General features: G+C 43.5%; 2 protein-coding genes across 4 annotated transcripts; one reads left to right on the forward strand and one right to left on the reverse strand.

The window, feature by feature from the left end:
• Nucleotides 1-22,180: 22,180 nt before the first annotated feature.
• On the forward strand, nucleotides 22,181-40,072 carry LOC120022434 (casein kinase II subunit alpha-like). Of its 3 annotated transcripts, none has more exons than XM_038966326.1 (13): nucleotides 22,181-22,260; nucleotides 31,014-31,148; nucleotides 31,712-31,823; nucleotides 32,523-32,726; nucleotides 32,821-32,871; nucleotides 32,992-33,051; nucleotides 36,328-36,411; nucleotides 37,074-37,184; nucleotides 37,605-37,706; nucleotides 38,040-38,140; nucleotides 38,630-38,778; nucleotides 39,013-39,102; nucleotides 39,274-40,072. In XM_038966326.1, the coding sequence occupies exons 2-13, from the start codon at nucleotides 31,048-31,050 to the stop codon at nucleotides 39,384-39,386; spliced, it is 1,278 nt and encodes a 425-aa protein (XP_038822254.1). In that variant the 5' UTR covers nucleotides 22,181-22,260; nucleotides 31,014-31,047; the 3' UTR covers nucleotides 39,387-40,072. The 3 variants fall into 3 exon arrangements, with proteins under 3 accessions (XP_038822254.1, XP_038822255.1, XP_038822256.1); XM_038966327.1 differs by having other exon boundaries at nucleotides 32,523-32,624; XM_038966328.1 differs by lacking the exons at nucleotides 22,181-22,260; nucleotides 31,014-31,148; nucleotides 31,712-31,823 and having other exon boundaries at nucleotides 32,606-32,670.
• A 2,128-nt stretch (nucleotides 40,073-42,200) lies between these two features.
• On the reverse strand, nucleotides 42,201-62,359 carry LOC120022615 (protein tyrosine phosphatase type IVA 3). Its single transcript, XM_038966589.1, has 5 exons — nucleotides 62,052-62,359; nucleotides 60,252-60,344; nucleotides 46,812-46,942; nucleotides 43,905-43,979; nucleotides 42,201-43,634 (listed from the first exon to the last, which is right to left on the reverse strand). Exons 1-5 carry the CDS (start codon nucleotides 62,154-62,156, stop codon nucleotides 43,517-43,519), a joined length of 522 nt encoding a protein of 173 aa, XP_038822517.1. The 5' UTR covers nucleotides 62,157-62,359; the 3' UTR covers nucleotides 42,201-43,516.
• Nucleotides 62,360-137,274: the final 74,915 nt, after the last annotated feature.

The following is a 137,274-nucleotide window of genomic DNA, read 5'->3' on the forward strand; positions in this document are numbered from 1 at the left end:
GAGACTTGCAGCTGTAATTGCTGCAAAATGTGGCTCTACAAAGTATGACTTTGGGGGGTGTATAGTTATGCACGCTCAAGTTTTCATTTTTTTTGTCTTATTTCTTGTTTGGTTCACAATAAAAAATATTTTGCATCTTCAAAGTGGTAGGCATGTTTTGTAAATCAAATGATACAACCCCCCCCAAAATCTATTTTATTTCCAGGTTGTAAGGCAACAAAATAGGAAAAATGCCAAGGGGGGTGAATACTTTCGCAGCCATTGTAATGTTAGCGGCTGTGTTTGCCACATATCTGTCAGACAATAATTTACTATGTCAAGGGACTTCTTGGTTAGGCAAATGTTGAATGGAAATAGAGGGGAACATTCCAGATTTTATCTATTATTTTCAAAGGGGAGCTTCTGTGACATTTTCAAATAGATTGTTTGTAATGTCATCAAAAAGGAAACAAATTTACTCATTGCAGCTATATCACCACCTATTTTGCATTGAATGCAAAGTATTGACTTATGAGTCAGCACTCTTGAAGTATAGCTCTTTGCAATGAATGCAGTGTATTTACTTGTGCATTAATACTGTTGAAGCATACCTTTTTGCATTGAATTCAATATATTTACTTTGTATTAATAATGTATTGACAGACGTCAAATTGATTGAGTTGGCAACTAAAGTAAATTGAAGTGAAATCGACCAACATGTGAACAATGCAATTGGATTTCGTTTCAAAGTTGGGTGAATAAAAAGCAAAAATAAAAAGCGTCCTTTACGATAATTAGGATTTTTTTTGCAAATCCAATTAGTTTTCCATGTTGATTCAATGTCCTAAGAATGAAAAACATAAATTTGTTCTTCGTTGAAAAGATGTGGAAAGAACATTGTTTGTGCCCATTTGGAAGGGCCATACCAAATATTTTATCACATTTAAAAATAACATTGTGGCCTATGGAGGGTGGTTGTTTTTATGGAATTCATTATGTATTGTCATGGTTCTCTCTGTGATCATGGCTGAGACCAGGAACAAATGATAAATGTGCATATACTTGAGCTGTAGAAATCCCTCTTTTGAAAACCAGTCCTGTATAGCTAATCCCCCTTTGGAAACAGACTCCTTGCCTGTGAATGTGCAGCGTCATAAGGAAAGGCTTGTTCCTTTAGCTGACTGCTTGCACGCCATGCCCTATAAAGCTACAGTCACAGGCCCGGACAGAAAACCCAGAAAATAGACAACAACAAAGTGAGGTTAAATGAGGGATCCACAAAAAAATAGAAGGGTAAATCTTGAAGACAGATACCTCTGTTAGAAGATGGAGAACATTCAGTGAAAGCACAAGCTAGCCAGCCAAACTCTTTTCATTGCTCTGTTTCCTCAACTGTTTTCTTCACAGTTGGAAGTCAGTGGTATGCATGCAAACTGCTCTTAATGTGAGAAAGAGAGATTACTCAGGACTTGGAAACCCCAGATCCCGCAGAAGAGTTAACATAATATGTGGTATTGGTTAACAAGAGTCCCACCTCTTTCTCTATAGGCCTAACTGACTGGGACATGGTCGAAATCCCACTACTATGCTACACCTTACCCCTGTCCTTGTTGTTGGGTGTCCATAGCAACCGCGTTGGGTGGTTGAAGTATGCCTCCAGCCTGAGATAAAATAAGTTACCAGTTAGTTCTGACTAATGCCCCCCTCCCAGGCACTAATCGTAACTACCTCAGTGTCTGTGTTTAATGATGGTGAAGTCACGCAGAGAGCAACTGGTTTGCCTTTTTATATTTTACAGCCCTCAGTGAGCAATAGACTTTTCTGAAGTTTATGTTTGGCCTGATCTCTAAGAAGGCCTAATACAAATATAAAAACAACAGTTCTTCATTTGATGTATTATGTGTGTGATTATGATATTAGTTCTTCATCCTTAGGACAACAAATGCCGTCTTACTAAATTCAGAGGAAAGAATAAATGGTAATACATTATCTTACTTGTCAGCAATACTTCCCAAGAGCAGCAGGGGGCAGCAGTGATGCCACCACCTGATGAACTGTGCACGGATGGGCTTACTCAAACTTCATATGGGACATAACTAGCTGAACTTTATAGTAGCTACATGCAGGAGATATTTCTATGATTCTGTGTCAGTTTGACATGTGATACTTCAGGGAGCATGTTCATGTTTAACGTATACTTTTTCACTTGATCCCTTTTCATGTGGGTGAAGTGAAAGACTGTTGCTCAGAGCAACAGAGCATCTTTGTTTTTCTGCCACCTGGTGCATGTTAGAAAGGTTTTTGAATGACAGCACATCAGAGAGAAGAGAGATGGAGCTTTAAACCGCTTTAAAGTTGTTGTGTTCAGAGTCTGTGCTGAGTTTAATTGATGTTGCTGTAACTTTAGCTAGTCAGTTCACCTTTAAAGCTGTTTTAGGATGTAACCTATTAATCATATATCACAGTATCACATAGCAAAGATAGAAAGTTGAATAGTTTCCTGTATTGACTTGGGAGCTCTTCTCAGATTTCCTTCGTCACATATACTGTATGTACAGAGGAAGGGATTCTTTGACGTACCGCCAATCTAAACGGCCGATGTGGGGAGTTTGTCAATGGGCACAAAGGGAACACAGGCAGGGGTGTAGTGGAGGGTAAATGCAAGTAAACACAGTTTACCCACTTTTTGTTTTGCCCAACAGCTTACCCACCTTTTGCCGGAAAAATGCATTGAAAGTAGAGGAAGCGTTACTTTTTTCACAGAGACCCGCGATTAGAGTTTACCCACCCTTTTTTTTTACCACAACACCATTCCACACAGGCTGCTGTTGGGATAGAGCTCCTTTGCACAACTCTACTCTTCTCTAAGCGAGTGTACAGTGCATTCTGAAAGTATTCAGACCACTTGACTTTTTCCACATTTTCTTACTTTACAGCCTTATTCTAAAATGGATTAAAATGTTGTTTTTCCTCATCAATCTACACACAATAACCCATAATGATAAAGCAAAATCATTTTTGGGGAATTTATTGCAAATTAATTATTCGAGCAATTATTAAGCAATTATTTCACTTTATCATTCACTGTATCACAGTTCCAGAGGGTCATAAGTTTACATACACTAAGTTGACTGTGCCTTTAAACATCTTGCAAAATTCCAGAAAATTATGTCATGGCTTTAGAAGCTTCTGATAGGCTAATTGACATCATTTGAGTCAATCGCAGGTGTACCTGTGGATGTATTTCAAGGCCTACCTTCAAACTCAGTGCCTCTTTGCTTGACATCATGGGAAAATCAAAAGAAATCAGCCAAGACCTCAGAAAAAAATTGTAGACCCCCACAAGTCTGGTTCATCCTTGGGAGCAATTTCCAAACACCTGAAGGTACCACGTTCATCTGTACAAACAATAGTACGCATGTATAAACGCCATGGGACCACGCAGCAGCACATACCACTCAGGAAGGAAACGCGTTCTGTCTCCTAGAGGTGAATGTACTTTGGTGCGAAAAGTGCAAATCAATCCCAGAACAACAGCAAAGGACCTTTTGAAGATGCTGGAAGAAACAGGTACAAAAGTATCTATATCCACAGTAAAACGAATCCTGTATCGACATAACCTGAAAAGCCACTCAGCAAGGAAGAAGCCACTGCTCCAAAACCGCCATAAAAAAGCCAGACTACGGTTTGCAACTGCGCATGGGGACAAAGATGGTACTTTTTGGAGAAATGTCCTCTGGTCTGATCAAACAAAAATATAATTGTTTTGCCATAATGACCATCGTTACGTTTGGAGGAAAAAGGGGGATGCTTGCAAGCATCAGGTTGTGGGGGTGCTTTGCTGCAGGAGGGACTGGTGCACTTCACAAAATAGATGGCATCATGAGGCAGGAAAAATATGTGGATATATTGAAGCAACATCTCAAGACATCAGTCAGGAAGTTAAAGCTTGGTCACAAATGGGCTCTTCCAAATGGATAATGACCCCAAGCATACTTCCAAAGTTGTGGCAAAATGGCTTAAGGACAACAAAGTCAAGGTATTGGAGTGGCCATAACAAAGCTCTGACCTCAATCCCATAGACAATTTGTGGGCAGAACTGAAAAAGCGTGTGAGAGCAAGGAGGCCTACAAACCTGACTCAGTTACACCAGCTCTGTCAGGAGGAATAGGCCAAAAATCACTCAACTTATTGTGGGAAGCTTGTGGAAGGCTACCCCAAATGTTTGACCCAAGTTAAACAATTTAAAGGCAATGCTACCATTATACTAATTGTATGTATATGTAAACTTCTGACCCACTGGGAATGTGATGAAAGAAATAAAAGCTGAAATAAATCATTCTCTCTACTATTATTCTGACATTTCACATTCACAAAATAAAGTGGTGATCCAAACTGACCTAAGACAAGGAATGTTTACAAGGATAAAATGTCAGGAGTTGTGAAAAACTGAGTTTAAATGTATTTGGCTAAGGTGTATGTAAACTTCTGACTTCAACTGTAAGTATTCAGACCCTTAACTCAGTACTTTGTTGAAGCACCTTTGGCAGAAATTACAGCCTTGAGTCTTCTTTGGTATGATGCTACAAGCTTGGCACACCTGTATTTGGGGAGTTTCTCCTATTCTTCTCTGCAGATCCTATCAAGCTCTGTCAGGTTGGATTGGGAACGTCGCTGCACAGCTATTTTCAGGTCTCTCCAGAGATGTTCGATCGGTTTCAAGTCTGGGCTCCGATTGGGCCACTCAAGGACATTCAGAGACTTGTCCCGAAGTCATTCCTGCTTTTTCTTGGCTGTGTGCTTAGGGTCTTTGTCCTGTTGGAAGGTGAATCTTCGCCCCAGTCTGAAGTCCCGAGCACTCTGGAGCAGGTTTTCATCAAGGATCTCTCTGTACTTTACTAATTTCATCTTTCTTTTGATCCTGACTAGTCTCTTTTGATCCTGACTAGTTCCTGCCGCTGAAAAACATCCCCACAGCATGATGCTGCCACCACCATGCTTCACCGTAGAGATGGTGCCAGGTTTCCTCCAGATGTGACACTTGGCATTCTGGCCAAAGAGTTCAATCTTGGTTTCATTCGACCAGAGAATCTTGTTTCTCATAGTCTGAGTCCTTTAGGTGCCTTTTGGAAAACTCCAAGCGGACTGTCATCTGCCTTTTACCGAGGAGTGGCTTCCGGCCACTTTACCATAAAGGCCTGATTGTGGGGGGCTGCAGAGATGGTTGTCCTTCTGGAAGGTTCTCCCATCTCCACAGAGGAACTCTGGAGCTCTGTCAGAGTGACCATCGGCTTCTTGGTCACCTCCCTGACCAAGGCCCTTCTCCCCCGATTGCTTCGTTTGGCAGTGTGGCCAGCTCTAGGAAGAGTCTTGGTGGTTCCAAACTTCTGCCATTTAAGAATGATGGAGGCCACTGTGTTATTGGGTACATTCAATGCTGCAGAAATGTTTTGGTACCCTTCCCCAGACCTGTGCTTCAACACAGTCCTGTCTCACTCTACGGACAATTCCTTCGACCTCATGGCTTGGTTTTTGCTCTGACATGCACTGTCAACTGTGGAACCTTATATAGACAGATGTGTGCCTTTCCAAATCATGTCCAATCAATTGAATTTACCACAGGTGGACTCCAATCAAGTTGTAGAAACACATCAAGGACGATCAATGGAAACAGGATGCACCTGAGCTCAATTTTGAGTCTCATAGCAAAGGCTCTGAATTCTCATGTAAATTAGGTATTTCTGTTTTAAATTTTTAATACATTTGCAAGAATTTCCAAAACACTGTTTTCGCTGTGCCATTATGGGGTATTGTGTTTAGATTGATGATGAACAATTTTTATTTTGATCCATTTTAGAATAAGGCTGTAACTTAACAAAACGTTTAAAAAATCAAGGGGTCTGAATATTTTCCAAATGCACTGTATAAGGCAGGATAGGTTTGTCATTAACATCTTTCAAATTTTGCAAACCTTTACAACCGTTCATGAAACATTCTAAGACAGCCAAGAAACACACTGAGGTGGTACAGAGAGATAAACATAGAGCCTTCTCCTCACTGAGTTATACCTGCATCACAGGCCGTTTTGTGGTCGCAGCGAAGCGGGGGGAAACCCAGCAAAGGAAGGTGACACCGGAGACCAGTGACCCATAAAAGGTCGACAGAATCTGGAGGAACCGGGCTGAGTGTTGTTTTGTCCTGCCGGTGTGTGTTTGTGTGTCACTTTAGAAGTCAAACCCCTCAAAGAAAATATAAGATCTGGGAGGATGGAGTGAAGGATGGGGAGTGGAGGTAGTCTTAATGCCTCATAAGATAGGCTTGAAGGCTTGACCTCTTAAACCTTCTTGCATGGTGGTGTGGGATTCGGCTGAGAAAGTATACCCTGGTTGCCCCTCTCTGAGAAGTGCTGCTGGGGGCCGGATCCAGGGGCTTATCCATCCGAAAAGGGCTCATGCCGGCCCCAGAAGTTGAACGTATCGGACTGCAGACGTCACAGGGAAACAGTCAGGGGTGTCCAGTAGCGGGTGAGTATCCGCTTCAGTGTGTGACTGAGAATGGCTTGACCTTTATGGAGGGAATAGAACAGGTAATGCTGTTGTTGTATTGGTGGTTCATAACTCTGATGGCTCAGTGTGGGGATTAAAAGTCGGACTATATTTCAGGTTGCTGATAAATCCCATTACACTAGAAGCAACCTCGAGTAGGGTTACCCACGTTCTGTGCAGTCACACAGGTAATGGGGTCACTAATGTCAAATATATACACTAGGTAGTTTGGAAATGTTAAAACAGTGCATGCCAGAGTAATACTACGCTGGAGAAAAGCACAAGACTCATATTGGCAGACTCCAGGATTGGTATTCAGAACACAGGAAGCGTCAGGTCAGAAACAGAGAGCAGTGACTCCAGGATTGGTATTCAGAACACAGGAAGCGTCAGGTCAGAAACAGAGAGCAGTGACTCCACGATTGGTATTCAGAACACAGGAAGCGTCAGGTCAGAAACAGAGAGCAGTGACTCCAGGATTGGTATTCAGAACACAGGAAGCGTCAGGTCAGAAACAGAGAGCAGTGACTCCAGGATTGGTATTCAGAACACAGGAAGCGTCAGGTCAGAAACAGAGAGCAGTGACTCCACGATTGGTATTCAGAACACAGGAAGCGTCAGGTCAGAAACAGAGAGCAGTGACTCCAGGATTGGTATTCAGAACACAGGAAGCGTCAGGTCAGAAACAAAGAGAAGTGACTCCAGGATTGGTATTCAGAACACAGGAAGCTTCAGGTCAGAAACAGAGAGCAGTGACTCCAGGATTGGTATTCAGAACACAGGAAGCGTCAGGTCAGAAACAGAGAGCAGTGTGCACACCCCCATTGTAAACACAAAATATGGTTGCACTTAATTGTATGGACTGTACCAAAAAGACCACTTACAGTATATAATAAGATGGAAAATGGTAATAAAATTAATGAAATATTATTAGCATAGTACTTGGGTCTTCTTTCATCCTCATATTTGCATGTCTAATTTCCATTTCCAGATACCCTGCCTTGAAACAGTTAGAAATTATTTCAAGTAGAACATGCGGGTCTATCTATATCTATAATCTATCAAGAATAGCATTCTGAAATGCCAGCTAATCAAGGCCATTTACTGTAAATAAAGCACCATTTTTTAAATCCCGTTTGTTATGTAGGACAACAATCTCAATTTGATTCATTTTTAACAATCAGACATGGTTCAAGTATGGAAATCAGTCAAGTAGAAATATCACTTTGCTCAAAGAAGTTTATTTAGAGATGTAAGCGATAGAGGTTTACACTTAAACATGTTTTGATATGTGTATTCATCAAACATGTTTCATACATAATGTGTTAAATACTGTGTGTATAAAAGTGCGGATTAGAAAAAACTAAGGAACACTTTGGATTGAAACACCGGCTTTGTGTTCGAGAGTGTAACGGAATTCCTCCTCCTCTTCATCCGAAGAGGAGGAGCAGGGATTCGACCAAAATGCAGCGTTGGAGTTATACATATTATTTATTACAAGGAACAGACGAAGACGGAAAAACTCTTGAACAACAATACAAACAAACAAACGAAGTAGACAGACCTGGACTACGAACTTACACGTAACGAAGAACGAACGAACCAGTACTGACTACAAACAAAACGAACGAACGATACAGTCCCGTATGGTGCAACAAACACAGATACAGGAAACAACCACCCACAACAAACAATGTGAAAACACCTACCTTAATATGGCTCTCAATCAGAGGAAATGAAAACCACCTGCCTCTAATTGAGAACCATATCAGGTCACCCATTAACCAACATCGAAACACATAACATAGACTGCCCACCCAAACTCACGCCCTGACCGACTAACACATACAAAATAACAGAAAACAGGTCAGGAACGTGACATAACCCCCCCCCTCAAGGTGCGTACTCCGGACGCACCACCAAAAGTCTAGGGGAGGGTCTGGGTGGGCATCTGACCACGGTGGTGGCTCAGGCTCTGGGCGAGGTCCCCACCCCACCATAGTCAATCCCAGCTTCCGTATTCCCCTCTGAATGACCACCCTCCTATTCCACCCACTTAATTTAAAGGGTACCGTCGAGATAAGGGGCAGCACCGGGATAAGGTAGCTCAGGACAGAGAGGTAGGTCAGGATAGAGAGGTAGGTCAGGATAGAGAGGTAGCTCAGGATAGAGAGGTAGCTCCGGACTGAAGGGCAGCTCCGGACAGAGAGACAGCTCTGGACTGAGGGGCAGTTCTGGATGGCTGGCTCTGGCGGATCCTGGTTGGCTGGCTCTGGCGGATCCTGGCTGGCTGGCTCTGGCGGATCCTGGCTGGCTGGCTCTGGCGGATCCTGGCTGGCTGGCTCTGGCGGATCCTGGCTGGCTGACGGCTCTGGACGCTCATGGCTCGCTGACGGCTCTGGACGCTCATGGCTCGCTGAGGGCTCTGGACGCTCATGGCTGGCTGACGGCTCTGGACGCTCATGGCTGGCTGACGGCTCTGGACGCTCATGGCTCGCTGACGGCTCTGGACGCTCATGGCTCGCTGACGGCTCTGGACGCTCATGGCTGGCTGACGGCTCTGGACGCTCATGGCTGGCTGACGGCTCTGGACGCTCATGGCTGGCTGACGGCTCTGGACGCTCATGGCTCGCTGACGGCTCTGGACGCTCATGGCTGAATGACGGCTCTGGCTGATCCGGTCTGGCGGAAGGCTCTGGCTGATCCGGTCTGGCGGAAGGCTCTGGCTGATCCGGTCTGGCGGAAGGCTCTGGCTGATCCGGTCTGGCGGAAGGCTCTAGCGGCTCCTGTCTGGCGGAAGGCTCTAGCGGCTCCTGTCTGGCGGAAGGCTCTAGCGGCTCCTGTCTGGCGGACGGCTCTAGCGGCTCCTGTCTGGCGGACGGCTCTGTAGGCTCATGGCAGACGGGCGGCTTTGCAGGCTCATGGCAGACGGGCGGCTTTGAAGGCTCAATACAGACGGGCAGTTCAGGCGCCGCTTGGCAGACGGGCAGTTCAGGCGCCGCTTGGCAGACGGGCAGTTCAGGCGCTGCTTGGCAGACGGGCAGTTCAGGCGCTGCTTGGCAGACGGGCAGTTCAGGCGCCGCTGGGCAGACGGCAGACTCTGACCGGCTGAGACGCACTGTAGGCCTGGTGCGTGGTACCGGAACTGGTGGTACCGGACTGGAGACACGCACCTCAAGGCTAGTGCGGGGAGCGGTAACAGGACACACTGAGTTCTCAAAGCGCACTATAGGACTGGTGCGTGGTACCGGGACTGGTGGTACCGGGCTGAGAGCACGCACCTCAGAATGAGTGCGGGGAGAAGGAACAGTGCGTACAGGACTCTGGAGACGCACAGGTGGCTTAGTGCGTGGTGCTGGAACTGGAGGCACTGGGCTGGAGACACGCACCATAGGGAGAGTGCGTGGAGGAGGAACAGGGCTCTGGAAACGCACTGGAAGCCTGGTGCGTGGTGTAGGCACTGGTGGTACTGGGCTGGGGCGGGGAGGTGGCGCCGGAAATACCGGACCGTGCAGGCGTACTGGCTCCCTTGAACATTGAGCCTGCCCAACCTTACCTGGCTGCATGCTCCCCGTCGCCCGAAAGGCTGGTGCCATGTAAGCCGGCCCGAGGAGACGCACTGGAGGCCATATATGAAGAGCCGGCTTCATGGCACTTGGCTCAATGCCCAATCTAGCCCTACCAGTGTGGGGAGGTGGAATAACCCGCACCGGTACAGGAGACACCGTGCGCTCTACTGCGTAACACGGTGTCTGCCCGTACTCCCGCTCTCCACGGTTAGCCTGGGAAGTGGGCGCAGGTCTCCTACCTGCCCTCGGCCCACTACCTCTTAGCCCCCCCCCAAGAAATTTTTGGGGTTTCTTCCCGGGCTTTCGTGCTAGCCGCGTACCTTCATATCTCCGCTCCTGGGCTGTGGCTGCCTCCTTCTCCTCCCCAGAGCGGCGATTCACTCCCACCTTAGCCCATGGTCCTTTTCCTTCTATGATTTCCTCCCAACTCCAGAAATCCTGCAATCCTTGTTTCGTGGACCACTGTTCGTGGTCCTGCTGCTTGGTCCGGGTTTGGTGGGTGGTTCTGTAACGATTCTCTAGCTCTTCCTCCTCCTCGGACGAGGAGAGGAGAGAGGGATCGGACGACCAATGTGCAGCGAGGTATAATGACATATTATTTATTACAAGAACCAGACGAAGACGGAAAAACTCTTGAACAACAATACAAACAAACAAACGAAGTAGACAGACCTGGACTACGAACTTACACGTAACGAAGAACGAACGAACCAGTACTGACTACAAACAAAACGAACGAACGATACAGTCCCGTATGGTGCAACAAACACAGATACAGGAAACAACCACCCACAACAAACAATGTGAAAACACCTACCTTAATATGGCTCTCAATCAGAGGAAATGAAAACCACCTGCCTCTAATTGAGAACCATATCAGGTCACCCATTAACCAACATCGAAACACATAACATAGACTGCCCACCCAAACTCACGCCCTGACCGACTAACACATACAAAATAACAGAAAACAGGTCAGGAACGTGACAGAGAGCAGGGTTATTTTGATGCTATCCACTAAATCTATGCCAAGACTGAGTACAGTTTAACAGCCTTCTGGTAGGCAGCATCAGTCAAATGTACTGTACTGTCCTCAACTCTGAGAGAGATTCTGTGATTTCTTTAACAAGTTTCTGTAAAGTATGATGAAAAATATAGGTGATAAAGTATATCTAGTCTTTTCACCTTAGCTAAGGACAGTTATTTGTCTTAGTTCGTAACTCCATATTTCCACCAACTGGCTAATAATCAAAATAGCAAGAGTCTCCTATGGACAGACCGGTAGCGTTTGACCGCAGAGAGTACTTAGCACCTCTGACCACCAGCCGTAATTTGCTAACCGAGTGCAAACCAATTCTACATGTGGAAATGTTGGCAGTCAAACACGCGGTGAATGAGCGGTAAAGGAACAGCAGATGAACGGCACATCGACATTCAGTGCAGTGTGTGCGCTCCCTTAGAAATTGAGGTAAACTCAGCAAAAAAAGAAACGTCCCTTTTTCAGGACCCTGTCTTTCAAAGATAATTCGTAAAAATCCAAATAACTTCACAGAGCTTCATTGTAGAGGGTTTAAACACTGTTTCCCATGCTTGTTCAATGAACCATAAACAATTAATGAACATGCACCTGTGGAACGGTCGTTAATACACGAACAGCTTACAGAGGGTAGGCAATTAAGGTCACAGGTATGAAAACTTAGGACACTAAAGAGGCCTTTCTACTGACTCTGAAAAACACCAAAAGAAAGATGCCCAGGGTTCCTGCTCATCTGCGTGAATGTGCCTTAGGCATGCTGCAAGGAGGCATGAGGACTGCAGATGTGGCCAGGGAAATAAATTGCAATGTCCGTACTGTGAGACGCCTAAGACAGCGCTACAGGGAGACAGGACGGACAGCTGATCGTCCTTGCAGTGGCAGACTACGTGTTACAACACCTGCACAGGATCGATACATCCGAACATCACACCTGCGGTACAGGTACAGGATGGCAACAACAACTGCCTGAGTTACACCAGGAACGCACAGTCCCTCCATCAGTGCTTAGACTGTCCGCAATAGGCTGAGAGAGGCTGGACTGAGGGCTTGTAGGCCTGTTGTAAGGCAGGTCCTGACCAGACATCACCGGCAACAATGTTACCTATGGGTTCAAACCCACCGTCGCTGGACCAGACAGGACTGGCAAAAAGTGCTCTTCACTGACGAGTTGCGGTTTTGTCTCACCAGGGGTGATGGTCGGATTCGCGTTTATCGTCGAAGGAATGAGCGTTACACCGAGGCCTGTACTCTGGAGCGGGATCGATTTGGAGGGGGAGGGTCCGTCATGGTCTGGGGCGGTGAGTCACAGCATCATCGGACTGAGTTTGTTGTCATTGCAGGCAATCTCCACACTGTGTGTTACAGGGAAGACATCCTCCTCCCTCATGTCGTACCCTTCCTGCAGGCTCATCCTGACATGACCCTCCATCATGACAATGCCACCAGCCATACTGCTCGTTCTGTGAGTGATTTCCTGCAAGACAGGAATGTCAGTGTTCTGCCATGGCCAGCGAAGAGCAAAGATCTCAATCCCATTGAGCACGTCTGGGACTCCCCCCAGAAATGTCCTTGGTGGAAGACTGGAGTAACATCTCACAGCAAGAACTGGCAAATCTGGTGCAGTCCATAAGGAGGAGATGCACTGCAGTACTTAATGCAGCTGGTGGCCACACCAGATACTGACTGTTACTTTTGAGTTTGACCCCCCCTTTGTTCAGGGACACATTATTCAATTTCTGTTAGTCACATGTCTGTGGAACTTGTTCAGTTTATGTCTCAGTTGTTGAATCTTATGTTCATACAAATATTTACACATGTTAAGTTTTCTGAAAATAAACGCAGTTGACAGTGAGAGGATGTTTTTTTTTTGCTGAGTTTATTTTCATGTGAGTGAGGTCCTTTCTATTTTGAAACAGGTTGGTGAATTTAGAGCAGTCTCATTAGCTCTCAAGGTCAGTGTCAAGCCATGATACTGCAAAAAGCATGCCTCGTCCTGGACTTTAATGGATGCGTGAACTGGTCTCAGACGGGTGTTTTTGGGCCTGTTGTCATGTCATCACATTAAATGGTAAATGCAAGTGTACATTTTATTCACAGAGAAAGGCCAACGAGTTTGTGTTGAATCTATCACTGAGTTGTTCCACAGGTGTTAAAGTAAACAATATGCCATGTCATGCTGACTTTGTTTTACAGCCCAAGATACAGCAAAACAGCCTCATCATGTGCGTACGGTTCTGTACACGTCCATGTTATGGCATACACAGTAATAAGATACAACATGTTTTTTTTATACGTAATCACTCAAATTAAATGTTTGCTTTTGTGTGTCTTTGTGGCGTTTCAGGATTGACGACGAGAGGGCCGTGATCTCCTCTTCTGTTTTGGTGCTGCTGTCTTTCTTCGGTTACCACCTGCTGGCCCAACTAACTTCCGTGACTTTTGTTGTGGAGCAGCAGGAGGAGGATGAGGAGGAACGATTCTCACACCTTCATCGGAGCTCTCATCCTCTGAAAAATAGGTCATGTGAAACTTAATTGTGGAACTTTACACACATTTGACTGGTTTGTCATGCACCGTTTTTTTTTATCCACTTTTAATATCTAGAATGATACGACTGAGATATTTGTGCTTTCTATTGACACGGTGTGTGCGTGTGTGTTTTTGATTTTAGTCTTTTACCTTCACGGTCCTCAACACTGTTTGCCGTGCCACCTATTGGAAAAAGAAGCAATCACATCAAGGAATTTATTCACATTCATATTTTATTTGTTTCTTCTCATAGCCGTACATGTTTACTAAATGAATCCGATATACGTGTTATATACCTACACATATCAAAAAGACACCTACCAGGTCCAGTCACCCCGTTAGGTTTAGAAGCTGTCGGGAAACAAATTATAAACAGATACTTTAGATATCCACACAATTAGGTTTATTCCTTCATTCTTCATTTTTGTTTACCAATATTCATTCAGTAGTTTTATTGTGAATACAGAACGACGTAAACTCACCATCTTGTCCAACTTCTACACTTGTGCGGCTGACATCTAAGATGAGACATGTTGACATGTTACAGAGCGAGGGATACATTTTTTGTCTAAATAATGTTTAGTTCATTTCAAAGACATCACATGTCATTGTGTTTAATGCTGTGGTATTTGCTAATCTGCTATTATACTACACCAGAGAATTAGAACGTCTCTATCAGCAGTCCCTCCATTGTAATACTGTGGCTTATCTATTAACAAATTGCACAAAAAGGGCATAATCAAAATTAAAAAACAGTATCACTATATTGCCTTGCTTCAACATTTATATAACAAATGTTACTGTCTGCCAGCAAGCTTCCCTATACTAAGGAAATGTTGCAAGATATAATAATTACCACTAGATGGAGGTGTAGGACAAAAGGTTCCAGCATTTCTCTGTTTTGTTTGGTTCTGAGTCATTGAAAGAGATACACAGACTTTTCTGACATGCAAACCGATATGTAATTTCAGAATTTGTTACAATTGGTTTAGGGTTAGGGACAGGGTTAAGGGGTTGGTTAGGGGTTAAGGATGAGTTTTTGATTTTGGCTAGTCGGTCTGTATAGCCCTTACCATAGGTCACTTATATTTGTGTCTGTGATTTTGACTCCAATCTACACTGAGAGGCAGTGATATCTCTCTGGTCTTCTCAGGAACACTCCGGAACATCCATGCACAAAACAAAACCTCACTTTATCCCAAGAGCAGGCTATCACAGAGGAGACAGGCAGGATGTTCTAGAACTAGTCATTTAACATCACTTCTTTGGCAAAGATTTGTAGATAAAACATGTTAATTCAGCTCATTCTAACAACAACAAATAATGAAAAACTTAACTTTCAGAGTGCATGGTTTACCTGTTTATGCCTTACACACAGTCGCCATAGTTACACCACTGTTGTACTTCCACTCTCTTGAGAAAATTGATTTATTTGACTTTCGAGTAACCAGTCTCAACCTGCCTGAGTTTACAAGCAAGTGTGCCCAGTCTCGTGTCACAAGGGGTGGGGTTTGTGACTCAAATCAAATCAAATGTTATTTGTCACATGCGCCGAATACAACAGGTGTAGACCTTACAGTGAAATGCTTACCTGGTACGTGACTCAGCTGACAAACAACCATCTGACCTGGGCTAGTCAAGACTACAAGACCCACCCATATTTACTGAGGACGATAGGTCATCCACTCTCTTCTCAAAGTGTGCACTTGCACACTCCCTGCCAGAGTCAGAACCAGGCCAAAGCTTCCCCTCTCCCATAGGTCAGACAACACACCCCTCCCCTCTACTGTGCTCACGGTTAGACTTGTCCGAGGAGATGGCGTTCATGATCTCTGTGGAAGAAGCAGAGATTACCATTATGAATGGATATATTGACCACGGATTATAGATAAGACTAGGCTTACTGAGCATTGGTTGTAAAGAGTCAGCCAATGAGGTGATGATACTCTTACCAGTTGGTGCTTCATCCGAGGTTGAGTCCTTATCTGTTTGTAAGAAAAGGCAGTATGGTTCAGAATAAGACAGCAATGGGTCTTTCTTTACATGGGCTATTAACTGGAATGATTTTAAAGTTGCACAAAGGTCAGCATAGAACCTCAGCAAAAGAAGAACGTCGCTCAGACTTTTGTGAATACCTGTGGACATGGCTTGGGCAGCATGATCTGAAAGTATCACACGAGACACACAAGATACTGTAAATTACTAATTAATAACAATTAATTACTTTCTGCTAATGTTACTGTACATACTGTTTGATTCAGCAGCTGTGTTACTGTAGTCATTATGCCAACACTTACTGCTATTAGTATCGAGGTCAGCTTGTACTAGCACAATTGCCAGAGAGCAGAGGATGAGAAAATTCCTGGAAACAGAAATTCAAAAGAGGAATTTAAAACCTATGTGCTCTGCAAATTGCAGACTAGATAGTATGTATTTATAATTTGTATTATTACATACACCCGATAGGTGCAGTGAAATGTGTTGTTTTACAGGGTCAGCCATAGTAGTACAGCGCCCCTGGAGCAGATTAGGGTGCTAAGTGCTGATCACTGGCCTTGACAGCTTCTCTATTTCAGACTCTTTCACTTTGGTACTGCATGCCTGTCTCTGTTATTTTAAGATCATCTGTTATTCTGAATTCCAATTTCCAATCAGACACCAAATCCTTCTAATCAACTGGCTGTTTGAGGAATATTTCAGTTGAAGTGCCAGCCGAAGGACTTCTGAAATTGTCCACAACCTTTTCCCATTGACCTGAGAGCATACCCGGTTATTTAATCAATGTAGCATCTTAATGGTGCATTTTAAATCAACGTTCTATTGAAATTCCCTACACTACCGGTCAAAAGTTTTACAACACCTACTCATTCAAGGATTTTTCTTTATTTTTTTACTATTTTCTACATTGTAGAATAATAGTGAAGACATCAGAACTATGAAATAACACATATGTAATCATGTAGTAACCCAAAAAATGTTAAGCAAATCTAAATATATTTTATATTTGAGATTCTTCAAATAGCCACCCTTTGCCTTGATGACAGCTTTGCACACTCTTGGCGCCACCCCCACCTACATTTTCTATTTTATGTTTCATTGCAAAGGTATAGTGGCATCAAAAATAAATAAAATGCGTTAAAAAAAACATTCAAATTAAAGATGTAAACCTCAATAAATCACGTAGCGTCCATTAAGACATGGCACATTCTGCATCATACATTTAATAACCCTCAAACATGCTCATAGTAATGATAATAGACTTACCTGGTCAACATGCCTTGAGGTTAGAGTCTGGATCCTGAATTGTACCGTAAAGATGTCAATATTGCACTTCAACTGGTCCTGATGCAGAAGGGGGTGGTGGTGTTTTTATACCTATCCCCAAGCCCATTGGGGATGGAAGGAGGAGTGGCCTGCTTATTGTGGACAACCTGTGAAAGAGGAAAAAACGGTGACATACCTATTGGATTTCATTGCGTGGTTTAATGTAAGAATTTGTATGTCTCCTACCTACATACATTCTCTCAAAGGAATCTCATTCCCCCAAAAGGCACACCTAAATATCACAGAAACCCTATTGTTACATGGGAGTATCTCGAACTTCCTATTCCCCTCTCTTTCCTATGTGTGTTTTTTTTTATCTGAAGGAGACATTACACTACAGTCCCTTTAAAGTTCAGCCTCTGCGCTACAGTCCCTTTAAAGTTCAGCCTCTACGCTACAGTCCCTTTGAAGTTCAGCCTCTACACTACAGTCCCTTTAAAGTCCAGCCTCTACGCTACAGTCCCTTTAAAGTTCAGCCTCTACGCTACAGTCCCTTTGAAGTTCAGCCTCTACACTACAGTCCCTTTAAAGTCCAGCCTCTACGCTACAGTCCCTTTAAAGTTCAGCCTCTACGCTACAGTCCCTTTAAAGTTCAGCCTCTACGCTACAGTCCCTTTAAAGTTCAGCCTCTACACTACAGTCCCTTTAAAGTTCAGCCTCTACGCTACAGTCCCTTTAAAGTTCAGCCTCTACGCTACAGTCCCTTTAAAGTTCAGCCTCTACGCTACAGTTACTCTCTGAGGGGGTGTTGGGAACCTGTGCCAAGTAGTGAGGTCATAGTGGAAAGCATAGTGGAACGATTGCTAGACCTGCATTCCAAATAGCACTCTATTCCCTATTTAGTGCCCTACTTTTGACCAGAGCCAATAAAGTAGTGAACTAAATAAGGAATAGAGTACCATTTGGGACGCAGCCCTGATGATGGGAAGCTTTGAACAGTCTCTGTCCAGACCAGACCACCTGGCCAGGATTACACTCACTACTTCTCCTGAGAAATGTGTGTACTTTCCTGCACTTGAGGCTAGTGGACGGCAACATCTTGGTAGGGGGAATTCCCTGGTCCCAAATAGGGATCCTGGACTGAAATGTTAACCCAATTTAACAAGTAAGGCAAACCCAGACTAGGGGAAGGTCAGGACAAATGGTCTGATTTTGGTCCAAACAGTTGGTGAAATAAGGTTACAAGGGTCTGTTTCATTCTAGCTCCGAAGGAGCTAGTTTCCGTAGATGGGCTTGATAGGCTGAACCATGATTCTATCAAACTTAACAACAGGCTTAGCTTGGCACAGGAAGATTTTATTCATCATTTGGCATTCCTCTTCAAACTCTCTACATAGCTTATACTAGTTTTTAAGTGCAGTGAACGTGGTAGTAAAATCTCGCCTTGCAATGCAGACTTTGTAGCCTCAGGGTAGCTTATATAGTCACGAGAGTTATGGAGAAGGGCCCCAGACACTTACTGACCTAAGGATAGTATATGCAGGCTTTTGATTCACAGATGCAAAATCCAATTGCAAGTCTGTTTTTTTTTGTTTTTTTTTATAACAATTATAAAGAGAGTCACACACAAAATACATTATACACAAAATAAAATAACAGGTTCCATTTTTAGCAGCAGATACAATCATAAAGTACAGTTAGCATTATTGGGTTGGCGCCCCCCCTTGGTTTGTGCTGTGGTGGAGATCTTTGTGGGCTATACTCGGCCTTGTCTCAGGATTGTAAGTTGGTGGCTGAAGATATCCCTCTAGTGGTGCGGGGGCTGTGCTTTGGCAAAGTGGGTGGGGTTATATCCTTCCTGTTTGGCCCTGTCCGGGGGTATCATCGGATGGGGCCACAGTGTCTCCTGACCCCTCCTGTCTCAGCCTCCAGTATTTATGCTGCAGTAGTTTGTGTCGGGGGGCTAGGGCCAGTTGGTTATATCTGGAGTACTTCTCCTGTCTTATCCAGTGTCCTGTGTGAATTTAAGTATGCTCTCTCTAATTCTCTCCTTCTCTCTTTCTTTCTCTCTCTCGGAGGACCTGAGCCCTAGGACCATACGTCAGGACTACTGGGCATGATGACTCCTTGCTGTCCCCAGTCCACCTGGCCTTGCTGCTGTTCCAGTTTCAACTGTTCTGCTTGCAGTTATGGAACCCCTACCGGTCCCAGACCTGCTGTTTTCAACTCTTAATGATCGGCTATGAAAAGCCAACTGACATTTATTCCTGATTATTATTTGACCATGCTTGTCATTTATGAACATTTTGAACATCTTGGCTCTCTCTAATTCTCTCCTTCTCTCTTTCTTTCTCTCTCTCAGAGGAACTGAGCCCTAGGACCATACGTCAGGACTACCGGGCATGATGACTCCTTGCTGTCCCCAGTCCACCTGGCCTTGCTGCTGTCCCAGTTTCAACTGTTCTGCCTGCGGTTATGGAACCCCTACCTGTCCCAGACCTGCTGTTTTCAACTCTTAATGATCGGCTATGAAAAGCCAACTGACATTTATTCCTGATTATTATTTGACCATGCTTGTCATTTATGAACATTTTGAACATCTTGGCCATGTTCTGTTATAATCTCCACCCGGCACAGCCAGAAGAGGACTGGCCACCCCTCATAGCCTGGTTCCTCTCTAGGTTTCTTCCTAGGTTTTGGCCTTTCTAGGGAGTTTTCCCTAGCCACCGTGCTTCTACACCTGCATTGCTTGCTGTTTGGGGTTTTAGGCTGGGTTTCTGTACAGCACTTCGAGATATTAGCTGATGTACGAAGGGCTATATAAAATAAACTTGATTGATTGATTGATTGATTGATTGATTGATTATAACTTAGTAACAAATCCAATTGCATGTCTGATGTGTGAAAATGAGATAGCACTTTTTCAACAAAACCAGCTTTTAATGAATGAAAACCTTCTCCAGCACAATACAGATAGCAATTTCAGTGAATAAGTCAAGTATAGAGTAATAGTCATTAGAATGCAGTAGCTATGTGAACTCATTGCCCCAGTCTGAATACAATGGCAATACGGGCATTGCTCTCTGGAGAATGAAAGGCAACTTTGAGCCCCAGACTGCGGTAAAGTTTGTCTCATGTGCATCCAAAATAACCTGGAAAAGAGGAGAAAGAACACCCGCACTACCAGACATGGTCGATTTCACAAGCTCATGCCGCTAAGACTAATGCCCTTGTAAATCCCCCCTCCCATTCTCATCTCATCCACCGTCGTCATCCGATCTGCCGGGTTATGTGCTTTTTATCAGAAGGAACAAATGCTAATGGAAATGAATTGGCCTTCCTTAGACAAGACACGAAGTCTAACCATCTGGGTTTTACCTTTCCTGGCTTTCTATGGGGAGCCGACGCAAAAAGGAAGGCTCCTCTCTAGAGCAGAACAGAGGTTAGAGTGCTGATAAAGGGAGAAAGTAGTCCCCCTGTAGTACAGTTACATCTCACACGTCCTCTTGCTTTGGTATTTAAGCCTTCTCCGGCCCAGGTATCAAAGGAGTCCTCTGTCTGCTCTCACTAAAAGGATTTCTCTCTTTAAATGTTAAAAGATAATTAGACGTTTCTCTCTCTCTTTCATTATGGAGCGGCTGATCAGGCCGTTTGGAGAGATCTTTTCAAGGCAAACATTGGCCTGGAAAGCCTTTGAAAGCTGGTAATGTCTGATTTACATGTGCATAGGGAGGAAGCCCATTGGTTGCACTGGACTACTAGGGTTCCAACCCAAGGACTGAAAGGACTGTCCTCACTTCACTGTACAGTAGGGAACCTCGTACAGTAAAAAAAAAAAAAAGGAAGATTACCGTACTGTATATCAACGACAGTGGCAGTGAACCCTCTTGGGGAAAGTCCATGAGACTGTAAACACATTATACCGAACTCATTGACATCACTATTTTTATTTACTGTTTATTAAACAACATACAAATCCTTGAGTTATTCTTGATACGAATTAAAAATCGCAGTTTTATTTTTCAATACAAGACATAGTGATTTACTCCTGATACATCTCGACTTTCACTGTAATAATCTGTTTTGAATACGATGTGATGACATAAGAGCAAACACTCTCAGGTCTCCAGTGTCCTCTCAGATACTATTGAATATGATCGTTTGGTGCCCACATTGTAAATTGCCTATCAGCTGCAATTTCCAGAGCTCTCCATCACCATGAAGAATCAGACCCTATGACTAGCACATACCAGACAGGATTTATTCAAGTGGGGAGGGTATTGAATGTCTTTTTAATATATAGTGTCCCACACAGGCCTAGAATGAACCTGAATCATGATGTATCGTCTTTATTGTGCAGAGGAATATCTATGGACTGTATAATTTATGGACTCACCAACTGTAATGAACAGTATAGATACTTAGGCCTACTTATCTTTTGGGTTGTGGTGAGTGACATGTTCAACACCGTTTATGAAGGGAACACCTATAACGTATGATATATGCAGACAAGTCAAGATTTTATATCAATAGGCCTATAGATTATCTAAAAAGTACTCATGTTGCCTTTATGGTACAGACAGAGACCACTTTGTTTTGGGGGAAATTGTGTTGCACAACAGCACTGGATTAAACTTTTTATATATATCAAGGTCAGTGTAACAAGAACATCGTGCAATGCAACCACATTCCAGACTACTACAGTCTGTCAACTGTCTCATCAGATAGAGTCCTACTTTGTCCTGACCAATGGACAGACTGAACACTTCTAATAGTTGAATGTAGGCCTACATAGGCAAAAACTTCATTCATTTCAGGATTTAATCGTATAAACTACTATGTGTAATGGTGGTGTTTGGTTTGGTCTTGTGGCGCAGAAGATGCAGGTTCGATTCCCCGCTGGTTGGTACCTTGACTTGGATTGTTCTAAGCGAAGAAGAGGGGGTCAAAGGAGGGTGAAGTTGCAGGTGGTTCAGTGAACCATGCTTGAATGATGTGATACAGTATGTCCTTGCCTGATATCTGAAGATTTGCATTAGCTCTGTGAGTGAATGCTTTAGCTTGGCGAGCTAACAAAGTCTTGTGGTAATATAGTTCAATTTTGTTCACTGCCTCCAATTTCAGTGTGGGGTTTACTAACATCTTGTCATGTTGTTGCATTGCCCCTGGCTCTGATCTGCTTCGCTACTACTAGCCTTCTTGTCTATGTAGTACCCATCAAATGAGTGCTGACATGCGCCACCCCGAGGAGTGGAGGTCTTGAGTAACTGCCCTCCTTTATCGAAAACTGGTTGCTGGAGTCCAGTGTCGCCATATTGTCATCCCGAAGCTCTGAGAGGTAATATACTGTATATTTTAATCGATTTTACCAGCGTTTAATTGTCCTTTTTCACCTAGAAAACATATGAATGGTTAGAGTCATTATCGTCTCGTGGAATGGATGTGATAGCTTGCTAGCTAACTTACTGTGAAGTGAGTTTTTTCCCGGCCACGGCTTGCTAGTGAGCGGCTAACTTTAGCCAGTTAGCAAGCTATTTATTATCGTTGTGGCAAGGCGTAAACTGAGGCATCAGGATAGAAATGGCTATGAAATATCCTACTCACGTAGTTAGAATATAGCACATACTAGCTTTAAAATCACTAAATGTTGACATTTTACTGTAGGGATGCACTAGTTCGAGCTATGCTGGCTATGCTAGGCTCATCGACTAATCCCAGACCCAGACTTAAGCTAGGAAAACCTCAGGCCTGTGCGGCCTTGTGACCGTGCGGTTATCAATCAATGAAATGTGCTTTTTGGTAACGGTAACAAGAAGACCACTGTGATGGGCAATGATGGCCTTAAATGTGACTTTTAAAGATGTTACAATTTTTAAGCTATAGCTACTACCAGGAACTAACAACGCATTGGTGAATATCTAGCCATCCGGCTAACTAGTTGATGCTGCTATCAAGTAGGTAGCTAGCTACTAGTATCAACTAATATTGAATATAAATATATATTTAGGAATCTATTGATGAACTTTATTGTGTACTGTTGTAATCATTTAGTGCCTTGTACAGGTGAATGACCATCTCATCTAGCTAGCTAGTTGGGTTTACATTCACAGCTGACATTCTGATAAATGTTGAGTCAGTCTGAAGCTAAAGTAAAGAGGACATTTTGTTCGATAGCTACTGTAGCTAGCTAATTTATGCAATGTCTCTTGTTTTACTACTTACTACTGTTCAATTACAGTAATACAAATGTTTGCTTCTAGAAGCCATTAAATCATATGAGTAACAACTCATTAATTTATTGAATGACCACAAGCTTGGCGCAAGCTCTGGCTACATCTTGTAGCTAATTGTATTACAGGGGAATTATAGCAAGGTAACTAGCTAAGGTTAGATATCACATTTTAACATGTATTTTTTTTGTCGTTTAGCAGACGCTCTTACACAGAGCGAATTACAGGAGCAATTAGGGTTACGTGCCTTGCTCAAGGGCACATCGACAGATTTTTCACCTAGTCGGTTCTGGGATTCGAACCAGCACCTTTTCGTTACTTGCCCAACGCTCTTAAACGCTGGGATACCTGCCGCCCCATCTTTTGCAATTGATCTCTTTCTGTGTTCATACAGACAGAGTAACTTCTGATAGGAAAATTAAGGAAATGGAACCAAGGTCCACAAATGTAGCTAATATGTTAGTTATTACTCATGTAGACCTTCTTGAATTGGGCTATGTTCCAGACTCAATCACATTTTTGGGATTCACTTCTTGGTTTGCAATGGTAGCTGTAATGGTAGCTAGGACTAGCCTACATTTTCTGTATTGCCCCCACCAAATCCAGCTTCTATGAATCGAGACGGCCTTTACAGTTCAACCTTCAACTGGAAAGACATTTGATTTGATACCAAACCTCTCCTGCCAATATACCTTTCTCGCCCTGAGTAGCTCCTCTCCTCTCTACCTGGGCGGCGATATTTGTCAGCTGCTGTGTAGGCTAGGTGTACTCTCACGGATCATGTCTGCCATGATCATTAGGCTAATGCCCCTCTGTCTTTCTATTGATGAAACCCAGTTGTTTTACCATGCTATTTAGGACTATGCCTATTCAATAGTTTGATATTTAATTGAGACAGTCGGTTTCAAACTTTGAAAGAAAATTGAATGTAGCCAATGTTTTGATCTTGCCTAAGTCTCATACGGTACAGTCTAAAATACTGAGATCCCTTTGCATTGGTTTTTCCTTTGAATTTCTTGGGTATTTTAGATTTTGACTCCCTAGCTTTATATTTTCCCTTTTTAATCTACGAGGTCAACAAAGATCTGCCATTGAGTGGCTGACACATGTCTTGTGACTGGCTCTCATTTTGATAGAGGCATGTGACCTGAAGTTAGTTTAACCATGGTACTTACTGTTGAGCAAGACTGCTGACTTTAAGGTAGTGGAGGCATGGGTGATTGTTGGAAGGGGGGCTTTGGAATCTCTGGAATGGTATTCATTCCAAAAAGTTATGCTGCAAAACACAGTAGCTGTTGTTTCTGCTTCACCTCGTACAAATCAAATTTGATGTCACATGCGCCAAATACAACAGGTGTAGTAGACCTTACAGTGAAATGCTTACTTACAAGCCCTTAACCAACAATGCAGTTTTAAGAAAATACAAAAAAGTAAGAAATAAAAGTAACAAATAATTAAAGAGCAGTAGTAAAATAACAATAGTGAGGCAATATACAGGGGGTACCGGTATAAAGTCAATGTGCTGGGGCACCGGTTAGTCGAGGTAATTGAGGTAATATGTACATGGAGGTAGAGTTACTAAAGTGACTATGCATAGATAGTAACAGAGAGTAGCAGCAGTGTAGAAGAGGGAGGGGGCAATGCAAATAGTCTGGGTAGCCATTTGATCAAATCAAATTTTATTAGCCACATACACATGGTTAGCAGATGTTAATGCAAGTGTAGTGAAATGCTTGTGCTTCTAGTTCCAACAGTGCAGTAATATCTAACAAGAGTAGGAGAGGGCATAGCACACACCCTTGTGGGCCCTAGTGTTGAGTGTCAGTGAAGTGGAGATGTTGTTTCTTACCTTCACCTCCTGGGGGCGGCCCGTCAAAAAGTCCAGGACCCAGTTGCATGGGGAGAGGTTTAGACCCAGGGCCTCCATCTTAATGATGAGCTTGTAGGGTACTATGGTGTTGAATGCTGAGCTCTATGAAGTCAATGAACAGCATTCTTACTAAGCTATTCTTTTTGTCCAGATGGGATAGGGCAGTGTGATGGCGATTGCATCGTCTGTGGACCTGTGGACCTGTCTGCGCATGCTCTGAGGACTCGTTGCGTTGCGAGGGTTAACATGTTTAAATGTTTTACTCACGTCAGCCACTGAGAAGGAGGGGGGGGGCGCAGACTTTGTTAGCGAGCCGCGACGGTGGCCCAAGCACGCGTGTATTATCTTCAAAGCGGGCAAAGAAGGTGTTTAGTTTGTCTGGAAGCGTGATGTCGGTATCTGTGACGTGGCTGTTTTTGTAGTGCGTGAATTTCCTATAGACTCTGCCACATACGTCTCGTGTCTGAGCCATTGAATTGCGACTCCAGTTTGTCCCTGTACTGTCATTTCGCTTGTTTGATTGCCTTGCAGCGGGAATAACTACACTGTTTATGTTCAGCCATATCGCCAGACCTCTTTCCATGGTTAAATGCGGTGGATTGCGCTTCCAGTTTTTCACAAATGCTGCCATCTATCCATGGTTTCTGGTTAGGGTAGATGAGATGTTCTAAAGTCTTATGGCTTGGGGCTAGAATCTGTTTAGAAGTCTCTTGGACCTAGATTTGGCGCTCCGTTACCGCTTGCCATGCGGTAGCAGACTTGGTTGGCTGGAGTCTTTGACAATTTTTAGTGCCTTTCCCTGACACCGCTTGGTATGGAGGTCCTGGATGGCAGGAAGCTTGGCCCCAGTGATGTACTGGGCTGCACGCACTACCTCTGTAGTGCCTTGCGGTCGGAGGCCGAGCAGTTACAATGCACACGTCTCTGTTCATTTTTTCTATTTTGAGCCGGCTTTGGTGTTTGTTTGAGTGGAATGTATCTACTTGTTTCAAGTTTTGTATTTGAAGCCATTGTGTGCTATTGATATATTCTGAGGTTGTTAGTGTTTCCCTTTGTTGCAGTAACGACAGGTTGAATGCCAGTTAGGGTTGGGCGATGTTTATTAGGATAGTTTCAGATATCGAAGATTATTGATGGCCATTGTTGATGGTGACATCATCGTGATGTGACGAACGATGTTTAGCCTATTTCAACTTGACTGGCACCACACAGTAAAGAGCCAGCCCACAGCGGGGCCATGCCAAGTGGCCTATTCCTTTGCTATAGCCCGCATAACCTATTTTTAAAAATATGGTAGAAACAATTTACAGAATGCAAGAGAAGAATGTAAGCGGAGCTAAGATTTTCACTAAAGTGGCGCAAAATGTCCAGTCATTTATTTAAAAAAAAAATTCTCTCAATGTCGGATGTTCTAGGCCGTATAGCTAAAGCCTATTTTGTTTTTTATAGCGGACACTCCGGTGTCTAATTTTTTTTTTTTTTATGTTGTCTTTTGTCTACATTTGATATGAATATGACCTCAGTTTTCATACAGTAGGCTTTCTCCCACCTCATCCCACTCGCTACTTCATGATCAAACAATGCATTTATCTAACGGTGTTCGTAAAGTTCAGTTGTTTTTGAAGGACCTAGAAACATAATAGGACCAAGGTAATAATGAGCGGTAGAAAAAACAATAGCAAGATAGAAAAATCTAACGAGTAGTTTGAACAAACCTTACAGTTGAGCAAAGATTAGTGTATTATAAATTATACACGCGTCTACTTGCCGTTGTGACCCAAATGGCCAAAAGACAAATCTTACTGATTTAAAATAGTGTATCAAGAGCATTAAGACAAGTTAAAGTTATGAAGAGTATTTTCTAAATAGGTTATTCTAGTCAAATGTTTAATGTCCTAAAGTTGCAGCTTTCAAATGGGAACAATTGTGAAGGTCAGTCTACGGGTTATTCTGTATCACTGCTTTATTTTGAATGACAAGTATGACATGCAACAAGTCAAATTGAGCAAACAATATCAAGGTGTAAAAATCGAATGAGAAGTCGAGCTTATAAAATAAACTGTATGTTAGGCCTATTTCCTATTATTAGCAATGTATAGAACCTGCCTACAACCTATAGGAGCCTAGGCCTCATAAGAGAGGAAGATTAGGCTAAATGCGAATCATTGAATAATTATCCAGTTCTGGGGACAGCAGAGTTGTCTCTGCAGCCAGGCCCTTCATGATTTACTGTTTAAAGGCACAGTCAACCTAGTGTATGTAAACTTCTGACCCACTGGAATTGTGATACAGTGCATTATAAGTGAAATAATCTGTCTGTAAACAATTGTTGGAAAAATTCCTTGTCATGGACAAAGTAGATGTCCTAACCGACTTGCCAAAACTGTAGTTTGATAACAAGACATTTGTGGAGTGGTTGAAAAACAAGATTTAATGACTCGAACTTAAGCGTATTTAAACAACTGACTTAAACTGTATATGTGAATGTTATTTTTGCACACATCTAGCCTTGATCGCACTTGATCGATGTCTACTATAGTGGCCACTATAATAGGGCACAAATAGAATCCCTGTTTGTTTCATTCTATTTCTACTTTAAGATGTTTTCTCAAGTGTGATATTTAGATGTGTGTGGTCACAAGCGTTCTATTATAAAGGCTGTCATGGCTAACTGCAATATTTGTGTATTGTTTTTTCTCAAGACTTGAGTCATTTGCAGTTAAGTCTAGGCAACAAATAACATTGGATTGCTTTCTTTAGCTGTGAGTTAAAACTGTAACTTAAAGCTCTCCTGAAGTTGCACAGGATTTTCACAGCATTCAAGTTTGTGCTCAGCAGACCTGAAATTTGCCCAGTGGTGATTTTTTTTGTTGTCGTTGAGGGAACATCGATCATCATGTATCTTATTTATCCAACACAACTATCACACGCGCACAGCATACAGCGCCTATTTTGAGTGGGATTTCTCCTGTAGCTCCTCAGCTGGTTGCTTCTGGAGTAATACATGTGCTTTCATTGCACAACAATTCTAAATGCAATCGAGGGTTAGAAACTTGGTGCCCGCTTAAAAAGAGCTACTATTTTTATTTCTCAACTGGTAATTGAAGCGCACCTCCCATTCACCATTCAAGTGCAGGCAACAGGCTATCAGCAAGTCACCCACCACTTTACAATGTGAGCTGAATGCAGTATGCATTTTGAAAACATGCTTAATTGTTTGAAACCTGAATGTTTTATTTCATATTATGAGGCCTTGCCATGCTTCAAAGTAGCCTATAGGCAAAATCCGACCACTTGCGTTTCAAGTTTGGGGAAGCTTACAATTTATCCTACTATTTCTACCGTTCTGCGTGCCAGTGAGTGATTTTCATATGCGCGTTTCCGTGGAATAGTTTCATTTCAATAACGATTTTGTTTCTCAAAATCATTGTCACATGGTTAATCATAAAAAGCTGAATTAAAAGGAAAAAATCGAAAAGTCAACTAAAAAGTCAACGAAAAGTCAACTTTGATCCATTGGTGGCTAAAGAAATGAGCGCATGGAACTCATAGCCTATATGCAGGCAAATGCAGCAGTAGGCCTATAACTTCCATTGCTCTTTCACACCGAGGATTGGTGATTATCGAGGGGGAGATTGTTAGTAAGCCATTTGAAAAATCTTTCCATGTCGAATTTGGTCCGTGGGTAGTTTTATTTGATCCACCAAGTTTTCTGAGCTAAAAAAAAAAAAAAACTAAAAAAAGAAAGAAAATCAGCTCCAAGTGATTTTTTTGGTGAAAATCTTTTCCCAAGTATTTCCACGCATAATGGACAAATGTAAGCAAGGTTTGAAATTATGTTTTTGTCAAATATATCTGTTTGGGTTTCTTGTGGTCAATTTGCAGTCTTCAAATGATTTATAAGTATGTTCCGGCGCCCCGACCATCTGCTCAAGAAAACAACCAGGCTGCGGCTGAATCTAGTTGATGTTCTTTAATATATTATAATTCGCAATGCATGATTTAAAATAATAAATAAATAAAAAACATACAAACGTCTACATTACCGCGTAGCAGTCCAGGTACTTCTATACGCGCTCCAACGACATCAGGACAGAGAAACCAGACACATGCTCACAAGTGGTTGTGAACTCTGCAAACAACCGTTTCCCCTCCGAGATGGAGAACGGTAAATGAATTAACAGAAATGAACGGAACCAAATTACAGGGATTAACATTACATGTAGTATTGGTGACATATGAAATGGGGAATACATTTTTTTTTTAAGAATCAAAGGGCAAATAATTCTCACAATGAAACGATGAATGTTCAAGAATTGGCGGGAGACAGCTCAGCCATTCTGGAGAGAGACTCGCCTATATCTTCGCAGCACACCCCTCCCCTTGTCTCAACATTTTAAATTATACTTGAGACATTATCTTCACATATTTTAGACAGGAGTAACTATATAATATTCCTATTGGAATATGCCATTTCTCTCCTGTTCTATTGGTTTTCATATCAACTTTCTTTCGTTGTCCTGAAGCCAAAGTCACAATCCTAGTCATGTTAGCAACCCATTCATCTTTAGATTCTTTCAAAGTTTCTAACAGAGATTTTCATCTGTCACATATGGAACTGCTATAAGGTACACTGTTTTAGAATGGCGTTTTCCCATGAATTGCATTTTGGCAAATGTTTGAATGTCTTTTTATTGGCTGCTTCATTACGCTAATTGTTCTGTTAAGATGCATTACAATAATGTAAATGTGATTTTGGAGCATACCGTGGGTGGACGACCTCATGGATTCTGCACCCAATACATATGGGTCCAGTAAATGTCTCAAATGGCCGGTAACTTAAAATCTTCACGGTCACGTTGTCCGGTGCCACATGTTCCTAACGGATAACCTGCAGCATACATCAGTTCAGTTTGCTTCTAGCAGAACTCAGCTAGGCGAAACAAAGACCTTAACTTGAAAAATTAGCTTGAAAAAAGCGCAGTTTGTCCCTCTTGAGCCACCGTAGCAACAACATACCCAGTAACACTTCCTCAAAATGGGCAGAATTAATCAAGAAATCTGTAAAAAAAAAATATATATATATATTTTGCCAAGGAGATCTTAGTCGTGCAATTTTACATCTAAGATGTTCGGTGCAGTATTTCTGAAGTGAAAAAAATTGCATGAAATCTAGTCGTTGAATGACAGCAAACACTTAATTGAAGAATACCGTCCATAGTTCCTACTCCTGGGAGTAGTACTATTGAGCAATCACTGACGACGGTGTGTAGACTTCGGCTACCGTAATTCTTCAATTTTTTTGTGTGTATGAACAGCTGGGGGGAAAAACCTGCCATAGACCAAAATGAAAAGAAATTTCACAAAATGTTTTGACTGGGAAGCTAAGCTCAAGACTGTGCTACTCCCCTCCTCCCACCTTTTTAAAATGACATTGGTAGCCTCCCAGTTACCATAGTGTCAACACCTCGTAAACAGGTGTTGTGTCTAGTTGCCTGGGGAACACAATGCATTCATTCTGTTGCTAGGTTAAATGTTGCGTTAACAAAACTTGTATGTTTTTTATTTTGCCTATATTTAGGCTAGAGGCCATGTTTTTCCCCGTTTATTGATTCAGAAGCTGAAATCCAATTGCCTCAGAGTAGGCCCAGTCAAATTTCCTGCAAAATAAAAATGTTTCCAGAGTAACTGCCCACATGGTGACCATTTGGAATAAGAGGCTGAGGCTCTAGGATAGGCTGTGATGACGACAACACCCTGGTTTCATATCGCTCAACCTATAATTGATATTATCTGGAGTCTGGACTCAATGTAGGTCATAGGATTCATTATGCCTTTAGCCATGTCGATGCAGCCAGTGAAGTGCATCGTGGGAGTTTGGCGGCTTCGCCACATTGGTCCATCCATGTTAAAGCGTGTGTGTGTGTGCTTCTCTCTCTGTCTTTTTAATGAATTTCTATGATCTTCTTTTCTCCCCCGCCCGACCCTCAGGTCCTGAGGAGAGAGCCTTTGCATCCACCTGAAGATGTCTGGCCCGGTCACCAGCCGATCCCGGGTTTACCCCGATGTGAACACACAAAGACCCCGGGAGTACTGGGACTACGAGTCACACGTTGTAGAGTGGGGGTGAGCTGAGCTAGTCGTCAAGCCATCTGATTGGTCGGTGGCGGCAGCACCACACCTTTACCCCATTCGGTGTTAGACACAGCAGCAGGACCAAAAAATACCTTTATTTGGGGGGGGGGGGTTCACAAAATGTAATGCATAGAATGGACCTTTGGAGGAAGGGTTGTTGACATATATTTGTCATGTGTATATAAAAGCATAATTGACCATCATTTTTGAGGAAACACCAGAACAGAGACTTATCAGGGTCAAGTTCAGCAGAGCTGGGCACAACTGTGTGGAATTGGAATGTTCAGATAGAAATATATGAAGTAGAACAATCTCTGAAATGTAGAACAAGGTGTCATGTGGGCTTTATTCGTGACATTTATATCTGTAACATTCCACAACGTTTGCCTACTGAACATGGCCGTGGTGCGTTGCAGGTCTAATCTAAAACGTGGAATGTGCCAGCTTTATCATCAGGTATCAGTGTTAACTATCAGTTGGGGGAATCAGGGCTTATCTGTGTTAACATTGTTGTGAATATTACTCATTGTTATCTTTGTCTGTCTCTCCCTCAGGAATCAAGATGACTACCAGCTGGTGCGAAAGCTCGGCCGGGGCAAATACAGCGAAGTGTTTGAAGCTATCAACATCACAAACAACGAGAAAGTAGTCGTCAAAATACTCAAGGTACTGGCGCTGGACTTCACCCTAAACACCCAGTGTGTTTCTTTCAAATATATGTTTTGAATGTTTGTTTTTTTACCCTTTATTAAAGACCGTTGGGAACAGAGGGGGAGACGGGCTTGTGGGAGTAACAGTGGGAAGGCTGGAGTCGGGTGGAGCGTGTCTCTGTTGGGGGTGGAGCGTGTCTCTGTTGGGGAGAGACATACATACATACTACCTCTAGACCACAGGCTCTGCAACTCAGACCCAAAGTTACTGAAGCTCTGGATGGGCTTCACTAAGAGATTGACAGCTAGTATTTTACCTGTTATTTGGCCTATGACTGATGATTATGTATGGGCCATATAGCAGGGTTCCCCAATAGGCGGCCTATTTTAATTGTTGGACATTAACGACTGTAAATTCTCCAGGAAATCAGCTCAAAGTGATCCCAAGTATTCCCATGCATAAATAGAGGCAGATGTGATCGTATCCCAATGTAATCCAGGTTTGAAATGATTGTTTTTGTCAAATAGGCCTACTATATCTGTGTGGTCAATTTGTAGTGTTCTGTCCTCCCGACTCAAGAAAAAATTTGCCTGCTGCTGAATATAATCTGGAACCCCAGCCCTGTACCGCTCACAGCATAGTATATCACAGAAGCTCTGTCAAACATTCTCTTTGCACCAATCTCTCGGTCTGTTCTTCTCTCGTGCTCAACAGCCAGTAAAAAAGAAGAAAATCAAGCGAGAAATCAAGATTCTAGAAAACCTGCGAGGCGGCCCCAACATCATCTCACTTCTAGACATCGTCAAGGATCCAGTGGTCAGTTTCATCAACCTACCAATAATACATGCCATCATGCTGCTCGGTACATATCATATGACATTTTGGCTACCACTCTCGCTGAAAATCCAGATGAATCTGGTATGAATCTGCTATTTAATGGTGGTTTATACTGATCATATTTGGTCTCTTTTTCAAAAGAAATTGTATGATATTTTTTTTTTTTGTATTGCAGTCTCGGACTCCAGCTCTGGTCTTTGAACACGTCAACAACACAGACTTCAAGGTAAGAAGAATCACAGTTAATTTTTATCCAGTCAAAATGGAAGCCGAAGCTTTGACCACATGCCTTCCCTCATGGTAGCATTCTGCTGAAATGTCTTCAGTTTTTCTTCTCTTTTTGCAGCAATTGTATCAAACGCTATCCGACTACGACATACGGTTCTACATGTATGAGATCTTGAAGGTAAGACCCCATTGTTGTAACCTATAACAGGTTGTGCCTCCCAAATGGCACCCTGTTCTATATATAGTGAACTATAATGGAATATGGTGCAATTAGGGACACCGTCTGGGTGATTGAGACTGGAGCTTCTGCAATCCCCCCTGATTTAAAATAGCGTTATGTTGTTCAGGACTTCAGCTTTAAGTCGCAGCACTATAGAGTTGGCCGATTTATTAGGATAGTATCAGATACCGAAGATGATTGGCGGAAATTGTCGATGGTGACGTCATCGTGATGTGACAGATGATATTTAGCCATTTACAGAATGCATGAGAACGATGTAAACGGAGCTAAGATTTTTTTTTTTTGCTGTCAGTCCGGTGTCTAATTATTTTAAAAGCTGAATTTTGGCTAAAGCCTAATCCCTCCCCACCCCTGCTGTTGCTGAGGGCCTCTCGCTCTTCACCGTGGCAATCAGGGCAGGCGAGGGAGAGGCGACTCATATGGAGGAGACGTGTTAAAGACGAGGATTTATCTGTGGACAGGCCTGACACGTCGCGCCTCTCTCTGTGCTGCCAGCCACAACCCATCTCCAGCCCGTGCTCAGCACAACCCATCTCCACCACGTGCTCAGCACAACCCATCTCCACCACGTGCTCAGCACAACCCATCTCCACCACGTGCTCAGCACAACCCATCTCCTAGCCCGTGCTCAGCACAACCCATCTCCTAGCCCGTGCTCAGCCCAACCCATCTCCTAGCCCGTGCTCAGCCCAACCCATCTCCTAGCCCGTGCTCAGCACAACCCATCTCCACCACGTGCTCAGCACAACCCATCTCCACCACGTGCTCAGCACAACCCATCTCCTAGCCCGTGCTCAGCACAACCCATCTCCTAGCCCGTGCTCAGCCCAACCCATCTCCTAGCCCGTGCTCAGCCCAACCCATCTCCTAGCCCGTGCTCAGCCCAACCCATCTCCTAGCCCGTGCTCAGCACAACCCATCTCCTAGCCCGTGCTCAGCACAACCCATCTCCTAGCCCGTGCTCAGCCCAACCCATCTCCTAGCCCGTGCTCAGCCCAACCCATCTCCTAGCCCGTGCTCAGCCCAACCCATCTCCTAGCCCGTGCTCAGCCCAACCCATCTCCTAGCCCGTGCTCAGCCCAACCCATCTCCTAGCCCGTGCTCAGCCCAACCCATCTCCTAGCCCGTGCTCAGCCCAACCCATCTCCTAGCCCGTGCTCAGCCCAACCCATCTCCAGCCCGTGCTCAGCCCAACCCATCTCCAGCCCGTGCTCAGCCCAACCCATCTCCTAGCCCGTGCTCAGCCCAACCCATCTCCTAGCCCGTGCTCAGCCCAACCCATCTCCAGCCCGTGCTCAGCACAACCCATCTCCTAGCCCGTGCTCAGCACAACCCATCTCCTAGCCCGTGCTCAGCACAACCCATCTCCTAGCCCGTGCTCAGCACAACCCATCTCCTAGCCCGTGCTCAGCACAACCCATCTCCTAGCCCGTGCTCAGCACAACCCATCTCCTAGCCCGTGCTCAGCACAACCCATCTCCTAGCCCGTGCTCAGCACAACCCATCTCCTAGCCCGTGCTCAGCACAACCCATCTCCTAGCCCGTGCTCAGCACAACCCATCTCCTAGCCCGTGCTCAGCACAACCCATCTCCTAGCCCGTGCTCAGCACAACCCATCTCCTAGCCCGTGCTCAGCACAACCCATCTCCAGCCCGTGCTCAGCACAACCCATCTCCAGCCCGTGCTCAGCACAACCCATCTCCAGCCCGTGCTCAGCCCAACCCATCTCCAGCCCGTGCTCAGCCCAACCCATCTCCAGCCCGTGCTCAGCCCAACCCATCTCCAGCCCGTGCTCAGCCCAACCCATCTCCAGCCCGTGCTCAGCCCAACCCATCTCCAGCCCGTGCTCAGCCCAACCCATCTCCAGCCCGTGCTCAGCCCAACCCATCTCCAGCCCGTGCTCAGCCCAACCCATCTCCAGCCCGTGCTCAGCCCAACCCATCTCCAGCCCGTGCTCAGCCCAACCCATCTCCAGCCCGTGCTCAGCCCAACCCATCTCCAGCCCGTGCTCAGCCCAACCCATCTCCAGCCCGTGCTCAGCCCAACCCATCTCCAGCCCGTGCTCAGCCCAACCCATCTCCAGCCCGTGCTCAGCACAACCCATCTCCAGCCCGTGCTCAGCCCAACCCATCTCCACCCCGTGCTCAGCCCATCCCATCTCCACCCCGTGCTCAGCCCATCCCATCTCCACCCCGTGCTCAGCCCATCCCATCTCCACCCCGTGCTCAGCCCATCCCATCTCCACCCCGTGCTCAGCCCATCCCATCTCCACCCCGTGCTCAGCCAGGAGTATTTATAACACAGCTGCTCCTCACGTGGCTGCTTTTCAACTAGCGATAGGAAAACCACTATGCCTGAGACTTCATGAGTTTATTATTATTCAGTTTACACTGTAGCCTGTATGGATGGATAAAAACCTGCAGGTTTTATAATTATTTTAATAGCATTTCCCCGTTGACTTGATCCCTGAGGACAATGGGAATATACTGGACTTTTGTTTGTCCTCAGCATCTTTCTTGTGAAGACACCTGATGTTTAAAATAAAAAGGCTCTAAAAATGGCAGTACTATGGACAGTTTTCACTTAGGTTTGCTGCTCTACAACAGCTCTGTCTCAGAATAGTGGTAGCAGCCTTGTTGATTCCTCCTGCCAATCATGGGACAGAAAGCTGCAGTACTGCTGCCTGCAGATCTCCAGGAGCAGGGTTGATGAGAATCACTGGCCTATAATGTTCCCGTTTCATCTGCTTTTCAGTAGGATTATTGTATGTAAAACTATACTACTTTATTAATAAAAATCTGTTTTAGTGATGTATAGTGTGTGTAGGGTCACATGCTGCCGGTGGGAAAATCATTACACCACTGATGATAATACCCAATAGGTGTGTTAGCCAAGTGTTTTCCATTATGTTTTGGTCACTAGGACTTAATGCAGCCATAAAGATGACTGGCAAGGTATTTCTCCCCACTTAATTGGCTGGAATACGTTAGAGGGACCTGTTATCCACCTGTGAGCACCGTGGCTATGTTCTGGGCTGTGCTCAGTACGCACAAAACGGAAGGAAACGCTCACAAACTGGGAGGTACCCTCTGAACTTGGCCGTTGAGAAATGCTTGTTTTTTTTGTTTTCCGTTGCAAAACGTTTCTCCACAGTGTGCCGTAGTGAACGTGAGCCAGTTGTCAGCTGTTTCTCCTCTCTGTTCCCACCCTCAGGCTCTGGACTACTGTCACAGTATGGGAATCATGCACAGAGACGTCAAGCCACACAACGTCATGATCGACCACGAACACAGAAAGGTACTGGCCTATCTCTCCCTTTTCCCTCCCTCCTTTCTCTGCTCTGATTGGCTAATGTACGTGTGGTCACAGAGACCAACTTATGCGCGGAGTATTGCCTGACAGTTTGCTGCTGTTGGGTTTAGTTGGTTCACAAAGCACTCTCTCATCTGTGATTGGTCCAATTGTGGCATACAATAAATTTAGCCAATCGTTGACTAGCGTGTGAGTGTTTAACCACCACAGTAGAAAGCTCAACATTAATCTTTCCCCAATAGAGAACTACTCAGCACAACCCCTCTGAGGGGTCTAATGGGACCTTTTCATTCACTTGGTAGGATAATTCATGTTGCCTCCTGAGGTAAGACAAATTTCAGAGATAGTCTTTGGTTTATTTTTCTAATATGATATAAAACATGAATCATATTTTTTTACTAAGGTTCGGTCCCCCATTGTGACTAGTAAACAACATAGAAATCTAATAAATTAATTGATAATATATCTGATTCTGTATACACAAATGACAATTCATGCACTCCCCACACACACACACACACATCTGCAAAATGTTTTGGCAAAGTCCTGAGTGTGTTGATTTAATCCATTCTATATGAATATTAGTCCTGGCTGTTGGATTCTAGTAATGTTTTCAAACTAACTGGATTTCATCTTCTGTCTCCTAGCTTCGCCTTATAGACTGGGGTTTGGCAGAGTTCTACCACCCTGCTCAGGAGTACAACGTACGAGTGGCTTCCCGGTACTTCAAGGGTCCAGAGCTGCTGGTCGACTACCAGGTCAGTCAGGCGTCGTGCCCCATTGAACACGGCCCTGTTTTCTCAGCTTTCTTCTAAAGACGATATACTGTATTCCTACTGCATGATCTGGGGAACAATCGACTCAGTCGTATAGCTATGGTTCTTCTTGGTTTACTTTTGTCCTCAGAAGATTGAATTAGATGCATCTGTTCTGTACAATGTAGGTTTATGCCACATTTTATCCAGGAAATAAATCATGCAGTCAGAGCAGATGTCATTTCACATCTGCCCAGAACACCGTCCTGAAAAACCCCCACTCAAAATATAAAAGGGATACTTTTTTTTTGTTCTATTAAAAATTCACCTCAATAACCTACATAATTCTACTGTCTCCTTTTCCTTGACTTATTCTGTGGTCCGATGTTTTGATACCATTCCCTGTTGACTGTCCCTGTATAGATGTACGACTACAGTTTAGACATGTGGAGCTTGGGCTGCATGCTGGCCAGTATGATCTTCAGGAAGGAGCCTTTCTTCCATGGACACGACAACTACGACCAGGTGAGAGCTCAGCCATCCTATCAAATCAACCAAACTATACATCAATCAATTGTATTGTATTTGTTTATAGATACTTTAGTTTATTTAGTAAATATTTTCTTAACTCTTCATTGTTGTTAAGGGCTTGTAAGTATTTCACAGTAAGGTACACCTGTTGTATTCGGCGCATGTAACAAAATTTGATTTGATTATAACGTTACTTTATTGTCCAATGGCATGTCTGCTGCTTTATCCCCTCTGATAGACAACTAGTAGTAGTGGTTCTAGTGATGTTCAGACAGCTGGGGCTGCCCTCCATTGTTTAATGCATGTCATGTCCCGTTTGTTTTGCAGCTTGTACGGATCGCAAAAGTCCTGGGCACAGAAGACCTGTATGACTACATTGACAAATACAACATCGAGCTAGACCCAAGGTTCAATGACATTCTGGGCAGGTAGGTTGGTCTCAAATCGCAGAAGTTGTTAGTGTTGCGTCTGTCTGTCAGTTTGAGCATGAGAAGGCGTAGAATCACAATGACTAGTTATTTTGGATGCAGTGTGATTTGTAGATCAGCGATTCTGCGCATTCCAACTGCGATAGTCAATCTAGATCAGAGATTCTGCGCATTCCGACTGCGATAGTCAATCTAGATCAGAGATTCTGCGCATTCCGACTGCGATAGTCAATCTAGATCAGCGATTCTGCGCATTCCGACTGCGATAGTCAATCTAGATCAGCGATTCTGCGCATTCCGACTGCGATAGTCAATCTAGATCAGCGATTCTGCGCATTCCGACTGCGATAGTCAATCTAGATCAGCGATTCTGCGCATTCCGACTGCGATAGTCAATCTAGATCAGCGATTCTGCGCATTCTGTCTGACCGTGAGGTGAGGCTGTGTCCATGTTGTGTTCTGTCTTTGACCGTTTAGTATGTTTCCCAGGCATTCCCGTAAGCGGTGGGAGAGGTTTGTCCACAGTGAGAACCAGCACCTGGTCAGCACTGAGGCACTGGACTTCCTGGACAAGCTGCTGCGTTACGACCACCACGCCCGCCTCACCGCCCGGGAGGCCATGGAACACCCCTACTTCTGTGAGCTCCACCTCTTAAATAACATACATACTTAACATGCATGGTCAGAGTGGAGGCCATTGATTCCTCCTACTTCTGTGAGCTGCGAGGCATTCCTACCTTACTATATATACATTTCTTCCCATTGTTCACAGGAATGTATTGAACTTTTTGTGTCTGAAATATCTGCTGCATCTCTGTGGCCTTCTGTTTGCTTATCATTCATGGGCTTTTCTGTCATTCTCTGTCTGTCAGACCCCATTGTGAAAGACCAGGCGAGGATGGGCTCTATATCAGGGCTGTCGACTGGTTCCACCCCAGTCAGCTCCTCCAGTATGATGACAGGTAACAAACACGGGTCCTGATGATATGAGGTGTCTGCAGGGGTCAGTATGTTGCTGTTCTGAGGAGATGATTCTACAGCTGGCCAAGGAGGACTGTTAATTATAGAATAGTATCAGTTCTTATGTGATCATTTTCTTCTTCCTCTGACTCTGTTTTCCTCCTCTTCTCCAGGCATCACTTCCATGTCCTCGTCGCAGCCCCTGGCTAACGTGGCGGGCTCTCCTGTGATCTCTTCCCCCAGTGCTCTGGTCACGCAGGTCCCAGCTGCCGGGGCCCAGCCCTGAACGGTGCTCTCAGCCTGGGGCCCGGGACGGACCCGCTGCCCTTGTCTGGGACGGCCTACCAAGCCCTCAGAAGGTCCAGGCAACAATCATTTTTATGTTGAGTATAACAAAGAGAGAGAAAAAAAAAAGATTAGGTTCCCCTTTTTTCTTTTTCCATACAATAATTATATATTGAGATCCGGGCGCACAACGAGAGACAGAAAAAAGAAGATAAAACAAACATTACTTGCGTCTGTGTCCGGATAAAAACAGTAGCTGCGTTCTTTCATAATGAGTGTCTAGAAATGCAACTACAATGTAGAAATGAAGCAAAATGGATAATAAAATGTATTTTATATGTCCCTAAAGTACTTTTGTTTGAGGTGGTTTTCTATGGGCCAGAGGTTATCATTTTCTAATCAACCGTTAGTGGTCACATGAAATGACTCATGGGCTGCATGTAACACTTTTTGTTTGTTAAATACATTTCTTCTGTTGGTCATATAGTTTCAACATTGAATTTCTCTCTATAGAACGACACCCCCCGGTAGTTATTTTCAATGTTATGTAATGTTTTTATCACGAGGCATTTTCACAATGATTATGCTTGTTATTTAGTTGTGGCTATTCAAGGCTCATTGAACAACCATTTTGTACAAGAGTTAAGGCGACATATGACATTGTGTTTATAAAATGTATTCAATAAGCCCATGTTGTTGTTTTTTACTATCCAGTGTAGTTTACTGGCTAGTTGAGACTTCACTGGCTCATTTTTTTACTACATGCGGTGTGTAGTTTACGAGACCTCTCTCCCAGTTTTACTAAATGAGTTGTTTGAAGCTGAGATGGAAAATGGAGACAGTCCAGTTGGATAAATGATCATAACCTTAGTCTGCTAGTTTCTTACCTTCTGGAAACGCACCAAGATTAATTATTGAATCTCCTTTTTTTTTGGTACAATTTGAATAATTAAACAACCATGTAAGTATATATCAATGAGCCCAGGAATGGAATCTTTCACTCCGTAGGTAAAGGGTTATCACGAGTTCCAATTGAGATTAAATGGATTCATAAGAGTAAGTGATGTTGAGGCTGCAGCTCAAACAGTGGGTGAAGAAGAGTTTGCACTCACTACTGTAAGTCTCTCTGGATAAGTGTCTGCTAAATTACTCAAATGTAGGACTAGGGTTCAGTATCTGTCGGGTGGGGAAATTAAGGGTTGTTCAGAAGGGATTTATAACCTGAACTTATCCAATAAGTATTTAATTTTTTTAGCAAAACCTTATGCTTTGGTGTACCCTACTGAATCATTACCCAGGAGGCCCAGTAGATTTGGTTATGCAGAAATCACTCAGCCATTAACTGGTTGCGATAAAACAAGTATAGTGTAGAGAATAATTGTCCCATCTCAACCGCTGTGAAATATTTTGTTTTGAACCTGGTGTACAATGCAAAAATGTCACTTAACAGGAAGCAGATCTATAATTCACATTTCTATATGAATTTGGTCAGGTAGCCCAAAAAGTGACATATTGCAGCTTCGAGTGGAAAAGACCTGGCACACTTGAATAAGAATATCACATTGAAAAGACGTCTAGATGCACAAAAGTTGGATTGTATTCAGAGCTGGCTGAACACTTCAGGTGGTGGTCAGGGACACATTGCTGATTTCTCCTCACTCTGTGATCAGGTTACTGAAACCACATAGTGGCAACATCAATACTCCGCCCGCAAGTCTGCAGTAAAGGTGTGTTGTCGGAGCAAGAGGGACCTTTTTTCATGCCTAGCTTTTGAGGAATGTGTTTTGTGGCTTCATAAATGCTAGCCAGCAAGCTTATTTAGAAAAACTGTTTTTGTTTAGCGGTTAGCTGGCTACTGCTATCAAGTTGTCAGATTTAGCCTACAGCGTGGGAAAAGGGCATCTAGACACATTTAAATATAGGTGTAGATGCATGACGTGTTCGGATTTCCATAAGCTGCATAAACTGTCAAGTCTAGACATGGCGTTACAGTTGGGGGGCGTTCAACAGCAGCAGGGATTTCCATGCAGTGATGGGAGTCACAAGGAGGATATTGTTGTAAGTCTTCTGATACAGATCTCCTTTACTGGAAGAGAACACTCACAGATCTCACTGGGTCTGTTCTAAATAGCACCCTATTCCCTATATAGTGTCCTACTTTCGACAGGGTGCCATTTGGGATACAGCCTGGGAATCGAAACCAAACCGTTTGGATTCTCTCCCATCTGGGGAAGGGAAACAGGGCCCAGGAATCACAGGGCCCTGGTCCTGCTGAAGTGGAAGAATGGAATATGAGCGTGGGCCCCTACACACAGTAGAGACTACCAAATTTGAGAAAGGGATTCTTTCATCCAATCAGTTATTTTACTCATCTACACCTAAACATGTGGCCAAGATCAGGGGACATGTTAACACCAGGTATAAACAGGGCCCTTGAAAGCCCTTTCCCTCAGGTCAATCCCCCTTTAAGTCTTGAGGTCAACCCATAACTCAAAGGCACCATCTACTTAGTAAAAATACCGGTTTTGCCTTGTCATACTCTGATAACATTTTTTAAAATTATTAATACAGCTAATTATACCATATTTTGGATCGAGTCCATCGAAGTTAAATCCACACCCTGTAGTTACTCATTACGTCCAGCAGGTGGAAGCATTTCTTGGAGTAATTAAAGTAGTGAGTCAATCAAAACAAAGTGGATGACTGCTACTGCTGTGTCAAATTTTCACGCTCCTCTTACATAATCCAATGTCTCACACTACTCCCACTCAGCTCATCACACCAGACAGCACCAGGAATGAGCAGTTCCATGACAAACACTTTATTTCTATACAGCTGAAGGTGGTTTCTTCAAAAGGCAGACAGAAGGCGACTACAATGCAGAGAACAGAGACAAGGCTGTGTGTCTGGTGAGGTGTAAACTGACTACACCTGTACAAGAGTTGACCTGATAGAGAAACTGGGCTAGAAAACAACGCAGAACGTGCATTCATTCTGGTTGGCCTAACCAACTATGCCAATGGGGGCGGGTGGGGTAAACCAAATCAAAGTGCTTCGACGTGACCCTTGAATTCAGCAACAGCTTTTAACTCCCTGCGAGTAGACTCAACGCACAGCTGCCGTGTAACAAAGTATGGTAGAGAGAGGAACACGTATTCAGTACAGGATATGACCATAGACTTAGTAGAGCACTTTGTGGCTCTATGTCCCTTAGGTACAGATCTAGGATCAGCTTACCCTCCCCAAATCCTAACCTTAAAACATTAGTGGGGAAACTGCAAAACTGACCCAAGATCAGAGTCTAGGGGCAATTTAACCCTACTTCCTCCCATACACACGTGAGCCAGTGTAAGTGAATAACCGTCCTACCTAGGCTAACATCAGTTACAAAATTGAGGTACAGTACAAATAAACCTGTTGGTTATCATCCAAGTGCACCCCACCCTTTTCCTGTAACCATCCCAACCCCTCTGTTCTCATCTGCAAGCCCACTGAATATTCAAGCTAGAAAGGGGCATCATGACAAAAATATATTACAGTAAACATCAGGTCATTGGAACAAGGAGTGAACAGAACAGCCCAGTACCTACTCTAGGCAGGGCGAAAAAGGGCAACCAGGCACATGTTTTTTTCTTTTTTTCCCCATGATTCACATTGGTTTTATATTCATACAGCTAAAGCTGTCTGTCTTTCAGACCATGAGTTGAGGCGCTACCACCGTTTGGTAGTAAGGGGTGTTGGAGGTACAATTACCAAGTCAAGTCATTTGCAGCGAGGCACCACCCAATGGTTATGATGGAGTTCAATGTGGCGACGTCCACCATCCATTCCAAGCTACCTTTACCTGGCTCTTGGATAAAAAGTCAGATTCAAGGAGGTCTTGGCTGGATCCATCGACCCCCCCCCCCCCTCCCCAGTAAGCACTGTCATTAGGCACCAGGGAGACAGCACACCCTTCCTTTGGTGGAGCTGCTCAGTTCATGATTTATAAATCCAATAGTTCTCAAAAGTTCAGTCACAAAGTGCATTGGCTGTGGACTCGTCCGTCGTCGTCGGTATCCATTCGGGTCAGATCAGTCGGTGGCAGGCAGTTGATTGGCTGAGCAGGAGAGGGGGGGGGGGGGGGGGGGGTCACATGATGCAGCACTTGTTCTTGAAGATGTGTGGGTCTTTGTAGCGCAGTCTCTGTTTGGGTCGGTACTTCTCCAGGTAGGTCAGCTGCTTGCTGTTGATCGCCCCTCGGCGCTTCCTGGAAAACAAAAAAACATGGATATTGAAGAACGAACTACAGTAAGAGAACTGAGCTCAACAGACCTCATCGGAAGAGGTTCATATCCTCTCTAATAATAGGGCCAATTGTTCAAAACAGACAGATGCATTTAAATCAGTCAAAAAAGGTGTGTCTGACAGCCATGACAATGAACGCAAGAGCAACAAGTTTCATAACATGACCGCAGTAGATCAAGAGAGTTTGGCAGAATACAGAAGAGAAGAACGGAAAGAGAGGAGGGATACTCACTGTCTGATGAACTGGATGGCGTCCTCATACTTCATACCACTCTCGATCAGAGCCAACGCCACCAGCACCGGGGCTCTGCCAAGACAGAACATCCACAGCAGGCCAGTCAGAAACAATCACTTCACTAACTGATATAGAAAGATGGCTTTCTTAGATTCCTTTCCAGATGGGATGCAAATAGCCCAAAGCTTCATTCAGGCCCTCCGGCACCAAAATGATCTATTGAAACCAATATGATTTTAGGCAGGGTACAATAGAGAAGGGGATAGATAGGGGGCTAAGGCCAACTATACAAATGGTAGGGGACACACTGCTATACCTTACTGTACAGAACAGAATAACCTGTGGCTGGATAGGACAGTGACTCCTCCAGAATACGAGGGCCAGAGTACAGCTGGTGAGTGGTGCCCTTTACTGAAACAGTGAAAGCTTGGGACATGGAGGGTGAAGTTGCTCCTAGATGCTGATCTGGGATCAGTTTAGCATTTCCACCACTAATGGTTAGGATTGGGGAAGGAGAAGCTAGATCTGTACCCAGATGAAAACTTCGCCCCAGAGTGTGTGGGACATAGAAAGGCAAAGTGTGAGACAATGGCTGTGTGTTTGTGCACTCTCATACACAACCTTCTCAAACAGAGCATCCCTTACAAGGCACAGACAGAGCTATGTGCTTTCAGCCAGACAAACTTACACTAACCTGTTTAATCCACAAAAGCTTTAGCCCAACACTGCTTACTAATAGGGTTAAGGGAAGGGGGCTCGTTCCGCTATAACCTCAGAGTTTTGGGTCTTTTTAATGATTAGCGGGGATAAAGATGTTTTTTTTGGCGACTTACACATGGCAATTCTCAGAATAACCAGGAACACAATATTCTGTGAACGTGTCAAAACAAATCAATCATGGGCCATTAAGGTTTTTAACTGTTAGACACACAAATCCAAAACACTTAACCTAAACTTAAGCCTGCAACCCCCTCTTCGCTCAGAGAAAAAGGGTGCTGAAACAGTCTTTCCCATTTGAAACGTATTAAAATAAATAAGTTGGGCCAAGAAAACATTGGCACCCTTTCAAAAGCTGAGGCTAGCTCCTTGGGGAGAAGGGAGACGTGCGTCAGAGATGGGCTTATACTGCCCCCAAACCCAGACTGCCAGGGTTATACTGCCCCCAAACCCAGACTGCCAAGGTTATACTGCCCCCAAACCCAGACTGCCAAGGTTATACTGCCCCCAAACCCAGACTGCCAAGGTTATACTGCCCCCAAACCCAGACTGCCAAGGTTATACTGCCCCCAAACCCAGACTGCCAGGGTTATACTGCCCCCAAACCCAGACTGCCAGGGTTATACTGCCCCCAAACCGCCAAGGTTATACTGTCCCCAAACCCAGACTGCCAGGGTTATACTGCCCCCAAACTAGACTGCCAGGGGCGGGAGCCCCCTCCCACCATGTCACTCGGTTTATGAATCTACCCCTACTACGTTCTGTTGGACTGTTTGTTTGTGTGTGTGTGTGTGCGCACCACACTCTCTAATAAGAAGAAGAGCAGCAGCCACACTGTGTTACAAAGTTTGATCAGTATAATACTGTCCTATTGTTCAAAAACATGTCCCAGTGGGGAGGGACACCAACTGTCCCAGTGGGGAGGGACACCAACTGTCCCAGTGGGGCGGTTGCTAGCTAGAATGGCTCACTTTCTCCCTTCACAGCTTCAAAACGACAGGAGGGAAAGTTAGCCTATCCCTGCTGCAGACAGAGGGGTGGATCCAGGGTCATCTCTAGTTACTGGGCTGCTAGGCTGGGGCCTGATATAAACACTCGATGGAATGGGATGGAACAGCAGATTCAATTATAGGGTATTGGCCCCCGCTCCGCTCCGACTGGGGCCAGGCCTGATCCCAGCTAAAAGGTCATGGAAAGAGCCCAGCGTACGTACAGTGAAGAGGGGACCGCAAAAACAAATGCCTCCTTCCTGTTTCGTCTTCAGACTTCACCCCCCGGTGCCTCTAATAATACTGTGGGATTACTGAATTGCTGCAGCACGGGAGCACCAAGGGGACTGTTTGTGTTGACTTTGGCCCAGTGCTAGGCTAGCTAGCTAGCCCTCAGAGAGAAGGGGAGACAGGGAGGGGGTCTGAGTCTACAGACAGGTCTAGAAGAGGTTGTTCAGTTTGATGGGGTGGGCAGCTATGCATTAGCCTGGTCCCATATCTTTTTGTGATTTCTTGCCAACTCCTTTGGTTATTGTCACACCAGCACACACAGATCTGGGACCAGGCTACCTCATTGTGGCTGTGTACAGGAAGAGTGGGTACTGGGAAAACTCACGCTGAAGCGCTGAGCTAGAAGGATACTCGCCGCCATTATCTGTCTTACTCAGAAGGCCCCTGTTCCTTTCCCTAGAGATTAACAATGGGTATGTCCCAAACGGCACCATATATAGTGTACAGGGAATGGTGCCACTTGGGACGCAACCAGAGGTGCCTATCCTATCCTTGAACCTGGAGAGGTGTGGGCACAGTGAGAATGAGCCTCCCTTGACCCAGGTTTAACCAACTGACTGGCAGATAAACTTGGTAAGCACTGTGCAAAGCTCAGTGACAGTCAACACAACCTCTTTGGATCCGGTTCCCTGTGATACCTTGTTAACCTTAAATCAAAAATGTCCCCTTGATCTGATTATAAGCAATGATATGCATGAATACTCAAACACTGTTGTCCATTCACTACAGAGCATCCTACTGGTCCCCTAATACAGAGTATCAATAATAATAATAATAATAATAGCCATTTAGCAGATGCATATACCCAAAGTGTGCATACATTTTAAATATAGGTGGTCCCGGGAATCAAACCCACTATCATGGTGTTATGAGCACCATGCTCTACCAACTGAGCTGGTCCCCTCACCTGCCCAGTCCAGCCACACAGTGCACGGCTACGCAGCAGCCTGGATCCTCTAGGAAACGGGACCTTAGCAGACTCAGCCAGTCCTCCACCACCTTAGAGGGAGGGGGCGCACCGTCGTCAAACTGCCAGTCCTGGGGAGAGAGAGATAGACTGAGGCCTTAGGGCTCAGACACACCAATCGCATTTGCTGGCTGAGAGTACTTAGCACCTCTGAACATAATTAGCACACCGATTTTACATGTAGAATCTTGTGAAAACGATCGGCAGATTAACACTAGATCTACTTTTGGTGCGATGTGTTCGAGCATTAATGACACGATGCTCCTGGGAAATAGTATGGTTTGGAATCTCATGCATAGCACTTTGGAATGTTGTGTTGACTGTACTGGAAGTGTTCTCTATTGTCATTTTCTAAGCTTCACAAAGTTGTTTAAAATGAAAGTTCAGGTGACCACAGTGGTGAAAACATTGGTTTGCATGCCACTGCAATGCCAAGCACACTAGGATTGGGCAGTATACCGTATACCAGGGTATTTGGGATGGTTTTTCAATACCATTGAAACTATTTATTTGAAGTTTTTTAATACATTTTAATATTTGTAGCAATTCTTTAAAGTAAATATCTGCAGTTAACTTGTGTAATACATTAGGAGATAAAGCAGATTGCGTTCTTCCTTTCACCCATCACATTATTTTACAGTATGAAGCTTACTTAGTTCCCCAGAACAGGTTATCCAGTCACGTGTTTGTTTGTAAATAGCACAACGGGTGAAAGCGGGAGCAGGTGAGTCCGGCTGTGTATTGACAGGTGTCGTGTTTTTTTGCTTCAACAGAGTGATCAGGAACGTGCAACTATAGTTTTCCTTCACAGAAAATACATTAATGCAACACATTCAGCAGAAAATAGATTCATTTTCATCAGATGACAACAGAAGTACAATGCTATTTGGCTGGCAGCCACAAGTAAATGAGCTTACAACGAAAAAGCTAACACTATGCATGTCCATCATATTTCTAATGTGTAGGCCTATCATAAAAAATAATGTAGCCAGCTATATTTCAAATTTTTTGCTTAAAGTTAATCTTGCGTTTTACCTGAGAAATAGGCTGGCTACAAAGAGAAAAGCACCGGAGAACAGTAGCTACAGTACAAATCAGTTAGAGCGCTGTCTGCTCATCTGAACAGAATTAGTCTGATGCCGAGCAGAAATTACAATAAGAAGCATTTTAGATCTGTGCTTACAAATCGCAGCAAGATACACTATATATACACACAGTGCAATCGGAAAGTATTCAGACCACTTCACATTTTCCACATTGTTACGTTACAGCCTTATTCTAAAATGGATGAATTTTTAAAAACACAACACCCCTGCTGAAAAACATCCCCACAGCATGATGCTGCCACCACCATGCTTCACCGCAGGGATGGTGCCACCACCATGCTTCACCGCAGGGATGGTGCCATGTTTCCTCCAGACGTGATGCTGGCATTCAGGCCCAAGAGTTCAATCTTGTTTCTCATGGTCTGAGAGTCTTTAGTTGCCTTTTGGCAAACTCCAGACGGGCTGTCATGTGCTTTTTACGGAGTAGTGGCTTCCGTTTGACCACTCTACCATAAAGGCCTGATTGGTGGAATGCTGCAGAGATTGTTTGTCCTTCTGGAAGGTTCTCCCATCTCCACGGAGGAACTCTGGAGCTCTGTCAGAGTGACCATCGGGTTCTTGGTCACCTCCCTGACCCTTCTCCCCCGATTGCTGAGTTTGGCCAGCTCTAGGAAGAGAGTCTTGGTGGTTCCAAACTTCTTCCATTTAAGAATGATGGAAGCCACTGTGTCCTTGGGGACATTCAATGCTGCTGAAATGTTCTACCTCATGGCTTGGTTTTTGCTCTGACGTGCACTGTCAACTGTGGGACTTTATTTAGACAGTTGTTTGCCTTTCCAAATCATGTCCAATCAATTTAATTTATCACAGGTGGACTCCAATCAAGTAGTAGAAACATCAAGGATGATCAATTTAAACAGGATGCACCTGAGCTCAATTTCGAATCTCATAGCAAAAGAAGGTCTGAATACTTATGTAAATCAGGTACAGTTGAAGTCGGAAGTTTACATACACTTAGGTTGGAGTCATTAAAAGTCATTTTCAACCACTCCACAAATTTCTTGTCAACAAACTATAGTTTTGGTAAATCGGTTAGGACATCTACTTTGTGTATGACACAAGTAATTTTTCCAACAATTGTTTAGACAGACAGATTATTTCACTTATAATTCACTGTATCACAATTCCAGTGGGTCAGAGGTTTACATACACTAAGTTGACTGTGCCTTTAAACAGCTTGGGAAATTGCAGAAAATAAAGTCATGGCTTTATAATCTTCTGATAGGCTAACTTACATAATTTGAGTCAATTGGAGGTATACTTGTGGATGTATTTCATGGCCTACCTTCAAACTCAGTGCCTCTTTGCTTGACATCATGAGAAAAATCAATAGAAATCAGCCAAAACCTCAGAAAAAAATTGTAGATCTCTACAAGTCTGGTTCATCCATGGGAGCAATTTCCAAACGCCTGAAGGTACCACGTTAATCTGTACAAACAATAGTATGCAAGTATAAACACCATGGAACCATGCAGCCGTCATATCGCTCAGGAAGGAGATGCGTTCTGTCTCCTAGAGATGAACGTACTTTGCTGCGAAAAGTGCAAATCAATCCCAGAACAACAGCAAAAGGACCTTGTGAAGATGCTAGAGGAAACAGGTACAAAGGTATCTATATCCACAGTAAAACGAGTCCTATATCAACATAACTTGAAAGGCCGCTCAGCAAGGAAGAAGCCACTGCTCCAAAACCATCATTAAAAACACCAGACTACGGTTTGCAACTGCACATGGGGACAAAGATCGTACTTTTTGGAGAATGTCATCTGGTCTGATGAAACAAAAATAGAACTGTTTGGACATAACGGTCCCGTGTGGCTCAGTTGGTAGAGCATGGCGCTTGCAACGCCAGGGTTGTGGGTTCAATTCCTACGGGGGGACCAGGGTTCAATTCCCACGGGGGGACCAGGATGAATATGTATGAACTTTCCAATTTGTAAGTCGCTCTGGATAAGAGCGTCTGCTAAATGACTTAAATGTAAATGTAAATAATGACCATCGTTATGTTTGGAGGAAAAAGGGGGAGGCTTGCAAGCCGAAGAACACCATCCCAACCGTGAAGCATGGGGTTGGCAGCATCATGTTATGGGGGTGCTTTGCTGCAGGAGGGACTGGTGCACTTCACAAAATAGATGGCACCATGAGGCAGGAAAATTATGTGGATATATTGAAGCAACATCTCAAGACATCAGTCAGGAAGTCAAAGCTTGGTCGCAAATGGGTCTTCTAAATGGACAATGACCCAAAGCATACTTCCAAAGTTGTGGCAAAATGGCTTAAGGACAACAAAGTCAAGGTATTGGAGTTGCCATCACAAAGCACTGACCTCAATCCTATAGAAAATGTGTGGGTTGAACTGAAAAAGTGTGCGCGAGCAAGGATGCCTATAAACCTGACACAGTTACACCAGCTCTGTCAGGAAGAATGGGCCAAAATTCACTCAAATTATTGTGGGATGCTTGTGGAAGGCTACCCGAAACGTTTGACCCAAGTTAAACAATTTAAAGGCAATGCTACCAAATACTAATTGAGTGTATGTAAACTTCTGACCCACTGGGAATGTGATGAAAGAAAATAAAATCTGAAATAAATAACTACTATTATTCTGACATTTCACATTCTCAAAATAAAGTGGTGATCCTAACTGACCTAAGACAGGGAATTTTTACTCTGATAAAATGTCAGGAATTGTGAAAAACTGAGTTTAAACTTATTTGGCTAAGGTGTATGTAAACTTCCGACTTCAACTGTATGTTTAAAAAATATATATACACAAAATTAGCAAAAATGTCTAAAAAACTGTTTTTGTTTTGTCATTTTAGGGTATTTTATGGAGATTTGAGGGGGGAAAGTATTTAATACATTTTAGAATAAGGCTGTAACGTAACAAAATGTGGAAAATGTAAAGGGGTCTGACTACTTTCCAAAGGCACTGAATAAAAGTATGTAGACACCCCTTCAAATTAGTGGATTCGGCTATTTCAGTCACGCCCGTTGCTGACAGGTGTATACAATCAAGCACACAGTCATGAAATCTCAATAGACAAAAATTGGCAGTAGAATAGCCTTAGTGAAGAGCACAGTACCAGCCACAGTGGTTTGGACTCAGGGCCTGTTGATTTACAGTCACAGTAGTCTGGACCCAGGGCCTGTTGATCTAGTCACAGTATCAGCCACAGTGGTCTGTACCCAGGGCCTGTTGATCTAGTCACAGTATCAGCCACAGTGGTCTGTACCCAGGGCCTGTTGATGTAGTCACAGTATCAGCCACAGTGGTCTGTACCCAGGGCCTGTTAATCTCCAGGGAGGGAGGGACAAACCTGGCTGGCTGTCTGGGGAGCGTTTAAAATGCATCACTAACTCATACCTCTCAACAATAGTCCCACATACAGTACCAGTCAAAAGTGTGGACACACCTACTCATTCCAGGATTTTTCTTTATGTTTACTATTTTCTACATTGTAGAATAATAGTGAAGACATCAAAACTATGAAAAAACACATATGGAATCATGTAGTAACCAAAAAAGTGTTAAACAAATCAAAATATATTTTAGATTTTACATTCTTCAAAGTAGCCACCCTTTGCCTTGACAACATTGCACATTCTTGGAATTCTCTCAACCAGCTTCACCTGGAATGCTTTTCCAACAGTCTTGAAGGAGTTCCCACATACGCTGAACACTTGTTGGCTGCTTTTCCTTCCCTCTGCAGTCCAACTCATCCCAAACCATCTCAATTGGGTTGAGGTCGGGTGATTGTGGAGGCCAGGTTATCTGATGCAGCACTCCATCACTCTTCTTCATGGTCAAATAGCCCTTACACAGCCTGGAGGTGTTTTGGGTCTTTGTCCTGTTGAAAAACAAATTATAGTCCCACTAACCAGATGGGATGGTGTATCGCTGCAGAATGCTGTGGTAGCCATGCTGGTTAAGTGTGCCTTGAATTCTAAATAAATCACTGACAGTGTCACCAGCAAAGCACCCCCACACCATCACACCTCCTCCTCCATGCCTCACGGTTGGGAACCACACATGCGGAGATCATCTGTTCACCTACTCTGCGTCTCACAAAGACACGACGATTGGAACCAAAAATATAAAATGTTGGATCAGACAAAAGAACAGACTTCCACCGGTCTAATGTCATTGCTCCTGTTTCTTGGCCCAAGCAAGTCTATTCTTCTTAGTGGTGTCCTTTAGTAGTGGTTTCTTTGCAGCAATTCGACCATGAAGGCCTGATTCAGTCTCCAATGAACAGTTGATGTTGAGATGTGTCTGTCACTTGAACTCTGTGAAGCATTTATTTGGGCTGCAATTTCTGAGGTTGGTAGCTCTAATGAACTTATCCTCTGCAGCAGAGGTAACTCTGGGTCTTCCTTTCCTGTGGCAGGCCTCATGAGAGCCAGTTTCATCATAGCGCTTGATGGTTTTTGCAACTGCACTTGAAGAAACGTTAAAAGTTCTTGAAATTTTCTGGATTGACTGACCTTCATGTCTTCAAGTAATGCTGGACTGTCATTTCTCTTTGCTTATTTGAGCTGTTCTTGCCATAATATGGACATGGTATTTTACCAATAGGAATAATCTTCGGAATACCACCCCTACCTTGTCACAACACAACTGATTGGCTCAAACACATTAAGGAAAGACATTCCACAAATTATCTTAAGGCACACCTGTTAATTGAAATGCATTCCAGGTGAATACCTCATGAAGCTGGTTGAGAGAATGCCAAGAGTGTGCAAAGCTGTCATCTAGGCAAAGGGTGGCTACTTTGAAGAATCTCAAATATAAAATCTATTTTGATTTTTTTTAAACTTTTTTGGTTACTACATGATTCCATGTGTTATGTCATAAAAAAAATTCCTTCACTATTATTCTACAATAAAGAAAAACCCTGGAATGAGTAGGTGTGCCCTAACTTTTGACTGGTACTGTAGGTGTGTCATTTATATTAAACAGTGTGGAATTACCATGGTAGCACCTAAGAGAGGAGGGAGTAGGCCTTTGATGAGGAAGCAGAGACCAAGAGTCTCTTACCCCCACAAAGCCCACACACGTGTACGCACGCACGCACGCACACACACATAATCCTACCAGGCAGCTGGGGCGGCAGTCACCACCAAAACAGACCATCTCTCATTTGGAGGTTAGGCTATTTATTTGCCTTGGGCCGTGTCTTACTGTTTTCCTAGGCTTTCTAGCATCAGCTCCTGAAGGCTAAATATTTGCAGTGTAGTACATGTTGTAAGCTGCTGCATGATGTTGGCTGAGGTAATATGGGCTCAACAAGCCAGGAACAACAGCAGCACTGGCCTACTTCAGAAACGAGGTATGATCACGCGCATGCGCACCTCGCATACTGGCGCACACACACACAGGGTTCCGTTCCGGTCAACGTGACCTCGGAATGCTTTTTAGAATGTCATAGATACAAGATGACCTGCTCCAATACCATGCTCTCAACACACAGAACACACTGTTCACATTAACTATGCAATTATGAGACCCTAGCTGTGAAATCCTGTAGCCAAGGCAACTCACTGCCTCCAGAGCATCAAATCGCAGTGGAGACATTGAATAAACATACAATTCACTATAATCAATTCCTAGTTAACAGTGATATCCCAATTGAGTTCACACTTCAACTGAAAAACTTCACATCACCTGTTTCTTCCCTATTACAACAGTTATTCAACAGTTGAAGCAGCCTTTAAGAAGAACAGCCATCCTCCCAGGTCTCCGTCCATGTGAGTGGAGTTCTAGGCAAAACACCCTGCAGGCCAGACAGATAGAGCTATGATAACAGAGTACAGCTCTATCCATCTGTCTGGCCCTAGCTTCATTGTTGTTGTCGATATTTTGGGGCACTGGACAGCTGATTGCTTAACTTCTTCGGGGTAGGGGGCAGCATTTTCACTTTTGGATAAATAGCATGCCCAAATTCAACTGCATGCTACTCATCCCCAGAATATAAAATATGCATATTATTAGTAGATTTGGATAGAAAACACTCTGAAGTTTCTAAAACTGTTTGAATCATGTCTGTGAGTATAACAGAACTTATGTAGCAGGCAAAACCCAGAGGACAAACCATTCAGATTTCTTTTTTTTTTAGGTCACTGTCTTTTCAATGAGTTTTCATTGGGACACCAGATTTCTAAGGGACTTGTTTGCAGTTCCTACCGCTTCTACTGGATGTCACCAGTCTTTGGAAATTGGTTGAGGTTTTTTCTTTGTGTAATGAAGAAGTACAGCCATCTTAAAATGAGGGTCACGAAGTAAATTGTTTGAGAGAGGCACATTACCAGAAAAGTTGCGTCAGTTTGTTTTCTTTTTGTATTGAACAGATCATCCCGTCTTCAATTTGATCGATTATTAACGTTTAAAAATACCTAACGTTGTACTACAAAAGTAGTTTGAAATGTTTTGGTAAAGTTTACATGTAACTTTTGATATATTTTGTAGTGACGTTGCGCAAGTTGGAAGCTGTGTTTTTTCTGGATGAAACGCGCCAAATAAATTGAGATTTTGGATATATATCGACGGAATTAATCGAACAAAAGGACCATTTATGTTTATGGGAAATATTGGAGTGCCAACAAAAGAAGTTCGTCAAAGGTAAGGCATGAATTATATTTTTTATTTCTGCGTTTTGTGTCGTGCCTGCAGTGTTGAAATATGCTACTCTCTTTGTTTACTGTTGTGCTATCATCAGATAATAGCATCTTATGCTTTCGCCGAAAAGCCTTTTTGAAATCTGACATGTTAGCTGGATTCACAACGAGTGTAGCTTTAATTTGGTATCTTACATGTGTGATTTAATGAAAGTTTGATTTTTATATCATTTTATTTGAATATGGCGCTCTGTATGTTCCCTGGCTATTGGCCAGGTGGGACGATTGCGTCCCACCTACCCCAGAGAGGTTAATAGAGTACGAGCCCTTTGACTAGATCTCTCCAGATTTCCCCAATATCCCTACAGAGATAAAGGAGAGGGTGGGAGGTAGCAGAGGTGTCATTCCCATAGGGGGCACAGGGACACGTGCATCTTCAGATTTGTCCTGTTTAAAATAAATGCATCTGTAATATTACTAGCCACCTAGCAATTGTATGAAGTTGGCTTTAGCTAGCCCAGCCAACTAGCTACCAAGAAGCCATTTCAGGCTACTAAAACACAGGCTAGTGTTTTAGTACTATATCTCTTGACACAATGATGAAAATAATCATGGCCTCTAAACCTTCAAGCTGCATACTGGACCCTATTCCAACTAAACTACTGAAAGAGCTGCTTCCTGTGCTTGGCCCTCCTATGTTGAACATAATAAACGGCTCTCTATCCACCAGATTTGTACCAAACTCACTAAAAGTGGCAGTAATAAAGCCTCTCTTGAAAAAGCCAAACCTTGACCCAGAAAATATAAAGAACTATCGGCCTATATCGAATCTCCCATTCCTCTCAAAAAAAATGTAAAAAGCTGTTGCGCAGCAACTCACTGCCTTCCTGAAGATAAACAATGTATACGAAACGCTTCAGTCTGGTTTTAGACCCCATCAAAGCACTGAGACTGCACTTGTGAAGATGGCAAATGACCTTTTAATGGCGTCAGACCGAGGCTCTGCTTCTGTCCTCATGCTCTGCATCTGTCCTCATGCTCTGCATCTGTCCTCATGCTCTGCATCTGTCCTCATGCTCCTAGACCTTAGTGCTGCTTTTGATACCGTCGATCACCACATTCTTTTGGAGAGATTGGAAACCCAAATTGGTCTACACGGAAAAGTTCAGGCCTGGTTTAGATCTTATCTGTCGGAATGATATCAGTTTGTCTCTGTGAATGGTTTGTCCTCTGACAAATCAACTGTAAATTTCAGTGTTCCTCAAGGTTCCGTTTTAGGACCACTATTCATTTCACTATATATTTTACCTCTTGGTGATGTCATTCGGAAACATAATGTTAACTTTCACTGCTATGCGGATGACACACAGCTGTACATTTCGATGAAACATGGTGAAGCCCCAAAATTGCCCTCGCTGGAAGCCTGTGTTTCAGACATAAGGAATGTTCTACTTTTAAACTCGGACAAAACAGAGATGCTTATTGTAGGTCCCAAGAAACAAATAGATTATCTGTTAATTAATTTTGATAGTTGTACAGTCGTCTCAAATAAAACTGAAGGACCTCGGCGTTACTCTGGACCCTGATCTTTCTTTTGACGAACATATCAAGATTGTTTCAAGGACAGCTTTTTGCCATCTAAGTAACATTGCAAAAATCTGAAACTTTCTGTGCAAAAATGATGCAGAAAAATGTATCCATGCTTTTGTCACTTCTAGGTTAGACTACTGCAATGCTCTACTTTCCGGCTACCCAGATAAAGCACTAAATAAACTTCAGTTAGTGCTAAACACGGCTGCTAAAATCTTGAATAGAACCAAACAATTTGATCATATTACTCCAGTGCTAGCCTCTCTACACTGGCTTCCTGTTAAGGCAAGGGCTGATTTCAAGGTTTTACTGCTAACCTACAAAGCATTACATGGGCTTGCTCCTACCTATCTTTCCGATTTGGTCCGGCCGTACATACCTACACGTACGCTACGGTCACAAGAAGCAGGCCTCCTAACTGTCCCTAGAATTTCAAAGCAAACCCTGCTGGTGGCAGGGCTTCCTCCTATAGAACTCCATTTTTATGGAATGATCTGCCTACCCATGTGAGAGACGCAGACTCTGTCTCAACCTTTAAATCTTTATTGAAGACTCATCTCTTCAGTAGGTCCTATGATTGAGTGTAGTCTGGCCCAGGAGTGTGAAGGTGAACAGAAAGCAACGAACCGCCCTTGCTGTCTCTGCCTGGCCGGTTCCCCTCTCTCCACTGGGATTCTCTGCCTCTAACCCTATTACAGGGGCTGAGTCACTGGCTTACTGGTGCTCTTCCAAGCCGTCCCTAGGAGGGGTGCGTCACTTGAGTGGGTTAAGTCACTGACGTGATCTTCCTGTCTGGGTTGGCACACCCCCTTGGGTTGTGCCGTTGCGGAGATCTTTGTGGGGTATACTCGGCCTTGTCTCAGGATGGTAAGTTGGTGGTTGAAGATATCCCTCTAGTGGTGTGGGGGCTGTGCTTTGGCAAAGTGGGTGGGGTTATATCCTTCCTGTTTGGCCCTGTCCGGGGTATCGTCGGATGGGGCCACAGTGTCTCCCGACCCCTCCTGTCTCAGCCTCCAGTATTTATGCTGCAGTAGTTTGTGTCTCGGGGGGCTAGGGTCAGTCTGTTATATCTGGAGTATTTCTCCTGTCTTATCCGGTGTCCTGTGTGAATTTATGTATGCTCTCTCTAATTCTCTCTTTCTTTCTCTCTCTCTCTCTCGGAGGACCTGAGCCCTAGGACCATGCCTCAGGACTACCTGGCCTGATGACTCCTTGCTGTCCCCAGTCCACCTGGCCGTGCTGCTGCTCCAGTTTCAACTGTTCTGCCTGCGGCTATGGAACCCTGACCTGTTCACCGGACGTGCTACCTGTCCCAGACCTGCTGTTTTCAACTCTCTAGAGACAGCAGGAGCGATCTATTTACATCTATATTTTTTATAGCTGTCTATATACCACCGCAGACCGATGCTGGCACTAAGACCACACTCAATGAGCTGTATATGGCCATAAGCAAACAGGAGAATGCTCATCCAGAGGCGGCACTCCTAGTGGCTGGGGACTTTAATGCAGGGAAACTCAAATCAGTTTTACCTAATTTCTATCAGCATGTTAAATATGCAACCAGAGGGAGAAAAAAAACTAGACCACCTTTCCTCCACACAGACGCGTACAAAGCTCTCCCTCGCCCTCCATTTGGTAAATCTGAATATAATTCTATCCTCCTGATTCCTCCTTACAAGAAAAAACTAAAGCAGGAAGCACCAGTGACTCGGTCAATGAGAAAGTGGCCAGATGAAGCAGATGTTAAGTTACAGGACTGTTTTTCTAGCAGGGTAGGGAACAACACATCCGCAACGCTGATCCTCAACACGGGGGCCCCTCGGGGGTGCGTGCTCAGTCCCCTCCTGTACTCCCTGTTCACTCATGACTGCATGGCCAGGCACGACTCACCAACAACACGTTTGCCGATGACACAACAGTGGTAGGCCTGATCACCGATGAGACAGCCTATAGGGAGGGGTTCAGAGACCTGGTCGTGTGGGGGCAGGACAACAACCTCTCCCTCAACGTGATCAAGACAAAGGAGATGATTGTGGACTACAGGAAAAGGAGGACCGAGCACACCCCCATTCTCATCGACAGGGCTGTAGTGGAGCAGGTTGAGAGCTTCAAGTTCCTTGGTGTCCACATCACCAACAAACTATCATGGTCCAAACACACTAAGACAGTTGTGAAGAGGGCACGACAAAACCTATTCCCCCTCAGGAGATTGAAAAGATTTGGCATGGTTCCTCAGATCCTCAAAAAAGTTCTACAGCTGCACCATCGAGAGCATCCTGACTGGTTCCAGCACTGCCTGGTATGGCAACTGCTCGGCCTTTGACCGCAAGACACTACAGAGGGTAGAACATACAGCCCAGTACATCACTGGGGTCAAGCTTCCTGTCAACCAGGACCTCTATATCAGGCGGTGTCAGAGGAAGGCCTAAAAATTGTCAAAGTCTCCAGCCACCCTAGTCATAGACTGTTCTCTCTGCTACCACACGGCAAGCGGTACCGGAGCACCAAGTCGAGGTCCAAAAGGCTTCTTAACAGCTTCTACCCCCAAGCCATTAAGACTCCTGAATAGCTAATCAAAGGGCTACCCAGACCCCTCTTTTACGCTGCTGCTATAATGTATGCATAGTCACTTTAACTCTACATGTACATATTACCTCGACTAACCAGTGCCCCCACACCGGTAACCGCCTGTATATAGCCTCACTTGTTATTTTACTGCTGCAGTTTAATTATTTGTTACTTTTACCAACAAAAAAAGTACACTTATTTGTATTTTTTTTCTTAACTTCTTAAAGCATTGTTGGTTAAGGGCTTCTAAGTAAGCATTTCACTGTTGTATTCGGCACATGTGACAAATAACATTTGATTTGAATCTTGCCCTGGAGGCAGAACTGGGCGTTAGATGGGCCAACTGCAAAGTCAATATTGGCTCTATCACAAAAATGAATGACAACAAAATTGTGCTTTTTTAAAAATCTTAATTTAAGGTTAGGGTTAGGCATTAGGGTTAGCAGTGTGGTTAAGGTTAGAATCAGATTGTGGCTGTGCCAGCTAGTGACCACGCTGCAGAATGTTTGAAAAATTCTAAATTCTCCAACTTCAGGACAGAGGGCCACTCCAGACATCCCCTCAGCCGTCCTCACGTACTTTGTGCCCCCTCAGATTTTAGTGGTGCATGACGCCCCCCAGACAAAGGCTACCCCCTCCCAGGCATTCACTTCTGTTTTTCTGGATGCTGGAGAGCTATTGCCAATTGCCATGATCCTCAATGTTTTCCAGGGCTCTGGCAGAAAGCTAAGTATGTCCTTCACATAAACAAAAATCCAGGGTCTTGTGTTTACTTAACCTCGTCCCCAGGCTATTGCGCACGGCGCATATAAGACTGGGATATCAACGATTAAATGTTGGCCTTAGTGGGATTGACCATAGAATTCAATGGGTGTGACCTACTGAGTAAAGTATTTGTCATCATTGTGTGTTGTGGGAGATAAAGCCAATATCTTTCTGTATTGGACTAACAAAGGCCAAGTTTGACACATTGGTCCACCAGACTCTTCTCCCATTTGGGTGGAAGTGTCTGGCGACAAGATTAGTGCTTACGTAACGAGAGAGAAAAAAATGGAGATGTGGAGGCCGTGCGGAGTAACCAGGCTCTGCAGCTGCCATGGCAACGATGGAACGTTGACGTATGGGTAATCAGAAACAGTGTGTCTTCGAGTTCAGATACTGGTCCGAGTTGTGTGTTTAGGGGTGACCCAGATGAGTCTTCGAAGGGGTATTGGCTGTTATCAGGATGATGGGTGTATATCAGTATTTATGCATGCATGTGTGCCTGTGTTTACGTGCATATAAGGACCGGGTGGGCTCCAGGAATTTACCCCCCCCCCCCCCATCTACCTCAGCCCCCACTGAACACAGCGCAGTTTGTTTGGTAACACTCTGCCCCCTCCTTCCCTCCCTCGTCGTGTCTTCGGGGGAATCAGTAAGGGAAGTCTTGTCTGAGACACTCCCCTCTACTCTTCACAGGGAAATGTGAGGGACATGTGACCCTGTGGTCTGTACTCACCACCACGGTGATGCCGTCCTTCTCCAGCGGAGCCTTGTCATAGGTGACCTCACACACTCTCACCACCGTCGTGGCTCCGTACTTCTTAAGGTCCTACAGGGGAGGGGGGGGGCAAGTTAGGTTAAAAGTAACTCACACTGTGTGTGTGGGGAGGGAGGGGGCAAGTTAGGTTAAAAGTAACTCACACTGTGTGTGTGGGGAGGGAGGGGGCAAGTTAGGTTAAAAGTAACTCACACTGTGTGTGTGTGAGGGGGGGGGGGTACGCGTATGTTTACAAATATAGCCTATATGTCTGCATGCACATGTTCATATGGTAGAACAGGAGTAAACAAACAAACAGGAGTCTGATCGAGTTATTTTGAAGGGTTCTGTCTCTGTCTGCCTCCTCTCACCGCCTGGTTGTCCGAAGGTGGCACCAGGACACGTCGCCATAGAAACGAAGGCTTTGTGAAATCAGGAGCCTGCGAGCGCACTGTTGTTATCATCCCTCTGTACTGTTTTATCAGTGTAGAAACAGTGTGGGGAGGAGGGGCTTGGAGCAGTATCGACATAATGTAGTAGTGCAACCAAAGCGCGCGTGAACACACAGAGAGAGAGCCGGGAGCGAGAGAGAGAGAACAGAGACAGAGAGAACAGAGAGAGATAGATAGAGAGAGAGAGAGAACAGAGAGAGAGAGAGACGGGAGCGAGAGAGAGAGAACCGGGAGCGAGAGAGAGAGAACCGGGAGCGAGAGAGAGAGAACCGGGAGCGAGAGAGCGAGAGCGAGAGCGAGAACAGGGAGAGAGAACAGGGAGAGAGAGAGAGAACCGGGAGCGAGAGAGAACAGGGAGAGAGAGAGAACAGGGAGAGAGAGAGAACAGGGAGAGAGAACAGGGAGAGAGAGAGAGAACCGGGAGCGAGAGAGAGAGAACCGGGAGCGAGAGAGAGAGAACCGGGAGCGAGAGAGAGAGAACCGGGAGCGAGAGAGAGACAACCGGGAGCGAGAGAGCGAGAGCGAGAACAGGGAGAGAGAACAGGGAGAGAGAGAGAGAACCGGGAGAGAGAGAGAACCGGGAGAGAGAGAGAACCGGGAGAGAGAGAGAACCGGGAGAGAGAGAGAACCGGGAGAGAGAGAGAACCGGGAGAGAGAGAGAACCGGGAGAGAGAGAGAGAGAACCGGGAGAGAGAGAGAGAGAACTGGGAGAGAGAGAGAGAGAACTGGGAGAGAGAGAGAGAGAACTGGGAGAGAGAGAACCGGGAGAGAGAGAGAGAGAACCGGGAGAGAATAAAGGGAGAGAATAAAGAGGGAGAACAGGGAGAGAGAACAGGGAGAGAGAACAGGGAGAGAGAACAGGGAGAGAGAGAGAACAGGGAGAGAGAGAGAACAGGGAGAGAGAGAGAACAGGGAGAGAGAGAGAACAGGGAGAGAGAGAGAACAGGGAGAGAGAGAGAACAGAGAGAGAGAGAACAGAGAGAGAGAGAGAACAGAGAGAGAGAGAGAACAGAGAGAGAGAGAACAGAGAGAGAGAGAACAGGGAGAGAATAAAGAGAGAGAACAGGGAGAGAATAAAGAGAGAGAACAGGGAGAGAACAGGGAGAGAATAAAGAGAGAGAACAGGGAGAGAATAAAGAGAGAGAACAGGGAGAGAACAGGGAGAGAATAAAGAGGGAGAACAGGGAGAGAACAGAGAGAGAACAGGGAGAGAGAGAGAGAGAGAGAACAGAGAGAGAACAGGGAGAGAATAAAGAGGGAGAATGAGAGAGATAAAGGAGAGAAAAGAACAATGGAGAAAGAGAGGGCTGGATAGAGCAGTCCTCACCTCGATGAAGCTGTTCAGGGTGGAGTTGGTGGGGTTGTGCGTGATGAGTAGCCGCATGTTCTTGTAGCACACCTCGGCCGGCGCCGGACGGTTCATACGGGCCATGTTGACAACCGTTACCCAGCTGGGGGAGCGAATGCAACACGGACAGGGACGCACAGGGGACACAAACTGGTGGACCACGGACGCCACGGTAGCTGGTGGGCTAAACTCCTCCGAAAACTCCTCTTCAATCCTCTTCTCAGTCCTTTCCCTCCTTTGAAAAGATCCGTCCTCGGGTTGGTCGATTCTCTGGTTGTCACTATGGTTGGTTTAGATGAGGAAGAGCGTAGCCACGGTCTTGGGGCTTTCACTGAAGAGTAGTGGAATAGTTAGTCCAATCACCCCATTAGAGTTCCTGAGAGAGGGTCTTATGGTGAGAGATCTAAGGGGGTGGAGAGTCCTGGGAGGCAGGGAGCCCTTCAGTGCAGGGTAGTAGGCGGAGAAGGCAGAGCAGTGGGCATCCTCCCCTGGATCAGCCTATGCCCTGGGATGTTGAGCGTGACAGTAGTCTCCAGTCTTCTGCAAGAACGCCATCAAAAGCACAGCGCCAAGGGTGTACAACTGTGTGGAGCCAAAGGGGAAGGGGCAAAGAAAGACAGAAAAGAGAGTTATCCCTGATAAATCTGAGACAAACAAGACATTGGCTGCCTCCTGACTGTAGAACTGATAACACAATGATGTTTCCCTCGCTTTCTCTCATTCCCCAACTAGCACTATGTAAATAAACTGATTGATGATGTGCAACATCAAATAATGGTCTAATGTTTCAATGAGCAACAAGGGCATTCATTTCACCTCCAGTCACTGTTTTCATTTCCTTAACTAATTTGCTACATTAGATATCCTGGAAATCAACATAATAACAAGCATGCCAATTATTTAAAAAATATCACATTAAACTGACTTTATCATCTGCTCTACCAACTACAATATTTCTTCTGTGCAAAAAAAACAAACATTTGAAAAACATTCTTTACAATTGCCCACATCCATCCTGATTCAATAATAACATTATTAGCCTCCAGCTATGCATTGTGGAACATTGCATTGATGACACACACACACACTTATACAGATTGAACTATATTTTGAGGATATAAAGTCCGCACCTTTGTTCACTCCTGCGAGTTAAAACTCCCGGTGTGAACAAAACATAATACTAGTCCACATCATAGCCATATATTTAGAATATGGCTCTGGTCCACATCCACAAAATTTTCCAACTGCTCCTCGAATAATGAATACGACACAGACAGACCAAACAGTTATCTTGCAGAACAGCGTTCAGTTTGTACAGGGTCGATAATAAACCCTACATAACCCTCGAAGAACAAGCGCACGCTGATTATAATGAGAGAAGAGACCTATGTGGCCAAACGAGTTTATGCGCCCGTCTCTACCTCTCTCTCGTTGCTCTATCCCCTCCCGGTGCCGCTTACCTTACGCAGCTCCCTGATCGGAATTCAGCCTGTTGTTCCCAATAGAACAAGGAGGTAAACAGTCTCTACAGCCGAAACCAAAATGCCTTTTTCTCAGACTCGGTTGAGACAGTTCAGACTTGATTTATGGCACGTAGCACATTGTAGCCTACTCCGCTACACTCTGTCGGTCTGCAACTCCTATCACAGCAAATCAGACACAGCCTCCTCTACTCATACGAGAGGGAGGGAGAGCCACCCCCAACTATATATTCCACCCCATTTTTATTATTCAGTTCTCATCTCAGTATTTCCCTGAAACCGCCAAAAGTTGCTCACTTGCAGCACGAAATCAACATTGTGAAGAATGTCTTAAACTTTCTGTCACTACTAAATCTTGTATTTATTATTCTACTTGACGCATTCATGTCGCCCGAGTTCGTAGAGGTTATGAGAGAGTAGGGTTGCACATTTTAGGGAATATTCAGAGGTGGAAACTCTCCGTGGGAATATATGGGAATTAACGGAAATATATGCAAATTAATATTAATACAATTTAAATGTAGATTTTTTTGCATTGGATATATTTACCATATCATATGGAGACAGAAACATTAACCTTAAGTATACATAACTGCAAATGATTAAATCGTTCCAATTGAAGAAAAAAAATGTTTAGTTATGAATTGAACATTAATTAAATGAGTTCACTCTTCCCATGGGATGATTTCACTGAACAACAAAAGAAAGGGAATATTGAATGATCCATCACATCTCCCAAAAACGTTTTCAACATACATCTGTAAAATGATAGTCTAGAAACTAAAGCTTTGGTTGTCTTCCTTTCAGGCTTCCATGTCTTCTCCCTGGACCTCCTCAATGTCCACCTCTTGAACATCAGACTCTGAGGCCTCATCTTCACTGTCACTTTCCAACCTTGTTAAGGATGGCTCGTTGTCAGGCTCAAAAAGCCTCAAATTTGCCTGGATGGCCGCCAATTTTTCAACCCTTGTATTGGTCATCCTGTTGCGTGCTTTGGTGTGTGTGTTCCCAAACAAGGACCAGTTGCGCTCTGAGGTGGCTGATGTTGGTGGGATTTGGAGGATGATGGAGGCAACAGGGGGAAAAGCCTCAGATTCACAAAGTCCCTTCCACCAGGTGGCTGATGAGATATGTTGGCACGACTGCCATATTGCATCTCCATCCCAAAGCCCTTGCTTGGAAGTGTACTTTGCCAGACTGCCAAGAACCTTGCCCTCATCCAGGCCAAGGTGGCGAGACACGGTAGTGATGTCACCATAGGCCTTGTTGAACTCTGCACCAGACAGGATGCTCTTGCCAGCATACTTGGGGTCCAACATGTACGCTGCAGCGTGTATGGGCTTTTATTTCATTTTTATTTCACCTTTATTTAACCAGGTAGGCCAGTTTAGAACAAGTTCTCATTTACAACTGCGACCTGGCCAAGATAAAGCAAAGCAGTGTGACAAAAACAACAACACAGTGTTACACATAAACAAATGTACAGTCAATAACACAATAGAAAAATCTATGTACAGAGTGTGCAAATGTAGAAGAGTAGGGAGGTAAGGCAATAAATAGGCCATAGAGGCAAAATAATTACAATTCAGCATTAACACTGGAGTGATAGATGTGCAGATGATGATCTGCAAGTAGAGATACTGGGGTGCAAAAGTGCAAGAGGATAAGTAACAATATGGGGATGAGGTAGCTGGTTGTGCTATTTACAGATTGGCTGTGTACAGGTACAGTGATCGGTAAGCTGCTCTGACAGCTGATGCTTAAAGTTAGAGAGGGAGACATAAGACTCCAGCTTCAGACATTTTTGCAATTCGTTCCAGTTGATATGGTGACCATTGAGCTGAGATAAGGCGGGGCTTTACCTAGCATAGACTTATAGATGACCTGGAGCCAGTGGGTTTGGCGACGAATATGTAGTGAGGGCCAGCCAACGAGAGCATACAGGTAGCAGTGGTGGGTAGTATATGGAGCTTTGGTGACAAAACGGATGGCACTGTGATAGACTACATCCAGTTTGCTGAGTAGAGTGTTGGAGGCTATTTCGTAAATTACATTGCCGAAGTCAAGGATCGGTAGGATAGTCAATTTTACGAGGGTATGTTTGGCAGCATGAGTGAAGGAGGCTTTGTTGCGAAATAGGAAGCCGATTCTAGATTTAATTTTGGATTGGAGATGCTTAATGTGAGTCTGGAAGGAGAGTTTACAGTCTAACCAGACACCTAGGTATTTGTAGTTGTCCACATATTCTAAGTCAGAACCGTCCAGAGTAGTGATGCTAGTCGGATGGGGGGGTGAGGGCAGCAATCGATTGAAGAGCATGTACTTTGTTTTACTAGCATTTAAAAGCAGCTGGAGGCCACAGAAGGAGTGTTGTACGGCATTGAAGCTTGTTTGGAGGTTTGTTAGCACAGTGTCCAAAGAAGGGCCAGATGTATACAGAATAGTGTTGTCTGCATAGAGGTGGATCAGAGAATCACCAGCAGCAAGAGCGACATCATTGATATATACAGAGAAAAGAGTCGGCCTGAGAATTGAATCCTGTGGCACCCCCATAGAGACTGCCAGAGGTCCGGACAACAGGCCCTCTGATTTGACACACTGAACTCTATCTGAGAAGTAGTTGGTGAAGCAGGCGAGGCAGTCATTTGAGAAGCCAAGGCTATTGAGTCTGCTGATAAGAATATGGTGACTGACTGAGTCGAAAGCCTTGGCCAGATCGATGAAGACGGCTGCACAGTACTGTCTTTTATCGATGGCGGTTATGATATCTTTTAGTACCTTGAGCGTGGCTGAGGTGCACCCATGACCAGCTCGGAAACCAGATTGCATAGTGGAGAAGGTACGGTGGGATTTGAAATGGTTGGTGGTTTGTTTGTTAACTTGGCTTTCAAAGATTTTAGAAAGGCAGGGCAGGATGGATATAGTTCTATAACAGTTTGGGTCTGGAGTGTCTCCCTCTTTGAAGAGGGAGCTTTCCAATCTTTGGGGATCTCAGACGATACGAAAGAGAGGTTGAATAGGCTAGTAATAGGGGTTGCAACAATTTCGGCGGATCATTTTAGAAAGAGAGAGTCCAGAGTGTCTAGCCCAGCTGATTTGTAGGGATCCAGATTTTGCAACTCTTTCAGAACATCAGCTGTCTGGATTTGGGTGAAGGAGAAGCGGGGGGGGGGGGGGGGGGGGCTTGGCCAAGTTGCTGCAGGGGGTGCTAAGGTGTTGACTGGGGTAGGGGTAGCCAGGTGGAAAGCATGGCCAGCCGTAGAAAAATGCCTCTTGAAATTATCGATTATCGTAGATTTATCGGTGGTGACAGTGTTTCCTATCCTCAGAGCAGTGGGCAGCTGGGAGGAGGTGCTCTTATTCTCCATGGACTTTACGGTGTCCCAAAACTTTTTGGAATTAGTGCTACAGGATGCAAATTTCTGTTTGAAAAAGCTAGCCTTAGCTTTCCTAACTGAATGAGTATATTGGTTCCTGACTTCCCTGAAAAGTTGCATATCGCGGGGGCTATTCGATGCTAATGGAGACATACATTTCCCTCACTAACTTTAAACATCGGCTATCTGAGCAGCTAAGCGATCGCTGCAGCTGTACATAGTCGATCTGTAAATAGCCCACCCAATCTACCTACCTCATCCCCATATTGTTTTTATTTACTTTTCTGCTCTTTTGCACACCAGTTTCACTACTTGCACATCATCATCTGCTCATCATCATCTGCTCATCTATCACTCCAGTGTTAATCTGCTAAATTGTAATTACTTTGCTACTATGGCCTATTTATTGCCTTACCTCCTCAAGCCATTTGCACACACTGTATATAGACTTTATTTTTTTCTATTGTGTTATTGACTGTACGCTTGTTTATTCCATGTGTAACTCTGTGCTGTTGTTTGTGTCGCACTGCTTTGCTTTATCTTGGCTAGGTCGCAGTTGTAAATGAGAACTTGTTCTCAACTAGCTTACCTGGTTAAATAAAGGTGAAATAAATATTTTAAAAATAATGCAGAACGCCACAGGATGTGTTTGTGCTGGTCAAGGGCAGTCAAGACTGGGGTGAACCAAGGGCTATATCTCTTTTTAGTTCTACATTTTTTGAATGGGGCATGCTTATTTAAGATGGTGAGGAAATTACTTTAAAGAACAACCAGGCATCCTCTACTGACGGGATGAGGTCAATATCCTTCCAGGATACCCGGGCCAGGTCGATTATAAAAGCCTGCTCGCAGAAGTGTTTTAGGGAGTGGTTGACAGTGATGAGGGGTGGTCGTTTGACCGCGGACCCATTACGCACGCAGGCAATGAGGCAGTGATCGCTGAGATCCTGGTTGAAGACAGCAGAAGTGTATTTAGAGGGCAAGTTGGTCAGGATGATATTTAAGAGGATGCCCATGGTTACAGATTTAGGGTTGTACCTGGTAGGTTCCTTGATAATTTGTGTGAGATTGAGGGCATCTATCTTAGATTGTAGGACGGCTGGGGTGTTAAGCATGTATGTACTCTGAAGATAGATGGGGGGCAATCAATTCACATATGGTGTCCAGGGCACAGCTGGGGGCTAAAGGGGGTCTATAACAAGTGACAACGTTTAGAGACTCGTTTCTGGAAAGGTGGATTTTTATAAGTAGAAGCTCGAATTGTTTGGGCACAGACTTGGATAGCATGACAGAACTCTGCAGGCTAACTCTGCCCCCTCTGGCAGTTCTATTTTGTCAGAAAATGTTATAGTTAGGGATGGAAATTTCAGGATTTTTGGTGGCCTTCCTAAGCCAGGATTCAGACACGGCTAGGACATCCAGGTTGGCGGAGTGTGCTAAAGCAGTGAATAAACCAAACTTAGGGAGGAGGCTTCTAATGTTAACATGCATGAAACCAATGCTTTTACGGTTACAGAAGTCAACAAATGAGAGCACCTGGGGAATGGGAGTGGAGCTAGGCACTGCAGGACCTGGATTAACCTCTACATCACCAGAGGAACAGAGGAGGAGTAGGATAAGGGTACGGCTAAAGGCTATAAAAACTGGTCGTCTAGTGCGTTCGGAACAGAGAATAAAAGTAGCAGATTTCTGGGCGCAGAAGAATAGATTCAAGGCATAATGTACAGACAAGGGTATGGATGGATGTGAGTACAGTGGAGGTAAACCTAGGCATTGAGTGATGATGAGAGGTTTTGTCTCTAGAGGCACCATTTAAGCCAGGTGAGGTCACTGCATGTGTGGGGGGTGGAACAAAAGGGCTAGCAAAGGCATATTGAGCAAGGCTGGAGGCTCTACAGTGAAATAAGACAATAATCACTAACCAAAACAGCAATAGACAAGGCATATTGACATTAGGGAGAGGCACGTTTAGCCAAGTGATCATAGGGTCCTGTGACTAGCTAGGCGAGCTAGAGACACGGCGATTCAGACAGCTAGCGGGCTGGGGCTAGCAGGCTAGCAGATGGGCCTCCGGGGGACGTCGGAACGGAAGAGCCCGTTGAAACCTCCTCGGACGGTTACGTCGGCAGACCAGTCGTGATGGATCGGCGGGGCTCTGTGTCGGCAGTAAAGGGGTCCAGGCCAATTGGCAAAATAGGTATTGTAACCCAAGAATTGGCTGATGGACCTATTCGGCTAGCCGGGAGATGCGCCTAGCTCAAGGCTAGCTCTAGGCTAACTGGTGCTTGCTTTGGGACAGAGACGTTAGCCAAGAGTAGCCACTCTGATAGCAGCTAGCTAGCAGTGATGATCCGGTGTAAAGGTTCAGAGCTTGCGGTAGGAATCTGGAGATGTGGTAGAGAAAAAGCAGTCCGATATGCTCTGGGTTGATATCGCGCTGTGCAGACTGGTAGGAATTGACCGGGCTGAGGCTGGCTGATGTCCGAGTTAATGGTGATGACCGCTAGCAGTGGCTAACTGACCACTAGCTAGTTAGCTGGCTAGCTGCTGATGGGGGTTCTGGTTCTAAAGTATAAAAATAGCAGATCCGTACCACATTGGGTGAGGCGGGTTGCAGGAGAGCATGTTCAGTCCGTAGATGGAAATTGAGATTAAAAATGTATATATTTTGTATATATACGAAATATATACGAAGAAAACGATATATATACATTGGACGGGACAAGACAAAACAGACGTCCAACTGCTACGCCATCTTGGAGATGGCAGAAGTCTTCACGCTTTTTGATGTATTTCAGAACTGCAGTTTCCTCTGCTTGGAGCAACAGTTAAGTGGGCAGGGCAGTACGGATTTCTTCTCTTACATCTGCAAGCAGAGTCTAAACATCAGACAGGATGGCATTGTCTCCCTCAATTCATGCAATGGCTACTGCTATAGGTTTCAGGAGTTTTAGGCATAATCCAGGAGGATCCTCTTGATGGGGTTGTCCATATCGGCAGACTGATATGGCCATTTCTTGGAGAGACTCCTTCCCCTCCAGGAGACTGTCAAACATGATGACAACACCACCCCAACGAGTTTTGCTGGGCAGCTTCAATGTGGTGCTCTTATTCTTCTCACTTTGCTTGATGAGGTAGATTGCTGCTATAACTTGATGACCCTTCACATACCTAACCATTTCCCTGGCTCTCTTGTAGAGTGTATCCATGGTTTTCAGTGCCATGATGTCCTTGAGGAGCAGATTCAATGCATGAGCAGCACAGCCAATGGGTGTGATGTGAGGGTAGGACTCCTCCACTTTAGACCAATCAGCCTTTAGGTTCGCAGCATTGTCTGTCACCAGTGCAAATACCTTCTGTGGTCCAAGGTCATTGACGACTGCCTTCAGCTCATCTGCAATGTGGAGAACGGTGTGTCTGTTGTCCCTTGTGTCTGTGCTCTTGTAGAATACTGGTTGAGGGGTGGAGATGATGTTAATTATTCCTTGCCCACAAACATTGGACCACCCATCAGAGATGATTGCAATACAGTCTGCTTTCTCTATGATTTGCTTGACCTTCACTTGAACTCTGTTGAACTCTGCATCCAGCAAATGAGTAGATAAAGCATGTCTGGTTGGAGGCGTGTATGCTGGGCAAAGAAAATTCAGAAATCTCTTCCAATACACAGCTCGAGCAAGACATTCATCAGCATTTCTCTGATGACGTTCCTCCATTCAGTCAAAAAAACGTCTGATTCCAGGAGGACCATGAGCTGTTGCTATCGATAATTCATAATTTTCACCTCAAATAGAATTAGAGGGACTTTTGTCAGAGGTTGCTTGTTGTGAGCGCTGAGGGAACTTTATGCACTTGGCCAGATGATTCTGCATCTTTGTTGCATTCTTCACATATGATTTGGCACGGTATTTGTAAATGTACACAGCGTTTCCTTCTACATTAGCTGCAGTGAAATGTCTCCACACATCACATAGTGCCCTTGGCATTTTCCTGTAAAGATTAGAAAGAAAATTGTAAAAAAGCCCCAAATACAATTCCATGCACAGATAAATTGTTAAGCAGTTAGATTAAACAACTCATTTGTAAGATAAATGTTTTAAAACGAAACATGAATGGAAACAGGTGAATTAACACTCCTCAGTTAGCAGGCTCAAGCAAGCTAAACCCCACATGGTACAGTAGCAAAAACTAACTAGCAGAAATTGTTAACATGTTAGAAATGATTTAAGCACACTTTGCCGTAAGCTACCATTTGCTAGTTAACATAAAATCATGTATGTCATATAACATATATTCACCCCACCCGGTATTGTAATCAAAACGTACCAGAAAGCATGTAGTCCTTGGCGCAGACAGTGCAGTAGTGTGGGCTCAATAGCATCTCATTAGTGTGCAAGATCTTGAGAATCAGCTCTACATGTGATGGAAGAATGCACTGTGCATGCAGAGGGTTGCAATTCCATTGAATTGGGGATAGTTTAACCAAAATATGCCACAAGACCTAGAATTGCCTTATGTGTATCCAACAAAAAAGGTTCACTGTTATAAGCTAACTTTTTTGATGAATTTAAGCAAAATACCCCAAATTCCAGGGTTTAACTTCCCATGGAAAATATCCGGCAAAATTCCGTAAATTCACCAGAAAGTTTAGGACCCTTTTCAACCCTACGAGAGAGTGAAGTTTTGAATGGAGAATGACTCTACATTCCCAAGCATGGTTAATATCTGTGGCAATGTCACATCAATTCCAGACATTTTGTGAATTAGATATTAATGAAAGATTATTGAAACATTACAAGTGCCTCTTTGGACCCAATAAATGAATAAACATCCAGTAAAGTAAATTTGAAGAAGGGAGATATGACAGCCTATGCTAGATTAAGCAAAATAAGGACTTGGGTTGCTTGAAGAAAGATGCTGACCCGACATTTCATGAGGACCCAGGGGAAAACACCCTGAGTCCTTAAAAAGAGCACTGGGAGTGAGCAGTAAAACAGCCAATAAAGGGGTCAGGTCCTCCACCAAAAAAATCCATTACATGTTTGGCTGGTCATTTGCACTCCAAATAAACAATGAGAGTAAAGTGATCTAACTTTCCCATCTGTGATTTTCGATGCTTCGTCTGTCCAGCAGCTCTCTCTTTTTCCCCTGAGCTCCCTGTCTAAACATTAGCCATACAGTTCTAAGGCCTGGCCTCTACCCGTCTTGCATGCCCAGGCAGCTGAACCACAAGTAAATAGCTAAACTATTCTATACCACCCTGACAATCATGCTTGATTCTTGAGAAAACAGTGAAGTCCCAGCCCTATAATCTTAAAGTGAAGTGACAAACTGGGATTCTAGGTGGGTAGATGAGCAGAACAGGCAAAATTAAACAAACAGAAGCACACAATTACAGGCTGAGGTCCCCAAGTAGGGCCCAGTTCCCAGAAGTCAGTGCAGTACAGCAGGAACTATGGTGGAGCTTAACTGTGTGTTGCTGTGATGTGTGTTTGTGCCGGTTAGACTCAAGGGTCACATGCAATCAACAGGAGAGAGAGAGAGAGACCGAGATCAGTAAACATCCTTAGAAGGTACAAGGGTGATGGGTGCACACACACAACAGGTGAACTGACTGGCTAAATTAATAGATGGAATCTGCGGTAGAGGAAATAGTGCCACTGTCCACCTCAAGGCCGTTGTTACTGTTTATGTTGACGAAGCGGATGTGAGGAGCTTCGTCCAACATGGTAAACAAATTGCAGTATATATTCTGCTGTTCTATCGCATGTGCGATGATGTCCGAGGGAGGGGGCTGTTTCACTATTAAGGATTCCAGCTTTAAGTATCTAGGGGTGTTAAACTCACAGAACTAGAATTAGTTATTTTTCATTCTATTACTATTGTAGAGACACCCACTCACACATGCATTATCCTCCATTGAGCTCCTACGCCCTTAATAAAACGGACTGGCAGTCTATTCCTCCTTCAGGACAATTACCCAGCTGTTTCCCACAAGGGTCACATGAATAAATATTTACAGTGGCCATTTTAAGAGCAGCTGTTGGTATCAGGGACCTGGGTATGACAGCACTTAAATAAACCTCAAAACAGGGAGAGGGGAGGAGCGAGCAGCGCTGCAGTAAAGGTTAATTAACGGCAAGGAGATGGGGGATTGGTGGAGGAGGAGGAGGAGGATGAGGAGGAGGATGAGAAGGAGGAAGAGGAGGATGAGAAGGAGGAAGAGGAGGAGGAAGAGGATGAGAAGGAGGAAGAGGAGGAGGAGGAAGAGGATGAGAAGGAGGATGAGAAGGAGGAAGAGGAGGAGGATGAGAAGGTGGAAGAGGAGGAGGATGAGAAGGAGGAAGAGGAGGATGAGAAGGAGGAAGAGGAAGAGGAGGAGGAGGAGGATGAGGAGGAGAAGGAGGATGAGAAGGAGGAGGCCCCTGTTAGCAGCATCCAGGGCTGGTTGGCTGGGTCAACTGCACACCTTTCAGGACCAATAAGAGTTTAGATGAGAGCCCATGTGCTATCCCCAAACCCCCACCCGGATCAGCATTGGGGGTTGCAAGTACAGATGCATCCCTAGTGCTCGTGCACCCATGTCACATTGCTGCAACGTGTCCCTATGGAATCTGGAGATATATATTTCTGCACCTTGACGGTGGTGATGGTCACAGAGAGGCCTGCCTGGAGGCCTCAGCTCAGAATCTGTTTTCTAAATATGGAGGACACTCAAACTTGGCGCGTGGTTGGTCCGATAGGTCGATTTGCTATTTTGAAATGCCAAGTCATATGACTGTGCCGAGATGGTGTCCTCCTTAAAATGCTGCCGTTTCTTATTATGAGAATGACCTCTTCAAAGTGTGACGGTTTAATCGTTGTGGAGACACACGATATGAGAGGTGTAAGGACAAGTGAGGTGGGGTGACAGTTGTACTGGTTGTAAGTGGTTTGGGTGCCAGTGTGTGTGTGTGTTTGCAGGTATGTTTTTGTTTTGTGTCAGTGTGTGTGTATGCGTGTGTGTTACAGTGTGTAACCCCCATGTTCAACAGGGTTGTTTTGACACCCGGCACTTCAGTGAGGCGATTTTGAAGCACAGGGACCTGATGCTCTCTCGACTGAAACGGAACTAAAAATAAACCTGGCAGCTGCTTTCTGATGCATTTAGGCCTGCGGGTACAGAAAGCTGAGGGCTGCACAGTATGAGATAGCATGGGAGAGTGGGGAGGGGAGTGCGTGTGTGCGTGTGTGCGTGTGCGTGTGCGTGTGTGTGTGTGCGCACTTGTTTTGAAATCAAAGATGCGCTCCATGAAGTTTGAGCAATCCACTGACCACTGCCTTTTGAAAAAGTGAAAATTAAGATAGCATAGGCTAATCTTGGAAATTAGTATTATTGGCATGGAAATGGAGACTCATATGGAGGGTTAAATTAAATTAGTAGTGTCAAATTATAATTTTCATCAAATACCTAACATGTTCAGGACTAGCTACAGAATTGTAACGGGATATGTGATACTCCCTTACGAGTAACACCTCGGAAGGAATTTTTCGACTAAAATGAACATGACGATAACGTTACTTCCTCTCAACTAGGAAGTGACAAGGGTCTTCTCATCTCCAATTGCAGGTGGAACATAAGAATTTACAAAATGCTCTGTTATTAAATGTAATACATTTTTACTCCATGAGGTAAACCAACAATGTGAACGCCACCATATTGTCTTGTTTCCTATCTTCTCTTATTGATATGAAACAGGTGAGTTTCATTCAAAGTGACGCTAGATTCCTAAGTCGCACTCATTTTGGGGTGAGCACCCACCTATCTCGAGCAATGACAGAAGATCTGAAATATACAATATGGCTGGGTCGTGTTCAGAGGGGAGAGAACATTTTGAAACTGGACTTAGACTAGGACTAACTGAATTTATCCATTATGAATCCACACAGATTCTGGCCTTCTATTGCAAAATATTTCACTTTGGTGTGCCCTGCTGAACATGGCCCTGAACTGAACTAGGCCGACTAAATGCCTTATGTAACCTGTCACATGGTGGGGGTTAGTATTTTTAGTAGTTTTTACCAGTCGAGGCTCGGGGGTCAGGCGAAAATGGTTTAGGCTTTCATCCCCTCAACATGGCTCCTGAATTCCCTCATCTGACATTTACATATCTTGACCCTTGACCTTTGAATGTAACCTTCCCCAACTGAGGCTGGTCCTCCACTGACTGTCATCACAAGGGCAACAAAAGAGACGCCCGCCATCGATCAACATCATACAGAACTGGAGCAAAAGACCAGCCATGGTATGTCCATGTCCTAAACAGATGAGCACAACATGTCCTACATAGTAAACTGAGTAGGCCAAGTTGGCAAGCAACCCACAGTGATACACATTAGTCATCGTTGCTGATTAAATTACCAGAGTAATGATGGGGATAGGGAGGCCATAAATACTGATCTGAATAGGGTTGCCTTCATAGGCCCATTATGGAGATTGTCTGTAACCTGTTGTGAGGCAGACAGTGGTTGCATCCAAATCATCTTTCCTACCTCCTGAAGTCTGCACTCATTCACTAATCCCCACACTATTAAACTAATTGGATTGGTGTTTACATGGGGCTAGCGGGAGTTTCCTTTCAAATCCATTAACGGAAGTGAACAAGTGCACACTTAGCGGAGAAAGGAGAGATATTCGGAACACACCACTGCTGTGAGGGTGTTAGTAGCTTCTGCAGACAGGAGTGAGTTTTTAGAAACCACTCATTTACAGCAGGGATCCACTTAAAATGTAATTTCTCCTTAAAACTTAAAATGTTCACTCCTGACACTGCAACCTAGCAGATAAGGTGACAATTCAATCTTATATCACAATCAAGGTTAATCTACTCCTTCCACCCAAAACCAAAACATCCTAAGGTGATTAACTAGACCCAGTTAGGATGTGCCTGACATTACACCAGGCTAAACCTTCATATTTTTATGAGGCTAAAAACACTGGCTTAACAGCTATAGCCTAGTGGCAAATTTCTGTTTATAGCCAAGTGCCTCAGACACGCCACAGGACCATGATAAAACCTCTACTTGACAAGTTGGCCTTCGTCCCCAGGCCAGGAGGGCGTTTTCAGACAAAACACCTCACAATGACTGGGTGTGTGTTAAACAGGGGGGCTTTGTGCATCTAAGTGGCATTGACTTATTCTCTGTGTGTGTGTGTGTGTGTGTGTGTGTGTGTGTGTGTGTGTGTGTGTGTGTGTGTGTGTGTGTGTGTGTGTGTGTGTGTGTGTGTGTGTGTGTGTGTGTGTGTGTGTGTGTGTGTGTGTGTGTGTGTGTGTGTTTCATTCTCTGTGTGTATGACTGTGATACGTAGAGTCTGAGGAAAAACAGGTCAGTCAGGCTGAGTCGTGACTGAACACAAAAAAACATGATTCACTGACAGACAGCTCTCTCTCACCCTCTATCCTTCCCTCCCCACTCCCACCACTCTCTCTCTTGTTTCCCTCTCCCTTGCTTTCTTTCCCTCTCCCTCTATGAATGTCAATTCAGTCAGCTTTTACGGAACTGGCTCTCCATGTGCGAGCAGAACGGCAAACAGATCTCTGACACGACAACGCTCGCAGCAGCAGAGGTACCGGGGGAAATCAAATCACACTAAAATTAGAAGATGGTCGGGGGAACGCTAAAAGAAAAATGCATAAACTAATAGGGAAATCACAGACGCTGTTAGCTAAATGCTAACAAGTGAAAACTAACATAAACTAAATTGCAAAGACAGGCAAATCCTGCTCAAGTTATACAAGCATAGCTAGTAGCTACCAAATGTCATTTTCAGTGAGTGTGGACATCTACAAGCGAAAGTGTGTTCACTGTTCATTTGTGTGCAAATGAACAAAGTTGTGATGCATGCTTTTCTGAAGGAAGAGCAGCATGTGTACACGGAGTAGAGGGGAGAAGAAGAAAAAACGCTAGTATGAAGCAGAGGGGGAAATGTCAGCTGTACAGACAGCATGTTATTTACAAACAAGTGACTGGCTCAACTGTTCTGGGGAACTACTGTAAGCTTCATCATGTAAAATAATGTGACAGGTGAAATGAAGAACCTAGAACATCCTTTTTTTGTTTGTTTTTGACAGCCAAATCTGATGCCGACTCCAGTCATTGTTTTGAATCAAGATTGTTTTTAACCCCGTGCTCACTTGACTGTGAACTGTGTCAAAGTCAAGGCTATTGGTGCACAAGAACAGGTCCAGAGTTACTGGCAGGCATACACACTATATACCAGACAACAGCAGAGCACCGCTTCCCCTGGAGAGAGAGAGAGAAAGAGAAAGAGAGAGCGAGAGAGCGAGAGAGCGAGAGCGAGAGGAAGGGGTATGGGGCAAAGGGTGAAGGCAAGGAGGATGGAGGATGGAGGAAGGAGAATAGAAATACAGGAAGAGGGAGAAAGAGGGGGTCGAGAGAGAAAGAGTGATGGGAGAGAGGAAAGAAAGTGAAAGAGATGGAGAGGAGTTATGTAGGCTAGAAGGAGAGGGCCGGGGATTTGACAATGAGAGATTTTTATCAATCTGTATTATAAAATCAAAACCTTTATTCTATTTAATGAATGTTTTTCCTTGTTTATCTCGGATTCGGAATTCCCACAGTAATCAGTAGGTCGTGATTGTCCCATCGTGGTTTTGGTGAGTGGAGGGGTTAGGGAGGTCGAGGGAAGGATCACCACACCACAGGAAGCACCTCTGCCTGTCCTAGGGGAAACATCAGCAACACTCAAGGACACACCGCAGAGAGACCCCCCTGAGTCCCCGCTCAGTCCCCTTCCCTCACCCCCCTCGTGCTGTCAGTAAGGGGTCAATAGTGCGTCCCGAGTCATCATGGCCAGCATCCCCAGAGAGCTACAGAAAGTACTGGTCGATAGGAGGAGCTGAACTCACAACAGGACTACTAGGCCTAAGTCTCCCTACACAGAGCTGCTCAGGCTTCCCTGGAATTATACCAAGGGATAGCCTTGTCACGCACCATCACAGAGGGATAGCCTTGTCACGCACCATCACAGAGGGATAGCCTTGTCACGCACCATCACAGAGGGATAGCCTTGTCACGCACCATCACAGAGGGATAGCCTTGTCACGCACCATCACAGAGGGATAGCCTTGTCGCACATCAACACAGAGGGATAGCCTTGTCACACATCAACACAGAGGGATAGCCTTGTCGCACATCAACACAGAGGGATAGCCTTGTCACACATCAACACAGAGGGATAGCCTTGTCACACATCAACACAGAGGGATAGCCTTGTCACGCCATCACAGAGGGATAGCCTTGTCACACACCATCACAGAGGGATAGCCTTGTCACGCCATCACAGAGGGATAGCCTTGTCACGCCAGCAGAGGGGTAGCCTTGTCACACATCAACACAGAGGGGTAGCCTTGTCACACATCAACACAGAGGGATAGCCTTGTCACGCCATCACAGAGGGATAGCCTTGTCACGCCAGCAGAGGGGTAGCCTTGTCACACATCAACACAGAGGGGTAGCCTTGTCACACACCATCACAGAGGGGTAGCCTTGTCACACACCATCACAGAGGGATAGCCTTGTCACACACCATCACAGAGGGATAGCCTTGTCACACATCAACACAGAGGGATAGCCTTGTCACACACCATCGCAGAGGGATAGCCTTGTCACACATCAACACAGAGGGACAGCCTTGTCACACACCATCAGAGGGATAGCCTTGTCACACACCAGCGCAGAGGGATAGCCTTGTCACACACCATCACAGAAAGGCCATCAGATGGGAATTAATGTTTATTTGAAAACAAACATGGATAGAAGTTATAATACTTTAATTTGGTATGAATAACTATAAATATTTACATTACTAAAGGACTGGACATACTTTGCATGTTTACAATTACCAAACAGCATTACTGAGAATTAAAATGGTTATATTCCTCTCAGTGGACATGAGGATAACTCAACCTCACCAATACTTCCCACTTGCACCGGCTTTGGGCTACACTATAGCTTTGCTTCAGAAACCAAAGGAAGCAGCTCGCATTCCTGCTCTGTTTTCAAGGGGATATTCCCATTCCCTGCATCTGCAGCTGGAAGATTTCAAATGACACACACAAAGCTAGGCTAATGTCACAGAGCTTCCTGTCTCAGAGAGTCACAGCTGGAGCCACTGGAGCCCCAATCTGCAGAGAAAACACCATGGCTGCCATTTGGGATACACATCATGAGAGAGGGGAAAACACCATGCCATTTGTGATACACATCATGAGAGAGGGGAAAAGACCAGGACCAGGCAGCGGGGAAACTACCCCTCTCCTCAGCCCCCTCTCTGTTTGAACTTCAGAGAAACATACTCAGACATACTCTCCAGTCTCTCCCCAGAGCCTCACCCCAGTACTGCCTTGTTGGAGGGGAGGGTCACCTCAAATCTGCATTTATTCTGCTTCCTCAAAATTGGCTTAAGGATTAAGGCCAACTCTCATTCCTCAAAGTGAGTTTAGGAATGTATTCACTTTCCTGGAAATGATCTTGAGTGTATGTATGTGTCTATACATGTGTGTGTGTGCAGTCTACTTCATTGTGCCCCAAAGTCTGAGAGTTGAATTAGTGACCTACAATGCTTGGAGGGTGAGGGAGAAGGGGAGAGGCCAACTCTTAGGGGAATCCTACAAGAGCTGTTTAAATCTCCAATCTGAGATCTCACTCTAGCGCAACACATCCTCTGTGCCACACAAACCCCCACGTTTCACTGCAGAACTTTTAACCCCAAAAATCTGACTGTAACAGAACTTTGGTGATGGTTAAAAACATTGGGCTAAAACATTGGACTGTCTGGCACTAGCCAGATAGTGTGTGTTTCAAACCCTACCACCCCTCCTCTGATTGGAGTAAACTAACAGACAACAATACTCCTACTGCTACTTACAGCTATTTTCGCTCACATGTACGGTACCTGTAGTTAAATAATTACACAAATATTTCCTCTTTGTGCAAGTGCTGGATTTTCACCCACAGTGGCCAATCCACCATTCATTCAGATCTTAACTCCAACTGTCTGATGTACACAGATAAACCCATCTTTCCCAGTATAATGCCATTTTGCTATTTCCTTTTGCAATACATTTTTCTATGATGTCTTACGAGGATCCTGAACCTCCTTATTTGTAACATTTCTACCGATATTGCCCTAAAAACAAATACTTTATCCAAGAGTATAATGATATTTCCCATTGACTGGTTGGTTTTTCAGATCCCCTTACAATACAGTTTGCAGGTCCATCTGAACCCTGATAGTTTGGCATAACAACAATTCCTGGACCAGACTCTAAAAGCGAGCCACCGATGGACAGTACCAGAAAAGATGAATTATTAATTCTGTTTCCTCGTGGCAGAGTCTGCACAAGGCTGACTTTTCAATGCCCCATATATAGAGCATTATTTTTGTTGCAAGTATTTTCTATAATAGCATAAATTGAAACAAACGGATTGATGTGTGAATTGTTGTTTTGTATGTCAGTTTATAGACCTGATGCCAAAGTATTGGGACATTAAAGACCTATTCCATACTGATTTAAATTATATATGGCATTGCTGACAAACCTTTTGACTTTAAGTGAAATTGAGAAATGTTTTGATTTATACTAATCATTTTAAGCCTTTTATGATTTTGTATGGGTGGCAGACAAAGAAGAAATTAAATAATTTGTCTAAGTAATTATCTTTCTTCCAATTTTGTGGCAGAGCCGTGATGAGTTCGTTACAATTTTGTTGTACATTTCTTGTACATTTTTTCCAATATGTATTTTTTTCTCTATCAGTACATATTATTTGCTGTAATATTAGATCTGCCTTTTCTGGAAGATGAAATTTAAATTGTAGCCAACTCTGTATGACTTCATTTAAAAAGGAGGATACTTTAAACAGTGATCCATTGTCAATCCCCCGTAAATGTATGGTTTTAATCTTCAAAAAGGCAAAGAGCCCATTCTTAAACATAGGATGGGCCTCTCTTAGTACAATACTAGAAAACCAGTTTGGATTTTGATACAATTTTGGTACAAAGGAGGCTTTCAGAGAGAGGTTTAATGCCTTAATATTTAACAGTTTTAACCCTCCAAACTCATGCTCATTACCACTCAAAGTATTTAAAAAGATTTCACATAGAATTAGACTTTGAACCCAGGTCTGAATCTGATACAAGGGATGACAGCCATCTGGCCAAACTGACTGAATCCTGGAGAGAAGACAGAAGGAAAGGCTGAGCTCACCATGGAACGTTCCACTATGGTAACTGCTTGTAATCTACATCCAGACTTTTCAACTTCCACATCCTTTCCTCCGAGCATTAAGTTATCTCCCAATAATATCTTCTTCCGCCTTGAAGTGTTGTACTGACTCATTCATTTATTTCCACAAATCTAAAGCATTGTCTTGGTGGAGGCACGGGATTCTACCATGTTTTTTTCTACCAGTCATTTATTTTCAAATCAGCGAATGGAAGTGAAAGAGTGCACACTTTGGGAGGTAGGAGAGATAATTGAAAAATAAAAAGTATGTGAACTCTTTGGAATTAACTGGATTTATGCATAAATTGGCCATCAAATTTGATCTGATCATCATCTAAGTCACAACAATAGACAAACACAGTGTGCTTAAACTAATAACAAACAAATTGTACTTTTCTTGTCTATATTGAATACATCATTTAAACATTCACAGTGTAAGTTAGAAAAGGTATGTGAACCCCTAGGCTAATGAGTTCTCCAAAAGCTAATTGGAGTCAGGAGTACGCTAACCTGGAGTCCAATCAATGAGACGAGATTGGAGATGTTGGTTAGAGCTGCCTTGCCCTATAAGAAACACTCATAATTTGAGTTTGCTATTCACAAGAAGCATTGCCTCGAACAAAAGAAATCTCAGAAGACCTAAGATTAAGAATTGTTGACTTGCATAAAGCTGGAAAGGGTTACAAAAGTATCTCTAAAAGCTTTGATGTTCATCAGTCCACGGTAAAACAAATTGTCTATAAATCGAGAAAGTTCAGCACTGTTGCTACTCTCCCTAGGAGTGACCGTCCTGCAAAGATGGCGCAGAATGCTCAATGAGGTTAAGAAGAATCCTTGAGTGTCAGCTAAAGACTTACAGAAATTTCTGGAACATGCTAACATCTCTGTTGACGAGTCTACGATACATATAACACTAAACAAGAATGGTGTTCATGGGAGGACACCACGGAAGAAGCCACTGCTGTCCAAAAAATACATTGTTGCATGTCTGAAGTTTGCAAAAGTGCACCTGGATGTTCCACAGCGCTACTGGTAAAATATTCTGTGGACAGATGAAACTACAGTTGAGTTGTTTGGAAGGAATACACAACACTATGTGTGGAGAAAAAAAGGCACAGCACACCAACATCAAAACCTCATCCCAACTGTAAAGTATGGTGGAGGGAGCATCATGGTTTGGGGCTGCTTTGCTGCATCAGGGCCTGGACGGCTTGCTATCATCGATGGAAAAATGAATTCCCATGTTTATCAAGACATTTTGCAGGAGAATGTTAGGCTATCTGTCCGCCAATTGAAGGTCAACAGAAGTTGGGTGATGCAACAGGACAACAACTCAAAACACAGAAGTAAATCAACAACAAAATGGCTTCAACAGAAGAAAATATGCCTTCTGGAGTGGCCCAGTCAGAGTCCTGACCTCAACCCAATTGAGATGCTGTGGCATGACCTCAAGAGAGTGGTTCACCCCAGACATCCCAAGAATATTTCCTAATTGAAACAGTTTTGTGAAGAGGAATGGTCCAGAATTCCTCCTGACCTTTGAGCAGGTCAGATCCGCAACTACAGAAAACGTTTGGTTGAGGTTATTGCTGCCAAAGGAGGGTCAACCAGTTATTAAATCCAAGGGTTCACATACATTTCCCACCCTGCACTGTGAAAGTTTACATGGTGTGTTCAATAAAGATATGAAAATGTATAATTGTTTGTGTTATTACTTTAAGCAGACTGTGTCTATTGTTGTGACCTAGATGAAGATCAGATCAAATTTTATGACCAATTTATGCAGAAATCCAGGTATTTCCAAAGGGTTTACATACTTTTTCTTGTCACTGTAGGCTGAGTCCAATAAACATGCAGCCATCCCAACGGTGGTTCAATAGTGATACCAGCCACTCACCCTCAGCCGTTGATGGTAAGGAGCAAGATGCACCAGGGACTTTGTTTGGAAAACTTTCGTACGACGAAATACATCTTGAACATGACATGAAAATATGTAATTTACATAGATTTCACATTGAATATGTAATTTATAAATGAAACATTGGTCACAAATAAACATACAACTATTTGAATGGGTGTAGACATTATATATATATATAAACTAATATAAACTAATAATTTTTTTTGATCATACACAGAAATGTAGTTTTATAAATCAGGCCACCTAATGAGAGCCTAGTTAAGACATTGCTTCATCATCATCACCCTAACAGCCTGCCGTATACACACACCAGCACCACGCAGCCCTAAAGGACGTCCTCCCTAGTGTCCTGTTAGGCCTTGTTATGCACGGAGGGTACCATTAACTCTGCTGGTGACAACACGGAGGATACCATTAACTCCGCTGGGGACAACAAACGTTACTTGGACACCAATGCTCTGGAAAAAATTGGAAGAAGTTGGGCTACTTGATGATGTGTTTGCTTTTGACACATTTGAAAATTCACCTTTTTGAAAGCTTTTCCTTTTCCTTTATGATAACCAAAATCTTTGAGTGCCCTCCCCTTTTTGAAATTCACCTAACACTTAAACTAGTGTCAAAGGTCGTGTTTGGATTTGATCTCTCAACTGGTTTATTTGTTATCATCATCAACTCTTTCCTGCTTGGTGGAGGGGCGAGTCAATTAGTTTCAGGGAACGGAGGTCTGACCGAAATCGTTCTTGGTTGGACGGCAACAAGTCCCGAGGGACACGTTTCCAGGGAAACCATAGAGAGAGACCTCATGATGAAACTCAGAGAAATCATGGGACATAAGAGTGTTGTCCAACCTGGTCAAGAGTCCCTGTAGGGCTAACAGTAACATAGGCTACATTAAAACCAGGGTGGAAGATCGACTCTAGGGTCGCATACGTTTTGCACTACCCCAGGGCTCACCTCCAATACAAAATTGTTTTACATTTTAGCAGATGCTCTTATCTAGAGCAACTAGGGTTAAGTGCCTTGCTCATTGGCACATTGACAGATTTTCCACCTAGTCAGCTCTGAGATTTGGAACAGTAACCCTTTGATTACTGGCCCAACGCTCTTAACCACTAGGCTACCTGCTGCCCTAGGGAGTTAACAACACAAAAAGGTGCAAAGTTTTGCCTCAAGTCCTCCATAGGGCTGGGAATTGCCAGGGACCTGACGATAAGATATTATCATGATACTTAGGTGCCGATATGACATGTATTGTGATTCTCACGATTCTATATATATTACGATTAGATACTGCGATTTTATTGAGATTTGATGTTCCAAACATATTGCTATATGTCTGCTACAGAGAGAACATGATAATAAATTGTTGATCAGTCATGGAAGTACAAGTGCTAAAAAAACATGCTTGGTTCACTATTTAAAAAGAAGATGTTATAGGATGAAAAATACCAGAGTTTTGGCGCAGGTACAGCCGACTAGCGCTAGCTAACGCTACCTAGCAAAATAAATAAATATAATAAACAACAATAAAACATTTACAGATCGATACTTGGAGTCAAAGTATCGATATAATAACGTCCAAAATAATATTGCAATATGTAACTGTATGGACTTTCCACCCCCATCACTAGTCCTCCAGTCCAATGGCTTCCTTCTCCACTCAGCTCTGCGTGTGGCTAATCACCTCTTATCAACACCCTATCACGTGACCTCAAACGTTCCCGGGGTCAAGTGCTTTCGGATGCTAATCAGATCTGGCCGACGGTTCAAAGCCAGTGGAGGAAAAATGTTTGTTTAGTTCTCTTTCTGTGGAGACCGATAGGGATCGAGTCACAAGGAAGAAAGAGGGGGGACTTTCTAAACAGATTCAACATCTTATTTTGATATGCCACGTCTTTCCTAAAGAGAAGGGTATTGACCCAATGCCAGCACCACTGGCACCACTTCTGACATTGTGGGCACAGAGGGGCACAACTGACTCCTCTTCAGGGTCCACTGTGGCATAAGCTGGTCCCAGATGTTTGGCGTGACAATGACTATAGGAGGAGTTGGCAAGACAGCACAAGCAGATGATGGACCCAGGCTACCGTGGAAGGCTCTGGTCAGGAAGCAAAGCAGTGAGGGCAAACTGGTTCACAACGGTAGCATTAGTTTTTCTTGGATAAAATAATAATGAATTAGAGGCAGGACAACAAAAAGTAGTGGTGTGAAAGGGAGTCCTGCCTGTATCCCTTCACCTTGATCTTTACAGCAGCAGCTCGGCTCACTTTTAGATAAAAGACAACAGCTGCACAGAAAAGAAGAATAACGCCTTTGTTTTAATTCAGTAGCCTGCCTCCTTGAAATGAACACCCTTGAATGATTCATATAATGATTCATATTCATATCTAGATCATGTAAGCAGCATTTCCAGAGAGAAGTATGAGCTGTTGTATAATTTCAATTTAAAAAGTCTGATATTATGGGCGGTAAATCGGAAATTATTCATTTGATTTGATACAATTTCATCTTTGATGACCAACAGTGAAGCAACCACCACACAATCTTCAACTCAACAAACCCCCCATTCTCTTGGTCTGGGGATGCTGATAATATTATAAACTCTGGAGCATGAAAATCTCTGCCCCAAAGTTCCCATGGGTCTTCGCTTTCTCTTGGAAATCCCACTTCCCGTCTATTCGAAATGTTGTGGTTAATTTTGCTCACTGCTTACGTCAAATGTCATCCCATATGTGTGCAACCATTCATGTTGAATTGACACAGAAAAATGATTTGGATACAAACGCAACTGGGGCCATGTAAATAGTTGTTATGATTCTCATTTTCCACAGGTGGCACCTTGTGTGACCATAAAAGTATGTGAGCGACCGCATGGCACATAAAAAAATGTGGTTGCAAAAGATTGTGGTCTGTCCTACACACAAGCCTTTTATTTAAATTGAAGGCTCTGCCCTACACGATAGAATGCCCTTCACTATTGAAAAACACAAGCTAACAAACCACTCTAGGGCTGTTTTATTTTTAAATCCAAAATCCATTAAACCCAGGATTGCTGTAAAAACAGTGGATTAATTTGACAGTTTGATATTCAGAAGAAGAGCCTATCTTCATCTTTGGCTTCTATATGCAGCCTGCTGGTTTTGTGTGGAGTGGGAGTCCCTGTATTTCCTCAAGGAGCTGAATGTAGAGCAGCAACTCAACAACCAGGCTAAAATACAGGGCTGTGTTCATTAGGGCATAATGGAAAATGAAAACCAGTGTTTTGGAAAGGTGTCTAACTATTCTATACTGTGTCTCACTATTCTATACTGTGTCTCACTATTCTATACTGTTTTGTGCCAACTGAATATGATCCTAGGCCTAAACTACAACTGCAGCAGCAGGCACCTGGTCGAGCCAAGACCTCGAATACAACCGCCAGCAGACGGCTGGAGGAATCTCCAACAACATCACCCACACATCAAGTGGAGAAAACCATCGCTCCTTCCTCTGGCATTGGGACAGGGGGTCATGTGGAAGTATTTATTTAGGGACCCTTTCAGAGGAGAGCGATGTGGGGCTGAGGGGGTGGATAGGGTGGCGGTGCAGGGAGCGAGAAGCAGCTGAATTCTCATTGGCTCTACAGATAGGACCAAAGCACTTGGTATAGTTCCTTGTGAGACTCATGAGGTCCCTCTCGTGGTGGAAGTGTAGAATATGTTATAGTAGTCAAGTTATTCTCACTGGAATGTCAAAATATGCATTCGTCTATATTTGTAGGGATCCATATCCAAATATAATTTTCTTACTTTCTCCAGTCTCCAAGTGTTAACTATCTAAGAGCACAAGGACCAGTGGCGACCGTCGTGAGACAGGTTAGTTTTACCCTACTGATGATGTGTTGTTGCAATAGTATAATTGTATAATCAGAAAACAAAACATATTTTACATAGGTCATGCCTGTTAGAGACACATATTTTTTGCCAAAAACAAAATATATATATATATCATATCAGTTTGCAAACAATGTAAAAATATATATTTATAATTGAGTTAATAAAGCTGCATACAACCATGGTCTCTTTTTTGTTTTCTTGAGTAAGGCAGCTCCAAAATGCAGGTGTTTCAGCCTCGCTCAGTGCATTCTGTGGTGGTGGGGCGGGCCAGCAAAACATGGGAGCATTGCGCCGTGATTGGCTCAGTATTCTGTCACTCATGGGGACCTTGCACAATCGCCTCGCTTCAGTCCTTTAGTAATGGTAGACACCCAAAATGTCAGCCCTTTGGGTCCTACCATAGAGTTATATTACAAGTGCCCTTCCAAGAAGGTTCAAGGTCATTGGCCACAGAAATGACATCAAATCATGTTATATGTACAGTAGCTTTGATTGGACTGATCATGTCAACATCTTACTTTCACAATCTTAACTAGCAGTCATCATATTGAATCAAGTCTACTGGCAAATTATTTTTAATCCTTGTCATACGAAGAGAAATAATGAAGAAAAAATATAGATAAAACGTATCGGTGCTCATCGGCCATTGGACAACAAGTTAGAAATCGCAACTTCAACAATGAGTTGTTTGGAAGGAATCGGTGACAGTGGCTAACCGCAAGCATTGCAACTTGGAAGTCAGACTGTGAAAATAAGTTTTGAATGGTCGTCCAACTCGGAATTGTAAATCTTTTTCTTAGATGACAAAATTTGCCAATGAAGGACAGCCGCGCACAACAAGGTGAGTCCAAAAATGTCTTATATGCTGCCGCATAAATGATGTAATAAGCCAGGGAGATATGGTCAGCCACATCAGCTATGTTTTAAAAAAAGGCAGTAAATGAGGCTGAATGAATTGTTTCGCTGCCAGACAAGGCTCCACTGATAGCCAGGTGTAGCTGTCGTAAGGATTCACTCCATAGTGTGGGAAAGAAAGCTCTGCTGTTAGGACAGCTTTATGTAGGCCCTAAAACAATTTGGCCACCGCTTGTCGCCGTTATAGTGCAATTCATGTATTGTTTAGTGTTGTGTTGTGTAGTGGCTTTGCTGGCATACATCTAAAAAAAACAATTGGGGGGCCACTGACAAGGACACAGCCAGGCTCTTGATTCATCAGAATGTGTATTGACAAATCTCACTCCTTCTTTTCCATAAGCTGATGCACTGATGCATTTTGGATCATTACAGTAGAAACCGTTAGAAGCGTTGTCACCTCAGAGGCGTGTACAGCTATATGTATATATTGGTCCCACCCCCCTGGGTGCACGTTTTGGTTTTTGGCCTAGCACTACACAGCTGATTCAAATAATCAAAGCGTGTGGCTCAGTTGGTAGAGCATGACACTTAGAACGCCAGGGTTGTGGGTTCAATTTCCACGGGGGACCAATATAAGAAAATATGAAAATGAGCGTCTGCAAAAAAAACTACTGCTAAAATTACTAATATTATTTGGCTACAGATGACAATTGTCATAGATGCCACTGGATGAAGATGCTCTTCTGAATTTAGTAGTGTGTGGCAGGGTTCCCCCCCTTGGTCATTTGAATCCCCTGTGTAATGCTATGGTGAAAACCAAAATGTGCACCAAGGGGGGAACCCTGCCACACACTACTAAATTCAGAAGAGCATCTTCATCCAGTGGCATCTATGACAATTGTCATCTGTAGCCAAATAAATTAGCTGTCAAGCATCAAAGACAGGTTTGAAAACACGATGGAGGATGGAAGCAACGATAACTTCCTGTTGATGCTTCTTCTGTGGTGTTTAACCAGTGCCACCACCTACTATAGGTTGCACTCAACACTTGGGGGACTGGTGTAACCAGTGTAAAATGGCTAGCTAGTTAGCAGTGTGCGCTTGTAGCAATTCAATTGGTGATGTCACTCGCTCTGAAACCTTGAAGTAGTTGTTTCCCGCTTTTGTCGAGCGATAGTTCGAGCCCAGGTTGGGGTGAGGAGAGGGACGGAACAACTCTGTTACAGTGGCATTTAGAAAGGAAGCTTTAGTATTACTTCAAATATAATGAACAGTAGCCTATATTATGCGAGGACCAACTGGCAAGTGTCTTCACTGACATTTTCAACCTCTCCCTGACCGAGTCTGTGATACCTACATGTTGCAAGCAGACCACCATAGTCCCTGTGCCCAAGGAAGCAAAGGTAACCTGCCTAAATGATTACCGCCCCGTAGCACTCATGTCGTTAGCCATGAAGTGTTTTGAAAGGCTGGTCGTGGCTCATATCAACAGCATCCTCCCGGATACCCTAGACCCACTCCAATTTGCATACCGCCCCAACAGATCCACAGATGATGCAATCTCAATCACACTCCACACTGCCCTTTCCCACTTGGACAAAAGGAACACATATGTGAGAATGCTGTACACTGACTACAGCTCAAACGTTCAACACCATAGTGCCCACGAAGCTCATCACTAAGCTAAGGACACTGGGACTAAACACCTACCTCTGCAACTGGATCCTGGACTTCCTGACGGGCCGCCCCCAGGTGGTAAGGGTAGGCAACAACACGTCTGACACGCAGATCTTCAACACTGGGGCCCCTCAGGGGTGCGTGCTTAGTCCCCTCCTGTACTCCCTGTTCACCCATGACTGCATGGCCAAACGCGACTCCAATACCATCATTACGTTTGCTGGCGACACAACAGTGGTGGGCCTGAGCACCGACAATGATGAGACAGCCTATAGGGAGGAGGTCAGAGACCTGGCAGTGTGGTGCCAGAATAACAACCTCTCCCTCAATGTGAGCAAGACAAAGGAGCTGATCGTGAACTACAGGAAAAGGCGGGTCGAACAGTCCCCCATTAACATCGACAGGGCTGTAGTGGAGCGGTTCGAGAGTTTCAAGTTCCTTGGTGTCCACATCACCAACAAACTATAAAATGGTACAAACACACCAAGACAGTCATGAAAAGGGCACGACAACACCTTTTCCCCATCAGGAGGCTGAAAAGATTTGGCATGGTTCCCCAGATCCTCAAAAAGTTATACAGCTGCACCATCGATAGCATCCTGACAGGCCCTGTACGCACTACGGGCTAAGCTTTCTGCCATCCAGGACCTATAAAATAGGCTGCGTCAGAGGAAAGGTCAAAAAAGTCCATAGACTGTTTTCTCTGCTACTGCACGGCAAGCGGTACCGGAGTGCCAAGTCTAGGACCAAACGGCTCCTTAACAGCTTCTACCCCTTCTACCCCCAGGCCATAAGAACAATTCTACCCCCATGCTGAACAATTAATCAAATGGCCACTGGACTATTTACATTGACCCCCCTCCATTTGTTTTATACACTGCTGCTACTCTGTTATTATCTTTGCATAGTCACTTCACCCCTACCTACATGTACAAATTACCTCGACTAACCTGTACCCCCGCACATCGACTCGGTACTGAGTCAATATAGCCTCGTTATTTCTATTTTATTGTGTTACTTTTTATTATTTTTTACTTTAGTTTATTTGGTAAATATTTTCTTAACCCTTCTTGAACTGCACTGTTGGTTCAGGGCTTGTAAGTAAGTAGTTCACAGTAAGGGCTACACTTGTTGTATTCGGCGCACGTGACAAATAAGGGTTGATTTGATTATATCAATGGCAAAAATGCAGGCTATTTTGGGGCAAAATCAACACATCATTATTCTACTTAAACAGTAAAAAAAAATTGGGGTATCACTTTTGTGTCATCCTCAATGATTGTAAATGCATAATGTCTGCATGTGGTTGTATTGTGTTTTTAGACTGGCAAATAAATCAAATTAAAATCACGACAAATGTAAGGTATTTATAGAAACAACAAAAACAGCTTACATCCTCTGGCTGGTTGTGGTTAGCCGAATTTGAGATTAGAGAAATTCCTTGCTATTTTCTTTAAAATAAACTCATGGCTAGATGGCTTGCCTAGGGCTTATAGCTGTTCTCTGAGTGGAGGCTAAACGCAAAATATGCAAATCACGTCTTGAATGGCAACTCCATTTTCCCGCTGGCGGTAGAAAGTTATAGCTTTGGGCATAGGGAAAGTGGCAAATAGCAAGCGAGAGGAAATGTTTTGCTATCTGGGATGCTGATTGGCTGAATACCTGGCGCGCTGGGTGGTTGGAGTTGTCAACAAAGCAGTAAGACAGAAATATGAGGCCAAGTTATCGAACTACTGTTAGTTTCTTTGAAAAGATATACAGTGCTTTCAGAAAGTATTCACACCCCTTGACTTTTTCCACATTTTGAAAGTGTTAGAGCCTGAATTTAAAATGTATTAATTAAATTCAGATTTTATGGTAGTGGCCTACACACAGTTCCCCATAATGTCAAAGTGGAATTATGTTTTTAGAATTTTTTACAAATTCATTACAAATGAATAGCTGAAATGTCTTGAGTTAATAAGTATTCAAAACCCGTTGATATGGCAAGCCTAAATAAAGTTGGACTCACTCTGTGTGCAATAATAGTGTTTGACATGATTTTAAAATTACTACCCAATCTCTGCACCCCACACATACAATTATCTGTAAGGTCCCGCAGTCAAGCATTGAATTTCAAAACACATATTCAACAACAAAGACCAACGAGGTTTTCTAATGACTCACAAAGAAGGGCACCTATAGGTAGATGGGTAAAAAAAGCAGACATTGAATATCCCTTTGAGCATGGTGAAGTTATTAATTACACTTTGGATGGTGTGTCAATACACCAAGTCACTACTAAGATACAGGCGTCCTTCCTAACTCAATTGACGGAGAGGAAGGAAACCGCTCAGGAATTTCACTTCGAGGCCAATGGTGACTTTAAAACAGTTACATAGTTTAATGGCTGTGATAGAAGAAAACTGAGGATGGATCAACAACATTGTACTTACTCCACAATACTAACCTAAATGACAGAGTGAAAAGAAGGAAGCCTGTACAGACTAGTAAATATTCCAAAACATGCATCCTGTTTGCAATAAGGCACTAAAGTAAAAATTGCAATAAATGTGGCAAAGAAATGAATGTTATGTCCTGAACACAAAGTGTTATATTTGGGGCAAATCCAACACAACACATCACTGAGTACAACTCTTTATATTTTCAAGCATGGTGGTGGCTGCATCATGTTATGGGTATGCTTGTCATCGGCAAGGATAAAAATAAAAGGAATGGTGCTAAGCACAGGCAAAATCCTAAAGGAAAACCTGGTTCAGTCTGATTTCCAACAGACACTGGGAGACAAATTCACCTTTCAGCAGGACAATAACCTAAAACACAAGGCCAAATATACACTGGAGTTGTTTACCAAGACAACATTGAATGTTCCTGAGTGGCCTAGTAACTGTTTTGACTTAAATTGGCTTGAAAATCTATGGCAAGAGTTGAAAATGGCTGTCTAGCATCATTCAACAACCAACTTGACAGAGCTTGAAGAATTTTTAAAAGAGTAATGTGCAAATATTGTACAATCCAGGTGTGCAAAGCTCATAAAGACTTACCCAGGAAGGCTCACATATGTAATCACTGCCAAATGTGATTCTAACATGTATTGACTCAGGGGTGTGAATACTTATGTAAATGAGATATTTCTGTATTTAATTTAATTTTCAATAAATTAGCAAACATTTCTAAAATCATGTTTTCACTTTGTCATTATGGGATATTGTATGTAGATGGGGGATTTTTATTATTTTTAAATTCAGGCTGTAAATGGGAAATAAGTCAAAGGGTATGAATACTTTCTGAAGGCACTGTATAAAGTGATCTGTGCATTTGAACAGCATAAATACACCTATTTCACTTTTGCATGTCAAAAAACGAATGCCCACTACTGCACATGCTGCCACTGTTTTGAACAGATTAGATTATACTAATTAGAACGAGTGCACCAGGGAGAAGCAAGAAGCACAAAGACGTAATAATTGAAAACACATTATCTAACTGGGGATAGCTAGCTAACATAATGTCACAAAGCATTATCTAACTGGGGATAGCTAGCTAACATAATATCCCAAAGCATTATCTAACTGGGGATAGCTAGCTAACATAATGTTACAAAGCATTATCTAACTGGAGATAGCTAGCTAACATAATATCCCAAAGCATTATCTAACTGGGGATAGCTAGCTAACATAAAGTCACAAAGCATTATCTAACTGGAGATAGCTAGCTAACATAATATCCCAAAGCATTATCTAACCGGAGATAGCTAGCTAACATAATATCCCAAAGCATTATCTAACTGGAGATAGCTAGCTAACATAATGTTACAAAGCATTATCTAACTGGAGATAGCTAGCTAACATAATGTTACAAAGCATTATCTAACTGGAGATAGCTTGCTAACATAATGTCACAAAGCATAATGCGCTAGCCAGTTAACTTTCATTTGGAAATAACCTCATATTTCAGAGTTAATCAGATCTTAAATTTGAAATTGGCATGGGAGTTAACTATCTAAGAAAAAACATAAATAACTAATTAATTTGACCCCCCCCCCCCCCCCCAAAAAAAAACGACAACACTATTTCTCAATGTTTCACAGAATTACTGCAGCTGGCTTATTCATTTTATCATGATTTGTGATACATTAGGTCCCAGGCTCCCATTACTGTTATGATTATTTATTTACAAGTTAATTACAATTTGATTTTTGCTTTAGCGCCATCTGTACCTGATAGATCAGATATAGTCTCACGTGCGGAAGTAAGACATCTGGCGAGGGAAACATATTGGGAGGGAGACAAGAGCAGAACCAGAAGTTCTGACGGGAACGTACATTTGAGAGCCCCAGGACAGTCCATTTACTTTGTGCTGTTATAATTTATGGTATGATGGATGGGGCAGTTCCACCGCATAGCAAATAGCTAGCATAAACAATATGTGCCCATAGAGGCGGAGCTGCACGGCCATCCTACAATCTAAACTTGATGCCCTCAATCTCACACAAATTATCAATGAACCTACCAGGTACAACCCCAAATCTGTAAACACAGGCACCCTCTTAGATATCATCCTAACCAACCTGCCCTCCAAATACACATCTGCTGTCTTCAACCAGGATCTCAGCGATCACTGCCTCATTGCCTGCGTCCGTAATGGGTCTGAGGTCAAACGACCACCCCTCATCACTGTCAAATGCTCCCTAAAACACTTCAGCGAGCAGGCCTTTCTAATCGACCTGGCCCGGGTATCCTGGAAGGATATTGACATCATTTTCTCACGTCACCCCGCTCCTCCGCTCTCTCCACTGGCTTCCAGTTGAAGCTCGCATCCGCTACAAGACCATGGTGCTTGCCTACGGAGCTGTGAGGGGAACGGCACCTCCGTACCTTCAGGCTCTGATCAGGCCCTACACCCAAACAAGGGCACTGCGTTCATCCACCTCTGGCCTGCTCGCCTCCCTACCTCTGAGGAAGTACAGTTCCCGCTCAGCCCAGTCAAAACTGTTCGCTGCTCTGGCACCCCAATGGTGGAACAAACTCCCTCACGACGCCAGGTCAGCGGAGTCAATCACCACCTTCCGGAGACACCTGAAACCCCACCTCTTTAAGGAATACCTAGGATAGGATAAAGTAATCCTTCTAACCCCCCCCTCCCCCCCCTTAAAAGAGTTAGATGCACTATTGTAAAGTGGTTGTTCCACTGGATATCATAAGGTGAATGCACCAATTTGTAAGTCGCTCTGGATAAGAGCGTCTGCTAAATGACTTAAATGTAAATGTAATTCCGTCAATAGAGGACACCTGGTTATTCTTTAAAAGTGCTTTCCTCACCATCTTAAATAAGCATGTCCCATTCAAAAAAGGTAGAACCAGGAACAGATATAGCCCTTGGTTCACTCCAGACCTGACTGCCCTTGACCAGCACAAAAAAAACATCCTGTGGCATACTGCATTAGCATCGAATAGCCCCCGCAATATGCAACTTTTCAGGGAAGTTAGGAGCCAATATACACAGACAGTTAGGAAAGCAAAGGCTAGCTTTTTCAAACAGAAATTTGCATCCTGTAGCACAAACTCCAAAAAGTTCTGGGACACTGTAAAGTCCTTGGAGAATAAGAGCACCTCCTTCCAGCTGCCCACTGCACTGAGGCTAGGAAACACTGTCACCACCGATAAATCTGCGATAATTGAGAATTTCAATAAGCATTTTTCTACAGCTGGCCATGCTTTCCACCTGGCTACCCCTACCCCGGTCAACAGCCCTGCGCCCCCCACAGCAACTTGCCCAAGCCTCCCCCATTTCTCCTTCACCCAAATACAGATAGCTGATGTTCTGAAAGAACTGCAAAATCTGGAACCCTACAAATCAGCCGGGCTAGACAATCTGGACCCTCTCTTTCTAAAATGATCCGCCGAAATTGTTGCAACCCCTATTACTAGCCTGTTCAACCTCTCTTTCATATCATTTGAGATCCCCAAAGACTGGAAAGCTGCCGCGGTCATCCCCTTCTTCAAAGGGGGAGACACTCCAGACCCAAACTGCTACAGACCTATATCTATCCTACCCTGCCTTTCTAAGGTCTTCGAAAGCCAAGTTAACAAACAGATCACCGACCATTTCAAATCCCACCATAGCTTCTCCGCTATGCAATCTGGTTTCCGAGCTGGTCATGGGTGTACCTCAGCCACGCTTAAGGTCCTAAACGATATCATAACCGCCATCGGTAAGTGACAATACTGTGCAGCTCTATTCATCGACCTGGCCAAGGCTTTCGACTCAGTCATTCACCACATTATTATCGGTAGACTCAACAGCCTTGGTTTCTCAAATGACTGCCTCGCCTGGTTCACCAACTACTTCTCAGACAGTGTTCAGTGTGTCAAATCAGAGGGCCTGTTGTCCGGACCTCTGGCAGTCACTATGGGGGTGCCACATGGTTCAATTCTCGGTCCGACTCTTTTCTCTGTATACATAAATGATGTCACTCTTGCTGCTGGTGATTCTCTGATCCACCTCTACGCAGACGACACTATTCTGTATACTTCTGGCCCTTCTTTGGACACTGTGTTAACTAACCTCCAGACGAGCTTCAATGCCATACACCTCTCCCTCCGTGGCCTCCAACTGCTCTTAAATGCAAGTAAAACTAAATGCATGCTCTTCAACCGATCGCTGCCCACACCTGCCCGCCCGTCTAACATCACTACTCTGGACGGTTCTGACTTAGAATATGTGGACAACTACAAATACCTAGGTGTCTGGTTAGACTGTAAACTCTCCTTCCAGACTCACATTAAGCATCTCCAATCCAAAATTAAATCTAGAATCGGCTTCGTATTTCGCAACAAAGCATCCTTCACCCATGCTGCCAAACATACCCTCGTAAAACTGACTATCCTACCGATCCTTGACTTCGGCGATGTCACTTACAAAATAGCCTCCAACACTCTACTCAGCAAATTGGATGCAGTCTATCACAGTGCCATCCATTTTGTCACCAAAGCCCCATATACTACCCACCACTGCGACCTGTATGCTCTCGTTGGCTGGCCCTCGCTTCATATTCGTCGCCAAACCCACTGGTTCCAGGTCATCTATAAGTCTTTGCTAGGTAAAGCTCCACCTTATCTCAGCTCACTGGTCACCATAGCAGCACCCACCCGTAGCAGGCGCTCCAGCAGGTATATTTCACTGGTCACCCCCAAAGCCAATTCCTCCTTCCGCCGACTTTCCTTCCAGTTCTCTGCTGCCAATGACTGGAACGAACTGCAAAAATCACTGAAGCTGGAGACTCATATCTCCCTCACTAGCTTTAAGCACCAGCTGTCAGAGCAGCTCACAGATCACTGCACCTGTACATAGCTCATCTGTAAATAGCCCATCCAACTACCTCATCCCCATACAGTTATTTATTTTATTTATTTTCCTTCTTTGCACCCCAGTATCTCTACTTGCACACTCATCTTCTGCACATCTATCACTCCAGTGTTTAATTGCTATATTGTAATTATTTCGCCACTATGGCCTATTTATTGCCTTACCTCCCTTATCCGACCTCATTTGCACACATTGTATATAGACTTCTTCTATTGTGTTATTGACTGTACGTTTGTTTATTCCATATGCAACTCTGTGTTGTTGTTGTGTCGCACTGCTTTGCTTTATCTTGGCCAGGTCGCAGTTGTAAATGAGAACTTGTTCTCAACTAGCCTACCTGGTTAAATAAAGGTGAAATAAAATAAATAAATACAATTCTAGAACAGCTTGTTTTGAACAATTATAAATGTGAAACAGGAAAATGTACACATTTACCACACTTTTATGAGCATTTAAAGCATTAATCCATGAATTACATATATATTTGTTTAACTATATATATATATATTTTTTAACTATATTATATATATATATATTTAAACTATATTATATATATATTTTAGCAATCATAAGTGTTTGGTAAAAAGCAATCACACCTCGGGCACGCCCCCCTTAATGGGCGGGCCACCGCTGGGTAGAATCTACTAGTCTTGTTGCTGAATAACCTGCAAGAACTGCCCTGCTTTTGCCTTGACTGACAATGATTGTAACAATGTTCATACATAGCCTAATCAAACACTTACAGACTATACATGGTTACAAAGTAGCTAGACATTCATTCCACTACCCTTCCAATGTCCAATGTCACATTATCGCACTGCTGCTATAGTTACTTCGACAAACGAGATGACAGAACAGAACTAGAATGCCGGTGTTGTCCGGCATCAGCCGCATTCGAATAGTCGTGATTTGGAGCTCGTGCGAGTAGGCTATACAATCTCAAGTTCAGTAGCCATCTAATTACTCTTTATCATTTCAGACTTGCTTGCCAACAATAACTTACTGGGCTACAGCTGTTGCCAGGCTACCCTGCCTGGCCAAGCAGCAGGAAGACACACCCTGTGCAGATCGCATGGCGATGTCTTTAGTGCATGGCTGCTGGAAATTGTCATCATACCGTTATATTTCGAGCTAAATGCACCGGTTTGACCTGCATTAGACTCAGTTATTAGCGTACTGCTGTAGGTTTATGATTAGTAGTCTACTCACCAGTCGTTTTCCTGCCGATCAAATCTGGGCTGAAACTACCGGTAGGTCCATTGGTTAGCAATACCAAGGCGGACGGAGTAGTGTGTTCCTGTGAACTGAAGTTCCTCCCACCCGCTACGTGCATCAGGCAGGACTCTGAAAGCGTGATGTCGGGACAATGGGTAGGGCCGGCCCTAGTCTTTGGGAGCCATGGACGAGATGTGGTTATTATTTGATGACTTTTTAAAAATATTTCATTCCAAGTCATCAACTCATCTCGATAGAGCTGCTGCCTATGCTGTCTGACAAATTCACTATTTTGTAGTTCTTCAAAGTAAATAAGGCATACTTTTATGACTACTGAATACCACCTATCAATCACTAAGATAATGTATTTTCAGGTAGACATACCTCACAAAGCAACAGCTGCTCTATACAGTGCCTTCAGAAAGTATTCAGACCAATTTACTTTTTCCACATTTTGTTACGTTACAGCCTTATTCTAAAATGTATTAAATAAATAAAAATCCTCAGCAATCTACACACAATACCCCATAATGACAAAGTGAAAACCAATTTTATTTAAATGTTAGTAAATATGTTAAAAAACAGAAATACTTTATTTACATAAGTATTCAGACCCTTTCTACAACTTGATTGGAGTCCACCTGTGGTAAATTCAATTGATTGGACATGATTTGTAAAGGCACACACCTGTCTAAATAAGGTCCCACAGTTGACAGTGCATGTCAGAGCAAAAACCAAGCCATGAGGTCCTGATACATGATTGTGTCGAGACACAGATCTGGGGAAGGGTACCAAAAATATAAAAAATATCTGCAGCATTGAAGGTCCCCAAAAACATAGTGGCCTCCACCATTCTTTAATGGAAGAAGTTTGGAACCACCAAGACTCTTCCTAGAGCTGGCTGCCCGGCCAAACTGAGCAATGGGGGGAGAAGGGCCTTGGTCAGGGAGGTGACCAAGAACCCGATGGTCACTCTGACAGAGCTCTAGAGTTCCTCTATGGAGATGGGATAACCTTCCAGAAGGACAACCATCTCTGCAGTATTCCACCAATCAGGCCTTTATGGTAGAGTGACCAAACGGAAGCCACTCCTCAGTAAAAGGCACATGACAGCCCGCTTGGAGTTTGCCAAAAGGCAACTAAACTCTCAGACCATGAGAAACAAGATTCTCTGGTCTGATGAAACCAAGATTGAACTCTTTCGCCTGAATGCCAAGCGTCACGTCTGGAAGAAACATGGCACCATCCCTATGGTGAAGCATGGTGGTGGCAGCATCATGCTGTGGGGATGTTTTTCAGCTGTAGGGACTGGGAGACTAGTCAGGATCGAGACAAAGATAAACGGAGCAAAGAACAGAGAGATCCTTGATGAAAACCTGCTCCAGAGCGCTCAGGACCTCAGACTGGGGCAAGGTTCACCTTCCAACAGGACAATGACCCTAAGCACACAGCCAAGACAATGCAAGAATGGCTCCGGGAGAAGACTCTGAATGTCCTTGAGTTGCCCAGCCAGAGCCCGGACTTGAACCTGATCGAACATCTCTGGAGAGACCTGAAAATGGCTGTGCAGCAATGATCCCCATCCAACCTGACAAAGCTTAAGGGGATCTGCAGAGAGAAATGGGAGAAACTCCCCAAATACAGGTGTGCCAAGCTTGTAGCGTCATACCCAAGATGACTTGAGGCTGTAATCGCTGCCAAAGGTGCTTCAACAAAGTACTGAGTAAGGGTCTGAATACTTATGTAAATGTATTATTTCAGTTTTATTTTGACAATTTGCAAAAATGTCAAAGCCTGTTTTTTCTTTGTCATTATGGGATATTGTGTGTAGATTGATGAGAGAAAAAACAATTGAATCAAGTTTAGAACAAGGCTGTAATCTAACAAAATGTGGAAAGTCAAGGGATCTGAATATTTTCCGAAGGCACTGTATATACCCTCACCATTGAGCATTCTTCTGTCTCTCCTGTAGCAGGTGTAAAAGAAACACAGGCCGGACAAGTGGATGCGCAATGGATTATGATCATTGTAGTTAATTATCACGTTTTTTGCACTAAACTATGTAGAATATTGTAATCTATAACTCCCTACTACATCGCACAGTTCAGTCTGGATCGGATTTATCTCTAGATTTATCTTGTTGAGCTCACAGAAGAAAAAAAACGAAATGGAATTCAAATAATTGAACCGAAGTTGGTCAATTACTTGTTTAAAAACTAAAAAATAACCAACATTTCAGTTAATCGCTCAGCACTACAAGATGCAGGCAGGGTGTCTTCAAAACAGCGCCCCGTCTGTCATCTAGTGTATATATATGTCATTGGTTGAGACCTGACTTAGTTCCTAAAAAAAATGTTTGGTCGCCCTAGGCAATGGCCTGTCAATCAAATCAAATGTATTTATAAAGCTCTTTTTACATCAGCAGATGTCAAAGTGCTATACAGAAACCCAGCCTAAAACCCCAAACAGCAAGCAATGCAGATGTAGAAGCACAGTGGCTAGGAAAAACTCCTTAGAGAGGAACCAGGCTTTGAGGGGTGAACCAGTCTTCTCTGGCTGTGCCGGGTGGAGATTATACGAGTACATAGACATTAAGGTCAGATTGTTCTTCAAGATGTTTAAACATTCATAGATGAACAGCAGGGTGAAATAATAATCACAGTAGTTGTAGAGAGTGCAACATGACACTAATGTCTTAAAATGGGAAAAGCATGAAGTCGCTTGAGCTGGAATTCGAATGGCTGGTTGGACTGGACTATACAAACCGTATTCTGTGGGCCAGATAAGACTCGAAGCGGACAATGGATATTTAAAGTATCTGTATAAATATAGCCTACTAATGTGATGGGTTCAAGCCGGTTCAAGACCATACATTTTTTCCTAGAGCTTTCCAAAACACAATCTTCATAGTCTTGAAAAATGAATCAATAAATAACGTTAATGAGTATTAGACTGGACGTCACTGCAGAGTTGGCCTTTCAATCAGCCTATAAAACATCTCAGTATAGGTCTAGAATTTAGGTTCATTTTGGCTGATTAGTTCATCTCCTGTCCTTTCCTACATTTCTATCTCGTGTCACACCCAATAGAAAAGTCAGAATGGAGAAAATTATATGAGTCAGGATTGTCTAAACTATCCAGGCAAGAAACCAAGCATTTATAAAACTGTAATTGCTGTAATTGTATTTAGACCTTCTACTATGGGATTCAAGTATGAATGAGTGTCCAGCCAGGGTGAAGTGTAGTGGATGCAAATGCCAAATAAGCCCTTGTTGTAGCTAAAGACCAAATTACCTGGGACAATGGCAGAGATGAGTGAGGTGAAAATTGTTAGAATGTGCACCACTTTTTTATTTAATTTTTTTACTTTATGGAAATTAGCAGACGCACCAAATTATATCATCCATTTGATAAACATTTCCAGTTATTTTTCTAGAATGGAAGAAAATAAATACATTTTGAGAGGATGAATACATATTACAAGTATTTCGCTACAATGGCAATAACATCTGCTAAATATGTGAATGTGAATAATAATTGATTTGATTTATAAATACTTCTTGTGTTCTTATAAAACCGTAGGCCTAGGCTATATTATTTTTTATGTAAACCTTATTGAAAACATTAACAAGTTAAAAGTGCACAATAATAAGTGAAAGGTACTTTTTACAATCTAAAAGTGAAAGGTACTTTTTACAATCTAAAAGTGAAAGGTACTTTTTACAATCTAAAATGGTGATCATCATAAGCATATGTACAGGCAGTTACAGGCAGTTAGATTTGAGTATGTCATTTTAGGAGAGTACTTGGTTCTTACGTTTTGTATGAACTTTTCCTAAGCCTGTCCAAGATATATAAAGTCTATCAAACATTTTGTATCCCAATGCTTTTTTTCTTACCCTGGTGATACCTACACAGCTATAGAGATTTAATACCTGTAACGGTTGTTCTCCTCCTTTTCAACCGAAAAGGAGGAGTAGTGATGGAACCAAGGCGCAGCGGGTTGTGAACACATAATTTATTTAAAGACAAGACGAAAAAACACGAACTTCACTATAACTAACAAAACAACAAACGGAGTAGACAGACCTGGACGACGAACTTACATAAACACGAAGAACGCACGAACAGGGAAAATAGACTACACAAAATGCCGATGTACAAAAACAAACCGAACAGTCCCGTATGGTGCGACAAACACTGACACAGGAGACAACCACCCACAACGAACACTGTGAAACAACCTACCTAAATATGACTCTCAATTAGAGGAACGCCAAACACCTGCCTCTAATTAAGAGCCATACCAGGCAACCCTTAAACCAACATAGAAACAGAAAACATAGAATGCCCACCCAAACTCACGTCCTGACCAACTAACACATACAACAAACTAACAGAAATAGGTCAGGAACGTGACAATACCACCCTCGCCCCAAAAATATTCGAATGTATAACAGTGTAATTCACATATTCAAATATGAAAATATAGTGTATGGGGCCGTTTATAGTCTGCCCACCCCACATTTAGTCTAATTTGGGTAGGCCTGCAAAAGTGACATTTTTTAAAAGTTGAATGTGAGATCTATCGGAGGGCATTTGTTTTTCTCAAGCAGATTTAAGTCAGGCCTGAGACTGGAACATTCGGGATCACTCAACACCTATTGGAAAGCCATTCTGGTATGTCTTTGGCATTCACATTTGTGTACTTGTCCTGCTGGGTTCTCTATCCCAGGGTTAGGTATTCAGAAGACTGATATCTTTTTAATTAAAAACTACAAGGCTTGGTTCAAATCCAACACAACACAGAGTGAAACACTATATTTTCAAGTATTGTGGTGGCAGCGTCATGTTATGGATAAGTGTTCCAAGAGGTTTTGAGTGTTCCTGAGCAGTCCACTCTCAGTCCTGACTGAAATCTGCTTGAAAATCAGATACATGGTTTGAATATTGCTGTCCATCAATGATTTCCAACCAAATGTACTGAGCTTGAGCAATTTTGACAAAAGCAATGGATACATTTTTCCCTATATGAGATGTGCAAAGTTGGTAGAATCTTATTCACAATGATTCACAGCTGTAATTGCTTTCACTAGGCACGTCATGTGGGAATGAGTTTCCATGTTGTTTAGTAATCAGTACTTGTCCTCTCAAAATGTACGTTTATTTTACTAAACTAACTGCGAATACAGAAACGGTACTGTACTGAACCACCAGTTGAAAACATTTTGTGATTAGGGCAATTAACATATGGTGTGTTGCATGAGTTTTACGATTTCAGATGGTCACACCCATATTGATCAGACCACACCTCACCACACACCCGCTAAACAGGAGAAAACGTACCTCAAAGCATGTTGAAAAACGGTGCACACTGTTTTGGGTAAACGTGTAGTTTAGTACAAAGAGTCAAGACACGTAGGAAACAGAGGTGAGCCAAACCCACCCCTGGTTGGTTCTTCCATTTTCAACAGGTGCAACAGACATTTCCCAGCGCAATGGGGACATTTTGTCTGATTGAATTTATGAACTCAAATTTCTTATGAGGATACTGACCTCAGTGATACAGAATGTCTGCGTGTGATAATCATGTGCAAAAAAAAAAAAATTATTACACCCGGCCCAAGTGCGTAACGACCTGTTGTCATTCAATTAGGCTGTTAAGATATTATAGCCTACATTTATTTTGTAGTATTATCAAACGTCTTATTTCGATAATTGTCCCTAAATACTAAAGAAAAACCTGTAATTAATCTGGTTGGGTTAGATTTAGGCCAAGCTGTGAATTCCAAACATTCCATGAGATAACGTGCGTTAATGTAATTAGCATGACGTTGTAAGCAAAGAATATTTCCCAGGACATAGACATGTCTTATATGTGCAGAAAACTTAAATTCTTGTTAATCTAACTGCACTGAAAAAATACCATGCTAATGTTTGAGGAGAGTGCACAACAAAAAACTTTCATCACAGCAACTGGTTTTGTAAATTCACCTCTGAAGGTAAATAATGTACTTACATTCAGTAATCTTGTTCTGGTTTGTCATCCCGAGGCCCCCCCCCCCCCCATCATCTAGATGTGTGAAGGTTAGTGCATTTTCTGTAGGGAAGCTAATTATCCATCATTCCTGGGAGTGCGTAAACTTAAATGTATCAATTGACCAATTCGGCACATTTGGGCAGACTTGATACAGCATTTTGAACAGTAATGTAATGGTTCATTGGATCAGTCTAAAACCTTGCACATACACTGCTGCCATTTAGTGGCCAAAATCTAAATTGCGCCTAGACTCTTAGGTGATATAATGGCCATTCTCTTGCATTTCAATGATGGAAAACACATGTTTTTTTCTTTGTATTATCTTTTACCAGATATGTGTTATATTCACCTACATTAACATTTCCACAAACTTCATAGTGTTTCCTTCTAATGGTATCACAAATATACATATCCTTGCTTCAGGTTCTGAGCTACAGGCAGTTAGATTTGGGTATGTCATTTCAGACGGGGAAAAAAAGTGTCCTGTTTTTTTTTCTCCTGGAAAAATGGAACTGATAAATGGGGTGAGAATCATTGGAATGTGGGTAGGACCTTTAGGCTACATTAACAAACAACTTAGTTTGTGGAAAATAGCCTACCCAAATCACATCATCCCTGGGATTTGAGGAGGCTGTATTGGTATAAATATAGACTCATATACTATTTTACACTACTACCACTAATTTGGGATCAATTTCTAGGCCTAAATGCCAAAAAGGGGACATTAAACATCAGCATACTTCATCTCATAACTCTAAATTCTGTATTTATTTGCCTTTATTTAAGCAGACAAGTCATGGGCCATGTTCGAGAGGATCAAAACCGCAGTGTATCATGGGTAAATTGTAAGTGACTGACCGATACAAATAATAATTAATTGTTATTTATGATGCAAGAAGATTTGTAGATCAGTCAGTCGGCAGTCGCCTGCAGTCGTTTTAATGCTCTCGTACACGGCCATTCTCTTCTACATTAATGACCTGACCAAGAGTAATAAATCTTGCAGCAAAGCAGAAAAAGTGATGACATTGGGTTGAAGCAACCGACCGCAGACCAAAGTTGAAGAGTGAAGGGTGGTGCATCTGCGAAAGCCTAAAGTCGGACACTGATGTGGTTTTCCAACAGCAACGCTCAGTGCAACATGGTAGTGTTCCCATTGTTTATAAAAGTTTTACTTTGTAATGACTCCCAACCGCATATCACACATTCACAAACTGGAAAAATACACTAAGTATACCAGCCATTAGGAACACCTTCCACCCCCCCCACCACCACCTTTTTTGCCCTCAGATCAGCCTCAACTCGACAGGGCATGGACTCTACAAGTTGTCGTAAGTGTTCCACATGGATACTGGCCCATGTTGTGTCAAGTTGGCTGGATGTCCTTTGGGTAGTGGACCATTCTTGATACACATGGAAAACTATTGAGCGTGAAGTTCTTGATACAAGCCGGTGCGCCTGGCACCTACTACCATACCCCATTCAAATGCACTTACATGTTGTGTCTTGCCCATTCACCCTCTGAATGGCACACATACACAATCCATGTCTCAATTGTCTCAAGGCTTAAAAATCTTCTTTAAACCTGTTGAGGACAGAGGGCGCTGTTGTCACTTTGGGGGAAAAACGTGCCCAATTTAAACGGCCTCGTACTCAATTCTTGCTCGTACAATATGCATATTATTATTACTATTGGATAGAAAACACTCTAGTTTCTAAAACCGTTTGAATTATATCTGTGAGTAAAATAGAACTCATTTGGCACAAACTTCCTGACCAGGAAGTGGAAAATCTGAAATCGATGCTCTCTTCTGGGTCCTGCCTATAAATGGGCATGATACGTATTAGTATACATGCACGTCATACACCTTCCCCTGGATGTCAAGAGGCGGTGAGAGAAGAAATGGGGTGTTTATCTTGGTCTGAAGTGGAATAACAGCTCTTGGAATGACGTGTCACCCATTTCCTGTTTTCAGGAAGGCGCGAGAAGGAACCTGGATTTGCCTTCTGATAAGCTGCCGTTATGGACGACTAATATCTCCGGCTTTGATTTTATTTGATACATGTGACCATATCATCGTAAAGTATGTTTTTTCAATATAGTTTAATCAGATTATTGAAATTTTTTCGGGAGTTTTGCCGTGTTCCGTTCTCTTCCGTTTGTTGACATGGAGAGATTCGTGCCACTTGGCTAGTGTGCTTGCTAAATCGAGAGGGAAAGAGGCCGTTCTAAATCCAAACAACGATTGTTCTTGACAAAGGATGCCTTGTACAACATTCTGATGGAAGATCAGCAAAAGTAGGAAACATTTTATGATGCTATTTCATATATCTGTCGTACATGTGAACTAGTCGTCGGCGCCCAGTTTTGGGTACTCCAGCTATACCGAAGCTGTATGTCGTAATGAAGTTATTTTTAGAATTCTAACACGGCGATTTCATTAAGAACTAATGGATCTATCATTTCCTATACAACATGTATTTTTTAGTTATGTTTATGAATAGCTATTTGGTCAGAATATGTGTGTCAGAAAAAGTGTCAGAAAAAAATCCGGACGTTGTGGGAAAAAGTAGCTAAGTTAGCACAATGTATAACCATTGATTTCAGCTCTAAATATGCACATTTTCGAACAAAACATAAGTGTATGTATAACCTGATGTTATAGGACTGTCATCTGATGAAGAATATCAAGGTTAGTCAAAAATTATATATCTTTTACTGGTTTGTCACGATCGCTAACTTTTACTGCTGGGGAATGGCTTGTGTTTCTGGCTATTGTGGTAAGCTAATATAACGCTATATTGTGTTTTCGCTGTAAAACACTTAATAAATCGGAAATATTGGCTGGAATCACAAGATGCCTGTCTTTCATTTGCTGTACACTATGTATTTTTCAGAAATGTTTTATGATGAGTATTTAGGTATTTGGCGTTGGTGTCTGTAATTATTCTGTCTGCTTTCGGTGCAATTTCTGATTGTAGCTGCAATGTAAACTATGATTTTACCTGAAATATGCACATTTTTCGAACAAAACATAGATTTATTGAATAACATGTTATAAGACTGTCATCTGATGAAGTTGTTTGTTGGTTAGTTTGGTTGGTTCTTGGTTAGTTAGGTTGGCTTTGTGCATGCTACCTGTGCTGTGAAAAATGTCTGTCCTTTTTTGTATTTGGTGGTGAGCTAACATAAATATACGTGCTGTTTTCGCTGTAAAACATTTTAAAAATCGGACATGTTGGCTGGATTCACAAGATGTGTACCTTTCATTTGCTGTATTGGACTTGTTAATGTGTGAAAGTTAAATATTTCAAAAAAATATATTTTGAATTTCGCGCTCTGCCTTTTCAGTGGAATGTGGGAGGAGTTCCGCTAGCGGAACGCCAGAGTCAGACAGGTTAACCAGTCTCCGCCCCTTCATCTACACTGATTGAAGTGGATTTAACAAGTCACATCAATAAGGAATCATAGCTTTCAAATGGCCAGTCTATGTCATGGAAAGAGCAGGTGTTTTAAATGTTTTGTATACTAAGTGTATGTGTATAAGCCTACATTGCACTATCAATTGGCGAGAGAGCCTCAAATATCACATTCATTTGCACATATCCACTGTATACATATTAATCGCGGCAAAGTTGCTTCCTGTTTCAGTCATGTCTTTGGTCTTGTTCACGTGGACCAAACAAAAACAATAATGATTGGTTGACAGCGCCTACCACAATGCAGGCTATGGCTGCAAGTTGCAGCTGGTGATGAGCAACCTCAGAAAATCTACTGTAGTCAAAGCTTCATGAATTAATAATCTGAATGAATGTAAACATTAAAGTTTTGAAAACATAGCTTTTTGAAAAAGTGGTCTCTTGGCACAGTTTACCCCATGCCTACCAATTTCTGTACTGAATTAAATATTACCACTACCTTTTTAAAACAATGTCTATCTTTATTTGCCAAACACAAATCAACACAATCACTTTTAATCATATTTTAATACAGGCTTAACACTTAACAAAAACTTTATTATTCTATTCTACTGAGCCAGTTACTTTATGTTCGTATTCTTATTTTTTAGTAGTTCATATTGTTGTTGCATTGTCGATAAGGAACCTGGAAGTAAGCATTTCGTTGGGCGATGCTTACCATGGGTATCCTGTACATGCAACTAATAAAACTTGAAGCTTGTACTTTTTAAAACACTTTTAACACAGGCCAGGCCCTGGTCTTACCTCATATGTCAGCGATAATGCCTTGCATTTTGCCTGGGAAGAAAACACTTCAATTTGCTCAACTTGCCATTGGCTCAATGTAACCTAAGGCAAACATTTTGAGTATATTAGCCCACACAGATAAGTACAAGGCACTTTTATGCTAGGTTTAGGACCTCACATTAAAGCTTATAGAGACCCCAATTGTTCTATAAATCAATCTTAAAATGATCTACTTTGGATTAGATATAAGCATCCTGAAACCTCTAACACAATAAATTCATTTGACTTGTTGAAACAATTTTTTTAACCTAAATTGCTTACCACTTCTTCCATGTGGTTTCTTCCTTCAAATCAAATCACATTTTATTAGTCACATGCTTCGTACACAACAGGAGTAGACTAACAATGAAATGTGTCACACACTGATCTGTTTCACCTGTCTTTGTGCTTGTCTCCACTCCCCTCCAGGTGTCGCCAATCTTCCCCATTATCCCCAGGGTATTTATACCTGTGTTCTCTGTTTGTCTGTTGCCAGTTCATTTTGTTTCGTGAAACCTACCAGCATTTTCCCCCTTGCGCCTGTCTGTTCTAGTTCCTGTTTTCTAGTTTTGACCTTTCTGCCTGCCCTGAGCCTGCCTACCGTTCTGTAACTTGCCACACCACACTGGATTATTGACCCCTGCCTGCTCTGACCCTGAGACTGCCTCCGTTCTAGACCTTTTGAACCCTATCTGGATTACTGACCTCTGCTTGACCTGTTGTTTTGCCTGCCCCTTTATTAGTAATAAACTTTTGTTACATCAACACTGTCTGCATTAGGGTCTTACCTGAAACGTGATAGTAAAAACTGGCCATGACTGACCCAGCAGACTCAGATCAACTCCACAATGCTGTCTCCCTGCAAGGAGCCACCATTGGAAGACACAAGGAGTTACTGCAATGTCTTATGGGGGGACTCAATACCCTGTCAGAAAGACAAGACCAGCAGGCGTTTGATACATTGCTGGAGCAATTCCGTGGATTCCCCACTGAGCAGCGGGTCACACCCGTAATCTCCCAGCCTACCCAGTGTCCCGGGAACCCCGCTTACTACCTCTTACCACTACGCTGGAGATTCCGGGAAACTGCCAGGCTTTTCTCTCCCAGTGCTCCCTCATTTTAAAGCTGCAGACTTCTTCATTTCCCTCAAACCGCTCGAAGATAGCGTACCTCATCACGCTGATGTCCGGGAGGGCTCTCGCCTGGGCTACAGCAGTATGGGAACAACAGTCGGCCATATGCTTCAGTCTGGAGGAGTCTGTGGTGGAGATAAAGAGAGTTTTTTAGGCTCCATTGTCTGGGAGAGAGGCTGCCCGGAAGTTAATCCTGCTTCGGCAAGACACCCGCAGTGTGGCAGACTATGCGATGGATTTCTGAATGTTGGCAGCTGAGAGTGCCTGGAACCCGGACACGCTGTTTGACATGTTCCGTTGCACAGAGTATCAGAGGAAGTAAAGGACGAGCTTGCAGCACAGGGAACTACAGACGAATCTCGACTCGATCATCGCATTGACCATTTGGATTGATGGGCGAATACGGGAACAAAGGAAGGAGAGGAGAGTCGATTCCACCTCACCTCCGAGGCATATCGGAAGTTCCCGACGGCTCCATTACAGAGAGAACCCGAGCTCCTCCGAGAGCCTACAAAGACTGCCGATTCACCTCTTCCCGAGCCTATGCAACTAGGCAGAGCTAGGCTGTCTCCAGCTGAACGGCTATACAGGCTTCACACTAAGAGTTGCCTGTATTGCGGGACTACTGGTAATTTAGTCTCCACCTGTCCACTAAAAGACCAGGCTCACCGGTAGGAGCGTGTACTCTGTGAGGCCCTCGAAGCGTCTCCTGAAGGTTCGACCTCAGTGCAGGGGGTTCCAGTACCTGGTTGACGCTTGGAGACGCCCAAAGGAGAGGTGCTGGGTCCCCGCTAGGGACATCCTGGACCCAGGCCTCATCGCGGATTTCCAACGCCGGCACCAGGTATTCACCCCGGTTAACCAGGTATGTGCCCAGGTAGGATTCCAGGTGATTCCACTGTCATACCCTGATCTGTTTCACCTGTTTTTGTGCTTGTCTCCACCCCCCCCCCGTCCAGGTGTCGCCAATCTTCCCCATTATCCCCAATGTATTTATACCTGTGTTCTCTGTTTGTCTGTTGCCAATTCATTTTGTTTCATGAAACCTACCAGCGTTTTCCCCCTTGCTCCTGTCTGTTCTAGTTCCTGTTTTCTAGTTCTTTTTCTAGTACCTCTCTGCCTGCCCTGATCCTGAGGCTGCCTGCCATTCTGTACCTTGCCACAACACACTGGATCATTGACCCCTGCCTGCTCTGACCCTGAGACTGCCTGCCGTTCTGGACTTTTTGAACCCTATCTGGATTACTGACCTCTGTCTGCCCTTGACCTGTTGTTTTGCCTGCCCCTGTATTAGTAATACACTTTTGTTAATTCGACATGGTCTGCATCTGGGTCTTACCTGAAACGTGATAGAAATGCTTACTTACGCGTCCTTTTCCAACATGGCAGAGTTTAGGATAAGATAAAGTAATAAAACATGTAAATAGTGACACAAGCAATAAATACGCAGTGAATAATTAATAAAAATAAAGAGTAGAAAATAACATGGCTATATATAGGGAGTAGATAATAACATGGCTACAGTTGAAGTTGGAAGTTTACATACACCTTAGCCAAATACATTTACAACTCAGTTTTTCACAATTCCTGACATTTAACCCTAGTAAAAACTCCCTGTATTAGGTCAGGTAGGATCACCAATTTATTTTAAGAATGTGAAATGTCAGAATAATAGTAGACAGAATAATTTATTTCAGCTTTTATTTCTTTCATCACATTCCCAGTGGGTCAGAGGTTTACATACACTCAATTAGTATTTGGTAGCATTGCCTCTAAATTGTTTAACTTGGGTCAAGCATGTCGGGTAGCCTTCCACAAGCTTCCCACAATAAATTGGGTGAATTTTGGCCCATTCCTCCTGACAGAGCTGGTGTAACTGAGTCAGGTTTGTAGGCCTCCGTGCTCGCACACGCTTTTTCAGTTCTGCCCATACATTTTCTATAGGATTGAGGTCAGGGCCTTGTGATGGCCACTCCAATACCTTGACTTTGTTGTCCTTAAGCCATTTTGCCACAACTTTGGAAGTATGTTTGGGGTCATTGTCCATTTCGAAGACCCATTTGCGACCAAACTGACTGATGTCTTGAGATGTTGCTTCAATATATCCACATACTTTTCCTGCCTCATGATGCCATCTATTTTGTGAAGTGCACCAGTCCCTCCTGCAGCAAAGCACCCCCACAACATGATGCTGCCACCCCCTTACTTCATGGTTGGGATGGTGTTCTTCGGTTTGCAAGCCTCCCCCTTTTTCCTCCAAACGTAATGATGGTCATTATGGCCAAACAGTTCTATTTTTGTTTCATCAGACCAGAGGACATTTCTCCAACAAGTACAATCTTTGTCCCCATGTGCAGTTGCAAACCGTAGTCTGGCTTTTTTATGGCGGTTTTGGACAGTGGCTTCTTCCTTGCTGAGCGGCCTTTCAGGTTGTGTCAATATAGGACTCGTTTTACTGTGGATATAGATACTTTTGTACCTGTTTCCTCCAGCATCTTCACAAGGTCCTTTGCTGTTGTTCTGGGATTGATTTGCACTTTTCGCACCAAAGTGCATTCATCTCCAGGAGACAGAACGCGTCTCTTTCCTGAGCGGTATGACGGCTGCGTGGTCCCATGGTGTTTATACTTGCGTACTATTGTTTTTACAGATGAACGTTGTACCTTCAGGCGTTTGGAAATTGCTCTCAAGGATGAACCAGACTTGTGGAGGTCTACAATTTTTTTTCTGAGGTCTTGGCTGATTTCTTTTGATTTTCCCATGATGTCAAGCAGAGGCACTGAGTTTGAAGGTAGGCCTTGAAATACATCCACAGGTACACCTCCAAATGACTCAAATGATGTAAATTAGCTTATCAGAAGCTTCTAAAGTCATGACATCATTTTCTGCAATTTTCCAAGCTGTTTAAAGGCACAGTCAACTTAGTGTATGTAAACTTCTGATCCACTGGAATTGTGATACAATGAATTATATGTGAAATAATCTGTCTAAACAATTGTTGGAAAAATGACTTGTGTCATGCACAAAGTCGATGTCCTAACCGACTTGCCAAAACTATAGTTTGTGAACAAGACATTTGTGGAGTTGCTGAAAAACGAGTTTTAATGACTTCAATGTAAGTGTATGTAAACTTCCGACTTCAACTGTATAGGTAGGGGTAAAGTGACTAGGCAACAGGTTAGATAATAGACATAAGCAGAAGCGTATGAAAGTGTTTGTGTGTGTGTGAGTGTGTGTGTGTGTGTGCGTGTGCGGCATCAGTATGCATATGTGTGCATTTTATGTGTGTATGGGCGTATGTAGTGTGTGCGTGTTCAAATCAAATCAAATGTATTTGTAAAGCCCTTCTTACATCAGCTGATATCTCAAAGTGCTGTACAGAAACCTAGCCTAAAACCACAAACAGCAAGCAATGCAGGTGTAGAAGCACGGTCGCTAGGAAAAACTCCCTATAAATGCCAGAACCTGGGAAGAAACCTAGAGAGGAACCAGGCTATGAGGGGTGGCCAGTCCTCTTCTGGCTGTGCCAGGTGGAGATTATAACAGAACATGTTCAAGATGTTTAAATGTTCATAGGTGACCAGCAGGGTCAAATAATAATAATCACAGTGGATGTCGAGGGTGCAACAGGTCAGCACATCAGGAGTAAATGTCAGTTGGCTTTTCATAGCCAATCATTCAGAGTATCTCTACCGCTCCTGCTGTCTCTAGAGAGTTGAAAACAGTAGGTCTGGAACAGGTAGCACGTCCAGTGAACAGGTCAGGATTCCATAGCCGCAGGCAGAACAGTTGAAACTGGAGCAGCAGCACGGCCAGGTGGACTGGGGACAGCAAGGAGTCATCAGGCCAGATAGTCCTGAGGCATGGTCCTAGGGCTCAGGTCCTCCGAGAGAGAGAAAGAAAGAAAGAGAGAAAGAAAGAGAGAGAGTGTTAGAGAGAGCATACTTAAATTCAGGACACCGGATAAGACAGGATAAATACTCCAGATATAACAGACTGACCATAGCCCTCCGACACATAAACTACTGCAGCATAAATACTGAAGGCTGAGACAGGAGTGGTCGGGAGACACTGTGGCCCCATCCGACGATACCCCGGACAGGGCTAAACAGGCAGGATATAACCCCACCCACTTTGCCAAAGCACAGCCCCCACACCACTAGAGGGATATCTTCAACCACCAACTTACCATCCTGAGACAAGGCCGAGTATAGCCCACAAAGATCTCCGCCACGGCACAACCCAAGGGGGGGCGCCAACCCAGACAGGAAGATCACGTCAATGACTCAACCCACTCAAGTGACGCACCCCTCCTAGGGATGGCTTGGAAGAGCACCAGTAAGCCAGTGACTCAGCCCCTGTAACAGTGTTAGAGGCAGAGAATCCCAGTGGAGAGAGGGGAACCGGCCAGGCAGAGACAGCAAGGGCAGTTCGTTGCTTTACGTTCACCTTCACACTCCTGGGCCAGACTACACTCAATCATAGGACCTACTGAAGAGATGAGTCTTCAATTAAGACTTAAAGGTTGAGACCAAGTCTACGTCTCTCACATGTGTAGGCAGACCATTCCATAACAATTTAGCTCTATAGGAGAAAGCCCTGCCTCCAGTTGTTTGTTTAGAAATTCTAGAGGCCTGCGTCTTGTGACCGTAGCATACGTGTAGGTATGTATGGCAGGACAAAATCAGAAAGATAGGTAGGAGTAAGCCCATGTAATGCTTTGTAGGTTAGAAGTAAAACCTTGAAATCAGCCCTTGCCTTAACAGGAAGCCAGTGTAGAGAAGCTAGCACTGGAGTAATATGATAATTTTTTGGGGTTCTAGTCAGGATTCTAGCAGCCGTGTTTAGCACTAACTAAAGTTTATTTAGTGCTTTATCCGGGTAGCCGGAAAGTAGAGCATTGCAGTAGTCTAACCTAGAAGTGACAAAAGCTTGGATACATTTTTCTGCATCATTTTTGGACAGAAAGTTTCTGATTTTTGCAATATTACGTAGATGGAAAAAAGCTGTCCTTGAAACAGTCTTGATATGTTCGTCAAAAGAGAGATCAGGGTCCAGAGTAACGCCGAGGTCCTTCACAGTTTTATTTGAGACGACTTTACAACCATCAAGATTAATTAACAGATAATCTCTTTGTTTCTTGGGACCTACAATAAGCATCTCTGTTTTGTCCGAGTTTAAAAGTAGAACATTCCTTATGTCTGAAACACAGGCTTCCAGCGAGGGCAATTTTGGGGCTTCACCATGTTTCATCGAAATGTACAGCTGTGTGTCATCCTCATAGCAGTGAAAGTTAACATTATGTTTCCCAATGACATCACCAAGAGGTAAAATATATAGTGAAATCAATAGTGGTCCTAAAACGGAACCTTGAGGAACACCGAAATTTACAGTTGATTTGTCAGAGGACAAACCATTCACAGAGACAAACTGATATCTTTCCGACAGATAAGATCTAAACCAGGCCAGAACTTTTCCGTGTAGACCAATTTGGGTTTTCAATCTCTCCAAAAGAATGTGGTGATCGATGGTATCAAAAGCAGCACTAAGGTCTAGGAGCATGAGGACAGATGCAGAGCACAAGGACAGATGCATAGCCTCGGTCTGACGCCATTAAAAGGTCATTTGCCATCTTCACAAGTGCAGTCTCAGTGCTATGATTGGGTCTAAAACCAGACTGAAGTGTTTCGTATACATTGTTTGTTTTCAGGAGGGCAGTGAGTTGCTGTGCAAAAGCTTTTTAATTTTTTTTTGATAGGAATGGGAGATTCGATATAGGCCGATAGTTCTTTATATTTTCTTGGTCAAGGTTTGGCTTTTTCAAGAGAGGCTTTATTACTGCCACTTTTAGTGAGTTTGGTACACATCTGGTGGATAGAGAGCTGTTTATTATGTTCAACATAGGAGGGCCAAGCACAGGAAGCAGTTCTTTCAGTAGTTTAGTTGGAATAGGGTCCAGTATGCAGCTTGAAGGTTTAGAGGCCATGATTATTTTCATCATTGTGTCAAGAGATATAGTACTAAAACACTTGAGTGTCTCCCTTGATCCTAGCAGAGTTGTGCAGACTCAGGACAACTGAGCTTTGGAGGAATACACAGATTTAAAGAGGAGTCCGTAATTTGCTTTCTAATGATCATGATCTTTTCCTCAAAGAAGTTCATGAATTTATCACTGCTGAAGTGAAAGCCATCCTCTCTTGGGGAATACTGCTTTTTATCAAAAATACATTTCAAAAATACATTTTGGATTGTTCTTATTGTCCTCAATTAAGTTGGAAAAATAAGATGATCGAGCAGCAGTGAGGGCTCTTCGATACTGCACGCTACTGTCTTTCCAAGCTAGTCGGAAGACTTCCGGTTTTGTGTGGCGCCATTTCAGGTCCAATTTTCTGGAAGCTTGCTTCAGAGCTTGTGTATTTTCTGTATACCAGGGAGCTAGTTTCTTATGATAAATGTTTTTTGTTTTTAGGGGTGCGACTGCATCTAGGGTATTGCGCAAGGTTAAATTGAGTTCCTCAGTTAGGTGGTTAACTGATTTTTGTACTTTGACGTCCTTGGGTAGGCGGAGGGAGTCTGGAAGGGCATCTAGGAATCTTTGGGTTGTCCGAGAATTTATTGCACAACTTTTGATGATCCTTGGTTTGGGTCTGAGCAGATTATTTGTTGCGATTGCAAACGTAATATAATGGTGGTCTGATAGTCCAGGATCATGAGGAAAAACATTTATTCCACGGGACAAAACTAGGTCCAGAGTATGACTGTGGCAGTGAGTAGGTCCGGAGACCTGTTGGACAAAACCCACTGAGTCGATGATGGCTCCGAAAGCCTTTTCGAGTGTGGACTTTTCCATGTGAATATTAAAGTCACCAAATATTTGAGTAGTATCGTGTTGGGGTGTCAGTGTAAGTATGTGTGTGTGTGTGTGTGTGTGTGTGTGTGTGTGTGTGTGTGTGTGTGTGTGTGTGTGTGTGTGTGTGTGTGTGTGTGTGTGTGTGTGTGTGTGTGTGTGTGTGTGTGTGTTGGGGTGTCAGTGTAAGTATGTGTGAGTGTGTGCATAGAGTCAGTGGAAGAGAGTTAGTGCAAAAAAGGGTCAATGCAGGTAGTCCGGGTAGCCATTTGATTAGCTATTTAGCAGTCTTGTTTAGAAGTCTTATGGCTTGGGGGTAGAAACTGTTCAGGGTCCTGTTGGTTCCAGACTTGGTAGCAGAGAGAACAGTACATCACTGGGGCCTTTCTCTGACACCGCTTGGTATAGAGGTCCTGGATGGCAGGGAGCTCGGCCCCAGTGATGTACTGGTGCGTACGCACTGCCCTCTGTAGCGCCTTGCGGTCAGATGCTAAGCAGTTGCATAGGGAAAGGGAAAGACCTAGTCAATTGTACTACTGAATGAATTCAACTGAAACGTGTCTTCTGCATTTAACCCAACCCCTCTGAATCAGCATAGCAAGCGGTGATGCAGCCAGTCAAGATACTTTCGATGGTGCAGCTGTAGAACCTTTTGAGGATCTGGGGACCCATGCCAAATCTTTTCAGCCTCCTGAGGGGGAAGAGGTGTTGTCGTGCTCTCTTCATGACTGTGTTGGTGTGTTTGGAGCATGATAGATCCTTAGTGATGTGGACACTGAGGAACTTGAAGCTCTCGACCCGCTCCACTACAGCGCAGTCGATGTGAATCGGGGCGTGTTCGGCCATCCGTTTCCTGTAGTCCACAATCAGCTCCTTTGTCTTACTGGCATTGAGGGAGAGGTTTTTGTCCTGGCACCACAATGCCAGGTCTCTGACCTCCTCCCTATTTTTAAACATTTATTTAACTAGGCAAGTCAGTTAAGAACAAATTCATATTTACAATGACGGCCTACCCCAGCCAAACCCGGACGACACTGGGCCAATTGTGCGCCGCCCTATGGGACTCCCAATCACGGCCGGTTGTGATACAGCCTGGATTTGAACCAGGGTGTCTGTAGTGACACCTCCAGCACTGAGATGCAGTGCCTTAGACCGCTCCCCCACTCAGGAGCACAAGACTTAAGAGCCCATGACAGCTATAGGCTGTCTCAATATCGTCTGAGATCAGGCCTACCACCGTGATGTCGTCTGCAAACTTAATGATGGTGTTGGAGCCGTGCGTGGCCAGGCAGTCGTGGGTGAACAGGGAGGACAGGAGGGGACTAAGCACGCACCCCTTAGGGGCCCCGTGTTGAGGATCAGCATTGCAGATGTGTTGTTGCCTACCCTCACCACCTGGGGGCGGCCCTTCAGGAAGTCCAGGATCCAGTTGCAGAGGGAGTTGTTCAGTCCCAGGGACCTTAGCTTAGTGATGAGCTTTGAGGGCACTATGGTGTTGAACGCTCAGCTGTAGTCAATGAACAGCATTCTCACATAGATGTTCCTTTTGTCCAGGTGGGAAAGGGCTGTGTGGAGTGCAATAAAGATTGAGTCGTCTGTGGATCTGTTGGGGCGGTATGCGAATTGCAGTGGGTCCAGGGTGTCTGGGATGATGGTGTTGATGTGAGCCATGACCAGCCTTTCGAAGCATTTCAAAGCTACAGATGTGAGTGCTACGGGGCGGTAGTCATTTAGACAGGTTACCTTGGTGTTCTTGGGCGCAGGGACTATGGTCTGCTTGAAACATGTAGGTATTACAGACTGGGTCAGGGAGAGGTTGAAAATGTCAGTGAAGACACTTGCAAGCTGGTCAGTGCATGCTCTGAGTACGCGTTGTGAATGTTAAAGGTCTTGCTGACATCAGCTACGGAGAGCGTGATCACACAGTCGTCCGGAACAGTTGGTAGTCTCACGCATGGTTCAGTGTTGCTAGCCTCGAAGCAAGCATAGAAGGCATTTAGCTCGTCTGGTAGACTCATGTCACTGGGAAGCTCGTTGCTGGGTTTCCCTTTGTAATCTGTGATAGTTTGCAAGCCCTGCCACATCCGACACAGACTCCATGTTCACAGACTCCATGAATTGATGACCTCTTCCTAAATATTTGGTCAAATTATTAATTTTGTGTTTCTTTAGAAACAGGGGGTGGCTCATCTAGCCCCTTGACTGAACTTCCGTATTGGGTTGCCTATTTGAGATGAAAATCTGATATGATCACAAAACAATATGGACTATTTTATCACATGAGGTGTTTATCAAAAGACATGCATTTACAAAGATGCCCTGAACCTCAGATCTTGCATTTATGTATTATTTAAAATAACCATACAATGAATCAATGAAAAACAACATGTCCAGTTTAATTAAGAAAGTCTACGGGACATGTGTCCCCCCTCGGGACCCCGCCCCATCGTTTAACACCTTCTTCCGGTATGAAAAGGTCGTAGTTAACCTGGAATGCACACCTTCTGTTGCCCTATTGTTCTAGCATGACATACTGTATATCCTGAGGTCTAGGATGCATCAATTCCAGGTCCACAGTTACACTGAAGAAGGTTCTGACATCAGTGCTCTGTGTGTGACTTGGTGTGAGAAGAACTCTACAACGAACAAGATGCAAAACATGACAATAACATCATGGGAACCTTCCAGGCTCCATCCATGTATACAGTGCCTTGCAAAAGTATTCATCCCCCTTAGCGTTTTTCCTATTTTGATGTATTACAACCTGTAATTTAAAAAATATTTTTATTTGGATTTCATGTATTAGACATACACAAAATAGTCCAAATTAGTGAAGTAAATTTAAAAAAAATAGCTAGTTTCAAAAAATTCAAAAAATCTAAAATGGAAAAGTGATGAATAAGTCAGAGGTTTATATAAATTTAGGTTGGAGTCATAAAACACTAGTTTTTCAACCACTCCACAAATGTCTTGTTCACAAACTATAGTTTTGGCAAGTCGGTTAGGACATCTACTTTGTGCATGACCAAAGTAATTTTTACAACAATTGTTTACAGACAGATTATTTAACTTATAATTGACTATCACAATTCCAGTGGGTCAGAAGTTTACATACACTAAGTTGACTGTGCCTTTAAACAGCTTGGAAAATTGCAGAAAATGATGTCATGGCGTGAGAAGCTTCTGATAGGCTAATTGACAAAATTTTAGTCAATTGGAGGTGTACCTGTGGATGTATTTCAAGGCCTACCTTCAAACTCAGTGCATCTTTGCTTGACATCATGGGAAAATCAAAAGAAATCAGCCAAAACCTCAGCAAAAAAATTGTAGACCTCTACAAGTCTGGTTCATCCTTGGGAGCAATTTCAAAATGCCTGAAGGTACCACGTTGATCTGTACAAACAATAGTACGTAAGTATAAACATCATGGGATCACGCAGCCGTCATACCTCTCAGGAAAGAGATGCGTTCTGTCTCCTGGAGATGAACGCACTTTGGTGCGAAAAGTGCAAATCAATCCCAGAACAACAGCAAAGGACCTTGTGAAGATGCTGGAGGAAACAGGTACAAAAGTATCTATATTCACAGTAAAACGAGTCCTATATCGACATAACCTGAAAGGCCGCTCAGCAAGGAAGAAGCCACTGCTCCAAAACCGCCATAAAAAAACCAGACTACGGTTTGCAACTGCACATGGGGACAAAGATTGTACTTTTTGGAGAAATGTCCTCTGGTCTGATGAAACAAAAATAGAACTGTTTGGACATAATGACCATCGTTACATTTGGAGGAAAAAGGGGGAGGCTTGCAAGCCGAAGAACACCATCCCAACCGTGAAGCACGGGGGTGGCAGCATCATGTTGTGGGGGTGCTTTGCTGCAGGAGGGACTGGTGCACTTCACAAAATAGATGGCATCTTAAGGCAGGAAAATGATGTGGATATATTGAAGCAACATCTCAAGACATCAGTCAGGAAGTCAAAGCTTGGTCGCAAATGGGTCTTCCAAATGGACAATGACCCCAAGCATTCTTCCAAAGTTGTGGCAAAATGGCTTGAGGACAACAAAGTCAAGGTATTGGAGTGGCCATCACAAAGCCCTGACCTCAATCCTATAGAAAATTTGTGGGCAGAACTGAAAAACCATGTGCGAGCAAGGATGCCTACAAACCTGACTCAGTTACACCAGCTCTGTCAGGAGGAATGGGCCAAAATTCACCCAACTTATTGTGGGAAGCTTGTGGAAGGCTACCCGAAATGTTTGACCCAAGTTAAACAATTTATAGGCAATGCTACCAAATACTAATTGAGTGTATGTGAACTTCTGACCCACTGGGAATGTGATGAAAGAAATAAAAGCTGAAATAAATAATTCTCTACTATTATTCTGACATTTCACATTCTTAAAATAAAGTGGTGATCCTAACTTACCTAAAACAGGGAATTTTTACTAGGATTAAATGTCAGGAATTGTGAAACTGAGTTTAAATGTATTTGGCTAAGGTGTATGTAAACTTCCGAATTCAACTGTATATTTATTTTGCAGTTGATTGAGAAGTTGGGACCATTGTTCTCGGGAGTTACAAAATTCTTAGAGAACAGCATCAGGATCTGCTTATCATCCAACGACTGTTTTGTCAAGGTATGTTCAGTACATGTCCACAATGGTTATTTCAGACATTATTTATGTTTGTGTCACGCCCTGACCTTAGATATCTGTTTTTCTATATATTTTGGTTAGGTCAGGGTGTGACTAGGGTGGGTACGCTAGTTTTTGTATGTCTAGGGTTTTTTGTATGTCTATGTTGGCCTGATATGGTTCCCAATCAGAGACAGCTGTTTATCATTGTTTCTGATTGGGGATCATATTTAGGTATCCATTTTCCTCATTTGTGTTGTGGGATCTTGTTCTATGTTTAGTTGCCTGTCTGCACTATTCGTATAGCGTTTCGTTCGGTTGTTTGTTTTGTTAGGTGAGTTTCAGGTGATTAAAATTATTTTCATTTTTACAACGATCGTGACAGTTTGCTTATCTGTTTCAGTTTCCAGTCAATCTCTATATGCCAAAATGCAAAACACTCTTCAGGAAAGTCGATGAGCTTCGAATTACAGTGAAGACTGCGTAATGCCACCTCTAGGGCATACTAGACCTGTTCCCCTTTACTCGTTCCCCTGTTCCTGGAGAGAGGCAGACAGGATATCAGAGTGCTTCGTGCTACTAACACCAACCTTCACCAGCCCTCATATCAAAAAGAGAAGTGAGATGAATTTTACATATTCATTCTCTATCGAATCCATCCAGATGCACCTTGTTCCCCGAGAAGGTGTCGGTTATCCCATCTACTCGACAGGGGGAGTCACAGTCCATATGGACTCATTGGTGATGACGGTGGAAAACCCATCAAGAAGATGCGCATGTGTGCTGAGCCCTCCTACCTGATCTACTCCAGACCCAGCGTCGCTCCTCGTTTTGCCGACCCTCCATGTATCTGTTATGTGAAGTACCCTGTGCCTACCTACATATGCTTATGATGATCACCATTTTAAAGATTGTAAACACTTTTTCACTTCATATTATGCACTTTAAACCTGTTTTCTCAAAGTTTACTTTGAAAATATAAGGTTCTGCTATAGCTGTGTTTTGATTGGTTATTACAATTTTGTCCAACACAAAAAAACGGCAGTATTTTCCTAGGTTAAAGTTGGACTCCTCCCTGTGTATGAATTAGTTGGTTGGTCATCACCAGGGACCAGTTTTTCAATACATTTAATCCGTATCAAAATGATCATGTGTGTTCTCTCCCCTTCATTTTAGAAAGAGAATACAGTATTTTGAATATGTCCTTCTATTCTAACATGATATTTGTTGTAGTTAGCATGTTGTATGTGAAAGATTTGGTTCAGGTTTGTAAAACTGCATCCAAAAACAAGGAGGGGAGGGGAGCAGAATTGAACAACACATTATCACTTTGATTTGAATTAAATGTTTTGGAAAAACTGGTCCCATGACAAGAATTTTATTCATCTTTGTCCCAGTAATTTGTCCGCTCAAGTCCATTTAGTTAAAAGGTGGGTGTGGCCAAAACTGTAAATTCCAAATGTTCCAATATTATAGCCCTGTGAAAAACGTTTACATATTTACTGCATGCAAATCACACAGGTAGCATAATCACTAAGCTTGTTGTAACTGGACAATTGAACCGATAAATGGTGTAGGACTAATTAAAATCAACCCATAGATTAAGTCTTGATTTAATCACAAGGCCTATACAATGTAGTTCAAGTTAGTTTGCCAACACCAATTCCCCATGCTAACATGTTCTATGGTTGAGAATACTATTTCAGTAGGCCTATTCTGTCTTGTCATGTGTAATATGCCTGGCCTATTTACCTACACTGTAACTGCATGTAATATGATTAACCACTAGATGACAGTAGTAAGCCTACTTGAACACTTTACCACAACCTTCAGCAAAGCCCTGGCAGAGTATGCTATATATTTTAAAAGTTGGTTCAGTCATAACATAAAGCAACTCCTTTGCCTTAAAAAAAAGAACAGCATTGTATATGAAAGCTACTCGATGAAGTAGCTTGTTCAGCTAATATTATTATTCCCATGATTTTCAATAAACAACGTACGCCTATATGAATTTGGAACCATAGAAAGCAACTCACTAGCCTGGGTACCAGTCTATTAAGCTAACATTCCACTAGCCTAGGTACCAGTCTGTTTCGCTAAAATTCACTCCTTGTGCTCCGTGTCATATGTTTAGCATAACAGGAGTGGAACGATACCTAAACAGACTGATAACAGACTAGTGGAACAATATCTAAACAGACTGGTAACAGACTAGTGGAACGATAGCTAAACAGACTGGTAACAGACTAGTGGAACGATGCCTAAACAGACTGGTACCAGACTAGTGGAACGATAGCTAAACAGACTGGTACCAGACTAGTGGAACGATAGCTAAACAGACTGGTAACAGATTAGTGGAACGATAGCTAAACAGACTGGTAACAGACTAGTGGAACGATGCCTAAACAGACTGATAACAGACTAGTGGAACGATAACTAAACAGACTGGTACCAGACTAGTGGAACGATAGCTAAACAGACTGGTAACAGATTAGTGGAACGATAGCTAAACAGACTGGTACCAGACTAGTGGAACGATAGCTAAACAGACTGGTACCAGACTAGTGGAACGATAGCTAAACAGACTGGTACCAGACTAGTGGAACGATAGCTAAACAGACTGGTACCAGACTAGTGAAAAGATAGCTAAACAGACTGGTACCAGACTAGTGAAAAGATAGCTAAACAGACTGGTACCAGACTAGTGGAACGATAGCTAAACAGACTGGTACCAGACTAGTGAAAAGATAGCTAAACAGACTGGTACCAGACTAGTGGAACGATAGCTAAACAGACTGGTACCAGACTAGTGAAAAGATAGCTAAACAGACTGGTACCAGACTAGTGAAAAGATAGCTAAACAGACTGGTACCAGACTAGTGAAAAGATAGCTAAACAGACTGGTACCAGACTAGTGAAAAGATAGCTAAACAGACTGGTACCAGACTAGTGAAAAGATAGCTAAACAGACTGGTACCAGACTAGTGAAAAGATAGCTAAACAGACTGGTACCAGACTAGTGGAACGATAGCTAAACAGACTGGTACCAGACTAGTGAAAAGATAGCTAAACAGACTGGTACCAGACTAGTGAAAAGATAGCTAAACAGACTGGTACCAGACTAGCAACCTCCTGGAATATTAGGGCAATGTAATTTCTGAACATGCTACTTGATGAATGTTCTCTTTTGGCTCCAGTTATCAATACTGTTGAAGGATGTTATAATTCAAAGTTGACTGACCACCTGACCACCATCAAGGTTAGCAAATATGGAGTGAGTGAAATCTGTATTTGCGGTTCTATCTAGAATTGTCTGTGCAGTGTGTACATGGTCAGTCAGCAACTTGCCGCACTGCACCCGACTGACCTCATATGGACTGTAGGCCAGATGAGTTTGGAGAGGGTAGAAGGGCTTTGTGCTTGTGTGTGAGTGTGCCTTTGTACCTGTGCGTGTGTGTGCTTTTATGCCTGCAGTCTGTTTGGCTACTTCTGTGGCCCACTCAACTCACCAAGATGGCCGACCTGATATGCAACCACTTCCTGAATGACACCAAACTTTGCTGGGTCAATGCAAGAGTTAATTCAGCCAAAAGATGCAAAGGCCAAAGGTCAAGAACTAAAATGTATGACTAAAACAACCCAAAATCAATCAATCAAATGTATTTATAAAGCCTTTTTACATCAGCAGATGTCACAAAGTGCTTTTACAGAAACCTAACCTAAAACTCTAAACAGCAAGCAATGCAAATGTAGAAACATATGCCTTTCTCCATTAGTGTATGCCAATACGGCATGTAGGCCCATAGTTACTGTATTTGTTGTTCTGACACTCACTGTTCAGATAATACAGTAGACCTACTCATCCACTGTTCAGAAGATAAAGTTGCACAGGCGACAGGTGGGATGTATCATAAAGTTTCCCTGTCCGTCGACGTCCTGCTATAAAGTCACAATCAAGAATGTCGTTGATCTTTATGACTTTATTTGAGACTTTGGCTGAATCTCAAATGGCACCCTACAATATTACCCCATAGGCCCTGGTCAAAAGTAGTGCACTATATAGGGAATAGGGTGCCATATGGGACAAAGTCTTGAGCAGCGTCAGACGTATTTGCTACCTTGTGTACATTACAACAGCATCTGTGTTAACTGGTACATTGGCTGTCGCCTCAGTCCACAGGTGGGGCTTAGTTGGTTGCAGCTCACGATTCATCACACGTATTGTGTTTTTATCTTTCTCACCTTTTACTATTTTATTTGTTCAGCACTTTGAACTGCATTTTCTGTAAGTAATGTATTATATAAATAAAGTTTGATTGATTGATACATCTCATGAAAGAGCAGCGATCCTACCTTACAGTAGCCTATGGTAACGTCAGTACAGTAGTCTATGGTAACGTCAGTACAGTAGTCTATGGTAACGTCAGTACAGTAGTCTATGGTAACGTCAGTAGAGTAGTCTATGGTAACGTCAGTACAGTAGTCTATGGTAACGTCAGTACAGTAGCCTATGGTAATGTCAGTACAGTAGCCTATGGTAACGTCAGTACAGTAGTCTATGGTAACGTCAGTACAGTAGTCTATGGTAACGTCAGTACAGTAGCCTATGGTAACGTCAGTACAGTAGTCTATGGTAACGTCAGTACAGTAGTCTATGGTAACGTCAGTACAGTAGTCTATGGTAACGTCAGTACAGTAGTCTATGGTAACGTCAGTACAGTAGCCTATGGTAACGTCAGTACAGTAGCCTATGGTAACGTCAGTACAGTAGCCTATGGTAACGTCAGTACAGTAGCCTATGGTAACGTCAGTACAGTAGCCTATGGTAACGTCAGTACAGTAGTCTATGGTAACGTCAGTACAGTAGCCTATGGTAACGTCAGTACAGTAGCCTATGGTAACGTCAGTACAGTAGTCTATGGTAACGTCAGTACAGTAGCCTATGGTAACGTCAGTACAGTAGTCTATGGTAACGTCAGTACAGTAGCCTATGGTAACGTCAGTACAGTAGCCTATGGTAACGTCAGTACAGTAGCCTATGGTAACGTCAGTACAGTAGCCTATGGTAACGTCAGTACAGTAGCCTATGGTAACGTCAGTACAGTAGCCTATGGTAACGTCAGTACAGTAGTCTATGGTAACGTCAGTACAGTAGTCTATGGTAACGTCAGTACAGTAGTCTATGGTAACGTCAGTACAGTAGCCTATGGTAACGTCAGTACAGTAGTCTATGGTAACGTCAGTAGAGTAGTCTATGGTAACGTCAGTACAGTAGTCTATGGTAACGTCAGTACAGTAGTCTATGGTAACGTCAGTACAGTAGCCTATGGTAACGTCAGTACAGTAGTCTATGGTAACGTCAGTACAGTAGTCTATGGTAACATCAGTACAGTAGTCTATGGTAACGTCAGTACAGTAGTCTATGGTAACGTCAGTACAGTAGTCTATGGTAACGTCAGTACAGTAGTCTATGGTAACGTCTACAGTAGCCTATGGTAACGTCAGTACAGTAGTCTATGGTAACGTCAGTACAGTAGTCTATGGTAACGTCAGTACAGTAGTCTATGGTAACGTCAGTACAGTAGCCTATGGTAACGTCAGTACAGTAGTCTATGGTAACGTCAGTACAGTAGCCTATGGTAACGTCAGTACAGTAGCCTATGGTAACGTCAGTACAGTAGCCTATGGTAACGTCAGTACAGTAGCCTATGGTAACGTCAGTACAGTAGCCTATGGTAACGTCAGTACAGTAGTCTATGGTAACGTCAGTACAGTAGCCATCAGTACAGTAGTCTATGGTAACGTCAGTACGGTAGCCTATGGTAACGTCAGTACAGTAGCCTACGATAACGTAGGTACAGTAGCCTATGGTAACGTCAGTACAGTAGTCTATGGTAACGTCAGTACAGTAGTCTATGGTAATGTCAGTACAGTAGTCTATGGTAACGTCAGTAGAGTAGTCTATGGTAACGTCAGTACAGTAGCCTATGGTAACGTCAGTACAGTAGTCTATGGTAACGTCAGTACAGTAGCCTATGGTAACGCCAGTACAGTAGCCTATGGTAACATCAGTACAGTAGTCTATGGTAACGTCAGTACAGTAGCCTATGGTAACGTCAGTACAGTAGTCTATGGTAACGTCAGTACAGTAGCCTATGGTAACGTCAGTACAGTAGCCTATGGTAACATCAGTACAGTAGTCTATGGTAACGTCAGTACAGTAGTCTATGGTAACGTCAGTACAGTAGCCTATGGTAACATCAGTACAGTAGTCTATGGTAATGTCAGTACAGTAGCCTATGGTAACGTCAGTACAGTAGTTTACGGTAATGTCAATACAGTAGTCTATGGTAACGTCAGTACAGTAGTCTATGGTAACGTCAGTACAGTAGCCTATGGTAACATCAGTACAGTAGTCTATGGTAATGTCAGTACAGTAGCCTATGGTAACGTCAGTACAGTAGTTTACGGTAATGTCAATACAGTAGTCTATGGTAACGTCAGTACAGTAGTCTATGGTAACATCAGTACAGTAGCCTATGGTAACGTCTACAGTAGCCTATGGTAACGTCAGTACAGTAGTCTATGGTAACGTCAGTACAGTAGTCTATGGTAACGTCAGTACAGTAGTCTATGGTAACATCAGTACAGTAGTCTATGGTAACGTCAGTACAGTAGTCTATGGTAACATCAGTACAGTAGTCTATGGTAACGTCAGTACTGTAGACTATGCTTCGGAGGGGGGAGGGGCAGGTAGCCTAAACATGCACACACTCTGGCAAAGCTTTTCAGCTTGCAGGCAGACGCTGGAATACGTTTCTGAGTGAGGGCTTTGCATAGGCGGTTTGTAGCGTTTTTTTGTGGGACTAGAAAAACAATTCCGGAACGTAGACTAACGTTATTAACCAGTTTCCATGCTTTTAAAATAACGGTTATTTTCCGGAACAGTATGGGTCACTTTCGTTCCCGGTTCAGTTCCTGTTCCTAGAACATTTTTGTTATATTCTGGTTTTTGGTTCTGTTCTCTGAACCGGTTCCAACCCCTGGTGATCACAGACCTGGAGGGGGGGTTACAGTGAGATTAGTAGGCGAACAGACTCTAGTAAAGATGAGGTCAGCGTATTGCCTGCCTTGTGAGTGGGAGGGGACTGGGAAAGGGTGAGTTAAAAAGAAATGAAGACTACCCACACATCAGTCCCTATAATGAACAGAGATCTGTGGGCATAACATTAGACTATTGATAGTTTTAGCTGCTTCGTGTGAATGTGTGACTGTGGAGGGGGCTAGTCACGGGACTGCAGTCTGGAGAGGAAGAAATGGTGCGGTCAGTCAGCACTCTGTGCCCACGGTATACTTCCATTCTATGAGATTACTGATGGCAGACCTAGATTGACACCGCCAACTTCTTCACCCTGCCCTTCTGCCTTCCTCCCTCTTGCCCCCCCCCCCCCTCACTGTCTTTCTCTCTATCTCTCTGTTACTTTCCTCTCTCTGCTTACACCCCCCCTCCCCCTTTTGTCACTCTCTCACAACATTTTTATTGGGTCTGTATTTTTCACACGCTATTATTACAGTATATCCCCTACCTAGCCAAAAAGCCTGGTTAAAACCATTTGTGCTCTCACCTTATAATGCATCCATGTTGTGAGCTGGCACCCTATTCCCTATACAGTGCACTACTTTTGACCCTGGGCCCATGGTCTTGCTGATGTGATACTGGACATTGTCCCGTATTAATGAGATTTGTTTCTCTCCAGATGGGTCTCGCCCTCTGAGCTCTTTGTTTCAGCAAAACAGACATCCAATCCAGATTAATTCAATTGGAAAATCGCCATGGTTATTCCAACGGATTAACTGTAATTGAACAATCACAGTAAATGGAAACAATTCCCCCTATTGTTCCTTCAGGGATGATAGGGCCTGTTACAGGTTTGTCTGTAAACTGGTTCAGCCATTAATCTGGTTCCCTGGCCTGCACTTTATACTGAGCAGTTAATGCCAGCCTCTAAACTGAACTCAGAGAGAGACAGAGGGTGAGAGAGAATTACAGATTTACAGAGCGAGGACTGAGAGAGAGAGAGAGAGAGAGAGAGAGAGAGAGAGAGAGAGAGAGAGAGAGAGAGAGAGAGGGTGAGAAAGAATGACAGATTCACAGAGTGAGGACTGAGAGAGCGAGAGAGAGAGAGGGATGGATGGATGGCTCTGTGTTGTGTTACGTTCCTGACGCCTGGGCCTATGTTGATCTGTTATATGACTGGTCAGTTGATTACCTGGTTGTGACTGGCCAGACCCATGGCTTTGGCTTGTGTCTCTCTGACCCATGTCTGTGTTCCACTCTGGCTTATCTGAAGACAGCTGTTGTGGTTCAGTTTGTTAACATCAAGTGGAGAGGCTACTGTTGTGTAGTAGGGTCTAGTATTGTCACGTTCCTGACCTTATTTCCTTTGTTTAGTCTGTGTTTAGTTGGTCAGGACGTGAGCTGGGTGGGCATTCTATGTTTTGTGTTTCTATGTTGGGTTTGTTGTTTGGCCTAATATGGTTCTCAATCAGAGGCAGGTGTTTGTCATTGTCTCTGATTGGGAACCATATTAAGGTAGCCTGTTTGCACTGTTGGTTTGTGGGTGATTGTTTCCTGTCTTTGTGTTCTGCATCAGATAGGACTGTTTTTGGTTTTCACATTTATTGTTTTGTTGCTTGTAGTGTTCACGTTATAATCTTTATTAAATCATGTTGAACACTAGCCGCGCTGCGTTTTGGTCCTCTCCTTCATCCCAGGAAGAAAGCCGTTACAAGTATACTTCTCATTTTGGCAGTAAACCTGTATTTTTTTCCCATTTTCACTGCATTTGTTGCTCATGTCCTTTTAGCGAACTGTGGGAAAACTGGGTCAAATCAAGCAATACATAGGCTACCGAAGTAGGCTATGGAACAATACTGCTGCTTGGAATGACACTGGAATAGGATGACACTGGATGGCACTGGATTAGGTTTATTACCATACTGGGTAGCCTATACAATTATGATTTTATTATTGAGATCAATCAATTAACCAAAGGTATTTTCTGTAAAAAGGGCCTAATAAAATAAATGTGATTGATTAATTGAACTCAATAATATTATAATTAAACTCTTGAAAGCATGAACATTTTATCATGATGTGATAACACAATAGTTCTCAACTTCCTGTTCCTGTGAAAGATGTCCGTATAGTATGATCAATTGGCTGCTAAGGGTATGATCTCAATGGTGGCCTTTTATCCATTTATTATGAATGTAGGAGTTACATTTGATACAACACATTACACATTAACCAAACCCATTACCTGGGCAAGTACTATTCGACTGCCTCGAGTTGCGGCATATGCTTGCACAAGCAGGAGGATGATAAACACCAAACACGCGCTTTCTTTGCGCCCCGCCCAATAATAGTATTACACAGAAGGCAGTCACGTTGCGCACGTCTTTCACGTCGGGACAACGCCTCATTCTGAATCACTCGCAGTTGCCGCCCAGTGTAATAAGACAGCGAGTTACAATGATGTCACGTATCTGTTCCAAGATCGATTATAACTTGTCCCACTGCCGTGCGCATTTGCACGGGCCATAAAAGGAAACATCGTAAAAGCGGTGAAGAGAGTCCAACAGTGATGATCACAATCTTATAATTACTGCACTCTGTCTTCTGCTTAGGCTACCTATACTGTATGTTTTCATAAACCGAATGTAGGCCAACGTGTTGCTCACACTTGTCAATGCCCAATGCTGCTTAGAGACATAGTAATATATTCAGTGCTGAAAGATGAGGAGACATTGTCTGTAGCATAATTACAATTCTGTTGACTTGAATTGGCTTTTTGTTTGGGCTTTGACAAAAATTGCTTTCAACAACATGAACTAGGTAACATCATGTTGTGTCTGCAGGTCTATAGGAAGTTACATGGTCACATTTTGAGATGAGAAACCATTGGCTTATATCAGTATTATTCACATTTACAACTTGTTTATAACACAGTGATAAATGTCACCTTGTTTTGTGTATGTGTGTGTGTGCAGAGGAGTGAAAAACACCTCAAAGCATCGCATGACTGTAAGGTTAGGATAGGTTAATAAAATCATTAACAGGTCTCTTCTGATATCTAGGCCAAATACCCAAGTGTCCACCGACTCCTCCCCAAACTATAATCATTAACACCGTCACAAACTAGTTAGGGCTGTCTGTATCCATATCTACTGAATAACATGGAGTGTATCAAAGATGAAAAAAAAACATAGTTATTTTCAAGGATTTAAGGGCTGTAGTGAAAACCAATATACTCTCTTGTCCTCGAGGGCTGCAGTAGTGAATCTCCCAGATTAAAATAGGCTACCATTGTTTTGTGTAATGTAATGTTATATTGCTCAGTATCAGAATTGACGGCTATTAATGAGTCGTTATCTAATTCACATTTATGGCTCCCGAGTGGCACAGCCGTCTAAGGCACTGCATGTCAGTGCTAGTAGGCGTCGCTACAGACCCTGGTTCGATCCAGGGCTGTATCACAACCGGCCGTGATCGGGAGTCCCATAGGGCGGCGCACAATTGGCTCAGCATCGTCTGGGTTAGGGGAGGGTTTGGCCACGGTAGGCTGTCATTGTAAATAATAATTTGTTTTTAACTGACTTGCCTAGTTAAATAAATTCACCTAATTTGACCTTTGACAGCTTCAGTTTACCAAAACATCCTAATGTACTCTCGACCCCCCGTCTCCCGTTTAGATGGCATGACCCTCTCATTCTTTAGGGGCCCCCTTTCTTTTTTGTTGTTGTTGTTATTATATATTTTTTAGGAGGGACTTGTGTTCAGTCCTCTTGTATCCCCTCTCTCCCTGTCCCTGTTTTGTCCCCCCCAATCCCCTCCATCTGTCCCCCTCAGTGTCCCTCTGTCTTCAGGGGGACGGGTATTTCGGCCAGTCCCGCTCGTTCCCGCTGACCACCAAGGAGCACTCTGCCCAGCTGTAGCCAGTGTTTATATATCAAGTTTTTTCCCCAGATCAATAGTCATTTTCCAGTTTGAGCGATGAGAAGAAAACAGAATCCCACCCCATGGCTCAGCGGGGCCTATCATCTTAGTGTATCCTCTGTGAGTCACATGGGTCCTGTCCCTTTAATTGAAACAGGACGGGGAGGGCCCTAAACACAGCATAGCTCTGCACATCCTAGACTAGCACAGTCCAGCACAGCATAGCATAGCATAGCTCTGCCCATCCTAGACCAGCACAGTCCAGCATAGCTCTGTCCAGCCCATCAAAGACTAGCAGTCCAGCACAGCATACCATAGCTCTGCCCAGCCCATCCTAGACTAGCACAGTCCAGTATGGCTCGGCCCAGCCTAAACTAGCACAGTCCATCACAGCATAGCATAGCTCTGCCCATCCTAGACTAGCACAGCATAGCTCTGCCCATCCTAGACTAGCACAGCATAGCATAGCTCTGCCCATCCTAGACCAGCACAGTCCAGCATAGCTCTGTCCAGCCCATCAAAGACTAGCAGTCCAGCACAGCATACCATAGCTCTGCCCAGCCCATCCTAGACTAGCACAGTCCAGTATGGCTCGGCCCAGCCTAAACTAGCACAGTCCATCACAGCATAGCATAGCTCTGCCCATCCTAGACTAGCACAGCATAGCTCTGCCCATCCTAGACTAGCACAGTCTAGCACAGCATAGCATAGCTCTGCCCATCCTAGACTAGCACAGTCCAGCACAGCATAGCATAGCTCTGCCCATCCCAGACTAGCACAGTCCAGCGCAGTCCAGTATAGCTCTGCCCATCCTAGACTAGCACAGTCTAGCACAGCATAGCTCTGCCCATCCTAGACTAGCACAGTCCAGCACAGCATAGCATAGCTCTGCCCATCCTAGACTAGCACAGTCCAGTATAGCTCTGCCCAGCCCAGCCTAGACTAGCACAGTCCAGTATAGCTCTGCCCAGCCCATCCTAGACTAGCACAGTCCAGCATAGCTCTGTATCTATATTGACACATTATCTTTTCATAATACTGGAAAAGTGCCAATTTCAGTTGGCGTAATATAAACCCCCTCCTAAAAAAATATTATATTTCAGTGGAGATTCTAAATTGAACATGCCCCCCCCCCACAGAATCATGCTTAATCTAGCCTAATTCAAGTCTGGGAAACCAGCCATAAAATCCTGGATATTATTCGATTTTAGTTTATTTCCATTTTGACCATGTGTTCTAACTCTCTGTTTCATACCAACATATTGATCTGATTCTGTTGGGTGAAAGGGTAACGAAAGGGCCTTTGTTGGTGGACTGTTTTGACCATACTGAGTCATCAGTCCTACTTGCTGCAGAATGTCACCAGACTGGCATTTTTGATCTAGAAATGTGATAATGTGTCCCAAATAGCACTCTATTGCCTATTTAGTGCACTACTTCTGACAAGGGCCCATTTAGTGCACTATATAGGGAATAATAGGTTGCCATTTGGGATGCAGACGATGCTGACACACCAGTGCTTGGGCATAAAACCAGAATCTCACAATAGGTCTCATTGATAACTGAAAATCTCATCTCAAATGTAATTACTCAGACCTCTGCATGTTAACAAACTGTTAAAGAGGATACACAAGAGGTGACAATGCTCAACTAAACAAGACATACATTTCAGCAGGCGGTATGTGTGTGTGTTTTAGACACACAATCTTTGACACGCGATACCCCTATCTAGATAAACATGGTCTTTAAAGTTCGATACGGTTTAATGATACTACAGTCGTACATGATTGAAAATAACAAGCAAGGTTAGCCATTCAGTAACTTACGAGCATAAATCTAGCAGAAAATAGGGAATTGGCTTCTAGCCTAGCTAGCGTTATCATTGTAATCATAGCTAGAGCTTTATTCAAGGAATCAATGTCAAATTCAGGTCAGTCTAGGTCACAGGATGGGGAGGATAGGCTCATAGTAATGGCTGGAAAGATATAAGTGGAACGGTATCGAACATGGTTTCCACGTGTTTGGTACCATTCCATTTACTCCATTCCAGCCATTATTATGAGCTGTCCTCCCCTCACCAGCCTCCTGTGGTCTAGGTATGCGTGTAATAGCCATCTAGACCACCACTGACAACCTATTCACCTCATATATTTTGTTTGATTTACATCCGCACACACAGTTCATGTCCTGCTCATAGTTGTTCACAAAGCAGTAGGACGGTTAGAGTGAAATGATTAGGCTATATTGCGCAAATCAAAAGGTTATTTTAGACTTGCCTCAATACATGATTCACACGTCCTGATCTTTGACAAAAGGACATGGTTTTGGCCACGCTTTGCCTGGTACATCATTTACAACACTAGTTAGATGTGACCTACATCTGGCCAAATCTATTGCATACTCTGTTTGCTTACCTACTGGCACCCTATTCCCTACATAGTGCACTACTGGCACCCTATTCCCTACATAGTGCACTACTGGCACCCTATTCCCTACATAGTTCTGCCTCCAGAAATAAAAGCTTCTTCCAAGTGGGTATGACACCTACTCCTGTTGCCTGCTGCACTGCTGCTCAAATTCCACCTGGCGATCTGTTCACCATCTGCCCTGGTTGTCTCCCTGTCTGGTACAGCTACCCCCACCACACGCCCCCCTCTCTCCCGAGCTTTCGCTCGCCTCCGGCACACAGGCACTGTTGGGGCGAGTGACTCTGAACTTACAATGGCTAGCCCCAAGTTGTTATATATATTTGAAATATATATACGTATATTTTTTTTATTGTGCATTTTGCTATTTGCCTCATGCCTCCTGCATGTTTTGTTGACTATGAACTTTCTTGTTTACCCAACCGTGGGACAGACTATGTTTGTTCCCACACTCGGGACTCTGACTTTCTATTGGTTATTCAGACTTTTACCTCCCATCCTATTCTAACCACCTCTTGCTGGCTTTTGTTACCTGATGAAATTGCAGTATAATATGATATTGTTGCCATCTAATGCACATTCAAATGTCATAAATCAGCACTGCAGAGCTCTCCCTGTCCTCTGCCATGCCTTGATTGTATTACTGTTGATAATATCTGGAAATGTGCATGTACACCCTGGCCCATCATCTACAGTTGCTAGCCCCAATTCTGACTTGTGCTCTGATATCTGTTTCACTGATTTCTGCTCTAGTAAAAGCCTGGGTTTTCTGCACGTTAAAACTAGAAGCTTATTACCTAAAATGGATCAATTGAAAGTGTGGGTTCACAGCTCCAATCCAGATGTGTTGGTCATTACTGAGACGTGGTTAAGGAAGAGTGTTTTGAATACTGATGTTAACCTTTCTGGTTATAACCTTTTTCGGCAAGACAGATCTTCCAAAGGTGGGGGAGTACACTACTGGCACCCTATTCCCTACATAGTACACTACTGGCACCCTATTCCCTACATAGTGCACTACAGGCACCCTATTCCCTATGGACCCTGGTGAAGAGTAGTGCACTACATAGCGAATATGGTTCCATTTGGAATGCATACATACTCACATCACATTTTTAATCTCAACAACTGCTGATCCGTCTGTAGAGATTACAGTTGAACATCATACTGCACAGTGAACTGTCTATGAGGCACTATTCATCATTTATAAGGTTATAGGGTGAAGGGGAAATGTGTTTTCTATGGCACAATAATAGAGACTGCTGTGTCATCATCCCTAAAATCACCTTCTCTGGTTGTTTATGTTGGATGTCTCTGTGTTCTTGTGGAAATGCTAAGTACCATCAATGGAAAGAGTTTCACAAAATTAGTTATCTTATCACCATTGGCCTTGCCAGCTTTTACGATGCAATCTATTGTAACTGTCATGTCACAAGTGTCTGAGTCACAAGCCCTTGTCATTGTAACACCCCAGTTGCATCGCTCTACCTCTTAATGCTGATGGCTGGTTTGATCCAGGCTAAACTGATATCCTGATGACATTGTGACAGGCTTATGCACACACAGTACAGTACAGTAGTAAGTTGCTTTAAGAATAAAAAATGTCTGCTAAAAGTCTATGAATTAATATCCTTCCTTCCTCTGAAGAGTACAATCTTAGAAAAACAGGTTCCAAAGGGGTTCTTCGGCTGTTCCCATAGGAGAATTGTGTGGAAAGGGTTCTACATGGAATTCAACATGGTTCTACCTGGAACCAAAAGGGTTCTACCTGGAACAAAAAAGGGTTATTTAAAGGGTTCTCCTATGGGAACAGCGAAACAACGCTTTTAGGTTCTAGATAGCACCTTTTTTTCTAAGAGTGTACTACAGACTAAAGACCTACATGTTCTCTCTACTCAAACCTGTTTCCCTATCTCCCAGGAGCTTGGGGTGAGGGGAGAAAGGTTAACCTGTTTCCTTATCTCCCAGGAACCTGGGGTGAAGGGAGAAAGGTTAACCTGTTTCCTTATCTCCCAGGAGCCTGGGGTGAGGGGAGAAAGGTTAACCTGTTTCCTTATCTCCCAGGAACCCGGGGTGAGGGGAGAAAGGTTAACCTGTTTCCTTATCTCCCAGGAACCCGGGGTGAGGGGAGAAAGTTTAACCTGTTTCCTTATCTCCCAGGAACCCGGGGTGAGGGGAGAAAGGTTAACCTGTTTCCTTATCTCCCAGGAACCTGGGGTGAGGGGAGAAAGGTTAACCTGTTTCCTTATCTCCCAGGAACCTGGGGTGAGGGGAGAAAGTTTAACCTGTTTCCTTATCTCCCAGGAACCTGGGGTGAGGGGAGAAAGGTTAACCTGTTTCCTTATCTCCCATGAACCTGGGGTGAGGGGAGAAAGGTTCACTCTTACATATCCAATAGATATTTAATCTCATTACAGAGAGAGGTGAGGTGAGGTGGGACAAAGAGGACATGTAGGGCATTTGCAGTGAAGATCAAGGCAGTAGAGGAATAAATGAACCCAGTGTGTTCACAGTTCAAACAGACTGATACTCTATGAACCTAGGGTGTTTGCCTTTCACGCAGCGATCAGGTTTTCCCTTCCCGCCATACGCTACAATATGATGATGATGAATAAAATAATTAATAAATACATCAAATAAATTACCGTTCAGAAAGTTATATACACCACCCCACATAACCAGAGTCTGGGATAGTAGGACTTAGGTTAACATATCACACTGACATGTAACTGTTGGTACATGTCACACACCAGATATTGTATGTGGGTTTCGAGGGCATGTCCATGGCCCTCTTTCAGCTGCATATGCATACATG

The sequence above is a fragment of the Salvelinus namaycush genome, chromosome 27 (genome assembly GCF_016432855.1).
Source record: "Salvelinus namaycush isolate Seneca chromosome 27, SaNama_1.0, whole genome shotgun sequence".
Lineage (NCBI taxonomy): Eukaryota > Metazoa > Chordata > Actinopteri > Salmoniformes > Salmonidae > Salvelinus > Salvelinus namaycush.

Excerpts from the sequence above, each read along its gene's own strand:
- LOC120022434 (XM_038966326.1), top strand. The coding sequence starts at position 31,048 with ATGTCTGGCCCGGTCACCAGCCGATCCCGGGTTTACCCCGATGTGAAC. Across the intron at positions 31,149-31,711 it reads TCACACGTTGTAGAGTGGGG|GAATCAAGATGACTACCAGC; the intron begins GTGAGCTGAGCT and ends TCTCTCCCTCAG. Across the intron at positions 38,141-38,629 it reads TTCAATGACATTCTGGGCAG|GCATTCCCGTAAGCGGTGGG; the intron begins GTAGGTTGGTCT and ends TATGTTTCCCAG.
- LOC120022615 (XM_038966589.1), bottom strand. The coding sequence starts at position 62,156 with ATGGCCCGTATGAACCGTCCGGCGCCGGCCGAGGTGTGCTACAAGAAC. Across the intron at positions 43,980-46,811 it reads TGTGTGGCTGGACTGGGCAG|AGCCCCGGTGCTGGTGGCGT; the intron begins GTGAGGGGACCA and ends CTGTCTTGGCAG. Across the intron at positions 43,635-43,904 it reads GCCATCCAGTTCATCAGACA|GAAGCGCCGAGGGGCGATCA; the intron begins GTGAGTATCCCT and ends TTTGTTTTCCAG.